A 144179-nucleotide genomic window follows, 5' to 3' on the forward strand; every position below is an offset into this window, starting at 1 on the left:
TTCTAGCCAAGCCCTAAGGAAACCAACATTTTCAAGTTCTCGCTCCCCAATTTTTTTGGTGTTCTTTTCTTGTGTGGTTATTTTATTCTGAGGCAAATAGAATAACAAAAATAACTTTCTATGATGATTATGTGTTGGCAGCCAGTGAAACCAGTTGAGCAGAAGTCCACTCCCAAAATGTGTGCTCGATGAGGGGGCAGGGTGGAGGACGTTTCCCATTCCTCCCGCAGCTGTGCTCTTTCACTTCTGGATTTTTAGGAATCGGTCGCGCAACCTGCAGAGCCCAGGCCTAAGCCAAAGACCTCAGAAACCAATTTTTTTTATAATAAAAAAAGTAAAAAACAATTACTTCTTCAGTATAAAAGACACAAATCCTGAGGTTTCTTTTGTTCCGGAGCTCACTATTTTGTCTGAGGCCATTTCTGTCTCCAGTTCAATACTGTATTTATATTTATTTCTGGTTTTTATATGTATTACTATTCTTATTTTCCCTTACGCCGTCTTTTCATGGGACAGGGGTGGCCACGGCAAGTCATGAAAGTAGGGTGATTTGGGCCCCCCATCGCCCTACATTGACACTTCTCTCCTGATGAATGTCCTACCAGGAGCTCCACACGGATCACGTCTTATGGACACTGTGGTGCCTTGATAATACGGGAGGACACCTTTCCACTTCTGCGTTGAGCATCTCTCCAAACCAAAAGCAACTATTTCCATCGGTGTCTTCTGCGCATTCTTTTGTTTCATTGACTTGTTCCGATTCCTCCCTGCATGTCCTATTTAACTTAACTTATTTTTCTTTTTTTTAAAGAAACAATTGCTTATTTATACAATGGTGCAGTCTTTAAAAAAAAAGCATTTAATGCAGTTTGCAAAGTACTTCCGGGATGAGATTGTGTTAATGGACTACTGCGGAATAACAAATGGGCGCTTCCTGTTTGCATGGCCAGGCTCCCTTTTTTGTATTGCAACCTGGATGCTGATTATTCAGGTACCTACAAGGAAAGCAAAATAGCTCATAATAAAAAAAAAATGCTTTATTGAACTCGGTGGTAGCAAGTGTGATGAAATGGCCTTCAATGTGATATCCAGACATGGGCAGAAATATACAGGACACGCCCACCATATTGTTACAGTATCAATTTAGCAATGGTAAGATAAAATATGGAAGATGAATAGGTGCAGGGGAGAAAAATGCCAGAGTCGCTTATTGCAGTCAAAAGGAAATTTAGGGCCTCATTCTAACTCCAGCAGTAGCCGTGCTGGTAAAACCGCCAGGCTGCCGCCGGACTTGGACATTTTCCAGCGTCTGGCTTGCCGGTAACAGCGGGGGATTCTAACCACACCAGTCCGGGAAGTCAGGTGCCGGAAAAATGGAATTCCCCATTCCCATTGAGTCACATAGGAGAACACAAAAGCACCAGCACAGTTAATAATGGTGCAGGCACCTCCGTGTAGGTCTGCTTACCGCAGCCGCTGTGCCCAGCAGGGTCCAACCTGCCGGGCACAGCAACTCTGGCAAGCAAACCCTTAGTGTCCCGGTCTGATAACAACGGTGCCGGTAGGCTTGCTGGCACCATTGTTAATGGACCAGCACACTTGTAATGAGGCCCAACGTGTCCTCAATGTGTGGACACTCCATTCCCCTGCACACCAAATTAACTGACACACAGTCAGTCAATAGTTTGGATTGAAATTAAATCTACGTAGTGTATTTAGGATGATCATGTATTTCAGATTAAAGATTCTATACAGTAGACATTTGTATACATAACTCAATTGATTTATAAGTGAAACAAAATGTATTCACAATTTTCAACATGGGATTGGAACATGGGGTTCATGAGTTGTTTCTGTGACTGTGGTATCCCTGTGAACATAGTTAAGAAATCCACCCGGAAAATGGCACGAAGTGTGTACTTAACTGTTCCTGGATAGGTTTTCATTGGGATGTGAGGGCATCAATGGTCCGGGTGTGCAGCACAGTTATTGGGGGCGGGGGTGGAGGGTGGGGTGACAGTGTTATATCTGGTAGCAAGTATGGACAATGATGGAGTGCTTATTCGGAGAGTGTCTTGGATGTACGAGTTTGGCAATGCTCAGATGGCACTGTGGATGTTGCTGTGGCCCTTGTTTCCTAAGAGGGGGATAGGGTTGTGATTGGTATATTGTGCTGGAATGCAAGCTACATCAAAAAGCAAGGATGCTTAGAAGAAAATCCCGTTGTGCGTCATGAATTCTTTATGGGGTGAAATAGCCCCTAGCTGGTCACATACAGAATACTCTAAGTTCTGCAGAAGTTGCATGGCGATGTAGAGTCTTTATAAGTTCTCAGCGGTCAAGCATGACTCCTCATATCCTGATGAAGTATTTGGGTCGGAATATTTGATCCCCTGTTAAAAATGGTTTCTATACTCGATGCTCTGTCCGATCCCAAAATGTGACTAAGGACAGGACACCATATGGTTTCCTTTTCCAATCACAATCATGTTTGGGTTGCAGTTCCTCCAATCAAAATTGAATGTAGTGTCCTCTATCCTATTCCAACACATGAACTGTCCTGTACCGCCATCCAACCATACCTGGTAATTGACTTCAATCTTAATTATAAGTGTGGCCCTGTCATTAAACCAAAACATACCTGATGTACTACCGCCAACCCATACTATTTAAGTGATGTCCTGTTCCAAATCCAAACCTTCCCTGATGTCCTGCCCTCCAATAAAATATTGCAGACCATGGTGACTTTCATACCCTCTAACTAAAATCAAATCTGGCTGTAAGGAATTCGACCATACGCACGGCGGGTGTGCACTCGCCTGGGTTTTTGACATTTTAAAAGAAATTGGTGGTAGATCAGCCTCTGGAAAATGTTTGGGGCTAATCCGGACACATTTTCCTATGCTTACCGCACGACATACACACAGACCTGTGTACTCTGGGTGGACAGAGCCTACAGACGCCATCCCCCCTATCATATTTAGTTGGGATATGACAGCCAGGATTACACCAGGTCATTTCAGAAGGGGGAGGGCAAAACATTCCCCCTGCCATGGCCAGCCTAATTAACTAACAAAGGCTCCATGGAGCCACGCACTCAATTTGTTATCTTTGATGTTGGTGGCAGCTTATCATACTAATCCAAGTTTAATTCAAACAGGCCAACATGGGGGGTAGCTGCAGAGGCTAACAAAGGCAACAGGAAATCCCCAACAACCTTTGATATGCACTGTCAACCTGAAGCCAGCTCCCGCCCTTCGTATCATGGGACAGTGAAATGTTGTGTGGGCACTGCGTGGATTACAGTAGTCATCCCCGCAGAGAAAACCCATTCAGAAAGTAGGAGTATGTTATTTGACAGAAACAGAAAGTCTGGTCCTACCACAGATTCAAGCGAGACCTGCGGCTTTAATCGGGAACCACAGAGAGCTCAATTAGCTCGGGAGACCCTGTGATCTACAAAAACAGGAAGATGGATGGGACTTAGTATTACATGTTTTCACCCCTTTACCTTTTCTGTTACAAAGCACTCTGATTATGACATTGTGCATACAGGGGATTGTTGGTGGGGACCCAGGATTGGTTCATTAAGGTAGGCTTAGCTTACACGAAACACTGTGGCCCATTTGCCTTTAAAAGAGGGATGAGCCCCTCTTTTGGCAGATAATCTGAAGACTTTTCAAGGAAGAGCAAGAAGAACTCAGCATTGGACCCTAGCTGAAGGTACAGTCTGCCTTATATCTTCCACCAGTGAAAGAAGTCCAGGACCTCCAAGAGGGAAGCAAGTTTCCTCCGCTAAACATCTCTCAGGGAACAGAGGAAGATACTGAACCCAGAGGACCCTTCCAGCAGCTCCAGTACCCAGCCAGCACACACCGTGCCCTTTTAGGAACTGCAAGCAAGCTACCTAGGTGGGAAGTGCCAGAGAGTCCTGAACCAAACCAAGCACAAAGCTGTTGCCTGCAACACTCTCCTCAGCTTTGGGCCATCCGCCTTAAAGGATGGTATGAGCCCATTGAAGAAGCTAGGAGGAGTGCATTGACAAGCAGCGTCTGCCTTAAAGAAAATATTTGGGCCAGTCGAGCCCCTCAAACTGCAACCGACTGCACCACTGACTGTTGTCATGCCCCAGTCACTACCGTTGTCCGAAACTCCTCGACCAGTGCTTCAGACCCACCAACCTGCACTGTGACAAGGATTCCTGACCCTGAGCCGTCGTGTAGGCCAGCCTGCAGCCGTCCATCCAGCTTTGCTCGCGAACTTCTTGTCACCCGATACCAGCAGCTGTCTCCCATCTTGAACTCTGTTGCAGAAGCTGCAAAACGCCCAGAAACCAACTCGACCCTGTTGATCACCAAGAACTTCTACAAGTGCAAGGTACATTGTGGTTCTGTCCCCCTGGTCTTTTTATAAAGGCCCCTAGTGACCTTTTCGCACCCATTGCACCCTTCATGCTGAAATCAAGTATCCTTGAACTATTGTAATTAATTACTTTACCGACTACCATCCTGTCAGTATCCAGAGTGCATCCCCTTTCCATATTGAAACTGTCTGTCTTCTGCATTTCTTTACAGGGTGGGTTGTATGTTGTTGTGTGCTAGAACTGTCTGTTGTGATAATAATGAGGTATATATTTGTATACAACCTTGACTGGACAGCCCCTTTTATTTTGGGTAATAATCTGCTGTGTTGCAACTAGCCAATGATCCACGGCCTTACGAAGATAAGACTGCTGTTCCATCCACGTGACCAAGATTGGACAAGGAGGTTTATAATTTGCTTGTGTTTCCAATCTGTTTGGATCCCTTTCTGTTGTACTAGTCGTGTGGGGCTGATTGATGGTTTACGATGCAATATTCATCCCTGGAACATTGGTGCCCCTGGAGTTGATTCGTCAGACTGATTTACTGTCCTCAATCCAAAACATACCACCAAAGGATTGGAGCGGCATCTGGTGTATTTTTATTGCAGAGTGAACGGCCTTTAATCCCTAAAAAAATGAAATCTTTGACCTGTAGCACAATGAGTTATTCCAGTTTGGCTGTAATGTGAACTTCATGATGTTGACAAGTTATATAATGCCATAACATTCGAGTGAAGGGACAGAATTTCCAGGTTTTCAATGTGGGTATTTCGGTATTATCATTTATTATACAGAGAGGCAACTATACTAAGCCCTCTCGGAGCCCTGCACTACTGTTGAGATCCCCATTAGTATCATGCTGTTTAAGGCAGGTAGAAAAATGCTTAGTTCCATACTTTTGCCAAGTGACAAGTCAGATTTATCACTTTTTCAGTAGAAAATGTGCATAATTATTGAAAAGAAAACAAAATTCTGAATCTCATTTAATTGTACAACTGCCATGTTTTATTAGTTGGCAAACAAAGAGACATGCCATTAAAAACAATATGTGGCTACAATTACTTGGTGCGGTGGACAAGCTCCCATCGAATGTGACCTGCATGGTTGTCTGTCCAGAAATGCCTGTGGTTGCGTAAACACCACAGTCGCCCAAGGCTTAGCCAGGCAGGGGGGGCTAGAGGTAGGATGGGCATTTGGGCAGTCAGTCAGATCCACAATGGTTATCTAAGGGAGAGGGGTTAGTTGCAGTGCCCTCGCTGCCTTCTGTGGTTTTGTAATAGCCGAGTGTTCCGCTGGCACTTTGCACAGCCCAGGGTGGCGTGCATCTAATGCCGAGTTGTGGATCTTGCTGGGATGATAGACGTACAAAATTTTTCATCAGACAGCCACATAAAGGATTCAAAGACTGATATAAATATATGCATATATATATATATACACATGGCCTGCGGTGGTGGCCCTGTAGTTATGGTTAAGTTGCTCAACTCATAGGAAAAGCACTTTTTGGGCGGCTTACTATATATGAATACAGTGGTCTTGGCCTGATTCCCACCGAATGGGTCCCTAAGCAACACCCCCTCAGCTAACACAAATCAAGGTATATAGGTGGCTCTTTCCAGGCATGCCAACTACATCATACAAATGAAAACGGGACAAACCTCCATTTGTGGAGCATCTACATTTGATTGGCCAAGTCGCTTTGAAGTCACAAGTGAGATTATATTCCCTTCACCACTGTTATACATAGGAGATTAAAGCAAAGCAGCATAACACCCCCGCTGGTCTTGGAAGCAAGACCACGCGGAGCAGCAGAGGTTTGAATACTGGATCCTTGCTTAGAATCCGAACTCAGGTACGGTATTAGGCGCGTTATAAAAAAACAATGAGTCAATAAATAAACATGAGGTGGCTGAAAGTATTGCAATAAAAGAATACAGGCACCCAGGCATTGCCATGCAGGGTCTGTGCGACCTGCTTTTGGTGCAGAAAGGCTCATGTCTGCGACATGTCTGTTTTCCGAAGACAGTGATGATCCGACCACTGATAAGGACCTTTAGACTGAGATTTGGGCTAATAATTGCTACTTTAGCCACATTAACACAGAAAAACATTTACCCACCGTCATGAGAAGAAGACCCTGCAAGCGTTCAGTGGGTGCCACCTACATTACAGAATAAAGTTGGTGATAATTCGCAACACTCTTCTGGCCGTTTATAATTTCAGTTTCAGATTAAAATCCTCTGGATTTATCCCGTTTTTCAGACTGAAGCCAACAACCATTCTCTGGAGTTTCAACATTTCACCCTTAGCCCAGCTTCTCCAGAGCGTCCAGGGACTAGGGGTGGGGGCAGGGGATTGTCCTTGACACTCAGAACCAGTCACCCTCTCCCCTGAATCCTCTGTGCTAAGAAAATCCGTAGCTGGCTGCATGCCGCTCGAGAGTAATCCCTGGCTTGTGAGATTGGACACTATGTACAGCACTTAATAAATGCCCAAAAGCGGTTGCATCCTGTCCTTATTAAAGATACTAGCCCCATTCAGACTTATCCCAAGATCTGAAACAGTGGTAAATGTCCACAGTGCGAGGAGAGAGCAAGACACAGATGACTGGGCATGGCCAACCATGTATGGCTTCTCAAATGTGCAATATGGGGCCACTTTAACAATTATGTCCATGGCCTCTTTTGTTTCCCAGTACACCGCTGGCTGTGGGGAGGCTCCTCCCATTCCAGCCACATTTAGAACCGGAGCCCACGGCCGGACAAATAGGTCTGAAAGTTGTCTTGTGTGCTTCGGTTCGGTGATTTCCCAAAGCACTCCCCTGATGGTTATCGTGCCAACGTCCATCCCGGTTGGTCCGCAACGAATGTCAAAGATTAGTAACCCTGCCAGAGGGCAGAGTGGGTCGATATGCGGCAGGCTTCACTGATCCCATCTCAGTTAGTTAGTCAATGACTTTCCAGCAGACGACTAGCGTGTCAGTAAAGACGGAGGAAAATGCCCCTAGGAAACCTCTATGAGCAAAAAGTACCACAGCACACTCCTCATCCCGGCACACTGCTCATTCCTGCACACTCCTCATCTGGTGAAACAATTCAGTAAATGCAGTAATGCATGTGTTGAATTTCCACAATGAGGGATAAGTAACTTTGTGCAAGCCAAGGAAAATCTCCTTGGGGTGATTAGATGATTTGATAATTGAGGATAAAGCACAATCGTCTCCACAGGAAAATATGGGACCAGCAAATAAGTGATCAAATTTCATTCCAATGCTCCCCTACATCCCAGGTGGATCACTAGGATACCTGGTGAATGGAGACCATCTGCATTGCCAAAGCAAGAGTCCCACTGTGACGCCACCTCTACCAGTGGTAGAAATGGAAAAAATGTGAAGGGGATCCCACAAGGGTTGGGTGGGGTTGGGGTTTGGAAGACAGGCAGAGTTCCGATGAGGCGGCGTTCAGAGGGGGCACAGCTGGCAGTTGAACTCCTATCGAAGGATGTTCGAAATAGTTTACAAATGGTGTAATTTCTTCCATGGCTTTGAAAAGTACACAAACCATAGTATGGTATGTGTACTTTTCAAGCCATCTTCTCAAGACTACAAATACCAGAATCTATTTGGGAAAGGCAATTATCACTGCAGCTCGATAATGTAGTGCTCTGTGTGCACAAATGTGGGGTGCTTGGTGATCATTGCGTTTTCCAAGTGGATTCTGCTCTGTGAGCACAATGCGCTTTGCGCTCTGTCACAGGGTCCTTAACCATCAGCGAACCTGGGGGTTGTCCTCGGCAGGGGAGTATTCAGCATTGCAAGAGTGGGGGTGAGCTACGAAAGAGGTCCTGCCACTCCCCCCCCAATCCAGTGCACACAATTCCATACAGTCTCATTTGTGCCCCCAAGCCGGCCACCCTCGCCCAAATCTACATTCTTGTTAACATTAGTGGCAGATGTCTTTCTAACAAACAACAAAACAAAAAAAACTGCAGAATCATCACAGATGCAGGTAACTCATCTATAGAGAGCTCTGTCCAGGCGCTCTGGGGAAAAATAAATGCAAACCTCCTAATTTGCATATGGATTACACCAACAAAAGTGACTTCACAGAAAAGGAGATTGCAAGGAGCATCATCAGCCTTGGATACTTGGAGGCACCATGGAAATGACTTTAGAATAAGTTGTCATAAGTAAGCCAAGTGGCGAATAACTTTGTGGTGCAAAATATCTAAATTGCACTATTATTATATATGGAGCAACTCTATAGTCATTAGGTTTTTTTAAAAATAATAGCATGAAATATTAACATAAGCTATGAAGTGAATCAGAATCACTTACAGAGCTGCAGATAAGACACAGTGCGATTAAATGATTTGCCCAAGATCACACAATTTGGTGAAACCAGGATGTGGACCATTTACGCAACTTAGGACATCTTCCCAGGTTTAATTGACATACATATTTATTAAGGTTTTGCTTTGCATTTCATGTGCTTAAATAAAACTGTATAGCAATGCCTTAGAAGCAAACCACATTACATAATAAACTAGCCGCTCATACTATACTGTGTTTGTTTGTTTGTTTATTTTATTTATATTGCGCTCCTCACCCGAGGGTACCTGGGCGCAAAAAAAGGAAATGCAAGTGAGATATTATTTACAATGTGACTATACACTATGTACATTGTCATAGAAATAAGTTGAGCAATATGAGTATGGCTTTAGTTTTATTCTCCCCTCTCCTGCATTCAAAGTGAACCTAACAAATGCCCCTTGGGTTTTAAAGCCATAGTCATTATTTCATACAGCATGCAACATTGTGCACACTTATCACTCCCTCCCATTCCCATTTCTAAAGACAAAAGTCCATGCTAATAGGTCCCCCTCCCTCCCATCAGTACCTCATGGCTCACCTTCTAATGCTCGTTTACACAGTGCAACGTGAGAGCCCCTCTGCTGCTCGGACTGCCTTGGGACTTTTAGATATATTTTGGGGTTATATCTATTAGTTCATGGTCTTTTTTTATGTGGCATTTGGTGGTATTTTTGTAGACCGTGGCAATATATTGTGGTAAACCTGTTGGGGTATTTTTATGGTGGTGAGACTGATTCCAGAATGCTGCCTAACATTTATTTCTACCAGAGTCACTAACAACAAACAAATACTGGACTTAATACACTCTGAATAGATGGCTCATGCCCCCATGTGGTATTTTATATACAATACCAGATTATGCTGCTGAGTTTCAACAAATGTAAAGCATGCAATTGAAATACAGCACTTTCATTCAGCCTCTCTAGATAAAACAATTCACTGCAACTACTTTGCTTTGAGATATGTCTTGCCGCATGTCTTCATCTATCCCTCTATGCATTTCAAGTCAAAGGGACTATTTCAAGTCAAAGGGACTGAATGCAGAATAAATATAATGAGACTAAATTACCTTTTTTGAAGTTGTTCGTTATCGTAAAATAGAATTATGCAAGTTACACAGAGTGACACTTATGCCCACATTGTACGTCACAGTACAAGTATGTTTTTTTTCTTGCAACAGCTTTCAGCACTCTATCTGTGCAAAGCTCTGCCAATTGACCTTGTCTTCGTAAAACTTGGCAAGAAAAATACCCTTTAAAAAATAGCAAGACTTTGAGAAATATGAACACAGTAGTACATGCACGTTGAAATTCAAATCTCTAAAGCAGCACCTAAAATGAACTGAACTATTTAACATGTGCTACATAGTACCATTCACATCACAGCACCTCAATTAACCTCATATTTACCTAAATCTGTTGGCGATATTCCCGACTCAGCTTGACGGTGAAATCTTCCCCAGCTTTTCTGCCTGCCTTGCACAGAGTCAACCCAGATAAGGATTCTCGAGATTGCAGTTCTTCTAAGGATCGTCAACCCAGGCGAGACAGTGTCGGCTTTAGCCAGCTGGCAAACACTGAACTATGTGTGCCCAGCACCTCTGCCTCCTTTGTCTGTCAATGCCAGGAGAGGAATGCCTCAAAACCCTTTTTTATGACACTCCCTGTCAATCACGAGCACCTCCCCTTGTCCAGTGCTACCCACATCACGCGATTCTTCTCATTGTGCTAACTGCATTGCTGAAGAGAGAAATGTTTAATTTTTCTCTTGCGCTTCCTGCTCCAAAACAAAGCCATGTTTTATGGATCTTCACATTTTTCAGCTACCACAGAGCACAGATCCAGCCTGCACATTTAGAGTTCATTTTTCTTTCCTATTTTCTGAGCGTTTTACCTTTTCATGAGTCCGCATCCAGCTTAATTCATGACCTAATTTGCACTAAATGTTATTTTGGGAATCTGTTACATGTTAAATGGGTTGGGTTAATTGGTGTATTAGATTTAGGTTTGTATTATATTTAGTGGAGTTCAGTTCATTGAAATAGCATCCTGAAGCAAAGTGCAATTTCAAGCATGTGCTCTGTGCATTGGCATCTATTCTATTGAGCCAGAGACTCACACTCTTGGGTCCATCAATGAGTTGCACACCCTTGGCCCCCGTTGAAGTTCAAACCCTCGGTAAAATGTGAATGTGAAATTCTGAGTGTAAATGTTGAAATGCAGAGTCCATAATCCGACAGGAAATTGTCCTGGCAGCGGGACACCTTTCCCGTTCGCAAAGGAAAAGGTGTCCTGCTGCCAGGACAATGAGCATGCTGAGAAGGAATTGCTCAGCACACATTGCTCTGCCAGCTGGACACCTTTCCCACTGACAAATGTCCCTCAGCTGCTCCCCCTCACTCGGTATGCCACTGAGCCTCAGTGATGTAATGTGCTCTGTGCGAGCGCACTGTGCACACAGTGCATTCACATAGAGCAGATTAGAGCACGTGCGAGCACACTATGCACGGTTGTTTGGAAGGGCTGGGGCAGAGGCAGGCTAGAGGTCTGATGCCAGATCTTGGGTCTGGCGAGAGCCGGCCCATTAGCCAGTCTTCGACCCCTACACTACTACATTATAAGCCACAGTATGCGACCGGCAAACATCTTTCTTGAAACATTCAACAAACGGGCTGATAGAAATGACAGGCCATGGACATATGAAAAAAAAACATACGGCTCACAATGAACAAGGGGGGTGTCGTGGACTTCCATAGATCTAATTCTTCATGCCTGTAAAGTGCCAAACCGATCCCTATAAACCCCCACAATTTAAACAAATATGTTGAATATCAAATTATGCAGTCACTCAAAATCGCCAAAGTACTTTAACAAAATGTGTTAATCAATTGGGTGAGGTGGTTCATTAATTCAAATCTGGCCAATACCCTTTTGCGTGTTTTCATTTTCTAACAAGGTCACAATCGAGAATAATTTTGGCCCCACGGCCTGCCCTACCCTTTCCATCAATTCTCCACCTCCTCCTTCTCACTCACCTGGACATTATGTAACTCTAATCCTGGTAAAGCCATTCCTAGATGTGACCACCTTGCCAACTGTGAACACCCTCCGAAATCCAAGCATATAGGTCTTAGGAAAGGACAGTCATTTGTAATGAGAGAGTGTGACAAATCAACTTCCGAGGCACCAGTGGTAAAGGGATGAATAATGATTTCTAAATCATCAATCAGCCCCATACCTCTAGTACACCAAAAGGGATCCAAACAGATTGGAAACACAAGCAAATTATAAACCTCCTTGCCCAATTTTGCTAACGTGGACAGAATGGCAGGCTTATCTCTGCAATGTCGTGGAGCATTGGGTAGTTGCAACACAGCAAAAATTCTATTATTACCCAATGATAAAAAGGACTGTCCAGTCAAGGTTGTATACACATATCTACTTTATTATTACTACAACAGCACACTACAAAATAAAACCCAACCTGTAAAGGAATGCAGAGGACAGACAGTTTGAAGAAGGAAAAGGGATGCACTCTGGATACTGACAGAAGGGTAGTCTGTAAAATAAATAATTTCAATAGTTCAAGGATACTTGGTTTCAACACAAAAGGAGAAATGGGTCGTAGAAAATGTCACTAGGGGCCTTCACAGAAGGACCAGGGGGATAGAACCACAATTTATCTTGTACTTGTAGAAGTTCTTGGTGCTCAGCAGGGTCAAGTCGGTTTCAGGGCGCTTTGCAGCTCCTGCGACAGAGTTCAAGACGGGAGACAGCTGGGAGTATCAGGTGGCACGCAGTTCGGCGAGTGAGGCTGGACGGACGGCTGCAGGCTGGCCAACACTTTGGCTCGGGTCAAGAAGCTTTGTCTCAGTGCTGATTGGTGGGTCTGAATCACTGGTCGAGGCTTCTCGAACAATGTTTAGCGACTGCTGCGGGACAACAGTCAGTGGTGCAGTTATTTGCACCTCTAGGGACTCGACTAGCTCGAAAATCTCCTTTAAGGCAGACACTGGTTGATGCTTGTCGACACACTCCTGCTAGCTTCTTCACTAGGCTTATGTCATCCTTTAAGGTGGATGCGCCAAAGCTGAGGAGATTGTTGCAGGCAACGTCCTTATCCTTGGTTTGGTTCAGAGACTCTCTGGCACTTCCCACCTAGGAAGCTTGCTTGCAGAGCCTTGCAGGGCATGCTGTGTGCTGGCTGGGTATCTGTTCTGGAGCTGCTGGAGAGTCCACTGGATTCAGTATCTCCCTCTGTTCCCAGGGAGATGTTTAAGAGAGGGGTCTTGCTTCCCTCTTTAGAAATCTTGGTCTTCTTTCACAGGCAGAAACTGTAAGGCAGAAGACTGTACCTTCAGGCAGGGTTCAAATGAGTTCTTCGTGTTACTCCTTGTGAAGTCCTCAGATGATCTACCCAACAAAGGGGTGCAGCCCCCTTTTAAAGCCAAATTGGTTGGTGTAGGCTAAGCCTATCTTAATGAACCAATCCTGGGTCCCCACCAACAATCTCCTGTATGCATGAGGTTATAACCAGAGTGCTTTGCAACAGAAAAGGTAAAGGGGTAAAACATGTAATACTGAGTCCCATCCATCTTCCTGTCTGTTGTGGATCAAAGGGTCTCTCTGGTTAATTGAGCTCTCTGTGGTCCCTGATTAAAGTGGCAGGTCTCCGTTGAAGCTGTGGCGAGAACAGACTTCCTGTCTCCATCAAATAACATACCCATACCCTCTGAATGGGGTCCCCCTGCAGCGGCTGCCTACTGTAAACAGATGTACCAGACATGACAGCTCACTGTCATTGATACTTTAGGGTGGGGGCTGGCTTCAGGTTGACACAGTGCATATAAAACGGGTTTTGGGTTTCCTGTCTCCTTTGTTCTAGTTTCTGCAGCCAAGCCCCATGCGGGCCTGTTTGAAGTATACTCTATTAGTATGTTAATAATGTTAATTGCCAGCACCATCTGCAGAGGGTAAACAAACGCACAGGGCAGAACCATGGAGCTGTTGATAGGTAATTTTTTTGCTGGCCATTGCCAGAGGAAGGTTTTGGCTCTCTACCTTTTGAGATGCATCGTGTACTCCGCCTGTCAGATCCCAACTAAATATGACAGGGCGGACTGCACCTGTAGGCTGTGTCCACCCAGAGTGCATGGGTCTATGAGTATGTCGTGCGTTGAGCATAGGAACATGTGCGCGAATTAACCCCACACTTTTCCAGAGGTTGATCTACCATCATTCAATTTCATTTTAAAACTTTTAAAAAACAACACGCAAGCACACACCCACCGTGCAAATGGTCGAATTCCTCACAGAGAAGCAAACCTCTTGTCTTTTTTTGTATGTTGTCCATCAATTTGGAAATGTCTAATGGCCTTTGAGTAATTGGAGGACACCCCTCGTTTTGAAAACAGTTCAAAGCTTTACTAATCAGACTATGTGTGTGCTACCGGGGTAGCTTTGACAACTTAGACGAGAAAGAGGTGGCTGACAAATGTGGTTGGGCGTACAGCACCATTTATCCACCACCGAATAAGCCGCAAAGTCTATATATGCGTTCATGGTTGAATAGAGTTGGGTTCAATGAGAAAGAAAGTTGGAATGACGAGGAATCTCAAATTACAGCATTTAGAAGGTTTACATATTTTTGTCAGAGTGAACACTGTATGTCAAATTTGAGGCAGGGCATTCCATAATTTGAAAGACTGAACAGAAAAAGAACGGCCACCAAATGTTTACCTTCTACGGCCATGCATCTTCAGTAATCCGGTGGACTGAGCGCAAAGGGCTCGTGAAGGGCGGTACCAATGAATGTGGTTTGACAGGAATACTTTTTTCTGATGAACTAAAGCCTTGTGCAATAGGCACAGAGACTTGAAAATATGTGTGTTGCTACGTCTGGAAAAGATCTGGGGCTACTCTAATGCCGGTACTCGGAACTAGCTAGCCTTTTGGTTGTAGCCCATGAGCTTCTATCCGGGGCTACAACCAAAAGACCCAGGGCCCCCTCCGCCCTCCTCTACCCTGAGTTACTGGATGCAAATGCAGCGAAACCAAACCTTGCAGAAGGTCATCAAATATGTGGTGTCCAAGCAAGAGTCTTCTGGCTGCATTCTGAATTCTCTAGTCTAAGCATGAGCTTAGTGGAAATTCCCAAATAAATACTGTTTCCAAAATCCAATGTGGTGAAAATAAAGGCAGTGGACAACATTATTCGTTGTTGAAAGGACAATAACGGTAACGCACATTTTAACGTGGGTCCTAACGGCTGAAAGAGCAGAGGAACACAATATAACTTGACTTTCCACGCTTTCTTATTTCTAGGGCTTCCACAGTCAATTCTTCTTTGGCGTCTTCTACATCTAGGAGCAGCCTTTGGTATCCCATAATATTTTAACAAGGCATCAGCTGCTTTAGTGCACAGCCCACGAGCTTGCTTAACCTTGAGCACAATGCGGCTCAAGGACACAATGGAACCAAATGAGTTAGCAGGCAGCCTATTCCCAGAGAGCTGAGTGATTGGCATTCAAAAACCTTCTTCTTGGGTCCAGACAGCCAAGCCTTCAAGGGAGATCCTTAAAAGGAGATTAGGGAGCCATCTGCGAAAGAAGCTGAGTGCCTACGAAATTGTACTGTGTAGTTTCAACACACAATAGTAACAGAAACTGCACATAAAAGAATAACTTCTAATGGGAAATATCACGCAATCCTTTATCCGGCAACTGGTGAGCACTTAGATGAGGCTCGGACCCTCTAGGCAAACATGATTTAACCAAGCAGACTCCCAGGGTCGATTCCCATCTTATGCAGATGAGAATACATAATTGTGTAGTGTGGACAGCCTCTACCACCTCAGGAACCCAAGGCATAGAGAATGGGCCTCATTACGAGGTTGGAGGTAGCCTTGCCGGTTATACTGGCAAGCTACCTCCAAACTCGCATCTGGGTCCAGCACTTGCGAGAGGGGAATCACTGGGTCATTTCGACCTCGGCGGACCCAGTAATTCCCCTTGCGCGGGTGCCGGGTCCGGTACATCCTCATTCCCATTGAGCCCCATAGGGCTCAATGCAAATGGGGAGGGTGTTAGCAATGGTACCATCAATAATGGTACTGTTGCTACCATCCAGTTCTGCTTGTGGATGCCGGTACGGGCACCAGGTCAGACCTGGTGGCTGCAAGGGCACCCGCGAGCCAAACCCCTAGTATGGCCGTACGGTAACAATGGTGCCAGTAGCGATACCAGCGCCATTGTTGCCTTACCGCCATACTCGTAATGAGGGCCAATGACTATCCTCTCTCCCGTGACAAGTGTAACACAAAATCTCCCCCCCTGCCCCTGTAGCACACGTCCCACATGAGTGACCAGGACCGCTAGCTAGGTTGTCATACGGGGATGTAGGGGGGATCTTCGAGTCAGGGTCCAGGATAGCCACCTCCATTCTGCTGGGCTTCCCTGGGCATGCCCAGCCACCAAGAAGGTGCCTCGGGATAAACTGCCCACCCTAAAACCTTGGCCGGACAGAAACACTTTGGTACAGCTTCTTCCAGCATTTTTGGCCACCCACCATGCGAGAGCGTTTCCACTGCCAAGATGGGGGCAGCACCAGACTACCAAAGAACAGAACCAAAGCTCGCTGGCCCAGACAAATGGACTGGGGCACAAACCGGCTGGGGTCACCAGCCGCTGTCTACTTGCTCACATATTCACAGAAATGTCTAAGCTCGAGTCCCCTTCCACCCCCACCCCACACCAGGGAGATGAAGCCGTCTGATTGCTGATGGATTCGACATCCGTCCAATAAGAAGACTAATGAAGAGTACTGTCTGAAAATTGCTCTGCCTACATTTGTAAAATCTCAATTATGAAAACGAGTTGCATGAATATGTTTGTTTTTTTAGCCATCCCGGAAATATGCCAATGAGTGCCATCATTTCAGGCACGCTGGTATCCTAGAGTGGCTCTGCAGCCCAAGCAGCAATGTCTGTCCTAAGCCCAAGACATCCATTGAAACGCACCCAGGCAAAAAAATGCACCTGTTGAATATTTCCTCTTTCATCTCTGCCAGGGGTGCTGTTAGGTCTGGAAAAGACCTGGGGCTATGCGAATGCCGGGACTGTCCAGACTTGGGGCCATCTAACCTTCTGGTTGTAGCGTCGCGGCTTCTATCCCGGGCTACAACCAAAACACCTGGGGCTATAGTCCGCTTAGCCTCCCACCTTGGCAACACATCTGATCTCTGCTGACGTGTTGAAGCCTGAGCTCACCCTTGCAATGAACTTTCCGAAAGTGCGACGCATTGTATGAATGTGTAAGGGAAGGCTCAGAATGGTATTAAAGAAAAGGGTCCCTCAAAGTGGAACTTCACACTATTAAACCTTTTGTATGCACTATGAGAAAGCAACACGCTGAGAATGTAGGACTGTGCCAATAACCACCCCGACCCCGCTGCTCTGATCCCTCGTCTTGCCATGCGCATGTCACACATTTAGCTCAGTGAAGTCATTCACAGAGGACCTTTTGGGGGCGGGCATAGTGTAGATGAGTCTGTCCTCTCCTGGACTGCTTCCTCTTTTTTCGGAAGGCCTAGTGGAATGCATGCAAAATGATTGGCAGGGGGTGGATTATGCATTTGACACCTTCCTAAACTCCCTGCCCTGAAGCTGAGCTGCAGACTCACCAGAGTTACTTCAAAGAGAAGGCAGATTCCTCTCCGTGCCTCAACGTGCAACCCCTCCATGGTGGTCTTTAAATACCCCTCGACACCCCTGCTACAAGAACATAGCTGATTCTATGTGTACACTGGTACCCACCACATCCAGTGGGTGGGAACTAAAGCGTACAACATTCCTATACTTTTTGGGAAAATCTTAATCTTTCCAAGGTGGCAAGGAGAGAAGCGTGTTCTTTGTTTGCTTTCCCGCTACTGGGGATTCGCACCTGACCCCTTCCGATAACTCGCAGGAGGTGGTTCACTTTTGGTAACCGGCTTGGGACAGAACATCCATTTTCCAGCCACACCATAGCCCTGCTTGATTGCAGAAAACCAACGCTGCTTACTGGGGTGAACGCAGTGACCAGCGTCTGTCGCGATCAACCTGACATTCCTGCAGGCAGAGCTACGTGCTCCGAGTCCTGGGTACGTCCCTTAAGAGGGGCACATGGATAGTGGGTGACTGGGAAGGGGAGGGTGCATAAACCTGCATGCTGTGCCACACATAGAGTTAAAGTAATCGTGGCCATTTTCTTTCAGTGTTGATAATACAGCTGCAAAACAGTGTTGTGGGATGGTGTGGAGGAAAGGCAGGACCCAGGTAGGGGGTTGGGAGATGTTTAGGGGAGGGATCTTGCTTACCTCTTTGGAAATCCTTTCCTTCCTTCACTGGCGGAAGATGTAAGGCAGGTGGTACCTTCAGCCATGGACCAAATGAGTTCTTCTTGTTACTCCTTGTGAAGTTCTCAGATTATCTATTCATAAGAGGGGCTCAGCACCCTTTGCCGCCAAAGAGGACTGGATGGCCTGCCCCTTCTCAATGCAATGTGAGCACGCTCACTGACAGGAGAGACCTCCTTTCCTGTCAGTCAGCGTGTCTATGCAGTTGGCACAATAATGAGAGATGGCGGGCCAAACATCTGAGGTATGAGTCGCTGTCAGCGGGGAGGCGGAGCAAAGAAGGACATAGTTCCACTACTTTTCTTTTTGTAAATTTCACCCATGCCCTTCAATTGCCCGGGTAGGCTGGCATCTGTAAAATGATAGAATAATGTTTGCTGTCTTACCAACTCTGGCTCGTCTGCATCACTTCTTTTTTTCTCTCAAAATCTTTTAATTAAGCAAAGGTAGGCAAATAATCTCAACTACATTCCCATAGGGACTTCCAATAATCCATCATCCGCACTAAATCCCACAATATAACTTCCACAATTTATTTTAATTTCTCCAGATAGCACCTAACAATTTCAACCAAATGGGCACTTTCAGCAAGTCCACAATGTTCAGTTCACTCAATGATTCGGGTAGGTGCGACTAACCCACTCCATTGTCATGTTACACCCTACCCCCCGCACCCAGTGCAAATCATAAAAATTGGAGGGAAAAAGAGAGTCACAACAAAAGACTTCAAATAGAAGATAGGTTCCCAGACATTGGAAAACAGTGAAAGAAATACGTTATCTGGGAATACTGTTCAATCCATCGATCTCTGAAGAAAATTGGAAAAAAGATCTAATATAATTACACAAGTTCAAATGTTGTGCTCCCAAGCTAAAATCATAAATGCCCGCTTTGGGAAATTCTCGATGATACTAGTAAGGATGATTTACATCCAAAAAGTCATGCCTATTTTACCATATGGAGGAGAAGCCGGTTTGAACTTGAGCTGGAAAATATAGGACTCACTTGAAAGTAAATTTTGGAAACCATTACTAAAGCTTCCAAGATGTCTGCCAATCTCAGCAATAAGAGCAGAAATGGGTCTCCAATCACTGCACTCAGTCATTTGCTGGAAATCATTACTATCACTGAGAAAGATCTTGGCAAAAGAAGTGGTGATTGGTTACAAAATTCTGACAAGAAACGGTATAGGTAAAAGTGGGAAATACTGAATAAATGGTGTGCGTACTTGGACGACATTGTTTCAAACACAACTGAACTAATAGAAAACCCTGAAAGAGTCAAAAGAAAATTAAAAGATGACTGGATAAAAACAAGAGAATTTAAACTATCATATGAAGCAACTAAAAATGTGGAGATGGCCAGTCGGAAAAGAGACACCCTACCAGACTATCAATGACATTTTCCAAGTAAATTCCATAGATCTAAACTTCTACAGATTCTAATGGATGTATTACCAACAAATGGCTACCTACCCATTAGAGGACGGTGTGGAGTAAACAATGAAGACTGCCGCTTTTGTAACAAAAGAGATGCTCTCGAATCAGTAAAAACATCTTCTCCTAGAATGTGAAGTAGTCTCAACAGAAAGAGATAAAGCACTCTCAAAATACTTAAGGCTCTTTAAAACACGAACGAAAGAAGAGTGGTGGAAAGAATTCCTGCATGGAAATAATACAAGACTAACATGTAGAGGAATGGACTTTATTGAGAAAATACTAAAAGATCTTGACTGAAATGGAGATATAAAGAACCAGACTAAAGGACTCATTGATTAATGACAAAAAGACAAATTGATGAATTCTTTCTTAATGAAGATGGATTGGAGTGGAATGTAATTTGTGTAAAAAGTTTTAATGAACTAAACTAAATCACAATAAAAAAAAGTGCAACCTGAGATGCTCCCTCCCGTATTTCTATGTACAACAACCTCTTGGAGGACTGTCAGTCACATCTTCCAGAAAAACTCAAGCCCTTTCCGGTCTGGTGAAGATGAAGGCTTCCTCTTGCATACTGCGCAGAGCCTCAGTTGGCGCAACACCACCAATTCAGTCTACTTTAAGCAGCAGTGTATTTCAAACCACAAACATTGTGTCTCAAAACATGGGTCAGAACCACCTGCCGTCATAAAGGACATGCCTCTGACACCGACAGCGCCTCATTTCTCATCTTAGGTTATTCAACAGTGTACAGGATGTCTCTATGCTCCCGTAACTCCACTCAGTTCGATCATTGGCAGCTCAAAGGCCTTTGCTGCTTTGACTGGTGATGCTAGTTCCCTCTCCAACTCACTGGTCAGAAAGGTCTGGAGTCCGCATCACACAGATTTCTCAGAGGGTTCCTTGTAGCCCTAGGTTTCCTGTTGCTATGGCATCCAGATTGTTCTCCAGTTAGCAGACCATCCACCGTGCACAATCTTGAAATCTCATGAAGGAGGAGAGGGCCTCTACACCCTCGTTGGAAGATTCTTCCAGGGAAGATACCCCCCACCCCAAAGCATCTCTCTTCAGCTCCATCTCAACAAGCCTTGTGCCCAAGTCAGCTAAAATGTTCTCCATAGAGGCCACCTTTGCCTCAAGGGAATCTGGTTTCCTATGCAGCCTGTCCAGGGAATCCATAAGGCTACTCTCACCCTCAGACAATCCCAACCAAATCTCGCCCAATGCACTGGTGGCTTCCTTTCTTGCTAGACATGCCGCCTTCTGATGTAGAACAGAGAACTGTTGAATCAGCCTATTCTCTTATCCTTTCACCATGACACTGCGCTACTGCCAGTATGGGACTTTCATTCCACAGCGAGGTCTCTGGTGGCAGCAAACAGTCTCCTTGATCACAAGCCTTTGTGTCGCGTCTGTTGGCTTCATATGCATGAGTGCTGGCAAACATGCTGCCTTTCGAGTTGGCCTGCTCTGCCTTCTGCAGTATCAATCCCTTCGTACCTTCCCGGCACCCAACTCATCTCTCGGCCGAGTGCCAGATCACAGCACTGGTACACCCATTGATATTGATATTTTATTTCTATTGCACTCAAGTGTTTCAAGTGGACCCATGTCCATACTCCACTGACATCATACTTCGGGGCCCCCCATTCCACTCCCATTTCCCAACGCCTAAGCCAACTGTCTTCCTCATCTCACACAACTGAGTGACCGGGGCTCCCCCTGCTAAGGTGAGAGGTGGTGCCATCCTGGCTCGACAGAGCTTCAGACGGCAGGAGAAAGAGAATAACGAAAATGTTGCCTCCACCAAGATGGGATCTTTGTGCCTTGCTCTAAGTAGTATCCCCACATCAGGCTTTGCCTGTGGGGATGCATCCTGGGCTCAGGCCAAGCAGGCGCAACCCAAAAGTGGAGCTTGTGCCAGAGCTCTGAGCAATCACGGCCATCTTGGCTCCCACCAACTACGCCCCCTCATCTGCTTCACTCCTCAGTTTCTTTTTTTGAAGTTGTACTTGCACCTGGGCTTGAGATGGAAGTGCTGGGCTACGCTCATGCTGGAATTTGCATGACCTTCGCCTTGTCACCTGTCCTTTTGCTTGGCCACTGTAGGGAGATCAGCGGATCAGGTCACGAAAGGTGGGTTAGGAAAAGGAGTGCCCATCTGATGGTGCAGGTCAGAGGACTTGTTTTCTGGAAATAGCAATGCCAGCTATCCTGTTTCACTGCCATATACTGGTTGTCCTTTGTCAGCATGAGGTAGCTAAACACTAGCTTGCACAATTGGGCAACCACTCAACAATGTATCATTCCTTACTGACTTGCACCCTGCTGAATTAAATAGTTCTCAATTATTTTAATAGCAAGTGATACCCTCCCCTAGCACCACATGTCCAAGCATTGGAGACCGCAACCATTGAAGGTTCTCGCCATGGCTTCCACCAGAAATTCCTTCCTGGCCTCAACACATAAAGGGCCTAATTCACAGAAGCATTTTATAATGGCAAAACCCTATTGGAAAACGCTCTGTAAATAAGGGCCACCGTGTTTTCAGAGCTGGCAGCACACGTTCCCGCAGGACTCTGCCACACCAGTGCTAGTGAGCAGTCCACACTACTCCTCAGTTGTTGTTCTGTGTCATATCTGCTTACTACACATCCATGGGGTTGTGTTTAGTTCCTGATCATTTCATATGACTGATTTGATTTGAAAGAACAAATCATGCATCACGGAATTATACATTACAAAATAAACACATACTGCAAAATAATCTTATGTAGTGGTAAATAATCACTAGCGTACACAACATATCATATACCAATCAAGGGCTTCCTCTCTCTTTATCTCTCGCGTACACACTCCTCTTATCGCTTCCTCTCTTCCTCTGCCTGTGCTTTAATATGAAGGACTTGCTGAGATGCCCTGCTGGCCTTTTACTTCCTGGAGCAGTGCCGGCTGGTGAATTCTTGAACTGAAGTGGTGTAAATATGTGTAACGATGTGTAACGATCATTCATCTGAGTGAAGTGTAGTCACCCAAACCAATCATGATGCTTTTTTACTCACAACGTATGCTGGCTGTGTTCATACATGTCAGTACAGGCTGCAGTATTACCATATAATAACTCGCAGCCAGTAAAAAATGCCATGCCACAGAAAGAAAGTATATCCAGTCTGGCTATATCAATGTAGACCAGTGTACAACATAATCACACTTATGTTTGCTTTTATGTTCGATGCCCAGAACAAAAATGCCTTGACACACTAAAGAAATATGGCCAGACTAGAGACACAGATTGAGGCCAGTCTAGCCACATAATAACATTTATCATGTCTGCTTCACCCTTGATGCACAGTAAAATGACATGACACAGTGTGAAAAGTAAATGCTGACTGGCACAAACAATGTAGGTGAGTCTAGCCACATAATAAAACAAATCATGTTGGCTTCAGCCTTCATGCCATGAAAAAAATCCATGCAACAGTAAGGAAGTATATGCAGACTGGCACCACTATTGTAGGCCAGTCTAGCCATGTAATCCCACTTATGTTTCTTTTACTTTTGATGCCAAGTACAAACATACAATGCCACAGTATGAAAGTATATGCAAACTGGCACCACTAACATAGGCCAGTTTAGCCACATAAAAGCACGTATCATGTTTGCTTTACCCTTGATGCCAAATAAAGAATGCCACTGAAATTAAGAAAGGCATATTGGCACTGCTATTGTAGGCTAGTCTAGCAATGTAATGCCACTTATGTTTGTTTGATCATTGATGCCAAGTTAAAAAAGATCTGCCCATTAAGAAAGTGAAAGCAGACTGGCACTACTACTGTAGGCCATTTCAGCAATGTAATATCACTTCTCACGCTTCTTTAACCCTTAATGCCATGTAAAATAGTGCCATGCCACAGTAAAAAAGTATATGCAGACTGGCACCACTTATGTAGGCCATTTCTTCTACATAATAACACTTATCATGTTTCCTTTAAGCATCTTTACTATGCGTCATTGGTAAAGCAAAAAATAATTCCATGCCCCAGCAATCCCCACCCCTAAATCGTGCAGCCATACTCCCCCTTCACACATGCACACTCATACAACACCCTTTCACCAGCACATTCCTACATCATTCAAACAACTCTTGCATGCATAAAGACGAACACATAAACATCCACTAACCCATACAAATACAAAATCTAGCAACCACTGCAGGCATTCGCAACTGTGAGGCAAATGAATACACAAGACCCCACAAAGGAAAAGCAAAACCATCGGGAGAATAAAACCAAGCTAAGTCACTCATCAACACAAGGGGATCAGAAGCAATAACAAAGACACCCTGAGAAGGAAATACAACGACCACAGAGATGCTCTTGCCATTGCAAACCCCACTGATGAGTCACACGAAGCTTCATGCCCTCCCACAGCACAATCCTGATGTAAGGCTGATTCCACATTGCAACCCCCTAGTATGGGACAACCACAGGTAGGCTTTCACCACAGTGAAACCGATACGGCAAAATCCAACCACCACAGAGAGGCCTTTGCCACTATGAAGCAGACAACTACACAAGACCCCACAAGGGAAGAACAAAACCACTGGGTGAATTAAAACCATTATATGTTACTCAACACCTCAAAGGGATCAGGAGCGATAACAAAGGAAACACTGAGAAGGAAATACATCCACCGCAGAGGGGCATTCTCCACTGTGAACTCCATACAGTGATAACATCGCCAGCATCCAAAGGCCACCAAGCTCCATGTGACTCTGAGACTGAGATACAATCCCCACCTACAAATATATACATATCACAAACCCAAAGCAGAAGCACAACACAACAATCACAGCAAGACAGCCGCCACTGTATGCCGGGTGACTCCTTTCTAAAAAGAAACAGAGAAAATGTCAAAAGAGACCGATCTTACTGGAGACAAGGAAATAACCAACCCAGGAGGAGATCCGCCCCTCTGGAATATACTACAATATACCACATTCCAAATCTGTCTCTGAAAAAGAGGCTACATCTTACAACCACAGCAAGGCAGACACTTCGGTACACCACAACAGACGGTTCCACCAATAATTCCAAGTAACAAAAGTCACCCAGGAAATAACCAACCCAGGAGGGCATCCACCCCCGGAATAGAGTACAATATACAACATTTCAATCTGTCTCTGAAACAGAGGCAACATCTTTAAGCCACAGCAAGGCGGACACTTCGGTACACCACAGCAGACAGTCCCACCACCAATTCAGAGTAAAGAAAGTCACCCAGGAGTACATCTGCCCCTGGAATATATACTGCAAACCCAACCCCAGAATAATAAGTATAGATCACAAACATGCCACATTATAAGAAAGACAAAGAAAAAAGAAAGGAAAACAGAAACAGGAAGGAAACCGCACCCCCGCGGAACGGAAACCACCTACCAGAACTTGCAAAAGCCCAACACCCCCCGAAATCCCTTGTGGACACCACTAATCATACTAAGGATATGGACCAAGGAGAGAACAACAATTGAGTACACCTTGCGCTGCCTCAATGGAAAACAACTCATTGTGATTAGCACAAAATGGGCACATCCCACCATAGCACCACACATCGAAGACAAACAACTGACAGTACGAATCCTGGAACCAACAACAAAACAACCACACCATACTACCCACTAACCATTCCTGCTTGTCACTCCTCTCCAGCATAACACCCCCGACACACACACACACACATAAAAATGAATGGGCCATTCCTACCTCACACAAACACACAACTCACACAGCCACCAAAAGACCAAACTGCGGGAAAAAAAAAACAATCCAGACAATAGCCATTGCCCCTCCGTACACAATGACACAGGTGTAGACGATCACACAAACACATAACTCACACAGCCACCAAAAGACCAAACTGCTGCAAACAAACAACCCAGACAATGGACGTTGCCGCTCCAGACACAATGACCCCAGTGCACACAATGCAAACACACTCAGAAATATGACGTGCACAAATGCCAGTTTCGTCTGGTTCCACAAGCACCAACAGATGAGCACAACCTCAGTCCTATCCCTCTTCCCTCACCAATCTACCCCACCCACTTTCTTACATACCCACGTGAGCATGTGAAGACTATTCTAAAGGTAACGGACAGCACCACGATCAGCGATCATCCTGATGAAGGCCACCACTACCTCGTCTCTTACCCAGCCCAGCATGGCTGAAACACTCCAGTGTCGATGTTCTTTGACACAACCCCTGTGTTTATGTGTTTATAGATAGTGTTGTGTACACATCTTGTTTGATATTCCTGGACCTACTACAGTCCAGGCACGCACCTTGTAAAAATTCCTAGTCTCTCACTTACCTGTATTGTATACTTGTGCATCACCTTGGAAATTACACCTCGACAAAAGAGAGGTTGATACTCACCTGTATTTCCGGTGTCAAGTCACGTCTGTCCGTTAACTTTCGTGCTTATCGAAAGTCATGTAAATATTTAATTTTATTTTCTGTGCAAAACCGTTTTGGAGGTAAAATAAAAAAGCTTCGAAACCTAGACAGCTGTCCACGGATCTCGCACCCTGATTTCTAGCATTTGGTATACAGGTACCCTCCTGGGCATATCAGGGTCCCGCCAGGTGCCCTTTATATACGTCTTTATTATCGCAACAGACAGTTCTGGCACACTATAAAATACAACCCACCCTGTGAAGAAATGCAGAGGACAGAAAGTTTCAAGAAGGAAAAGGGATGCACTGTGGATGCTGAAAGGAGGGTAGTTGGTAAAGTAATTAATCGCAATAGTTCAAGGATACTTGGTTTCAACACAAAGGGAGCAATGAGTTGTAAAATGCCACTAGGGGCATTCGGAGAAGGACCAGGGGGACAGAACCACAATGTACCTTGTGCTTGTAGACGTTCTTGGTGCTCAACATAGTCGAGTTAGTTTTGGGGCGCTTTGCAGTTCCTACGACATAGTTCAAGACGGGAGACAGCTGCAGGTATCAGGCGGCAGGCAGTTCGGCGAGCAAGGCTGAACGGACGGCTGCAGGCTGGCCTACACACCGGCTCTGGGTCAGGGATCATTGTCTCAGTGCTGGTTGGTGGGTCTGAAGCACTGGTCGTGGCATCTCAGATGACGTTAGTGACTGCAGCGTGACAACAATCAGCGGCGCAGTTGGTTGCAGCGCGAGGGTCTCAACTGGCTTGAAAATGTCCTTTATATGGGATGCTGGTTGATGCTTGGCGATGCACTCCACCTAGCTTCTTGACTGGGCTTGTGTCGTCCTTTAAAGCGGCCAGCCAAAAGCTGAGGAGCGTGTTGCAGGCACCAGCCTTATCATGGGTTTGGTTCAGAGACTATCTGGCACTTCCTACCTAGGAAGCTTGCTTCTGTAGCCTAGTAGGGTACGCTGTGTGCTTGCTGAGTACCGGTTCTGTGCTGCTGGAGGGTCTTCTGGATTCAGTATCTCCCTCTGTTCCCTGGGAGATGTTTAGGGGAGGGATCTTGCATCCCTCTTTGGAAAACCTGGCCTTCATTGGCGGAAGCTATAAGGCAGACTGTACCTTCAGCCAGGGTTCAAATGAGTTCTTCTTGTTTCTCCTTGCAAAGTCTTCAGATGATCTGCCAAACGAGGGACTCAACCCATTTTTAAAGCTAAATGGGCACAGTGATTGGTGTAGGCTAAGCCCACCTTAATTAACCAATCCTAGGTCCAACCAACAATATCCTGTATGCGTGAGGTCATAACAAGTGTGCTTTGCAACAGAAAAGGTAAAGGGATGAAAACATTTAATACAAAGTCCCACCCATCTTCCTGTCTGTTGTGGATTAAAGGTTCTATCTGGTTAATTGAGCTCTCTGTGGTTCCTGATTAAAGTGACAGGTTTTCCTTGAAGCTGCGGCGGGACCAGACATTTGGTCTCCACCAAATCACATACTCGTACCTTCTGAATCGGTCCCCTGCGGGGATGACTACTTTAAATACATAGGAGGTCATTAGAATGTTGGCGGTAAGGGGTTAATGGCACCAGTAAAGGTGCCGGTGCCGTTAACCCCTTACCGTCGCAATACAAGATCCTTTAGCGGGTCCCTCTAAGGGCGGCTGGTTTTACCAGGCGCCCTTAGTGGGAGCCGCTAAAGGACCAGCATGCTAACAACGGGCCAGTTAACATGGTCCCCATTCCCATTGAGCCCTATGGGGGCTTGTATGGGAATGGGGATGGGTTCCCTGAATCGGGAAATACCGGGTCCTCCAAGGTTGGAATGGCTCGGTAATTTCCCATGCAGGGAACCCGGACCCCGTATGCGGTAAGGGGGTAGCCATGGTGCTAATAGCGCTATGGCTACCTCCAACCTCGTAATGACCCCATAGTCCCAGACATGACAGGTCACTGTCCTTGATACTGAGAGGTGTGAGCTGGCTTCAGGTTGACACAGTTCATATCAAAGGTTGTTGGGGTTTTCCTGTCTTTCATTAGCCCTGTGAGCAGACCTCCTGTGGACCTGCTTGAATTAACTTTGATTAGTATGCAAAGCTGCCACCAGCAGCTAACAAAGGACAGGGCAGATCCATGGAGCCTTTGTTATTTAATTAGTCTGGCCATGGCAGGAGGAAGGTTTTGCGTTCCCCCCGTAGAGATGTCTTGATGTACTCTTAGCTGTCATAGTCCAACTAAATACGACACGGTTGACAGCGCCTATAAGCTGTGTCCAACCAGCGTGCATGGGTCTATGTGTATGTCATGCGGTGAGCATAGGAAAATGTGTGCAGATTAGCCCCACACATTTTCCAGAAGTTGATCTGGCATCATTCAATTTCATTTAAAACTTCAAATAAGCCCAGGCGAGCGCACACCCACCATGCAGATGGTCGAATTTCTGACAAGAACATCCCAGGGAAAAAGACTCTGCACAAAGTAGGCATGGTTGGACAAGTAACACAAGAAGGGGGTCAATCTGCTGTGGTAGATGGCTTATTTAAGGGGGCGAGCCAGCCACCTTAGTTAAATCATCTTTGGACTACAGAAGAAGGATTTCAGCTGGAACCTTATTTATTACAGTCTGCCATAAAGTCATCCCAGAGGCACATTTGGGTTGACCCGCTGTCTGGTCATGGCCTGCCTGCAGCTGAGAACACTGCTACCCAGGATCAAGTTCACTGGAGGTGGCAGCACCTGTGCATGCTCTGTGGCAACCTTCCAGGCTGGGAATTGCAGAACACAGACTCACACTGCCTGCGAAGAAGGGATCGTCCTGTAAACAGAAGTCAAGGAACAGCTCTGGGGAATATTTCCCAGCTTTGATCCACTTGCTAGCCTACTCAATTATTTGCAAGTCATTTTACAAGCTCTGCAAATACCTGGAGCTCACTCACAGCTTTTCGATCCAATTTCGAGCCATCAAGATGCTGACTCAACCATCACTGCCTGCTTGTCTTCCAGGCATTTTTGAGCCAATTGTCACTGAAGACCTGCATTCCATTGCTGGACATTTCCATGCTGACTTAACCAATTTAGACACCGACTCGACCATCTCCTGCCTTTTCTTCACCCGCTTTGAGCTATCACCTCTACAGGACCACATTGCATCGCTGAATCCTCTTGCGCTCACTCGACTGTCCGGATGAGCTTGATCCATTGGGATCCCCGCTTCAGCCATTTTGACACTGACTCGTACCCATTGTAAGGTGCCTAGATGCCTTTGTCTTATTTGTTGACTCCCAATAACCAGCCTAAAATATATTTGCAGTGTTTTTGTCCTTGTGGACTTCAATGATCTTAGTGACATTTAAGACCCCCTCTTTATCCTTTTAAAGACATCATTGAACTTGATAATTGTTGATAAAAAATATTGCCTATCTTCAGACACAGAGGGCCCCCTTTCATTACAAAGTCTGCTTATCTTATGTATTTTCTTACAGAGGTGGGTTATTGGCATTTTTAATCGTTGTGTGTATTTTTAGTTTAATTAAACATTCCTATTTATTCATAAAACCTTGATCGGGCATTTTTTTCTGTATTTTGTTAGCACAGTACTATTGTTTCTCCGTGGCAAGCTCATATCCCTCTTCACATTTATGGCCTGCTCTCAGCCCATTCTGCCTTATCGAGATGAACCATTCGTGTGGTGCCTGTTTCAACGATAAGATTGAGATCACAGCTAGTCTAGTAATAGTGTGAGTAGGAGCTTCATTCACTACTCATCCCTGTACTCCTGCAGAGCAGTAGTCATTTTGTCACACTTCGTCCTCGGGGGTCAACCCCTTGACTCCCATTTGTTTTCAATCCCTTCTTTCTTTTTTCTACTCATACTGCCTCCCTTTTTACAAACCGCTCGTGTGACCCGGCCTGCTCCCTTTCACAGGAAAGCAACCTTGATAAGAGTTATTGTGCAACAAAAATAGCTAATTGAAGTTATACGTGTGTTGGTGGAGATCGTGTGCCCCCAAGGCCCTGTGCAACGTGGGTACAATTTTGAAAATTGCTTGAGCCGCCAAAGAATTAAAGCACTGCCCTGAATCGGTATAGAGCAAAATTCTATGTACGCTACTTTTCTTCAATAATTCAACATCCACAGACACTCCCCACCCGCGTCCCGAATATGTTGCACGAACACCCCCCCACCCCCACAAGAAAACCTAAAATGGAAAGTGTTTCTTGCTTGCTCTACAAATAGTTCAGAACTACAATATGCCTTGCAGCCCAGGGGACTATCGAGCCTCCATCATACCCAAACCTTGACATGACAAACGTTAGGCCCATACATTCCGTCAATCCTCCCGCTACCCCTCTGTGCCTGTCCCTTCCTCTTACTTCAGTAGTTTATGCTCAGGGATGGGACCCTGGCCTGCCCTCACCCCTCCTGGACTCTTGTGCTTTGCAGGCATCTCAAAGGCAGGTTGCCACGCTGGATACCCCGCATCTCATAACATTACTTTCCAAACGGGTCTAAAGATAAGGGGATGTTGTAAACTGGTAGAACTCCATGGGCTCTCTTTGCAGAACGTTTTCCAATGGGATTTCGCCATTATGAAGCACTTCCATGAATCAGACCCTATGTATTCTGAGGTGACTTAAATCTAGGCTGTTGCAATCACTGATTTGAAATGTCAGATTTCAGAGGAGACACTGCAATATTCAAATCAAATGCAAGCAGTGTGGATGGAAGTACAATAGGGTGAAATGACGTTGGTCAAACACACATCGGTTCCATGCAATAATGTCCCCGCAAAAATGTCGCCTGGCGAAAAAGTCGCCAAAAAATTGCCATTTTTTGCAGGGACCTTATTCCATTGAACATGCAGGGGACCCCCCTGGAACACCCAAACACATTTTTGCGCCCAAGGGCAGCGGGGGACACCCCCGCAACTCCGGCTCCCCTTAACCCCATATATATAGTCACCATATATAATGTCCCCACAACCTTTTCTCAGTGACATTATGTATGGTGACCATATATATGGGAACATTTTTACCCGATACCCCCACATCTTTGTCTGTGAGTTAGAAAAGATCCAAAGATTGGTTTCCGAAGCAAAGGTGTCCCGACTCCCTCATTTTCTACTGTCAAGGTGGTGGATGCTTGACTGGTTTATTGATTGCCGGATTCGGTCTGATCTAACATTTCCTAGGAGGTTTCTCCATTTAAAGAAATCAATGCTGTGAGCATCAGATGGCGAATGCCCAAGCAATACTCGCTATTGAGCAGTTTTGCGGAGCCCAGTCTGGACTGACTGGTGATGCGAAACACGCACGGCCTGCTGGTTTAAGGCGAACTCCCAAACCGCCCAGACAGGTCAGGGGTCTGACGTGTCTCAACTCTGCAATCGCAATTACTGGATCCTGGATCAATCCCAGTAACACCTGCTGCACTGCAGACATGCCTGTGAATAAGCATACAAACATAATTAGAGCCATATTGGATGCATATAAATGCAGAACAACCTAACATTTCTCAAAGTTTACATGCAGGTCATTTTCTCCAAAGAAAACTCAAAGGGAGTTCATTTTGTAGGAAGTGTTTATTGCAGGGAAGGACCCCATCCGAGTGTACAGCCATGCACTTTGATCCCCTCTGTGAAATGTCCCTTATTTGCACTATGAAGTGACAAAAGGTGTGTTAACCCTTCCACAACGTACTCTTGCTGCAGGCATTTACAATGGATTCATAATTCATAGGGAATCCACCTGCTTTTTGCAGGTGCTAAAAACAGGAGAAGTTTATTGGAAACCAATGGTTTTCTGGCAGCATGGAAATGACGTGCAGGTGGAAAACATTTGGCTTTGACAGGTGCAGAAGGAATAGCATGTGGAAATGTTATTTCTGTTCTATACCCCCATTGGAGATTCAGATTTATAAAAATGAATGGGAATATTGTCATGATTGGCTCAAGAAACACTCCTGTGCTCATGTTCCAATGAGCGGTAACGTAAATGGGAGGCATAACAGCCTTGAGCAAGGCTTTAGCACCTTCCCTTCATGCCACGGCTCATTTTCAATCATTTACATGATTGAGAGGAGGGGGGAATGCAACTTCCGTTTCCGCCACCTCCCTCCCTCTCCATCATACAAATGCTCCAGCATGCCAACGCAAATGCTGGAGATCCCTATGGAATATGCCTGCTTTATGCACCAGCATAAAGCAGACAGACCCCATAGGGGTCCATTGTACATGCTGCCTGCCATGCTCACAAGGCAGGCAACGTGTACAATAACAATTAAATCTTGGCCGACATGCTCGCATGTCAGGCAGCGTTTATATGTAATTGGGAACACTGCTTACCACGTTCACATGGTAAGCAGTGTTCACAAAGAAAATTAATGTTGCCCCACATGTGAGTATGTTGGCCAACGTTTAATTGTAATTGTGAGCACCGCTTGCCGGCGGTCACTTAAAAGTAAATGCTGACTGACATGCAAGCATGCCAGGCAGCGTTTACTCGCTTTGCATGTCTGAGTGAAAATGTGCAGGCCAAAAGGCAGCGTACACACGTGTCTGCCACCGTTTGCCCTGCACATTTGCAGTCCGCCAGACGAATAATGAACATTTGGTGGTAGTAAGTAAGTGGTATGTCAACATGTAATGGCTCCCTGCTGCCAAATTGCACTTTGGAGCAGTATGAGCTCCTCTAAGTCTCACATATGTTTCAAGAAGTTTTATTATCTAGTACACTGGGGTTAGGGACATCTGGCTTAGGAAGGAGGTGCTATTCTAGACAAGCCAGAGAGGGTTGCTGTGGGACCCATTGAAATCTTATTAGCACCTGTGCAGGGGAGCCCACCAATCATTTTGCTTGAATCACAGCCTAAATCCCACGATCCCAGTGTTACGAGCAGCCTGAGGCTGCTTCCCTGACCCACCATTTTAGCCCCACCCCTTCCCCTCCAGTCATCATTTCCTTCTCTCCCCTTACCCATTCCCCAATTACCCCTATTGAACCCCATACAGCCTCCAGGGCTGCCATGGAAATGGAAGAGGGGAACTATATTGAACCCCGCCATAAGGTTTCCTGTTCATTCAAACAAAATACATTGCTTTCGGCACACTGGGTTTCCGGATTCAAAACACTCAGGATAGTGCAGTTACAATATTACAAGTCTATCCAGAAAATCGCCTGCACTAGGGTTTGGGGCATATATGTTTCCTAAAAGCAAAGGGGTGCCCTCAATGTACACTTCTGCAAGGACGAAGCAACCTTCCTTATCTAAAATAGTATGGCCTACGGACTATCTCACATTCTTATGGAATAATAGGGCTTCCCTCCTTAACTGCATAAAGAAGCAGCTCGATACTGCATAGTTAAATCTTGTTTTGGTAATATGTTCCTTATCTTTGGGCAGCAAATGAATTTGCTGTCAAAATACAACCTGCTCACCCGGCCACATAATTCACGTCGGAGTCAGGTTTCTCGCCGCTGGACTATTCATCCCTTTCAGGTTCCAGGAGATTGCATGCAAACTTCTTGCAGATAGTTGATGTTGTATTTGCTGAACCTGCCATTATGGTCTCGGGGCATGGGCTGGTCAACAGACGGGTATGCCATACAGGAGACAACACAATTTACATCAGCCAACGCACTACCCCATACGTCAACCTCAACAACCACAGGCATTCCGTATACTCTGGTGCTACACAAGGCGTCAAAAAACCTGTCAGACTACGCACCCAAGACTGACCTTGAGGACGCATTCCCAGTAACATATGATCGGGTAACAACATGAATAAGACCATACAGCTCCATGAGGTTAGACTAAAAGAAGTCGGCAAGCTCACTCCTGTCATCCAGAGAAACTTCTCCACATAACATGAATCCAAACCTGTAGGACCACACTGCATACAGTGTGAAGCAGGAGCAATGTCCCCCCCTCCCAACAGTGAATATGCTGATTAGGATCTTAGCTAAGGAGGATAGAGGAAAAAAAGAATTTGTGGAGCAGGCCAATCGTGCCCACCCAACACCCCCAAACGCGATCTGCTCTCCCTGTAATTCCCTCTGCCAGTACTGAACCCCCTTCCCATTTTGCATATGGATGTCACCCCACAGCATGGTTGGGTGTCAGATTCCATGTATTTCTTTGTAAGAGTTTCCACAGGAGTTGAGGATTTGGAGCTTAGTGGTATCCAGTGGGGACTGGCCTGCAGGGAACTCTGGAGATTTCCCAGTGGGGCTCTACCCCACGGGCATCTTTTGTGTGGGTACCCTGGTTCTCTGGACCTCTAACCCTCTCTTCCAGTAACCAAACTCCTTTCTGTCAATCTCTCCTCATTCCCCTGAGGCCCTGGAAGCAAAGAATGTGTTCTAAATCTCCCAGCATGTTATCCTCCATCTTAATAAATGCTTTGTATCTTTTTTGTTATGTTTATCTACTTGTTCATGCTTTTATAAGGACACATGTGCTCTATACTATACTACTTGGAGCCATTTCTCAAAACGCTCTTGGAAAGAGAACCCCCAAAGCTCTGCTTAGTGGGGTTTGCCTTTCTCGCATGGTGCAATCTGATGGCACTTTGCAAAACATTTCCAGGCCCACATTATGTACCCAATAAGCCTGTGGTAGGTTCTCAGATTCCATACACTCTGGACAACTGATATATGACAGGCCTCTGAAAAAAAGCCTGGCTAAATGCCCATGTTGACACACAGATCACTCACCACAACTATCCTAAAATATATACATGCATACCCGCCACCCCATCCAACCCCTATTGCCCTGTCACAGCTCTTGCTTAGGGTCATAACAGTGGCCAGCCCCAGGAAGAAAATGTTTAAAGTCTCCAAGGTCTTGCACCTTAATATATTCACTGGCGCACGGACGCATCGGCTCCAGAAAGTAGAGCTCCGTGTTGCGACAAGGACATCCAGCAGTGGGTCACCTCCATGTCAGCACCTTTATCTAACCGTACTTGCGGGATATCTCAAGAGAGGCCTGGAGCGGGGCAGTTATGCCGCTGCTTCTGTTGCCACCTGTCTCTGGAGCGGGACAGTTATGCCGCTGCCTTTGCTGCTGCCTGTTTCTGGAGCGGGACAGTTATGCCGCCGCCTCTGCTGCCGACTGTTTCTGGAGTAGGACAGATATGCCGCCGCTTCTGCTGCTACCTGTTCTGGAGCGGGACTGAACTGGAAGCTTACAGCCCTTTAAGATGAGTAGCAATACCCTGGAGATGGATGGGGATGCAGATTTTAATCAAACATCAATAACGCAGACGACACAAATAGCTTGGCAAAAGTTTGTTTGTTTTAATGCAAGTCTTTAAAACAGGGAGTACAACAAACATCAGCAATCGCTCGATACTCAAACTCTCAATCATTTCATGAAAAAGCTGTGTTCTTAAACCCATTATTGGTCATAGCTGACGTGTTGACCTGCGGCATTACCAACGTCATCCTACGTGCAAACTTCTAAAACTTATCGGGAAGCAGGATTGGTTCTAAGTGAACAACTAAGTATAGGTGTAATAGCTGTATAGAGTAACTGAGAGAAATAATTGGATATTTAACATCAGGTGGGGCAACTAAGCCCTCCCTTCAAAATGGCCACTATAAAAGTCACTAAATGTACGATGTCCCATTGGCTACACAACTATAGGACCCCCAACTACGTGTTCCCATACAATTGGTTGGCTTCTAACCCTGTCAATAACTTTAAACCTACGTGAGCAGCACACAGACCAAACAACCAGGTGCGGGTGAGCGTGTTTTGATACCAGCTTCCCACCAATTAAAAATACACTCCATCCTACCTCACTGGTTCAGTGACAATTAGCACTTTGAAGTTTGCCTTGAGTTTGTACTGTTCTCTGGGATTTTTTAAGGAGTATGGGTACTGTCTGGCTTCCATGCGTAGGTGTGATCTTCTCATCCGTCCAACTTTTTTCCATCACGTGACTAGACACCACGAATTGAGCCTTTCGTGTATTTGATTTTATTCTCCAATAGTCCTCTGACGTCTTTTGTTTTCACTTGATCTTCTTGAACAGGAGCTTCTGTTCTTTCACGTTAATTGTATCCAATGTCAGCCAATTCCAGTTCTGATAGGATCTTTGCTCTCTTGGCTCAGTCAACTCCTTAGCTGAAATATATTCCGTTTGATTCAATTGCTTTTGTAACTGCGACACACAGACCTGAGGCCTTCCTTGTTGTTCAAGACTGCTTTATGCGTAGTGGAAACATTCATTCTTTATTTAGTCCATATGTATCCATATGTATCTATGAGGTATATATGTATACATTGGCGCTTGCCGCAATCTATTCACTATAAGCGTGTGGCTAGTTTCATGATTGCGTTTCATTGCATCTGTACACGTTTAAACTAACTAAGTATATTCATCGTGTTTGTGGTATAAGTTACTTTATCTTGATCCCAAGGTGTTTACTTATCCGTGGTACTTCTTTGTTCTTCTAAATTGTCTGCCTCTCTGGTCTGATTATCCCTCTATCTGGCATTGTTTCAGCTTTGTATGACGTCACCATTCATCCTGGTCATTCGGTTTCTTTGTTACATCAGGAATCTCGTTCAAATGGCCATCATATTGTTTTGGATGTAGGTATGGTTTCCTCAATGGGTACTTTACCTCCCATATTCTCTTAGGTATAGGTATTCTTATGGGTACTACACAGGGCCCTCGTTCTTATCTTTGCTGGTTTAATTGTTCAATATACGTCACATATTTTGGTTCATACATTTGAGGTAATATAGGCGGTTGGTGGAGTGGGGGTACTTGGCTCCTCCTCTACAGGACAGTTATCACGCTGTCTCTGCTACCGGCTATGTCTGGAGGGGGACAGTTATGCCACCACCTTTGCTGCCGCCTGTTTCTGGAGTGGGACAGCTATGCCGCTGCTTCTACTTTTGCCTGTTTCTGGAGAGTAACAGTTATGCCACTGCTTCTGCTGCCACCTCTTTCTAGAGCAGGACAGTTATGCCACTGCCTCTGCTGCCACCTGTTTCTGGAGCAGGACAGTTATGCTTCTACCTCTGCTGCCACATGTTTCTGGAGCGGGACAGTTATGCTGACGCTTCTACTTCCACCTATTTCTGGAGCGGGACAGTTATGCTGACGCTTCTACTTCCACCTATTTCTGGAGAGGGACAGTTATGCTGCTGCCTCTGCTGCCACCTGTTTTTAACATTTGTTTTACTGCTCCAGCGGAATCGAAAATGATCCCTAAAATGTATCGGACTCTCACACATTTAGAAATTGGCACACAGGCAAGACATTCAGGCTAATTTTTCAAACACCCCCGAGAGGTAAAACTGGTGTACATACCAGATATAAAAGATTCACGTCTTATTTAGGAACTGCTTTAACACATTTTCAGTTTTCGGCAGTCAGAGTTGGGGCATCGCAAGAAATCACTATTTCCGCGTGACAAAAAACATGCAAAAATGCTAGCATCCGATTTTGATGTTGCCCTTAATGCATAGGATTTTTATGTAATCCATGTCAGACGCCCCCTGCTATGAGTCTGTAGCAGGAGGCGTTGCTCAAGTACAAAATGCATTTTTGCACTTACTAGTGTCAAACACAAAACCTCTCAGAGGGGAATGCAGTGCATATTGTCCCCAGTGTGTAATTTAGGGCCTGATTCATGGAAAAGGACTCCTTGATCATGCAAAGACTGCACGCCGAGACCGACTCTGCAGGGCTCTATGCACAAAGTTTCCATTGCACGCTCTGTGTATTCATGGATTCAAACGTGCATTTCAAATCGGCCCACAAAGAAACTGAGCTGCACGAGGAATGCCCACAACACACCCCCGCAAACCAAAACTATAGCTATACACCAACCATTCCGCAAACCTCTGTGTCCATCACTGACCCAATACCCAGCACTCCGGTGACAATGCGTGAGGTCTCCCTGTAAGTAACATCTGCACCCCTGCGATCCTGCAACAGGTCCCCTGTAAGTAACACCTCCCCCACGCTGCCCCTCAGAACCTGACACCACCCACTAGCCCCCCTCACCCTGACACTTCCTCCAGGCAGCCCCTCAGGGTTGCAGGCGATTATGGCAGAGGATGGTGAAAGGAAGGATGTGATTTTGGATATCAGGAGGAAGATTGATCAGTGTGTGCATGGGGGAATGGATTTGGAGTTGGCGTTGGTCCCCAGTCACAGTGGCATTTTGGGTAATGAGTTCGTGGATCTGGCGGCGGGTGAGGGTATGAGGAGGGGAGCGGTTGATGTGAGGTTGCCTTTGAGTGTGGATGAGGTGAAGGCTGTGATGGTGAGACAGGTCATGGATGAGTGGCAGGAGAGGTGGGTGAGTGGGGTGAAGGGCAGGTGGATGTTTGGTGTTCGTGGAAAAGTGTCGGTGAAGGTGGATGCGGGGAGTCTGGAATGGAGGAGGGGGGAGGAGTTGATGCTGAATCGGCTGAGGATAGGGCATGTGGGGCTGAATGACTGTCTGTTTCGAGTGGGGAAACGTGAGTCGAGGGACTGTGCGGTGTGTGGGGTGCCTGAGACTGTGGGACATTTGTTGCTTAGTGTGAGAGACATGTTGAAGAGAGAGAATTGATGAGGGTTCGGTTGACTGCGCTAGGTGTGGCTGAGCTGAGTGGGAGGACTTTGCTGGGAGGTGACGGGGTGAGAGGCAGGAGGAGGAGCAGTGTGATGTTGGATTTTGTGAGGCATACAGGGCTGTGGGAGGAGTTGTGAGTTTATGTAAGCTAAGTAATGATTGGTGGGTCTGGTGCACATCATCCTTTAGGATGGGGAAGCGCCTGTGTGGGTCCGCCCACGCCTCCGATAATTGAAAGAAAAAGATCCTGACACCAACGCCAGCCTCCCTCACATCTGATACCCACCCAGGCAGCCCCTCCAGTACTGACACTACCCACAGCCGCGTCCCGGTTCCCGCATCAAGCTCTAAATTGGAATGGACATCAGGTGACTTAACACAGATTTAATTCTACTTGGTTCACAGTCAAGAACAGATAGGAGAGGTGCTGACCGGGGAACTGTGAGGTTGAGAGATAACTTCTATCCGTGAATATCACCCCTATTGAAGTTGGTTGTTTTGAATTACCGATTGTGTTTTAGAACAATATATACAAACATGCATGGAGAGGTACAAATAGATACATCATATATTTTACAGCTTTAGGAACGGGTTATTCTCCATTGAGGGTTGATGAATGGACCTGGGATTACAAGACCAGACAGGTTGGTGCAGGAGTTTTGAGCACTAACAACATGCACACCAGAGTGACTGTGTATTAAACTCACAGACGCTTTCTCTTTTATACCCTGTATAGCTCACAACATTTGATAGCAGTTACACCTGAAGAAGGGGCAACCCATCCCGAAACGCGTAGTGTGGTGTCTACAGCAAGCATCACATTAGGAATACTTAGTTTTGCTCATGTGGCACGGTTTCGATAAGACACAGAACTGTGATTCGTTTATATGAAAACATGCATTCAATCTTCACCAATGTATATTGTGAATAATCTGATGAACATGATTGCCTGACAAAAAACTCTTCAGTTGAATGAATTGATGAGAGTGACAAAACCCTGTTAAGTTTGTTTTTTATGTTAAGTCACCTTTTTTGAAGAAGAATTCAGCAAATTGGATACTGAATTTGTATTCACCTCTGATGTATGAATATTTTCAGCAAATGTTCTGTATTTATGTCAATACATTGTTAAATACAATAGAGGAAGAGGTTTCGTTGGTACCTCGTGAATAATGACTGGGTCATTGAACAGTGTGACTGATGAATTGTGTTGGCATACTACCCACCAGACGCCCTCACCTCTGACACCTCGCCCATGCAGCCTCTCAGGTCCTGACACCACCTCTCAGCTCCCCTCACCTCTGACACCACCCCCAGGCAGCCCTTCAGGTGCTGACACCACCCGCCAACCCCCGTCACCTCCTACTCACCCCCAGGCAGCCCATCGGGTCTTGACAACACACACCATCCCCCTTCACCTCCTACAACACCCCCAGGCACCCGCTCAGTTCCTGACACCACCCCCCAGTCCCTCTCACCTCCGTCACCACCCACAGGCAGTCCCTCAGGTCCCACACCACCTACCAGCCCCCCTCACCTCTGACACCTCCCCTATGCAGCCTCTCAGGTCCTGACACCACCCGCAATCCCCTCTCACCTCTGACACCTCCCAGACAGCCCCTCAGGTCCCACACCACCTACCAGCCCCCTCACCTCTGACAAACTCCCTCAGGCAGCCCCTCAGGTCCTGACAACCCGCCAGACCCCCTCACCTTCATCACCACCCCAGCCTGGCCCTGCCACATAACACCCCTTCCAGTCCAATGTTGACCAACAACTTACCTTACCTCCACTGGCCTGCCACCAACATGAAGCACACCGGCCACATATTCACCCCTAGACCGAACAACTGGGGCACTGATGTAGAATCCATGTCCGTAGTTCATCACAGGACTCCCTGGTACATCAGAACCAGTTGCACAACAACAGGACAGCAGAATGTAGCACCAGCTACACTGTGAATGCACCATGCACATACAACATAGTAAAGCAATGTAATGCAATGTGATGTGTCATTGTGCCCATGTGCCATTGCAATGGCTTGAAAGTGCTGTAGGTGAATGACCTAGGAGGACACAAGTCCAAACATCACTGATAGGACAGATTCACATTTAATGTGTGTGCATAGTGGCATGCAAAAATCAATAAATGAAGGGAGTCAGGAAGGAAGGCATATCAGTCAAAGCCCCTGCAACGAACACAAGTAGAACAGGCATGTGTTTCGGTGATGTGAAGGATGTCTGAGAGTGTGTGAGCCAAGGAGATGGATGATGTGTACAGCCAGACTTAAAACGCTCTCATGTGAAGATGAAGCATTTCCGTGGCAGATGGGCAGCATGATACGATAGAATCCAATGGGTTAAAGCTAATGTCTGTCGGCGTGTGGCAGTGCATCGGGAGGGACAACCTACCAAATAAAGACTGCACATGTGATGAGTGTATGCCACACATCCACAGTAAGGCCCCCAACCCACATGACAGTCACAGAACAAATGCATACCAAAACCAAAGTAAACCAAATGCAGCAGATGAACAAAGAGACACCAACAACTTTGGGATGAAGAAACTCAAATCTGTATTATAAATACGTACACTATGAATAACTAATACATGGAGGGGGGAAACATCAAAGGGAAAAAATGAACAAAAGTGAAAATAAAAATCAACACAATTAACTACATACGTAGGCAGCGGGCTCAATAATCTCTCATCACGACCACCAAGGCAGAGTCGCATTCATCTCGGGATGGCGCTGCAGGCCCTCCCAGCATCCTCCTCTACTCCTCCTCTGCATCCCTGCAGGCCTACTCCAGGAAGGTAGCCCACCTCAGAGTCCGTCGCTCCACCACCTATGCCTGGGCAAAAGCAACCCTTGCCATCCTAGCCCACTGCCTCTCTGCCATCAGCTACATTCGGAAGTCCATCATGACGCACACCATTTGTCAGAGTCTTCTCCGTTCCCCCTGCCAGGTGATTGAACTGTCCTGCCTGTCTTGCCTCCTCGATGTTGTTGGGCCCTGCGAGAATTGCCTCTGGGCACTCCTAATCTGCTGCTGCCGGACTGAGCGTACACTGCGCAGGTATCCCTGCCATCTGGATGTTGCACCTCGGGGCGGTACAGTACCAGCACTGTCCTGAGGCGCCCGCTATCTCACTGATACCTGTTCCTGTGATGTTGTCTGGGCAGGCACAGTGACCACCCTGTTGGTTTAGGTATGCCAGAGCTCTGGGGTTTACTACAAGCTTATTGTTCAGCTCCCAGGGCCCAACAACCCTCCCCCAGTTACAAATGGAGGACTCAGCCAATAGCACGTTAGAACTGTCGTTTATTACAAAAACCGACAGGGATCGTACAGGATTTCCGAGCATTCCCAGAATCACACCTCCCAAGCCTGTGTTGGGATGTTTTCTTGTCCCCTTGTGTCACAACATGGGCCCTTCCCCGAAAAACCTATCAGACTTTTTGGTTGGGTGATCGGAGTTGTATCCCTTATGGAAAACCCCTACAGATCTTAGTTGATTGGCCCTCGCATGTCAGGTGGCTGGCCTGCCACAAGAAACCATCTATTACATTGTTGCAGGATTACCATTGGCCCTTGCCCCCGCCATCCACCTCTGTATTTCTGTCCCCGGGTTGGTTGGAACTGTTTTCCCCAGGCCTGGCACCCAGCTCTGTTCTCAGCGCTCTGTGCACCTCTTCAAGGTGATGAGAATGACTATGTGTTCCCAATGTAACTGTTAGCCTTACCACTGTTGCCTGTGAGAGTGCCCTCAACGTTGCAACATTGTTAACAATTCCATGCATCACTTCACAAACCGTTCGTCTTCTCACAGTGCGTGAATGACCATTGTCTAGCTCGGCTGCATCACGTGGTTGAGGACCATGAAATCGATATCTTCTGTTCTGCAATTTATGATGATTTATTCTGGTTTTCTGCAGATGGCTCTTTATCGTTTTATATTTGGAATGTGTTGTTTGTCTCTGACCTTGTCTGCATACCTTGGCCTGCTGGTCTGTGCAGCCTGTTTCTGTTTTACCTCATCTCTCGACCTGTGGCTTGTGGCCTCATGTGATCCTCATTATGCTTCCACTAGGATTTCTATGTATCTATACCATGCTAGGTTTCCATATGTTAGTTGTATTTGGTCCTTCCAGGCTCCTATTTAATCCCGTTGTTCCATATGGATATTTGCCATAACCATCTGCAAGCTTGTTCTGCATCTCTTCGTTACCTTGCGTTCAGCATTTCTGCACTTGGCTAATGAGAAAAATAATGAAGCTTTTGACAATATGTATATGTCTCTGTCCTCTATCTATGGAACTGTGTAAGCATGTTCTTCGTATGTTTGTGTAACTTCGTGCATAGCTGCAAGTGTGCCTGGAGACTAACGTTGCTATGTTGTGGTGTCACTAATGACATCAGCACAGTGGTTTCTAGGCATTAATAAATGTCATCCATCGAAGCATTTAGGTCCATGACTAATGTTGAAGCACCTGTATCCACAAAGAAATTGATTGGATAAGGTTTGTATGCTGTATAAGAGCATATCATTCCGCACATGTGGACGTCGTGGACCTCCTGTGGGCTGTCCAAATAGTGAGTGGCTTCATGCATTTTTGACTCTTCAGGCTTTCATGTTCATGGGGGTGAGGAGGGGCATTCCAGGGACCCTCTCTTTAACCCCTTCTGCAGTTGCTGGGACTTCCACCGGAGGCAGTGTTGTGCTCGCCACCAGACTGGGCAGTGTATGTGGGATTGGAGTAGAGGGGGCCGTAATGGGAATTGGCAAGGAAGGCCCCTCGTAGGATGACTGGGGCACAGAGGAGGCAGCAGAGGAGGAGCAGCTGAATGTACCAGCACACAGAGTCCACCTGAGAGTAGCTCACGTGCTAGCTGACCCAGGTAGAGGCACTTCAATTTGTGATGCTGTGAGAGCTTGGAACAAATAGCTCTCACATCCTCATGAATCATGGCTGTCTGCCTTGCAATACCAGCCAGCACGGCGTGCAACATCTCAGGGGTGATCTCCCTGGCCTCAAGGGGGCGGGGTTCGGTCTGGGTGGCGGCATCCACGATCGTGGTCATTGCTGCAGCAGAAGGAGCTGAAACAGGAGGTTGGGCAGCTCCCTTCACGGTTCACTGCACATCCTCCTGTCCCTGGCCCAGGTGTGCAGCCTGAACACCCCTGTGGATTGTAGTCATGTCTACCCATGCAGGAAGTCCACTCTTGGTCCTTCAGCCCCTTCTCGGGTTGCTGTCCCGAGCCAAATCTACAACAAGTAAAAAATAGTCATAGGCGACCCTCTGCGAGAACGAACACGGCTAAATGAGAAGTTCCTTGGGAAGGTACCCACTGGAGAGTCTGCAGCCACACTTTAGCTCACTGTACCTTTCACAGATGGGAAATATCCATTTGCATATCAGCCTTTGTCACACACACATCGGCAGTCGAGCACTGAAATGCTATGGCAATTCCCTCTGAACAAGAGTTCCAACTGCAACCCCATACACGTGTTTCAGCCTTGTTGGGCCTCATCAGTGAGGTGGAGCTGTGCCTCTCTGAGCACAGTGAGCAAGGGATCCACGTCTGGATGACCCTACGAAACTTAGGGTGACTAAACCTAAGTCCCTTAAATAATCAAAAAATAGTCCGTAGGCGCCCCTACGCACGAATGAACACAGCTAAATGAACTGTTCTTTGGGAAGTTACCCACTAGAGAGTCCACAGCCACACTTTAGCTCACTGTAGCTTTCATGGGCAGTTCAGATTGTTGTTGGTACTCTTGTTCAGAAGAGAATGACCATAGGATTTCGGTGCTGGACTGTCCATGTGGGCAGGACAAAGACTGATATGCAAATGGATATTTCCCTTCTGTGAAAGGTACAGTGAGCTTAAGTGTGGCTGCGGACTCTCGAGTGGGTACCTTCCCAAAAAACAGGTCATTTAGCCACGTTCGTTCTCACAGAGGGGTGCCTATGGACTATTTCTTATATTGTTTAAGGGACTTAGGTTTAGTCAACCTAAGTTTCCTATGGTCATCCAGCCGTGGACCCCTTGCTCACTGTGCTCAGAGAGGCACAGCTCCTCCTCACTGATGAGGCCCAACAAGGCAATAACACGTGTATGGGGTTGCTGTTGGTACTCTTGTTCAGAAGAGAATTGCCACAGCATTTCTGTGCTGGACTGTCCATGTGAGCCGGACAAAGACTGATATGCAAATGGCTATGTCCCTTCTGTTAAAGGTACAGTGAGCTAAAGTCTGGCTGCGGACTCTCGAGTGGGTACCTTCCCAAAGAACAGGTCATTTAGCCGCGTTTGTTCGCGCAGAGGGGCACCTGTGGACTATTTTTTGATTGTTTAAGCAACTAAGGTTTAGTCACCCTAAGTATGCTAGGGTCATCCATGCATGGACCTCTTGCTCACTGTGCTCAGAGAGGCAGAGCTCCACCAGACTGATGAAGCCCAGCAAGGCTGAAACATGTGTCTGGGGTTGCTGTTGGTACTCTTGTTGAGAAAAGAATTGCCATAGCGTTTTGGTGCTGGACTGTCCATGTGGGCGGGACAAAGACTGATATGCAAATGGATATTTCCGTTCTGTGAAAGGTAGAGTGAGCTAAAGTGTGGCTGCGCACTCTCAAGTGGGTACCAACCCAAAGAACAGGTAAGTTAGCCACGTTCGTTCTCGCAGAGGGGAGCCTATGGACTATTTTTTGTATTCTTTAAGGGACTTAGGTTTAGTCACCGTAAGTTTATTAGGGTAATCCATACGTGGACCCCTTGCTCACTGTGCTCAGGGAGGCACAGCTCCACAACACTGATGATGCCCAACAAGGCTGAAACACTTGGTATGGGGTTGCTGTTGATACTCTTTTTCAGAAGAGAATTGCCATACCATTTCGGTGCTGGACTGTCCATGTGGGAGGGTTAAAGACTGATATGCAAATGGAAATTTCCCTTCTGCGAAAGGTACAGTGAGCTAAAGTGTGGCGGCGGACTCTCGAGTAGGTACCTTCCCAAAGTCAGGTCATTTAGCCATGTTCTTTCTCGCACAGGGGTGCCTATGGACTATTTTTTGATTGTTTAAGCAACTAAGGTTTAGTCACCCTAAGTTTCCTAGGGTCATCCAGACATGGACCTCTTGCTCACTGTGCTCAGAGAGGCACAGCTCCACAACACTGATGATGCCCAACAAGGCTAAAACATGTGTATGGGGTTGCTGTTGGTACTCTTGTTGAGAAGAGAATTGCCATAGCGTTTCGGTGCTGGACTGTCCATGTGGGAGGGACAAAGACGTATATGCAAATGGGTATTTCCCTTCTCTGAAAGGTACAGTGAGCTAAAGTGTGGCTGCGGACTCTCGAGTGGGTACCTTCTTTAAAGAACAGGTCATTTAGCCGTCTTCGTTCTCGCAGAGGGACGCCTATGGACTATTTTTTGATTGTTTAAGGGACTTAGGTTGAGTCACCCTAAGTTTCCTAGGGTCATCCAGACATGGACCCCTGCTCACTGTGCTCAGAGAGGCACAGCTCCATCTCACTGATGAGGCCCAAAAAGGCAGAAACACGTGTATGGGGTTGCTGTTGGTACTCTTGTTCAGAGTATAAGTGCCATAGCATTCCGTGCTGGACTGTCCATGTGGGCGGGACAAAAAACTGACATGCAAATGGATATTTCCCTTCTGTGAAAGGTACAGTGAGCTAAAGTGTGGCTGCAGACTCTCGAGTGGGTACCTTCCCAAAGAACAGGTCATTTAGCCGTGTTCGTTCTCGCAGAGAGACGCCTATGGACTATTTTTTGAATCTTTAAGCAACTTTGGTTTAGTCACTCTAAGTTTTCTAGGGTCATCCAGACATGGACCCCTTGCTCACTGTGCTCAGAGAGGCACAGCTCCACCTCACTGATGATGCCCAGCAAGGCTGAAACATGTCTATGGGGTTGCTGTTGCTACTCTTGTTGAGAAGAGAATTGCAATAGCATTTCGGTCCAGGACTGTCCATGTGGGCAGGACAAAGACTGATATGCAAATGGCTATTTCCCTTCTGTTAAAGGTACAGAGAGCTAAAGTCTGGCTGGCGGACTCTCGAGTGGGTACCTTCCCAAAGGACAGATCATTTAGCCGCGTTCGTTCTCGCAGAGGGGCGCCTATGGACTATTTTTGTATTCTTTAAGGGACTTAGGTTTAGTCACCCTAGGTTTCCTAGGGTAATGCAGACGTGGACCTCTTGCTCACTGTGCTCAGAGAGGCACAGCTCCACCTCACTGCTGAGGCCCAACAAGGCTGAAACACATGTATGGGGTTGCTGTTGATACTCTTATTCAGAAGAGAATTGCCGTAGCATTTCGGTGCTGGACTGTCCATGTGGGAGGGATAAAGACTGATATGCAAATGGTATTTCCCTTCTGTGAAAGGTACGGTGAGCTAAAGTGTGGCTGTGGACTATCGAGTGAGTACCTTCCCAAAGAACAGGTCATTTAGCCGCGTTCGCTCGCGCAGAGGGGCACCTGTGGACTATTTTTTGATTGTTTAAGCAACTAAGGTTTAGCCACCCTAAGTATGCTAGGGTCATCCATGCATGGACCTCTTGCTCACTGTGCTCAGAGAGGCAGAGCTCCACCAGACTGATGAAGCCCAGCAAGGCTGAAACATGTGTCTGGGGTTGCTGTTGGTACTCTTGTTGAGAAAAGAATTGCCATAGCGTTTTGGTGCTGGACTGTCCATGTGGGCGGGACAAAGATTGATATGCAAATGGATATTTCCGTTCTGTAAAAGGTAGAGTGAGCTAAAGTGTGGCTGCGCACTCTCGAGTGGGTGCCAACCCAAAGAACAGGTAAGTTAGCCACGTTCGTTCTCGCAGAGGGGAGCCTATGGACTATTTTTTGTATTCTTTAAGGGACTTAGGTTTAGTCACCCTAAATTTATTAGGGTAATCCATACGTGGACCCCTTGCTCACTGTGCTCCGAGAGGCACAGCTCCACAACACTGATGATGCCCAACAAGGCTGAAACACGTGTATGGGGTTGCTGTTGATACTCTTTTTCAGAAGAGAATTGCCATTCCATTTCGGTGCTGGACTGTCCATGTGGGAGGGTTAAAGACTGATATGCAAATGGAAATTTCCCTTCTGCTAAAGGTACAGTGAGCTAAAGTGTGGCGGCGGACTCTCGAGTAGGTACCTTCCCAAAGTCAGGTCATTTAGCCATGTTCTTTCTCGCACAGGGGTGCCTATGGACTATTTTTTGATTGTTTAAGCAACTAAGGTTTAGTCACCCTAAGTTTCCTAGGGTCATCCAGACATGGACCTCTTGCTCACTGTGCTCAGAGAGGCACAGCTCCACAACACTGATGATGCCCAACAAGGCTGAAACATGTGTATGGGGTTGCTGTTGGTACTCTTGTTGAGAAGAGAATTGCCATAGCGTTTCGGTGCTGGACTGTCCATGTGGGAGGGACAAAGACGGATATGCAAATGGGTATTTCCCTTCTCTGAAAGGTACAGTGAGCTAAAGTGTGGCTGCGGACTCTCGAGTGGGTACCTTCTTTAAAGAACAGGTCATTTAGCCGTCTTCGTTCTCGCAGAGGGACGCCTATGGACTATTTTTTGATTGTTTAAGGGACTTAGGTTGAGTCACCCTAAGTTTCCTAGGGTCATCCAGACATGGACCCCTGCTCACTGTGCTCAGAGAGGCACAGCTCCATCTCACTGATGAGGCCCAAAAAGGCAGAAACACGTGTATGGGGATGCTGTTGGTACCCTTGTTCAGAGGATAAGTTCCATAGCATTCCGTGCTGGATTGTCCATGTGGGCGGTACAAAAAAATGACATGCAAATGGATATTTCCCTTCTGTGAAAGGTACAGTGAGCTAAAGTGTGGCTGCAGACTCTCGAGTGGGTACCTTCCCAAAGAACAGGTCATTTAGCCGTGTTCGTTCTCGCAGAGAGACGCCTATGGACTATTTTTTGAATCTTTAAGCAACTTTGGTTTAGTCACTCTAAGTTTTCTAGGGTCATCCAGACATGGACCCCTTGCTCACTGTGCTCAGAGAGGCACAGCTCCACCTCACTGATGATGCCCAGCAAGGCTGAAACATGTCTATGGGGTTGCTGTTGCTACTCTTGTTGAGAAGAGAATTGCAATAGCATTTCGGTCCAGGACTGTCCATGTGGGCAGGACAAAGACTGATATGCAAATGGCTATTTCCCTTCTGTTAAAGGTACAGAGAGCTAAAGTCTGGCTGGTGGATTCTCGAGTGGGTACCTTCCCAAAGGACAGATCATTTAGCCGCGTTCGTTCTCGCAGAGGGGCGCCTATGGACTATTTTTGTATTCTTTAAGGGACTTAGGTTTAGTCACCCTAAGTTTCCTAGGGTAATGCAGACGTGGACCTCTTGCTCACTGTGCTCAGAGAGGCACAGCTCCACCTCACTGCTGAGGCCCAACAAGGCTGAAACACATGTATGGGGTTGCTGTTGATACTCTTATTCAGAAGAGAATTGCCGTAGCATTTCGGTGCTGGAATGTCCATGTGGGAGGGATAAAGACTGATATGCAAATGGTATTTCCCTTCTGTGAAAGGTACGGTGAGCTAAAGTGTGGCTGTGGACTATCGAGTGAGTACCTTCTCAAATACAGGTCATTTAGCTGTGTTTGTTCTTGCAGAGGGGTGACTATGGACTATTTTTTGATTGTTTAAGGGACTTGGGTTTAGTCACCCTATGTTTCCTAGGGTCATCCAGAATTGGACCCCTTTTGCTCACTGTGCTCAGAGAGGCACAGCTCCATCTCACTACTGAGGCCCAAAGAGGCTGAAACACGTGTATGGGGTTGCTGTTGATACTCTTTTTCAGAAGAGAATTGCCATAGCATTTCTGAGTTGGACTGTCCATGTGGGCGGGACAAAGACTGATATGCAAATGGCTATTTCCCTTCCGTTAAAGGTAGAGTGAGCTAAAGTGTGGCTGCGGACTCAAAAGTGTGTAACTTCTCAAAGAACAGGTCATTGAGCCGCGTTTGTTCACGCAGAGGGGGCCTATGGACTATTTTTTGATTGTTTAAGCAACTAAGGTTTAGTCACCCTAGGTTTCCTAGGGTCATTCAGTCATGGACCTATTGCTCACTCTGCTCAGAGAGGCACAGCTCCACAACACTGATGATGTCCAACAAGGCTGAAACATGTGTATGGGGTTGCTGTTGATACTCTTGCTGAGAAGAGAATTGCCATAGCGTTTCGGTGCTGGACTGTCCATGTGGGAGGGACAAAGACGGATATGCAAATGGGTATTTCCCTTCTCTGAAAGGTACAGTGAGCTAAAGTGTGGCTGCGGACTCTCGAGTGGGTACCTTCCCAAAGAACAGGTCATTTAGCCGTCTTTGTTCTCGCAGAGGGGCACCTATGGACTATTTTTTGATTGTTTAAGGGACTTCGGTTGAGTCACCCTAAGTTTCCTAGGGTCATCCAGACATGGACCCCTGCTCACTGTGCTCAGAGAGGCACAGCTCCACCTCACTGATGAGGCCCAAAAAGGCGGAAACACGTCTATGCGGCTGCTGTTGGTACTCTTGTTCAGAGCATAATTTCCATAGCATTTCGGTGCTGGACTGTCCATGTGGGTGGGACAAAAACTGATATGCAAATGGATATTTCCCTTCTGTGAAAGGTACAGTGAGCTAAAGTGTGGCTGCAGACTCTCGAGTAGGTACCCTCCCAAAGAACAGGTCATTTAGCCGTGTTCATTCTCGCAGAGGGGCGCCTATGGACTATTTTTTGATTGTTTAAGGGACTTAGGTTTAGTCACCCTATGTTTCTTAGGGTCATCCAGACGTGGACCCCTTTTGCTCACTGTGCTCAGAGAGGCACAGCTCAGGCTGAAACACGTGTATGGGGTTGCTGTTGATACTCTTTTTCAGAAAAGAAATTGCCATAGCATTTCTGTGCTGGACTGTCTATGTGGGCGGGACAAAGACTGATATGCAAATGGCATTTCCCTTCCGTTAAAGGTACAGTGAGCTAAAGTGTGGCTGCGGACTCACAAGTGGGTACCTTCCCAAAGAACAGGTCATTTAGCCGCGTTTGTTCGTGCAGAGGGGGTCTATGGATATCAACGTTGACTGGCTGACTTGCTACCTTATCAGGCTGATCGGTAATGTCCTCCTCTTCAGTGGAACACAACTCGTCTCCCGGTTCCCTTTCCTCCTCACCTGAAGTCGAAGAGTAGTTCAGTTTCTTTCTCCTGGCGTGCAGAGGGGGTACTCTTTTCTTCTTAAGGAGGTAAGGGCGGCCTCGAAAGGAAGCCACCGCAGCTCAACAGTGGAGGCACGGTGACCCCCCTCCGCGACGGACAAAATACAGAGTGAGGGGAAAAGCCAACGGTGTAAAAACCCCTCGGAGCACTGAAGCACGCTGAACCGGGACCAGAAAAAACGGTGAAGGTACACGCTGCTGATCCACTTGAGGTGAGTAAGGGGGTGAGTGATTGAGAGGCAAGTAAACAATGAAAGCACCGGAGAAGCAGCAAAGGAAACCAGGGGGGAGGAAAGGAACCCCAGAGACGGAAGGAGAGGTAACCGTCAGGGAAGAGCAACTGAGAATGGGAGGAATGGAGAAGGAATGCAGTATCATGGAAGAGAGAGAGAGAACAAGCAACAGGATAAAGTAGGAAGCAGGCGGAGCACCGCCAAGAGAAAAACGTAGATGAGTGAGAGCAACTGAGGGAAATCCGAAGTTGCACCGCGCCGAGTCGCCTAGTGTGGAGTGGTAAATCAACTTTGGCGGTGGCCATGTTGGAAAAGACTAGACCGTTTGCGCCGTCCAGGGGAAAACGTAACGTCGCAGTTCAATGGCGGCCAAGTTTCCACCTCTTCCATAGCCGCCAGTAACTCGCGGTCGTGACAGTATGCCCCCCTCTTAGGTGGCATCCCCCCGGCTTACCGGGATGCAGGTTGTGGAAACGGCGTACCAAACAGGGGTCATGAACATAGGTCCGAGGTTCCCAGGAATCTTCGGACCAAGGAAAGCCCTTCCAATGTATGAGATATTCTAGACGTCCCCGGTGATAACAGGAATCCAGGATGTGGGAGACTTCGTACTCATCAGAGCTCGGGTTTGGTAATATGTGAAGTCTAGGAGCTTCATGACCCCTGCTCACTGTGCTCAGAGAGGCACAGCTCCACCTCACTGATGAGGCCCAAAAAGGCGGAAACACGTCTATGCGGCTGCTGTTGGTACTCTTGTTCAGAGCATAATTTCCATAGCATTTCGGTGCTGGACTGTCCATGTGGGTGGGACAAAAACTGATATGCAAATGGATATTTCCCTTCTGTGAAAGGTACAGTGAGCTAAAGTGTGGCTGCAGACTCTCGAGTAGGTACCCTCCCAAAGAACAGGTCATTTAGCCGTGTTCATTCTCGCAGAGGGGCGCCTATGGACTATTTTTTGATTGTTTAAGGGACTTCGGTTGAGTCACCCTAAGTTTCCTAGGGTCATCCAGACATGGACCCCTGCTCACTGTGCTCAGAGAGGCACAGCTCCACCTCACTGATGAGGCCCAAAAAGGCGGAAACACGTCTATGCGGCTGCTGTTGGTACTCTTGTTCAGAGCATAATTTCCATAGCATTTCGGTGCTGGACTGTCCATGTGGGTGGGACAAAAACTGATATGCAAATGGATATTTCCCTTCTGTGAAAGGTACAGTGAGCTAAAGTGTGGCTGCAGACTCTCGAGTAGGTACCCTCCCAAAGAACAGGTCATTTAGCCGTGTTCATTCTCGCAGAGGGGCGCCTATGGACTATTTTTTGATTGTTTAAGGGACTTAGGTTTAGTCACCCTATGTTTCTTAGGGTCATCCAGACGTGGACCCCTTTTGCTCACTGTGCTCAGAGAGGCACAGCTCAGGCTGAAACACGTGTATGGGGTTGCTGTTGATACTCTTTTTCAGAAAAGAAATTGCCATAGCATTTCTGTGCTGGACTGTCTATGTGGGCGGGACAAAGACTGATATGCAAATGGCATTTCCCTTCCGTTAAAGGTACAGTGAGCTAAAGTGTGGCTGCGGACTCACAAGTGGGTACCTTCCCAAAGAACAGGTCATTTAGCCGCGTTTGTTCGTGCAGAGGGGGTCTATGGATATCAACGTTGACTGGCTGACTTGCTACCTTATCAGGCTGATCGGTAATGTCCTCCTCTTCAGTGGAACACAACTCGTCTCCCGGTTCCCTTTCCTCCTCACCTGAAGTCGAAGAGTAGTTCAGTTTCTTTCTCCTGGCGTGCAGAGGGGGTACTCTTTTCTTCTTAAGGAGGTAAGGGCGGCCTCGAAAGGAAGCCACCGCAGCTCAACAGTGGAGGCACGGTGACCCCCCTCCGCGACGGACAAAATACAGAGTGAGGGGAAAAGCCAACGGTGTAAAAACCCCTCGGAGCACTGAAGCACGCTGAACCGGGACCAGAAAAAACGGTGAAGGTACACGCTGCTGATCCACTTGAGGTGAGTAAGGGGGTGAGTGATTGAGAGGCAAGTAAACAATGAAAGCACCGGAGAAGCAGCAAAGGAAACCAGGGGGGAGGAAAGGAACCCCAGAGACGGAAGGAGAGGTAACCGTCAGGGAAGAGCAACTGAGAATGGGAGGAATGGAGAAGGAATGCAGTATCATGGAAGAGAGAGAGAGAACAAGCAACAGGATAAAGTAGGAAGCAGGCGGAGCACCGCCAAGAGAAAAACGTAGATGAGTGAGAGCAACTGAGGGAAATCCGAAGTTGCACCGCGCCGAGTCGCCTAGTGTGGAGTGGTAAATCAACTTTGGCGGTGGCCATGTTGGAAAAGACTAGACCGTTTGCGCCGTCCAGGGGAAAACGTAACGTCGCAGTTCAATGGCGGCCAAGTTTCCACCTCTTCCATAGCCGCCAGTAACTCGCGGTCGTGACAGTATGCCCCCCTCTTAGGTGGCATCCCCCCGGCTTACCGGGATGCAGGTTGTGGAAACGGCGTACCAAACAGGGGTCATGAACATAGGTCCGAGGTTCCCAGGAATCTTCGGACCAAGGAAAGCCCTTCCAATGTATGAGATATTCTAGACGTCCCCGGTGATAACAGGAATCCAGGATGTGGGAGACTTCGTACTCATCAGAGCTCGGGTTTGGTAATATGTGAAGTCTAGGAGCTTCATGACCCCTGCTCACTGTGCTCAGAGAGGCACAGCTCCACCTCACTGATGAGGCCCAAAAAGGCGGAAACACGTCTATGCGGCTGCTGTTGGTACTCTTGTTCAGAGCATAATTTCCATAGCATTTCGGTGCTGGACTGTCCATGTGGGTGGGACAAAAACTGATATGCAAATGGATATTTCCCTTCTGTGAAAGGTACAGTGAGCTAAAGTGTGGCTGCAGACTCTCGAGTAGGTACCCTCCCAAAGAACAGGTCATTTAGCCGTGTTCATTCTCGCAGAGGGGCGCCTATGGACTATTTTTTGATTGTTTAAGGGACTTAGGTTTAGTCACCCTATGTTTCTTAGGGTCATCCAGACGTGGACCCCTTTTGCTCACTGTGCTCAGAGAGGCACAGCTCAGGCTGAAACACGTGTATGGGGTTGCTGTTGATACTCTTTTTCAGAAAAGAAATTGCCATAGCATTTCTGTGCTGGACTGTCTATGTGGGCGGGACAAAGACTGATATGCAAATGGCATTTCCCTTCCGTTAAAGGTACAGTGAGCTAAAGTGTGGCTGCGGACTCACAAGTGGGTACCTTCCCAAAGAACAGGTCATTTAGCCGCGTTTGTTCGTGCAGAGGGGGTCTATGGATATCAACGTTGACTGGCTGACTTGCTACCTTATCAGGCTGATCGGTAATGTCCTCCTCTTCAGTGGAACACAACTCGTCTCCCGGTTCCCTTTCCTCCTCACCTGAAGTCGAAGAGTAGTTCAGTTTCTTTCTCCTGGCGTGCAGAGGGGGTACTCTTTTCTTCTTAAGGAGGTAAGGTCGGCCTCGAAAGGAAGCCACCGCAGCTCAACAGTGGAGGCACGGTGACCCCCCTCCGCGACGGACAAAATACAGAGTGAGGGGAAAAGCCAACGGTGTAAAAACCCCTCGGAGCACTGAAGCACGCTGAACCGGGACCAGAAAAAACGGTGAAGGTACACGCTGCTGATCCACTTGAGGTGAGTAAGGGGGTGAGTGATTGAGAGGCAAGTAAACAATGAAAGCACCGGAGAAGCAGCAAAGGAAACCAGGGGGGAGGAAAGGAACCCCAGAGACGGAAGGAGAGGTAACCGTCAGGGAAGAGCAACTGAGAATGGGAGGAATGGAGAAGGAATGCAGTATCATGGAAGAGAGAGAGAGAACAAGCAACAGGATAAAGTAGGAAGCAGGCGGAGCACCGCCAAGAGAAAAACGTAGATGAGTGAGAGCAACTGAGGGAAATCCGAAGTTGCACCGCGCCGAGTCGCCTAGTGTGGAGTGGTAAATCAACTTTGGCGGTGGCCATGTTGGAAAAGACTAGACCGTTTGCGCCGTCCAGGGGAAAACGTAACGTCGCAGTTCAATGGCGGCCAAGTTTCCACCTCTTCCATAGCCGCCAGTAACTCGCGGTCGTGACAGTATGCCCCCCTCTTAGGTGGCATCCCCCCGGCTTACCGGGATGCAGGTTGTGGAAACGGCGTACCAAACAGGGGTCATGAACATAGGTCCGAGGTTCCCAGGAATCTTCGGACCAAGGAAAGCCCTTCCAATGTATGAGATATTCTAGACGTCCCCGGTGATAACAGGAATCCAGGATGTGGGAGACTTCGTACTCATCAGAGCTCGGGTTTGGTAATATGTGAAGTCTAGGAGCTTCCTGCTTCCTATCGTCAGACACATAGGGACGTAACAGTGAGGAGTGAAAGGTTGGATGAATCCGACTGAGTGACCTGGGCAACTTAAGGCGATAAGCAACTGGGTTAATCTTAGACAGTATTTCAAAGGGTCCAATGTAACGGGGAGACAGCTTGGATGGTCGGACCCAGCGAGGTAAAAACTTTGTAGACAACATAACCTTAGTACCCTTTTCCCAAGCCTGTGCTTGTCTTCGGTGTCGATCTGCTTGTTCAGTGTACTGAACGCTTGCCCTTTAAAGACTCTGTCTGGCAGTTATGTGGGCTTCTCTTAGTTGAGCCAGGCTGGTTTCTATTGATGGAATGGAGGTGTCCTTCTAGAAGGTGGCTATTATAGATTTGGGGTGGTACCCATACGTACAATAGAAAGGGCTCATACCTAGAGAGGCATGGATAGAGTTGTTATAAGTGAATTCAGCAGTTGGGAGAAGAGATACCCAATTGTCTTGGGACTGGTTTACAAAACACCTCAGGTACTGTTCGAGGGTACCATTCAACTGCTCAGTTTGGCCATTTGTTTGAGGATGGAATCCCGAAGAGAGAGCCCGCTTAATCCCCAATAACTTGCACAACGCTGACCAAAACTTAGAGGTGAACTGGCTGCCACGATCGGATACAATCTTTTGTGGAAGGCCGTGTAGTCTGAATACATCCTTAAGGAAGACTTCGGCCGTAACCGAGGCCGAGGGTATGCTGGACAAAGGAGAACAAAGTGCCAGTTTAGAATAGGTATCGACAGTAACCATGATGCACGTACAACCTTGGGATACAGTTAAGTCCACAATGAAATCCGTAGAAATGTTCATCCAAGGACCTGGAGGGATCGGATTGAGTTGAAGCAACCCCAACGGCTTCTGGGTGGAGTTCTTGTTTCGTAAACAGGGCTGGACTGCCCCACCGGGACACCAGGACATCCCCCGGTAGGCCTCGGGTCAAAGGGCCTCTTTTCACAGAACTCAGAAGGATACATATAAAGAATGAATAACAACGATCCGACTGGGTCGTTCGCATGGAACTGGCTGCGGGTGCTGCGCATGTCTTTTCTTCAGCCCCCTCCAGGACTGACGAGCCAGACTGCATCTGCGCATGAGGCCAGGAACTGCACGTGCCCTGCCTTGCAGCCTGTCTCTGCACAGTGCACACATGCGCAGCAGCCAGGCAAGTGACAGGGGCAGGCTGCGAGTGACCTGGCTGGCTGGCTGCTCTGCTCTGACCAGCGAGCTAGGCAGGCCATGCTGGGGAGGATTGCTGAACTGCGTCTGCGAGGGAGGTATGCTGGTGGCTACGAACATGGCGTGTGCGCAGGAAGTCAGGGGCTGCTCTGAGCAGGACTTTGCAAGCACGGGCACTGAATTTACCCCTTTCTCATCTCTCCTCTCTCCCTGGTGCTAATAGCATCGCCCTCTCACCGCCTCCCTGGTAAGCACCACCCCGAAAATATTCATTGGGGAGAACTTGCCGTTGTCTTTGGTGTGCGGGAGTTGCTGGGCCAGGATTGGCGGCACATTGCAGGGTGCTGAGTCTATTGTTGGGAGCATCTAGAACACCCGAGTATCCGGGGTGAAGTTCCTTCCTTGCTTCCTCCCGTCCTTGCTTCCCCCTCCTTCCCTCCCTCCCTCCCTCCCTCCCTCCCTTCCTCCCTTCCTTCCTTCCTTCCTTCCTTGCTTCCATGTATCCCTCCTTCCTTGCTTCCTTCCATCCTTCCTTCCTTCCTCCCTCCCTCCCTTCGTTCGTTCCTTCCTTCCTTGCTCCCTCCGTCCTTGCTTTCTTGCTCCCTCCCTTGCTTCCTTCCCTGCTTCCATGTATCCCTCCTTCCTTGCTTCCTTCCTTCCTTCCTTCTTCCCTCCCTTCCTTCCGTCCTTCCTTCCTCCCTCTTTCCTCCCTCCCTTCCTTGCCTTCTTTCTTTCCTTCTCTCATTCCTGAAGTGTATTTCTCCCCTGCTTTTATTCCTTCTATAGTCCTTTGTTTGCTTGTTTTTTTCTTTCTTAGTTAATTTCTTTTTATTTCTCACACACTTCCTCTCTCTGCCTCTACTTCTTCTCTCTTCCTTTCTTTCTTGTTTCTCTCTTTTGTCTCTTTTTTCTTCCTTCCCTTCTTTCTAAATATTGGTCGGAATCCATGTGTTACTGTGTTTCTTGCACGGCATGACCTTTATATTTTACACATGTGTTTCAAATAAAAGTTAATGTCATTTTTATTTAAAGTAGTATTAATCTTTGCAGGCAGTGTGTACTCCTCTGGGTGCCATTATATATCTGGGAGACTTTCATTTCAGCTTGACAATTAATTGGGGTTCAGGAATGGGGTGGAGGGCCCCTCACAATAAACCTGAGCAAACCCACCAGCAAATCTAAGTGTTGGGGGGCTTGGAGGAAGTGGGCCTGGTCTTGGCCGGGAACTCAAGCGCAATAGATTCTGGAATCCTGGAGTTTTGACATAGTGACCTAATGACATTGCTATGTAGAGCGCATCGTGTGGAAGCGTGGCCTAATGTTCACATGTACACCATGTACTTCATTGCAAGTATCTGTGGCCCAAGTGGCCGGAGCAAGGTGTGACTCTGCACCACTGGCGGATGCAGGCGCGTCAGTGAAACTGGCATATGTTTGCACATCCACAGATTGCGCTGCTTGCAGAATACGAAGCAAGTTCAGTGTACGCCGGTGCCACAGACGTGAGCAACCTTAGCACAGACAGGTGGAAAATGCGGGTACGTGGTTGCCCATATACCACATATGCATTGCAAGTGCAACATGCGTTTAACATATGCACATACTGAGTGCGCATAAAATACACACAACTGTAAATACGCATGCTAGGTTGGAAACAAGAACAACGCGCATTGGCAGAGCAAACAGTTTGGGCTTTTTTAGGCCTTTGCTGGACTGGCCTATACGTTACTCTGGATATTTTTTGGTAGCCCTCTGCACCCTGTGCCTCTTTTGTGTGGTATTTCCAAATGTTCCCATAGGAAAAGGGTTGGGCTTGCTGAAAATGTGTAATATGGGGCCACTATGAAAATAATTTCCAGGGCCTCTTTTGATTACCAGTCCACCCCTGTTCGTAAACAAGTCAAACAGGTCCGAATGTAAGCCTGAGGGTCCGCCTTCATGTTGGGCCAATAGAAGGATCTTTGGAGCAACTCAAGAGTACCACGTAGACCCCGATGACCTGCGACCTTCGAGTCATGACACCACCGAAGGGCTTGTACCTGGAGATTGTGTGTAGGGAGGAGCAACCTCCCTCGGTTGAAGTATAGCCCGTCCTTTATTTCGCCAGGTATTCTCCCTAGGCTTGGAGTGAGTTCTTCTAAAGAAGGAGAAGCTCCCCTAACCTCCTCCAGAAACGATGACACCGCCAAGACAATCCTAGTATGGGGGAACATAAGTTCTTTCTGATATATCGGGCTGACTTCTTCTCTTCGGGATAACGCGTATGCGACTTGGTTTTGGGAGCCTGGAATGTGCGTGATGGTAAAATGAAATTGAGCAAAAAAGTGTGCCCTGTCGAGTATTGTAACATTCCTGTTGCCTCAAAATCTGCAAATTTTTGTGATCGGTGCGTATTAGAAAGGGATGCATACTCCCTTGGAGCAGGTGTCTCCATTCGAGACAAGCCTATTTCATAGCTAAGAGTTCTTTCTCGATGACAGAATAGCTTTGTCGGCTGGCTGTCAAGGTCTTAGAGAAATAAGATACTGGATGTTCCATGTTGTGGTTGGTTTGCAGGAGGACAGCACCCACCGCCGCTGCAGAGGCGTCGGTCTCTAATACAAAAGGCTTCTGTTGGTCAGGCTGCCTGAGAATGGGGGCCGTGCAAAATCTTTTCTTGAGACAGATAAAACTGTGTTCCGCATCCTGTTCCAAAAAAAAGGCGTGTAAGATTTCTTTTATAGAGAAGTGATGGGAAGCGTAAGTCTCAAGAACTCTGGGATGAATTTCCCATAGAAATTTGCTAGACCTAGAAACCTTTGGATTTCCTTTGCGGATGAGGGAGATGGCCATGCGAGAATGGCTTCTACCTTCTTGGGATCCATGGTAACTCCCCTTTCAGAGAGTATAAATCCCAAGTAGGATATGGACGACTGGGCGAAGGCACATTTCTCTGGTTTCACCAGTAGGTGATGTGATTGGAATCTGTGTAACACCTCAGAAACTTCGGAAGTATGTTCTTCCTTCTTACGGGAATATACCAGGATGTCATCAAGGTAAACCACGGTGTTGAGACCCAACAGATCGGAGAATATGCGGTCCATGAACGTCTGGAAGATTGAGGGGGCATTAACCAGTCCGAAAGGCATCACTCGATATTCAAAAAGCCGATAGGGAGTGCGGAAAGCCGTCTTCCATTCATTGCCGGACTTAATGCGAAGTAGATGATATGCGTTCCGTAGATCCAGCTTCGTGAAAATCACTGACCCCTGGACGGCTTCTAGAATCTCTGAGATGATGGGCATGGGATATCTGTCCTTGATGGTCACCTGATTAAGACCCCTATAGTCAATACAAGGTCTTAATTCCTTAGAGTCTCTCTTGGGTATGAAGAATAAGGAGGCACTGGCCGGGGATCTTGATGGTCGAATCAGACCGTTGGCAAGGTTGTCATCCAAGTAACACCTGAGCACCACCTTTTCAGACATAGAAAGGGGGTACATTCTCCCAAAGGGGACCAAGGCCTGAGGTATGAGGTCAATATTACAGTCCTCTGGTCGATGAGGGGGGAGTACTAGGGGTTGTTGTTCCTTGAAGATGGCTGCGAATTCCTCGAAGTGCCTGGGAATACAATGAATGGAGCTCTTCTCGGTAGCACATACAGGTTTGACTTTCTCAAACCCTGGTCCAGGCAAACACTTCTCTTGACAATAAGTTGAGCGAAAACTTAGTAGATTGTCTGTCCAGTTTATAGTAGGATTGTGCTTACGGAGCCATCCTATCCCCAATATCACAGGGAAATGGGCTGCCCTGATGATATAGAATTTTATCACCTCTGAATGTTGTTGAATGGATACTCGCACTTCCTCTGTAGTATGAGTGATGAGCCCGGAGCATAAAGGAGTACCATCCACCCCTTCCACCTTCTGGTCTTCCTTCTTGGGAACTCGGATCAGACCCACCTTATCCGCCCATAAGGTGTCTAGAAAGTTCCTGGCAGCTCCACAGTCGAGTAGGGCTTAAGTCTCCATCTCTTTTCCTCTGAACTGGAGTAGGAAGGTGATAACCATTAAACGATGATCTTCGGAGGATTTGGCCGAGGTCACCGAAAGAGTAGTGTAGGAACTGAAGGACGCCCCTCGATAGTCTGTCCTAACGACTACCGAGGGCGTTCGTTTCCCGGCCTCCTCGGGGGTACGTCGGGACAGTCTCTCAAGAGATGAGTGGCAGAGCCACAAAAGAGGCACAGACTGCCCTCTCTTCTCCTCTTCTTTTCTTCCGCTGTCAAAGGAGCTCGGGTTGTTCCGATCTGCATCGGTTCTTGCTTGGGTGGCAGGCGAGTAGCAGGTGAGGAGGTCGAAGGGTGAGGTTCAAGAAAGGATCCGGTAGAATGAGCCTTCTTCTTCTCATTCTTTCTTTCGGTTATGTGAAAATCGATCCTAATGACTGCCTTTATAAGATCGGAGAAGGAATCAGGACGGGGAATCCTGGCAAGTTCATCTTTCAAGTCCTCCCGCAAACCTCTCCAAAATATGGTATACTGTGCTTCTTCCTGCCAACCTGCCTCTGCCGCTATTCTTTTGAAGGAGGACAGGTACGAAAGTAGGTCTGAATTGCCTTGACGCATATCAAGCAGGTCCTTGCTTGCTACGTAGGCGGTTTCTGTATGAAGGAATGTCTGCTTGAGGAGATCCTTGAAGGCAGTAAAATCCTGTAACACTGGATCAGACTGAGATACCAAGGGAGTCACCCATGCTAGGGCGTTACCCGTCATGTGGGTAATCATGAACCCTACCTTGGCATGGTCGGTAGAAAAGGTGCCTCTTCTGAAAGCAAAGTGAATATTGCATGCATCCAAAAATGTATTTACTTTCCTTTCGGTTCCATTGAATTTGCCTGATACCAAAGGTAGGGGGGGGGGGAGATCAGCCGTGAGCTGTTCTCGAGCGCAACCCTCTGTTGGAGAGCAGCTTTCTCTGTCTTCAGAGTCTGTACTTCCAGATTTAGGTTCTGTACCGCAGTGACGAGCTCCTGGAGCTGTTGTGGGGTTGCCATTTCGGTACTTGGGCGTTGCAAGCTATCAACGTTAACCGGCTGACTCGCTACCTTATCAGGCTGATCGGTAATGTCCTCCTCTTCAGTGGAACACAACTCGTCTCCCGGTTCCCTTTCCTCCTCACCTGAAGTCGAAGAGTAGTTCAGTTTATTTCTCCTGGCGTGCAGAGCGGGTACTCTTTTCTTCTTAAGGAGGTAAGGTCGGCCTCGAAAGGAAGCCACCGCGGCTCAACATTGGAGGCACGGTGACCCCCGTCCGCGAGGGACAAAATACTGAGTAAGGGAAAAGCCAACGGCGAAACCCCTCGGAGCACTGAAGCACGCTGAACCGGGATCAGAAAAAACGGTGAATGTACACGCTGCTGATTCACTTGAGGTGAGTAAGGGGGTGAGCGACTGAGAGGCAAGTAAACAATGAAAGAACGGGAGAAGCAGCGAAGGAAACCAGGGGGGAGGAAAGGAACCCCAGAGACGGAAGGAGAGGTAACCGTCGGGGAAGAGCAACTGAGAACGGGAGGAACGGAGAAGGAACGCAGTATCCAGGAAGAGAGAGAGAGAACAAGCAACAGGAGAAAGTAGGAAGCGGGCAGAGCACCGCCAAGAGGAAAACGTAGATGAGCGAGAGCAACTGAGGGAAATCCGAAGTTGCAACGCGCCGAGTCATCTAGTGTAGAGTGGTAAATACACTTTGGCGGCTGCCATGTTGGAAAAGACTGGACCGTTGGCGCTGTCCACGAGAAAACATGACGGCGCAGTTCAATGGCGGCCTAGTTTCCACCTCTTCCATAGCCGCCAGTAACTCGCGGTCGTGACAGTGGACTATTTTTTGATTGTTTAAGGGACTTAGGTTTAGTCACCCTAAGTTTCCTAGGGTCATCCAGATGTGGACCCCTTGCTCACTGTGCTCGGAGAGGCACAGCTCCACCTCACTGATGAGGTGCAACAAGGCTGAAACACGTGTATGGGTTGCTGTTGGTACTCTTGTTCAGAGGATATTTGCCATAGCATTTCAGTGCTGGACTGTCCATGTGGGCAGGACAAAGACTGATATGCAAATTGCTATTTCCCTTCTCTGAAAGGTACAGTGAGCTAAAGTGTGGCTGCGGACTCTCGAGTGAGTACCTTTCCAAAGTCAGGTCATTTAGCCGTGTTCGTTCTCGCAGAGGGGCGCCTATGGACTATTTTTTGTATTCTTTAAGGGACTTAGGTTTAGTCACCCTAAGTTTCCTAGGGTCATCCAGATGTGGACCTCTTGCTCACTGTGCTCAGAGAGGCACAGCTCCATCTCACTACTGAGGCCCAACAAGGCTGAAACATGTGTATGGGGTTGCCGTTGATACTCTTTTTCAGAAGAGAATTGCCATAGCATTTCGGTGCGGGACTGCCCATGCGGGAGGTTTAAAGACTGATATGCAAAAGGATATTCCCCTTCTGTGAAAGGTACAGTGAGCTAAAGTGTGGCTGTGGACTCTCGAGTGGGTACCTTCCGAAAGAACAGGTCATTTGGTTGTGTCTGTTCTTGCAGAGGGTCGCCTATGGACTATTTTTTGATTGTTAAAGGGACTTCGGTTTAGTCACCTTAATTTTCCTAGGGTCATCCATACATGGACCTCTTGCTCACTGTGCTCAGAGAGGCACAGCTCCACTCACTGATGGGGCCCAGCAGGACTGAAACATGTGTATGGGGTTGCTGTTGGTACTCTTGTTGAGAAGAGAATTGTCATAGCATTTCGGTACTGGACTGTCCATGTGGGCGGGACAAAGACTGATATGCAAATGTGTATTTCCCTTCTGTGAAAGGTACAGTGAGCTAAAGTGTGGCTGCAGACTCTCGAATGGGTACCTTCCCAAAGAACAGGTCATTTAGCTGTGTTTTTTCTTGCAGAGTGGCGCCTATGGACTATTTTTTGATTGTCTAAGGGACTTAGGTTTAGTCACCCTATGCTTCCTAGGGTCATCCAGACGTGGACCCCTTGCTCACTGTGCTCAGAGAGGCACAGCTCCATCTCACTGATGAGGCCCAACAAGGCGGAAACACGTGTATGGGGTTGCTGTTGGTACTCTTGTTCAGAGGATAATTGCCATAGCATTTCGGTTCTGGACTGTCCATGTGGGCGGGACAAAGACTGATATGCAAACGGATATTTCCCTTCTGTGAAAGGTACAGTGAGCTAAAGTGTGGCTGCGGACTCTCGAGTGGGTACCTTCCCAAAGTCAGGTCATTTAGCCGTCTTCGTTCTCACAGAGGGGTGCCTATGGACTATTTTTTGATTGTTTAAGCAATTAAGGTTTAGTCACCCTAAGCATCCTAGGGTCATCCATACATGGACATCTTGCTCTCTGTGCTCAGAGAGGCACAGCTCCACCAGACTGATGATGCCCAACAAGGCTGAAACATGTGTATGGGGTTGCTGTTGATACTCTTTTTGAGAAGAGAATTGCCATAGCGTTTTGGTGCTGGATTGTCCATGTGGGCGAGACAAAGACTGATATGCAAATGTGTACTTCCCTTCTGTGAAAGGTACAGTTAGCTAAAGTGTGGCTGCGGACTCTCGAGTGGGTACCTTCCCAAAGAACAGGTCATTTAGCCGTGTTAGTTCTAGCAGAGAGGGGCCTATGGACTATTTTCTGAATCTTTAAGCAACTTAGGTTTAGTCACCCTAAGTTTCCTAGGGTCATCTAGACATGGACCTCTTGCTCACGGTCCTCAGAGAGGCACAGCTCCACCTCACTGCTGAGGCCCAACAAGGCAGAAACACGTGTATGGGGTTGCTGTTGATACTCTTATTCAGAAGAGAATTACCATAGCATTTCGGTGCTGGACTGCCCATGTGGGAGGGATAAAGACTGATATGCAAATGGATATTTCCCTTCTGTGAAAGGTACACTGAGCTAAAGTGTGGCTGTGGACTCTCGAGTGGGTACCTTCCCAAAGAACAGGTCATTTAGCTGTGTCTGTTCTTGCAGAGGGGTGCCTATGGACTATTTTTTGATTGTTTAAAGGACTTAGGTTTAGTCACCCTATGTTTCCTAGGGTCATCCAGACGTGGACCCCTTGTTCACTGTGCTCAGAGAGGCACAGCTCCACCTCACTGCTGAGGCCCAACAAGGTTGAAACACATGTATGGGTTGCTGTTGATACTCTTTTCCAGAAGAGAATTGCCATAGCATTTCGGTGCTGGACTGTCCATGTGGGAGGGTTAAAGACTGATATGCAAATGGATATTTCCCTTCTGCGAAAGGTACAGTGAGCTAAAATGTGGCTGCAGACTCTCGAGTGGGTACCTTCCCAAAGAACAGGTCATTTAGCCATGTTCGTTCTCACAGAGGGGCGCCTAAGGACTATTTTTTGATTGTTTAAGGTACTTAGGTGTAGTCATCCTAAGTTTCCTAGGGTCACCCACTCATGGACCCCTGCTCACTGTGCTCAGAGAGACACAGCTCCACCTCACTGATAAGGCCCAAAAAGGCTGAAACACGTGTATAGGGTTGCTGTTGGTACTCTTGTTCAGAGGATAATGTCTATAGCATTTCGCTGCTGGACTGTCCATGTGGGCAGGACAAAACTGATATGCAAATGTGTTTTTCCCTTCTGTGAAAGGTACAGTGAGCTAAAGTGTGGCTGCAGACTCTCGAATGGGTACCTTCCCAAAGAACAGGTCATTTAGCGGCATTCTTTCTCGCAGAGAGGTGTCTATGGACTATTTTTTGAATCTTTAAGCAACATGGGTTTAGTCACCCTAAGTTTCCTAGGGTCATCTAGACATGGACCTCTTGCTCACTGTGCTCAGAGAGGCACAGCTCCACCTCACTGATGATGCCCAGCAAGGCTGAAACATGTCTATGGGGTTGCCGTTGATACTCTTTTTCAGAAGAGAATTGCCATAGCATTTCGGTGCTGGACTGCCCATGTGGGAGGGATAAAGACTGATATGCAAAAGGATATTCCCCTTCTGTGAAAGGTACAGTGAGCTAAAGTGTGGCTGTGGACTCTCGAGTGGGTACCTTCCCAAAGAACAGGTCATTTGGTTGTGTCTGTTCTTGCAGAGGGTCGCCTATGTACTATTTTTTGATTGTTTAAGGGACTTCGGTTTAGTCACCCTAATTTTCCTAGTGTCATCCATACATGGACCTCTTGCTCACTGTGCTCAGAGAGGCACAGCTCCACTCACTGATGAGGCCCAGCAGGACTGAAACATGTGTATGGGGTTGCTGTTGGTACTCTTGTTGAGAAGAGAATTGTCATAGTGTTTCGGTGCTGGACTGTCCATGTGGGCAGGACAAAGACTGATATGCAAATGGATATTTCCCTTCTGTGAAAGGTACAGTGAGCTAAAGTGTGGCTGCAGACTCCTGAGTGGGTACCTTCCCAAATTCAGGTCATTTAGCCGTGTTCGTTCTCGCAGAGGGGTACCTATGGACTATTTTTTGATTGTTTAAGCAACTAAGATTTAGTCACCCTAAGTCAACCAGACATGGACCTCTTGCTCACTGTGCTCAGAGTGGCACAGCTCCACCAGACTGATGATGCCCAGCAAGACTGAAACAAGTGTGGCTGCGGACTCTCGAGTGGGCATCTTCCCAAAGAACAGGTCATTTAGCCGTGTTCGTTCTCGCTGAGGGGCACCTATGGACTATTTTTTTTAACATCTACACAGAGCACAGCATTGGTGGTCATTTGGGGGATGCCATGTTCACCACAAACACCAGGCACACGCCATTGGCCAGGTGTTGTTGTTTGCCGTGGTGAACATGTACCAAGAACGGTACACCAGCAGATATTTAGATGCCCGTTTACAGCTGCTCAGTGCATCTCAACGCTCCCTTCAGTTCCAAGCACATTAGTCCCCATTGAATCCAATCCCTGTGAAGTCTGCATTCCCTTCCTCTTGCCTGTTGCCTGCACCCTTTTGTGCAGTATAATCATTGGCCTCTGTTTCTCACTCCTTTTTCGTGTCTGCTTGTCTCTTTCATGCAAGTTGCCTCTGTGCCCTGCCTTCCTGTATGACTGCTGCCCCTGTGAACAGCTGCCTCCTGCCTGATTCTGTCTTCAATGCAATTGTAAGTATGGTTGCATCCCATCATCTTGGGTTTTACATCACCGGCTCCCCTGCCAGTGTTTACTGCACTGTACTGCTGCCACGTTAATCAGGGGATGCCATTTTGTGGCATTAGGAGTACTTCCAAGGGGATCCTCTCAGTGGTCTATTTTTGGGGGTCCTCTCAGTGTCTGATTCTGGCTGGATCAGTGTGTTCACAATGTCCCATCACCATGACAAGGGGTGAGTGGTACCTGGTCCTTTACTCCATGGCACCCTGTGGTGCAGGCAGGGTATGTGTTGCTGGTGGGTAAGGTATCACTGTGTGTGTTGTTTTCATTGCATTGGCATAAGGTGGGCAGATCTGGCTGCATGGGTGCAGGGACACATGTTGATGAGTAGCTGGTATTTGTTTGCATTTGTAGCATAGCACTCAGGGGGCACATATCGTAGTGTTATTGGGTGCATAGATGTGTTGCCTGCCCTGACCTGTGCTGTTTTTCTTTACAGAGGCATTCTGCTAGGGGAAGATGGTTGCTTCGATTGAAGGGGACATTGCTGTTGTATGCATGTCCAGGACACATCATCAGAGTTGGGTGCGTTACAGGTCTACAGAGGGGAACATCCATGCATTCCACGGTATGGCTGGTGCACACTCACAAGGTAAAAGGTGTAAGGTGAGATGTGCCTCTTTATTGCAGTACACCTGCATTTCTCAAAGTCTGCATTACTATTTTGATGTGAATGTGTATTGTAAGCATACTTATTGACAGGGAATGGGTTGACCACTCAACCTGTTTATTGTTGTGGGATATGCAGATGGGGTTCAGGCACTCCTCACATGTGTTAGTTGCTCATTACCATTTTGCACTGTGCCTTCCTACTTGTGTTCTTGTGTATATAGTTTGGGGATACGTGCAGTAAAGTGGTTTGTGTCCATGTAACTGTGGTCAGGGACGTTGTTGTTTGTGTTGTGTGCTTTTGTGTACATGGACACTGTTGCTTCCAGTTGCTATAACTGTGTTGGTGATTTGTACACAGCCCTACAGATAAGTGATGTATCGGCCACTTTTACTCCCTAAGAATTGGCACATACTCAGGTACAATGATAATAGGGAGTAAAAATACTCCCAACAAAAATTACGAAAAAGACATGTGTAATCTTGTGCCCCAGCTTTCATCCTCACAGTGACATGGCTATGTTTGGCCCAGTGGTTCACGTAGTACCACAGGTGCGCAATGCTATTTTAACTGCCTGATTGGAAGAACAGAACATGTATCTTTTGATGGGCATATATGAATAGTTGCAAAGGAATGTATGTTACCAGATAAATGCATTTTGTCTGTTAAAACATATTTTTACTCGCTTCGGAATTGCTCTCATTGTGAATTAGACTTGAATTTCTACCCCGATTACATCATTTTACTACCAGATTGAATTAATAGGGAGTAAAATACTCCCACTTACAACTCTTATCGGGAAACCTGCTTGTGCATGTTCTTTTATGTCTAATGGAGGTACACAATTTGCCTCTCCCAAACACACATTCTCAGGGTGTTGTTATGGGTATAGACGATAGGCCCCAATTCATCACTGAATGGCAACTGGGATGTGGCATCACTGTGTGTACTAAACAGGGGCAGGTTTTTAGGTGAAGTATATTTTCACCAGCCCAGTGCGTGCAGTCTCTCCGCGTGACCCTTGGCCAACCAAGGGCAAGGGTGGTACCTGTGGCTAAGAGCGGTGTCCCACCTGCATTTCCACTGGTATGCCACGCTGTGTGGTGACATTGTGCAGTACACTTGCTGCCACTATTATTTTACAGCCTACTGGTGGGGCATTTAGCAAAACCCCACCAGAGTGGTGTAGGGAGCGGAAACGTGACAACACCCAGAAGGTGCGCTCTGCTATGGCCCTGGTGGCTACATGTGCTGAATTGTATCTTACCTCAACTGGTGTTGCAGGATTCCGGTATGGCATCATCATGAACAGTGATATCGGGTAGGCACTGTCCACTGACAATTTGTACATGGTTGTCATTGGCATTTATTGTCATTGTCTGTTCCTCAGTGTGTCACATGCATGGATGTGCATGACAGTTCATACTCACAGATGAGTCAGTTGTTGCCATATTTTCCAGATGCCAGGGCCCGGTGGAATGGTGACTGGCGGTAGATTTAGGTATCATGCATGCTGCCAGGGAATTTGGCACACATTTCCATGATCAGTCCATTAGTGTCACAGACTACCAGCATGTTAATGGAATGCAAGTGCACGCAATTGCTGTGTATGTGCTCTGTCAATCGGGGGGCGTAGCGCAACATGTGTCCAGTCAATTGCACCTAGGACACGTGGAACGTGTGCTACTGCGTAGAATACCTGGCACACTCTTTGCCTTTACTCCAGTGTTCGGGGCATATATTTGTGCCTGCGCACACACGCATGCGCTGTTATGCACACCAATACCTGGTGGAGACCGCATGATTGTGTGGCCTGCGATATCCCACCATCTATTGCTATAGTTCACTGGAAAGAACCAGTTGCAATTAAATGGAGTGCAGTCAGCACTTTCTCAAGGAGAGTAAGGGCCTGGGAGCAGATTGTGGGTGATGCAAGGTCATGTTCCCACTCCCTGAAAAGGTCTAGGATTAGGTTCGGGGGGAACCGGTACCTAGCATATTCCTGGTCATCAGACATCCCGAATAGCATTGGTGCGTTGAGTGAAAATCCAGGCCCTCGGCATCATCTTTGTCCTTCGGTGTCCGTGTACGATAGCTCCTTCTATTGCTGGGTTCATCGTGGTTTGGTGTGCATTGCATGATTTGTATGCATTGGATCCTATGCGCATTGAACTTTATGTACACTATCATGTGGCAGATGGATCACAGGGTTTGCGTGTTCCTTTTCCTGACGGAAAGTTGCACAGTGAACTCCATGAATTCGGTTGGGTTTGCCGTGGAATAGGCATGCGATTGCTTAGCGTGGGCCGCCCCTCAACAGGCCCACATTTTCCCTTGTTCTTCCTCATTCTGCATGTTCTGTCCTCTATTTGGCACCCTACAAGAAGCTCGACCACTCTCAGAAACGTGCCAAGCCTGTGCGAAGTCCCCGCAAGGCCTGGGAAAGTCCTGCAAAGTCGATTCCATGAATCGACAAACCGGGGTTTGCGTGCAGAATTGCACGCAACGTCCCCATTCTCTTTGCAATACATTCCATGAATCAGGGCTACAAACTTTGAAGAAAATTACCCTCATTTGAGGGTGGTTTTTGCGTGGCCTCCAGTAAAAATAAAAAAGCACAACATTCTTACATAAATGGACCTGCTGGTAAAATAAAAACACAGCACTAGCCGTACAGTTTGAGAAGCATCCTGGTGGCTCCATGAAGTGAACCAAAGAAAAACGCACAACGTACTTTCATGTGACCTCTAGTACGGTCCACCAAACCAAGACTCTAAGACAGAGATCTTATTTTACTTATTTTGTATTTAGTGCATTTTTTTCGAAAGAGGAGGACCTTTCGATGAGAAATACTGTGTACATGGAGAATAACAAAAAATGGAGCAGTCGATGTTCAAGGTACCTTGTAGCTGGTCGGAGGGTTAGTTAAGGAATGTGTGATCTGGGTGAAGAAGGGGAGAGCATAGTGATACCATAAAATGGGGGCATTGCAGACGCACGCCTTAACATTCACTGCAAATGTAGATCAATAGATAGATTATGACATGCAACACGAAGATTGAATATACAATACTAACTGTACCCTGTGAATGATACACGGACCTCTCTCTCTCTCTCTCTCTCTCCCTCTCTCTCTCTTTCCATCCCTAATCCTTCTCCCTTTCTCTCTCTCACTCACTCTCTCGCCTGCAATCCCTAATCTCTCTCCTTCTCTCTCTTAATCCGTTATATCGGTATCTTGCACTCTCTCGCTCTTTCGATCCATAATCTCCCTCCCTTCCTCTCTTTCTCCTTCCCATTGAATCTCTTTCTCTCCCTCTTGTGCTCTCCTGTAAGACCCTCTATGAGCCCTCGCCCTTCCTCTCTCCATGCACTCATCCTGTGATGCGAGAGGATGATGGGCTGAGCAGAGCAGTGGGGAAGATGAACCCTCGCCCTTCTCCATGTACTCATCCTGTGATGCGAGAGGATGATGGGCTGAGCAGAGCAGTGGGGACGATGAGCCCTCGCCCTTCCCTTCTCCATGCACTCATCCTGTGATGCGAGAGGATGATGGGCTGAGCAGAGCATTGGGGAAGATGAACCCTCGCCCTTCTCCATGTACTCATCCTGTGATGCGAGAGGATGATGGGCTGAGCAGAGCATTGGGGAAGATGAGCCCTCGCCCTTCCCTTCTGCATGCACTCATCCTGTGATGGAAGAGGATGATGGGCTGAGCAGAGCAGTGGGGACGATGAGCCCTCGCCCTTCCCTTCTCCATGCACTCATCCTGTGATGCGAGAGGATGATGGGCTGAGCAGAGCAGTGAGGACGATGAGCCCTCGCCCTTCCCTTCTCCATGCACTCATCCTGTGATGCCAGAGGATGATGGGCTGAGCAGAGCAGTGGGGAAGATGAACCCTCGCCCTTCCCTTCTCCATGCACTCATCCTGTGATGCGAGAGGATGATGGGCTGAGCAGAGCAGTGGGGATGATGAGCCCTCGCCCTTCCCTTCTCCATGCACTCATCCTGTGATGCGAGAGGATGATGGGCTGAGCAGAGCACTGCGGAAGATGAGCCCTCGCCCTTCCTTTCTCCATGCACTCATCCTGTGATGCGAGAGGATGATGGGCTGAGCAGAGCAGTGGGGAAGATGAACCCTCGCCCTTCTCCATGTACTCATCCTGTGATGCGAGAGGATGATGTGCTGAGCAGAGCATTGGGGAAGATGAACCCTCGCCCTTCCTTTCTCCATGCACTCACCCTGTGATGCGAGAGGATGATGGGCTGAGCAGAGCAGTGGGGACGATGAGCCCTCGCCCTTCCCTTCTCCATGCACTCATCCTGTGATGCGAGAGGATGATGGGCTGAGCAGAGCAGTGGGGACGATGAGCCCTCACCCTTCCCTTCTCCATGCACTCATCCTGTGATGCGAGAGGATGATGGGCTGAGCAGAGCAGTGGGGACGATGAACCCTTGCCCTTCCTTTCTCCATGAACTCACCCTGTGATGCGAGAGGATGATGGGCTGAGCAGAGCAGTGGGGAAGATGAGCCCTCACCCTTCCCTTCTGCATGCACTCATCCTGTGATGCGAGAGGATGATGGGCTGAGCAGAGCAGTGGAGTTGTAAATACTCCGACAGTCTGGCTGCATTTCAGTTATCATTTGCGGTGTCGGAGGTCAGGTAACAAAACTTGCTGACTTTGGAAAGGAGAGGCTGAGAGAGGGAGCGTGGCAGCATTTGCAGGGTGACCATGTTTTCAAAATAAAACACCAGGACAGGTCACCAATTACATGGCCACGGTAGTGGCCATGTAGTTATGGTTAAGTTGGTGTTTCCATAGGAAGAGCACTTTTTGGGCGGCTTATAACTTTGCTCTCCCTGGACGGATTCTCACCAAACTTTGCAAAAAAAGTATTTGGGTCACTCTGAATATTTTTGCAAAGTTTGTTGAGGATTCGTCCAGGGGGGGCAAAGTTATAGGGGGGTCCCAAAACCTTTATTTTCCCCATAGACTGAATGGGAAAAAAATGTTGCTTGCGTCTACAGCCCAAACTGCTGGACGGATTTTCACCAAATTTGGACCAGGAGCAGCGGATTGGTCCCGAAAGCGTGCTTTTGAAAATTTGGTGAAAATCCGTCCAGTAGGTATTTTTTTAAAATGACCAAAAAGTAGGTAAAAAAAAATGAGTGATATCTGTGTTCGGTCCGCGGACGGACTTCCCTGTTCGCTCCGCGGACAGTGTCCTGATTGTCCAATCGGCTTGCGTGATGTTCGCGGACATGCAACGTGTTCGCTGATTGGACGGCGTGGAGCATGAAGCGCGTCAGATTTTCGGTAGCGCCCGCCATCTTGGATTCGCGGTCGTCCGCGGACAGCGCGGTGAAACTTTGTTCAAAATTTGTATTTAGTAGAGTGTGTTGGTGTATAGGAGTGTTTGGGGAGGGTGGGAGTGTATGAGATAGGATGAAAGTTGTGTTTTTTATGTGTTAGACGTTCTTTTTGTGTTCGATTTGTCTGCGGACATCACGGGTGTTCTGAAATGTTCTAAATAAACTGAATGGGGGTGTTCTGAGGACTCAATATGTGTCTGTTTTGTTCACAAGCAAACTGAAACTGTTCTAAGAACACTCGCGGTGTCCTGAATTGTTCGCAAATACACAAAATGGGGGTGTTCTGAAGACGTTGTTGAACACTCGCTGTGTCCTGAAATGTTTTCAAATATGAATGGGGTTGTGGCTGACAAGTTGAATGTGTTCTAAGAACACTAGCGGTGTCCTGAAATGTTTGCAAATAAACAAAATGTGGGTGTCCTGAGGACGCTGTCCGTATTGTTCTCTGTCAAGTTGAATGTGTTCTAAGAACACTTGCGGTGTCCTGAAATGTTCGCAAATAAACGAAATGGGGGTGTTATGAGGACACTGTCCGTATTGTTCGTTGTCAAGTTGAATGTGTTCTAAGAACACTCGCAGTGTCCTGAAATGTTCGCAAATAAACAAGATGGTGGTGTTCTGAAGATGCTTCTAAGAACACTTGCGGTGTCCGGGCAATGTTTGTAGGGGGTGTCCTGAGGACACTGTCCGTATTTGTTCTCTGTCAAGTTGAATGTGTTCTAAGAACACTCGCGGTGTCCTGAAATGTTCGCAAATAAACAAAATGGAGGTGTTCTGAAGACGTTTCTAAGAACACTCCCGGTGTCCTGGAATGTTCGTAGGGGGTGTCCTGAAGGCATAGTCCGTATTGTTCACTGGCAAGTTGAATGTGTTCTAAGAACACTCGCAGTGTCCTGAAATGTTCGCAAATAAACAAAATGGGGGTGTCCTGAGGACACTGTCCGTATTGTTCTCTGTCAAGTGAATGTGTTCTTAGAACACTCATGGTGTCCTGAAATGTTCGCAAATAAACGAAATGGGGGTGTTCTGAGGACACTATCCGTATTGTTCGTTGTCAAGTTGAATGTGTTCTAAGAACACTCGCGGTGTCCTGAAATGTTTGCAAATAAACAAAATGGGGGTGTTCTGAAGACGTTTCTAAGAACACTCGCAGTGTCCTGGAATGTTCGTAGGGGGTGTCCTGAAGGCGTAGTTTGCTGGCAAGTTGAATGTGTTCTAAGAACACTCGCAGTGTCCTGAAATGTTCGCAATTAAACAAAATGGGGGTGTCCTGAGGACACTGTCCGTATTGTTCGTTGGCAAGTGGAAAGTGTTCTAAGAACTACCGCGTTGTTCTGAAATGTTCGTAGGGGATGTCCTGAAAACGCTGTCCGTGTTGTTCGCTGGCAAGTTGAAAGTGTTCTAAGAGCACTCATAATGTCCGCGGACATTAAAAGTTTCTTTAGACCATAGTTGAAATGTTTGACTCTATGGATGTGATATGCTGCGATGGTTGTTGCCAGGGCATAGAGTCTTGGGTGCATGGCCATTTGGCCATGCCATTTGGCGATGCACCCAAGACTGTATGCCCTGGCAACAACCACCGCAGCATATCACATTCATATTTGCTTATAACTTTGGGTGAAAAACAAATGTATAAGGAACAAAGGTATTAGATACTATGGATGTGATATGCTGCTATGGTTCTCCTTATTATTGTATACTTACTGTATGGTCTAGTAACGGGAGTCCATGTTCTTCTTGTTAATTTCTGTGATAAAAGAAAATAGCATGTTAGTATTAGTATTTTGTAATGACTTATTACATTGTATAATCAATATACTTTTTTTTTCTTTTTTTGGACCCTCATATTTAGTAGATTACAAATCAGAGTACTGTGCAATTTGCTCAGTTTCTGTATTTGTTGCTAAAATCATTGGGTCTGTGGGAGAAAAAAAAATCCATGTTGGATTAAAAAAAACCTTTTTCTGTTATGCTACAGTTTATTTGTTTGTTTGTTTTCAGTGTTCACTTGTTGTTTCTGGCTAATGCTTAATACTTTGGCTTGTTGTATTTTTTTGGAGCAGTAACATATTATTTATTTGTTTTGATATTATAAAATTTTGGAGCAGTTAGATACCAATTGGTGTATTCTACCTGTCTATTTTATTGATATATTTTAGTGGTATTGATTTATCTATTTGGATGTTGTTAGATTTTGGGACAGTTAGATACCAATTGGCGTATTCTAACTGTATATTTTTTGGTCTAATTTAGTAGTATTCATTTATCTGATTAGTTGTAGAATCTTTGAGCAGTTAGATAGCTTTTGGAGTATTCTAACAGTTTATATTTTTTTTAACACAAGTTTACTTAGGGTTTAAATACAGTTTAGTTATCAAATTTCGGTTTTAAGAACATCAAATAAGCGTTTGTAAGATTTCCTGGTAATCTCTGCTTTAGAGTAATGGTACTATCATTACATTCAAACCATCCACATTTCTTTTTTATATATGCAGTGTAGTGCCCTGAATTGGTTGTGGCTCGTGCGTGGTAGATTATACCTATTGTTGTGAAGGTTTTCTTACCAAGTGATATTTGACCATGTGTGAATCCAGTCAGCTTGCAGTTGTTTTTGGTACCATCTGCATTGTAACTTAGAAGCATTAGTGTTATGTATTTACTATGTGTTTGTATTACTAACGTGGAGCGATTATCTTAATTGCAGGTAGAGCATAATCTACTATGGTTTGCATTTTGTACAAGTCGCTGAAATGGAATGGATTCACAATTTGGTATTGATATATATATGAAGCGTTCATTGGGGATTTCTTCTTGAGTCACATCGGTGCAGAGAGTGCATGTATGTTTCCACATGTATGAAATCTGAAAGATTTCATTTATAGGTATGTTTTTGTTTTCCAGTACTTGTAGTAAGTACATTAGAAATTCTTGTGGATCGTCCTGTGAATTTATAGTGAATTTCACCATTCCAGCACAGTAGTCCAATTGTTGTCTTATTCCAAAAACACTATATGTGTTGTCAGGATTGTTTGCTGCATTTCTGTGAAGTACTAACATTTGTAAACACAATGGGTCTGTACTGTGTAAGTAAATGTTGTCAACAATTGGTGGTAATTGAAATAGAATATTCATTGCTACATTTGCGTAGCAACTTACACCAACTATATTTGAGAATTTAAATGGTCCAGGTAGTTCTGTATCTAACTGCTTTTTTTGGAGTTTGTCTTCCTTCTTTAAAGAAGTACTTGGTTTACTTTCCCTAATTGATTCTTTTTTGCTTGTGGTACTTGATGAAGTATTAGTTTCTTTTACTCTCTTTGGAGGATTTGCAGTGACATCCTGTTGCATTTCTGTTTGATTTATTTTTCTTTTATAACGTTTTACTTTTTGTGGAACAGAATATGTGTTTAGGTGGGGGTTGTATAGTGAGCGAAGTCTATTGTATTCTAAAATGCAAGGAATATCAGCGTTTATTTTACTTGCATCAAAGTTGATTAGAAATAGACCGTCTAGTGTACGTAAGCGTGATAGTGCTACATAGCTCATGCCTTCTTTAAAGACTGTGTTACCAATATCTATCATTGCTTTGTCTAGGGTAAGACCTTGTGATTTATGAATCGTGACTGCGTATGCAAGAGTTAGAGAAAATTGTTCTCTGCGTACATACATATCTTTGAAGAGAAGGAATCTAGCTGTTGAGCGTCCTATCCTTTTTACTTCTGAAAGTTTGCCAAACAGTATATTGACAAACTGAATTTTGTTGTCGCGTGGGTATGTTTGAAAGCCAACAACTGTACCCAGTGCTCCATTAACTAGTCCTTGGTCCACGTCAAGGTTACGTTTAAGCATTACTCTGCAATTTAAGGATAATTTTAATATCTTTTCTAAGCCTGCTGTGTTTGAGATAGATTTTTCTAAACTATTTAGTCTTGTTGTGGCTTGGTCACACCTGGGTAGTGTCATACCATGTACATCTAGTTTGTCTGTGGCGCTAATTTCCATGATTGGTTGCATTTCTTTACTTAGCATGATTTCATTGAATTTGAAACAGCTTGCAAGAGTTGGCATTAAGGCCATACAATTGACATTTTTGTGGGCTAATTGTTCCATAACATCTGTAGCAGATGCATTATCACCATAAAGTGCATTAATGTGCCTGGTTTTCAATATTCCTTCTGCTTCTTTAGAGAGTATACCAACTCTGATACTTTTTAAAATGTTGGCATAAGTGAGATCTGCAGATTGCCGCATGTTTTCTGTTAATTCTCTGTATTGGAAATGTTGCCAAAGGTTGACATTTCCAATTCTGCCAACAGTTTTACAGCAGAGTTTGTGTCCTAATGTTTTAAAAATAGGCTCACATTTTACTGGTGTTAATTGAAGCAGATCTCCAAAAACAATAATGTGTTTTCCTGCAAAGAGCTCTTCATAGTCTGTTTTGAGTACTTCTTGTAATCTGAGGTGAATCAAAGCTAACATCAGGTTGGAGACCATGCTCACTTCCTCTATTAGTAGCATTTTCATTTGTTTCAATACTCTGCGTAATTCCATTGCAGCTTCTGCAGAAAGTTTGTAATAGTCTAATTTGTTCTGGTGTTCTACTGGTAATAGTAGTAATCAGTGTAATGTAACACCACCTATGTTGTAGGCAGCTAAACCTGTGGGGGCAGTGACAACAGCTGACAGTTTGTTGTTTGTCAGTTGTTGAAGGAACTTACTAATGATTTTGATTAGGCATGTTTTGCCAGAACCAGCTTCACCACTGACGTACAGTAGTATAGGTTTAGAATTATGGCAGGAACATTCTTTATTTTCATGTTTTACACCATGTGCAATTTGTTTTGTTACTTCTTGAAAAATGCTACTTTTCTCATTGTTTAGTTTTGATTGTAGTATAGTTAAGTCTTCCTTATCTTCATACTGACACATGGTGTTTTGTACTTCTATCATAGCTAATTCTGCCTCATTTATTATTAGTGGTTCTTGGCTTCCTGTTACAGAAGGTTGACTACTGTCAGGAGTGTCCTTATCTAGTTGGGCTTGGAATTCTTCTTCGTGTTGCTGTTCATTGTGCAACATTGTTTTGTACTGTGTAAAGTTTAAATCAGTTATAGTGCTTTCATTTGCTTTGAATGCATCCTCATATGAGTCATAGTTATCTAGTAATTGTTCTTCTTTTCTCCATGGTTTGAAGAGTTGTAGCAGGGACATGTAATATACTTCTTTATGTTGAGGAGTCTTTAATGACAATTTGATATGATTAATTAAATTTAGTTTAGTGAGTTTAACTAAGCTGCCTTCACAGTTTGTCACTCTATATTTACCTTTCTTTTCATCAGGTTTCATATTATTTTTGTATGTGTAGTTTTGGGCTAAGTGGTATTGACACATGTTTTCCAAAGTAGTACTTCTGTTTGGGTAGTATGTGTCCAATAAATTGTTTTTTAAAATGTATTGGCTGTTGGAATAATGTTTGGCTATTGTTTCTATATCTTCATATGATTTTAGAACTCTTTACGATCAGCTGCTTCATATGATTCACATTCTCTATGGGTGAGCATTTTTATGCCCAAGCTGTATAATTTCTGAGATACTGTTTTATCTGATGACAGGTCATTCCAGAGGTCTTGGAGCTCTGTCTTTTCTGCTTTAGTTAAGTATGCTGTGACATATTGTGCAACTGCAGTAGAATTGTCTACAATGTACTGCACATCTATGTTTGCATTCCATAAGTGGGCAATGATTGCATTATAATCATCGATATATTTTTCTTCTTCTTTTCTTTTTATGTAATATGTATTTTTAGGTGACTTACCTTTAACACTATGTCTAACTGAAGACATGAGGTTGTTCACTTGACCTGCATTTGTAACTGGTCTAGGGAAACCAAATCGGCATTTGGTGTAGTATTTCCCTTTGTTTTCGTATTTGCGACAACAATATTTACCATATTTGTGTTTTTGAAATTGTAAAATTTGTGCATGAAGATCACTATTTGTGGCTTCTGTTGGAATTTCACAAGTGACATATTTTTCAATAAACTGTAAAACAGTGGCATCACTGTCTTGGAAAAATTTAGGAGCATCTTTAATCCATAAAAGCATGTGGATATGTGGTGCTCCTCTGGCTTGGTATTCTTTTCTCCAAAAGAAGTGTTGCACTTCTCCAAGGGGAGGAACAGTTTTATTACAAATAAAATGTAGCATAACAATTTAGCGATGGTGAAAATATCTTGAAACATTAACAGGATCCAAAGAACAAAGTTCTCCAGGTGTTAGTATATCTATGTTTGTTTTGTTTTTATTTGATATGCGTAGGAAATCATGTAAATCTTCCCATGCATATTCTGCACAACTTAATGTAACAAACCAAGTGGGTGGGCCAAGGTTTCTGATCATACAACGTACATACATACGTACATCTCCATGACGTCGAAACCAGTACTCTTTAGTACCACGCATATTTACTAATAGATTTGTAATATTTGATTGTAAAACCTCATCCGTTTGTTGCACTTTTTCTAATAATTGTGTAGCTGTCATATTTTGAAAGTGTGATCCTGATTTTAATAAGTGTGCAACTCCGTAACATAAAGTTGCTAGCTCTCTTTCAAAGAGTAGGTGGAATATGTATTGCACATTTTGTCTAAATCTGGGATCTTCAGAATACATCCGTAATGAGCGGTATTCTGAAGCTGATATTTGAATAGGTCTATCATCATACCTTCCTCCTTTGCCAGTAGGAAAGAGTAGAGGAAAAGCACGTGCTTCTATACTTTTTTCCCATATGCTGATTGGCGATCCTTTTGTTTGACGCATTTGGGTAGTTTCCGGTGCATCTTCTACGGTGTCATTACAGTGCAAAGGATGAATTGTATAATGGTCAAAAGTATTTGATATTGTAGCAGGATCTAGTAGCTCAAATTGACCAACTTCTTGTGTTTCTTGAATTATTTCAGTTGTATCTTTCAAGTTTTCTTCAATATTAATTTCTTTGTAATATTCATTATTCTCTTTAAGATATTGGAAGGCGTGTCTAACTTTATATAAATCTACCAGCTGTTGCCATATTTTTTTGTCTTTTGTAGGTACTCCATTTACTAAGATAATTAAAGATTGCTGCATTGGACGTTGCACTCCTAGAGTATGCACATTTTCTTTTAGATCTAATGGTAAATAAACTACTTTTCCACGAATGCCTTTTACCAATTCAGAAGGAGGTAATTTTGCTGTTTTTGGTTGAAGGCGTATTATTGCCTGAAATGGGTGTACTGTTTGAATTATGATTCTCTCATATAAATTAAGTTGTTGTAGGGGTTTTGGTACTGGGTATAATTCCAAATTATTTGTGATAGCACGTGAAGGAGTTTGGTTGTTGTCAAGTTTTGTAGTGCAGTAACTGCAAAGTATTAAGGGCTCAGTTATTTCGTATTTGTTTTCTGCTACAAGGTAGAGAGCTAATTCAAACCATTTAGAATCTTCATTGTCTTCTATTTTGTATGATAGGCCTACAGTTTTTGTGTTACTTTTATAAAAATTCTACGGCAACATACACATACATGGTTTGGTACTTCAGCTGATGTACTTTTAAATTTTAGTATTTCTTTTTTGTATGTGTTTAGCAAAAAGTTGCCATGTGTAGAATTGTTGCTTAATTGGTTTAAAGCTATTTGATTCTGTAAATGGCTTTCACTTCCAAAATATTTTTTCTGAATATAGTGAATTTCTTCAAGTAGGCCTTTTGCTGTAACATGTAGAAGGATGTAATTTAACTTTGCTAGTGCTAAAGCAGGACTTTTAGCATAGTACAGTTTATAGACTAGATTCCTTATAGTTGAATGATGTGTTGATATCCTTTTGATATCATGGAAAGTGGTTTTACAAGTAGGTCCTGTAATGCAAGCCAATGAATGTCCTTGTAGTCCTGTGTACTTGTGCACTGGACAGGTATCCAAATTTTGCAGTAATTTAATTTTGATTTTGTCTTTGCTTTTTACATATTTATTGAGGAATTGGCGTAAAGATTTGAAACCTTGTTTGGGAATGTTACACATTGACGTGCATAGCCATTTGTACACTAGACGTTCTGATTCAGTTGAATGGAGGGGTAACTCTAAGTTTTCAGGGCATATTTTTGTAAGGATTACTTCTTGTTCCATTATGGTATTATTCACTTTTTCATAACCTCGACCACTGCTATGTATGGCAATTGTATTTGTTTGCTTTTGTTTGTATGCTTCTTCATTAAAATATGGTTCTGTGCTCGTAGTATGATTCCATTGACCTCCGCAGATACTTAAGAAGTTCTTTCTGTTGACATTTCGCTTATTGAAAAGTCTTTTTTGTAATTTAGTTATTAGTTTTGTTAGTGGTTTCATTTTGTTTAACAGTAAAATAAATAACTTTCTTTTCAGAAGAATTGCACTGTCCATCAACGCTTCTAAGATTAATTTCCTACGATAGGTTTTAAGCATTGAACCTGATTTCTCTCCTGTTTTTATAAGATTTTGAAGGACTTTGTGACAGTACATTTTGGCTAAAATACATTTCTTGGTATGCTTACTTTGCACTATATTAAAATTTGAAGAAGTAGTTTTATCTGTAGTGATAGCTGATTTTCTGTTAATTGTTTTTTGGTTTGTTTTACATTTTGATAGAGGAGGCAAAGTTTTTGTACTTGAAACTTCTTGTGTTTCACTAAAGGACTGTATTAGCTGTTTTGTTTCAACTTTTTTTTACAAATTCTGCTAGAGATGGATGCTTATGTTTGACACTGTTATTTTCATTTGCTCTACTTTTGCGTTGCTTTCTACGGACTTGACTTTGGTAGGCATTTTTTAGGGTCTGTTGAAAAAAATAAAGAAGATATGTGTTGGGGTGTTCTGGAATGTATGTGTGCTATGTGCATGAGTGTTTGAGTAAGATGATAAAGATGTATGTAATGGTGTGTGATTGTGCATTGGGAACTACAACTAGTAGGGATAGGTATTCTTGAATTTATGTGTTACTAAACTGGGGTTCATATGACAAAAAATAAGTAAGCTACTGGTGTGGAAAAGTACAAATAGTAAATCTAATGTATACAATTAAAACAGTTGTTTGTTCTATAATATGAAAATTGTAGCGGTTCAGTTGAGTAATTTGTGTGTCCAAAAATAGGAATTTGTGGGCCATTCTGGCTGTAAATCGCTGTTTAAGACATGGAGATTTTTGGACAAAATGGTACACAATCTCTATTTTTAGGCACCAAAATAGCTTGTATTAATGTTATAGTATGTTTGATTAATAATACAAATTTTATGGTGATATTCTACTTACTTTTTTTCTTAAATTAACAGGTAACTTCTTAGTTCTTCTTTGTTCTTCGAATTCGGCTGCTTCTTTTCAGTAGACTGGTCTTCACTGCAATTGTAAAAGCTTCAAATTAGTAACTTTGTTTGTATATAGCGCTGTTTTGAATTTAGATATTGATTTTTTTAATTGAAATCCTCAGTGCCTTCTTTAAAACCATTAAACTAATTTATTTACATAAGATACATTGCATCAGTTCAGTACATATCATATGTTCTTAATGAACAAATTGTATTGAATGACTAACTGTAGCAAAAAAAAATATCCTTACTATGTCTTGTGAAATTTATAATATACCAGTGAATACTACTATTTCTGTAAGTAAGCTGTTCTAGGTAATAGTGCCTCAATGTCATGTCTAAATTAAAGTAATTAAGTAAATAAATAAATAAAAACAAAAAAATATGAAATTGTATAAGTATTTTTTTAAAGATTTAAACATAGATTGTGCTTGCATGTAATTTTGTTTGAATATATGTAGTCTATATATTTCATTTAAAAAATGTTAGTTTAACATGATTTGAGTGTGTGTGTATAAAGAAAGTAAATAGTATAAAGGTTTATAAGTGATAGTTGATTTTAGGATATTGAAAAAATACAGTAAATTCATTTTACAGATTACACAAGCTAAAAGTCTGTTTGAAAATGTGTTCATCTACTGTACAGAAAATATACATACCTGAAGTTTGTGTTCATGCATATGGATATGCATGGAGCTACAAGTAGAAATCTTGGAGACTTGTACAGTATTTCTGGTAGATGGTGCTTGCCAATGATATGACACTTGTACTCAGAGAGATTCACAGTACATTTGCAGTGCTGATCTATGATGATGCAGTTAATCTAGAGGTCTTGAATGTGATTGGTGCGTGGTCATGTGATTTTTTAGCTACATCCAATGAGGGAATGGCAGAGAGAGTGAAGTGGAAATGGTAGAAGGGCTGCTCATGTTACGATATGTCCGCGGACATGGCGGTAGTTCGTGGACATCAGGAGTTACATCCGGGGATTTTTGGGTTCAGAAGTCATGCAAATCAGAATAAGCACTGAAAGGGATTGGTCAGGAAAGTTTAGTGGGTGTGTTGTGCCAGGAGAGAGTTTCTCAGATACTCTTTTTGCTGAGAGAACAAAAGATAGCTATGGCTGTGTGTTTCAGAAAACAGATTGTTTGGATTTTGGGAGATTCGTGGATACATTGGTTGAAGGTGCATGCAGAAAGCTGTGGAGTAGCTGTAGATCTTGGATTCCCACATGTGGAAGTACACTGGCATGGAGTACGTGGAATGAAGTGGTTGGACTTGCTACCTCTCTGTGCTACTTTGGAGACAGAGCAACATCCTGACATAATTGTAATTCATTGTGGAGGGAACAGTTTAGGACATGTGACTGGAATTTTTTTGCAATTTGCTATGAAAGAAGGACTTGGGAAGGTTATGGACAGGTTTCCTAATTCTCAAGTGATATTTTCACGGATTGCGCAGAGACAAATGTGGCTTCGTTCTTCTTCATTTGGTCCACAAATGGAAAAAGCAAGGCGCAATGTTAATAAGGCTGTTTGTGCCTTTCTACGAGATTTTGGCATGTCCTCTTTTCACAATGAAAATATTATGTTTCGCAGAGATGGAGTTACTTATGCTGGCAATCAGTTTTCTTTTTAAATGTACAAAATGCATTGCAACCTTTTTTGGAATTACAACAACCATTTTGAAGTAGGTTTTCAGAGCCACCACTTCTTCCCAGAGAAAATTGCAATGTTTGTGATGGGGTAGCAACCCAATTTTTTAAATGTTCTCGAACTGTCCGCGGACTTCTAAAAAACACAAAGGGCCTTGCTTCATTTATTTTCACTTCTACTTTTTAACTGTGAAAGGCGGCTCTGAAAAGAGCCTTATTTTATTTTTGATTTTTGATATTTTGTATTTTTTTTGCTTTTTTATACACAACACACTAGGAGAGGAGGGGAAAGGAAGGTAAAGGGGGGCACACCAACCACAGGGATAAGAAAGGGCGAGCTGAGAGAGGAAGATGTAGAGTGGGTTTTATTTGGGTAGTGAGCAGATCTTCTCGTGCTCTGAGACGATAGTCTCAAAAGCACTACTACGAAGTCGCTCCCCCCTGCAGAGTACTGTGTCACAGTACATACATACAACTGTGACCCTCGAAAGGTAAGGGTCGTCAGCATTCTGTATGGCCTGTGAGGCAGCTTGAGGAAGACGCTGTCCCACAGAGGTGGTCCTTGTGGTGACAGGATCAGAAACAGAGGATGAAGTAGAGGAAATTAACCTGCTACGTTCTTCGCAAGGTACAACCCTGCGAATAGCCCCAGAGTGAAATAACCTCAGGTGTCGCTTCATAGTAGTGGTCCCAAAGCTGTACTTACTGTGCTTCCCACAACTGAGTATCATTTTGCACTCATTGCAGGTAACACGGTTCGCACGAGCCTTAGGAACATTACCATGAATGGTAAATAACCGCCACACCCAAGACTTACGCCTAGTGCGGGTAGTAGGGTTTTCCTCTACCTCATTCTCATCATCCTCTTCTTCCTCCTCTGCATCCTCACTCCTGTTCCTGTTTTCAGGCCCTCGGGGAGGTGGTGGTGGTGGAGGGGGTGAAGGTGGTGCTGAAGCAGGTGCAGCACCAGGTGGCAGTTCAGCAGCCAGGGATGCCATCAAAGATGCAATGGAAATCTGCAGTTGGCAGCAAAAATCGCTGTGTTTTGAAGAATAGCCAGAAACACAATGAGAATAGGCTCTAGGGCGTGGTCTTTTATAGGGATGCTTGTGCGCGGTCCGCGGACATGCGCGCTGTCCGCGGACAGATCGAACACAAAAAAAGTTTGTAAAGTTTCAAAAGGTATGTAGAAACTCAGGATTACTATGTGGGACTTGTGCCATGGTGCGATTTTATTGAAAAATATTATGGATTAATTGAAAATGTACTTTTAATTTGTTCGGGGACCCGAACAGTGTCTGCATTTAGAGCATGCGATCAGCGTGGGCCCGGTCATATGATCCGTTCGCGAACAAGTCCGCGAAGGAAGCGCATGTCCGCAGGATACCAAATGCACAGAGATTGGTTAGCGCATGCGCGTTGATGTTCTACGGACAATGTTCGGGTCCTGAACTAATTAAAATTGCGTCACACGTGAAACGAACATTTTATGACACTGCGTGTGTTCTTAGAACAGTTTAAATTTGCTAGCGCAGTAACGACAGATATACTGTTCTTCAGGACACGTTCAATTTCGTTTATGTATGAACATTTCAGGACACCAATTGCGTTCTTAGAACATTTTCAAGTTGCTAGCGAACAGTAAGGACAGGTATAGTGTTCTTTAAGACACCGCCATTTTCGTTTAATTACGAACAATTCAGGATGCGTGTGTTCTTAGAACATTTTGAACTTCCTAGCGAACACTACAGACAGATATAGTGTTCTTCAGAACACTTTAATTTTTTTTTTTTTACGAACATTCAGGACAGCGCGTGTGTTCTTAGAATAGTTTCATCTTGCTAGCGAACAGTACGAACAGATATAGTGTTCTTCAGGACACCTCCATTTTCGTTTATTTACGAACATTTTAGAACACCTGCAATGTCCGCGGGCACCTACATTGTTTTTAAAAAAACTAAACTATTTACAACACAATATAAAAATTAAACTTTATTTAACATATATTAATAATTTATGACAGAGAAGTTGAGGCAGAAACAGAAACAAAAACAGGAGAATTAGGGGTTTCATCATGGTTGTTATTAGGTGAAGAAGGGATGGAAGTCTCATCAAAACGTTTTGGGTTATGGAGAGGGTTTGGGGATAATTGACTGAGATATGGTGAGGGGGACAAGTACATGTGGGGCAATGGTATGACATTTTTGTTCTAAAATGATCTTCAACAAAAGTGTTCAAATTATTAAAATTGGTCAACAATAAATCAATTTTTTCTTTTATGTTGTCAAGCGTGTTTTCCATAACAGCTTCTTCAGAGGTAGTTTCTATTTTGTTATGCTCTGTACAAAAAAATATATATATGTTAAATGTATACAAAATAATAATATTTAAATGGTTTATATTATAAAGTGTTCACCATTAGTTTCACTATCTTGTGACATTTCTTCATGTGGGAAATGTTCCTCTAGCCATTCCAGAGTACTAGACATTTCTGTGAGAAAAAAAAAAAGATAATATATTTTTTTATCTAATACAGAAAGTTTATAAATATATGAATAAAATTAAGTACACTTACTATTTCAGGTAAGATATGTCCCATGTACTCAGTGGGTCTGCTCTTGTTCTCAGTCTGTTGTGTTTGTGAGGTAATTATGTTGGAAGCCAATTTATTTTCTTGTGGTATATTCCATTTTGGAACATAGTGCATTTAAATGAATGGTTAGTGTGTTGTTTATATGGGTTACATTTATTATGTATTAATACATATAATGTGTTTGTGTGCTTTTTTTTTAAATTTGTTAAATGTTCCTATGTTATGATATAACAATCAAACATACCCCCCAGAGTTTTTTAGGTAGTGGTACTGTTCTTCGAACATGTCCGCGAACATTAAATGAGTTCGCGGACATCAAGTACAGTAGAAGAGATTCAGTCAGTTCCATATGATATGTATATAAAGTGAAAGTCATTATGGTTAAGTTGCGCCATTAAAAACCTACGAAATTCAATGAAAAAACTTTGTTAAAGGGACGTTATGGTTAAGTTGCGCTACTAAAAACCTATGAAATTCAGTGAAAAAACTTTGTTAAAGGGACGTTATGGTTCCAAGTAAAACCGAAAAACCCTTGAAATTCGCCAGTTATGGTAAGCTAAGCAACCATAACTCGCACCACCACCGTGCACTGCTAAGACTAACACCCAGGACATCAAAGATGACATCACAAATGTCATTGATGACATCACTGATGACATCACATGTCTTTCTCGCTCTTTTTTCTTTTGCTGACATGTCTAGGCCACATGGTTTTCTTCAGTAACATTCAGAAACTAAAAATGTTATTTTATTTGTAGACGTATCCTTCAAGTAGGTTCTTACAGTAATTCCCTTAGAGTCCAGTCACATCATATGAAACATATACATACGGGAAGACACAAGCTTGAAAGACAGCAAACCTTTTTGTGCATAAAGATAATCAATAGACTAATAAGCACTTTCTGATAGTTCTGTTGTTTTTTTATGGTTTTATTTTCCCTGTATATGATCATATTTGTATACATTGTACTCACACTACTTTCCTTAGGGTCAAATCACATCAAGTGATACATATACATAGGGTAAATAGCAGCTTTGAAACAGAGCAATAATTTATTTGCATGAAAATAAGCAGTTAAGTTATCAATTGTTTCTTCTACTACTTGTGCTTTTTTGCTAACTTCACTTTCCCTGTATATTCCCATATTGGTATGTGTTCTTGTCTCTGTGTTTTATCTCTAGTAATGCAATTATGTAATACATGTGTTTTATTAGCTACTTATTACATATTTCACAGTACACAAAAATCTATTAAGAAAACAATTATCATTTCATTATTCAACATATTAACATTACGAATATTATACCTTCATCTTGTACGCTGCACACAATGTTATGTTTCTGTATGAGTAGCTTAGTATACTAGATAGAATCCCATAACAGAATGCTATTTATATCAATGCATTGTTCAATGCACTAATTAGGGTATGATATTTATTGCAATGATCCTTGAAACTTGTTTTGCAACATTATAATAAGAATCCCTTGTACACATATTTCATGAAAAGTACATACACATGTGATGTCATCAGTGATGTCATCAATGACATTTGTGATGTCATCTTTGATGTCCTGGGTGTTAGTCTTAGCAGTGCACTGTGGTGGCGCGAGTTATGGTTGCTTAGCTTACCATAAATGGCGAATTTCAAGGGTTTTTCGGTTTTACTTGGAAACATAACGTCCCTTTGACAATTTTTTTCACTGAATCTATATATATAAAAGTCAAAATGTGTTTGTGGCGTGTTTGTGGCAGAGCGTTGTTCCTAATACAATTCCGCACGTTTCACCAATATGCACCATATTTTGCATAGTTACCTGTTAGGACCCTCCAGACATTACTAGCTACAAGACATTTGTACACCCCACCCGTTACCCTGGATTTCAGCACCTTCACACATGAGACGGTTGCCTGAAATCGGTGAAACATCAATGTGGTCTTAGAACCAGTCTGGAATGAGGAACAAAACTCGAGATCCAGGCCCTAGGATGCACTGTTTCCAAGATATTTGCACCGCAATGGACTGCAGCACACCAGGATGAGGCAACAGGTGGGGAGGGGAGCACACAAGGTGCCAGTATGCAGCAGCACACCAACTCTACCTCCCCCCAACATCTGCTCCAGAGTATGTCTGCCAGCCACACGCGCCCATTCTCAGTGCACTTTCCTTCAAGGTACAAAGCACATTAAGCAATAAGTGAACCGGAACAGGGACCTACAGGATCAGTGTTATCATGTCTGTCTACAGAACCCGTTCGGAGAACGGGTACTTCTGCTAGTTTAAAATAAGGACTGCAACTTGACAGTGGATGACTCCCTAAAAGTAGGACTACACTTCAGTAACGCTGAAGCATGGGATTGAACATATGCTGTTTTCTATGTTGGAATATCACAAATTTGACAGAAAACTAAAAACTTGGAATGCAAATCAAAGTCATCCGTATGGGATAACTGTTTTCTGAACTGAAAGTAATGCCATTAAAGTGTTATTGTATGGAATTTAAGCTGTGAAAGCTACTCGTAGCAATAACCCGATGTGACAGTCTGCCCCATCTTCTCCACGCCGCTCCTCTCCTAGCACATTTCGTGCTCCTATTTCCCAAGAGCCACCCCAGACATTGCTGACAGCAGATGACCAAAGGAAAAACTCAGATACCTTGAGTGGGTGCTGTGTGTTTATGGTTAAAGTCAAAGAAGAAACAGAGCAGCAGGGATAAGAGGCATCTGCTGCAGCGGGGAGCGGCCTGGTTTGGATACCTACATTTTTATCACATGTGTCCACTAGGAATGTCATTCTCACACTGAGGGTAAATTGTCATATGGGGAGCTGTGAGTGGAATGCTGCGGTCCAGGCAGAAATTTTGAAGGGCCAGAGGACTAGGCTGCAGGGTCTAAAACTGTTTTTGTTATTTTCTGTTGTTTTGCAAATTATTAGTGTTAGTGCATAATAAATGTGTAGGTACAGCAGGCCTACCTACCGATAAGAGGCTAGCATGCACAATATGCAAAATTAAACATTTCCATTGATGCTCACAGAAGAAACATATTATTGATTTCAAGCTAAATACGACCTTTTCCAATGAGAAATGACATTTTGAGACCCAAAATGGTGTGCATACACAACAAAAGAAGCTTTTAAAAAAGGAAATTATTGAATTGTATCACTGTTGTAAACGCTCGCTTTTTAAATTGTACAGTGTGTTTGTAATGCTCACTTTTGTCATATATTATAGTCATAATATGAACATTCTAATTGGCTTACTGAACAAAGCACATTATCAAAACCATATAAATTATTTCCTATTGTAGTCTTTCAAAATACCACTCTGAGAATGGGAAAGGGAACAAATAGCATCAATGTGGGTTCCCGCCTGCATTGCCTAAAAGCAAAGAGCATTTTGGGAACCTAAGAATGGCCATACCTCTTTTTATTTCACAAATATGTATATTATAAAATGAGTTTATTCTTGAATCAATAAATACCTAATGCACACTGGGCTTGGTACTCATTTAGTTGTTCACACCATTCTAACATTTACGAGTTTGCAACCATGAGACGTATATATTCATTCAGACAGTTTCAGGACTTCGATATGGAGATACAATGACCATATCTGTCACTCTATTGGGGTCCAAGGGCCATCCTCCTTCCTGTTTCCAGAGATAATGGTTCCTATCCCCAATCTGAATTTTAAAAGAGAAGGGGCAGAGTGAAAGCCTGGACCTAGGGTAAGGCTGTCTGCGTGCATGGTGCTGTGCACATGCCTAGTCCCCAATGCACAACCATCCAAATAAAATTATAAATACAGCTGTAGAGACGTTAAGAATAGGGGTCGGGGGACCATGTGATGGGTTGGCATAGTAAAACGTTCAAAGGAAACGAGGTGGAGTTTCAGAATGCTGGACTAGCAGTTATATTTCTGCTGTTGGGGGAGGGGTTTGCAGTGTTGAGGGGAGTGGCATAGTAAAACGTTCAAGGCAGAAGGGCTTCTTTGAATGCTGGGCTAGCGGATATGTTTTTGATGTTGGGGGGAGGGGTTTGCAGTTTTGAGGGGTGCAAGTAGTCAAAAGGGGAGCTGAAGCCAAAGACAGTGCAAAGGGATGGGGTATGGAGAGGTAGCGCAAGGAGCTAGAACTGTGTGCCCAAACAGAAACTAGCAGGTGATGGATATCGGCGGGGTGGTAATTCATATATGGATTAGAAGGAGGAATTTGAATATGAATATGGTATTTTCTTGAGGCAGCCAGGGTGCATGCGATGAGCAGAAATCGAGGAGTTGCGAGGGAGGATGTAAAGGGTACTGGTTGCAAAATTAGGAATTGTTTTAAGTGGCCATATGAGTAAAGATGGAGGCCTTGGATATAATCAGTGCAATAATCAACACGACTGAGTATAAGGAGCTGAGTGTTTTGGTGGAGTGATAAGTAAGAAGGGGACGCATTTTCCTGAGGTTATGTGGTTTGGGTCTGGCAGCAGTCAGCGTGGCTGTGATGGACTGCTGAAGTTAAAGTTCACTGTTGAAAATACCCCAGAGGATGCAGGCCCTAGGGAATGAAGTGAGGAGGTCAGGGGGCTAGGATATGGGGAAGTCAGGAGGACCGATCATTATTAGCAGAGAGGTAAATTATTTCACTCATGCCAGAGTTCATCACATAGTTCTGGAGTGCCATTGATTGGTGGATGACCCAAAGATAGTCTGAGATGCAAGAGAAAGGAGAAGATCATCTGGGTGTCACCAGAAAATTGGTAATAAGAGAAACCAAGTAAGGAGACAAGCCTTTCAAGAGAGGAGGTGTAGAGGGTGAAGTTCAGGAGCCCACGGACACAGCTTTGGCGACTCCCAATGAGAGCTGTGTGCAGTCTAAAGTATATGTGTACCATGAGATGGAGAACGCTCCGTCAGAGAAGTAGAAAGTGATTCGAACTAGGGCAGAGCCTTGGTTACATGGCATGAGAGAATTGTGAGGAGAGAGGGGTAGTCAACCATCTCATAAGCTCTTGAGAAGTCAAGGAGGAGGATAGAGGAGAGTTTACTGATGAGCACTGGTGAGAAAGTCGCAGATGTGAGCCGGTGTCATTTCAGGTGGGTGTCCTCGTTAGGGCCAAGATGGAAGGAGGTCAGCAAGAGTATTGGCCTCAAGATAGCTGATTGTATACCTCCAACTCGAGGATAGAGCCTTGAGAAAGAATGGATATAGGGAAGTATTTGGCTGCATTGCTCAGGTCAGCAGATGGCTTTTTGAGGGTAGGTCAAAGTTATCCATTTGTAAGCATGCATGGGAGGTCCCTGCAACAAGAGTATTGGGGAGTGATATCAGCAGGCGAGGGGTGCTAGGGCTTTGAATGATTGCAGAGCAAATGGATCAAATGGTGCATAGGTGGGAGGGCTATCATGAGAATGAGTACTGCCTCATCCGTTGAGATGTCGGCGACGAAGGCAAGATAGGAATGTTCAAGGGGAAAGAGTATTGCGGATCTTAAAGAGTTTGAGTAAATAATGGTAAAGTCCTTACCAGACGCAGAGGAAGAGATAGAGCAAGGACTGGGCGGCCACCACTTGTGTGAAAGGGACCTTAGCGAGGAAATAATATTGGTGAACAGATATGTGTGAATACTCAGAAAATAAAATGTCAAATGCAAAAATTATGTTTTTTTTTCCAGCACATTTTGTTTGTTTGTTTATTTTATTTATATCGCGCACCTGACCCGGAGGTAATTGGGTGCTAGAGGATAGTAATGGTTACAAGGCATAGTATAGACATGAGCATTCAAGATAAGGATTACAGTGTACATATATACATATTAAACATCATACATATTATACATTGGGTCATAGCAGTAGTACAGGATGGATGACACAAACTAGTTGTGCAGACCACCTAACGGTTGGTGGTATCGGGAGCTGTTATTTTATGTTTTGTTAAGTATCCATGTGATAACATGGCTTCTGAAATTGTTGAAGGTTTGAATAGTTTGAATGTTCTGAGGGAGAGTGTTCCAAAGCTGGGCGGCTAATACCGGGAAGCCAGAGCCTCCGGCTCTTTTTAGATTGTATCTGGCCACCGCCAGACATGGTATGTTGGATGATCTAGAGATTCTGTTGGATACCTTCCATGTGAACTTGTCTGTGAGATAGGGGGGGGGTGCTTGGTGGTTAAGCGCTTTGTGAGTGAGGCAGATGTTTTTTAGGACAATTTTGTCATTTATAAAGAGCCACCTGTAGAGCTTTCTAGTTTTTGATATGTGCTCTCTTTTGGGAATGTTCAACGCTGCTCTGAGCGCATTGTTTTGCATGATCTGTAGTTTGTTTAGGATGGTTTTGTTCGCTCCTAGATAAAGGCTGTTACAATAATCCAATTTAGATTGTACGAGCGCTCTCCCCAGAGTGAGGCAGCTGGTGGGGGACAGTAAAGGTCTACAGGCTCTGATCAACTTGTCAGTGTAGGCTGTGGCCGATGAAGTCATGTTAATCTGCTTAGTTAAGTTAGACTGGGCATCGAGGTAGAAACCTAAAGTTTTTACATGTTTGGCAATGGGTATACTGTTCCCGTCGATGAGGATATTTGAGTAGTGAGGACTTAATTTGAGAAGGTTGTGTTAAGCGGCTTCACTTCAACACTACAGCTAAGTCAATGCCTAGTCTGGGATGCTGAGGGAAACCCTTATTAATAGATTTTTAGGTCCAGTTCATGTACTCTGGATGACAACCCTTATATAACACCCCTCTCTTAGAATCCCCCTGACCCCACTGAGCCAAGAAGTAGGTCTGTTTTGCAAATTTAAAAGGTTTATTTGAGAAAAATAACAATATATATCTATCACACTTTTATAATAAATTAATATTGGATATCACACTTAAAATATGACAGTGATCAACAATGGATAATGTTCTACTGGTAAACTGATTTGGTTACTTAGAAGTAGTATAGAGGATGAGGTAGCTGAAATGCTTTATGGTTTCAAGGAAATGCAAGGTGGAATAAATGCAGTACAGAAAATAAACTGATATGGTTTCACAAGAGATAATATGTTCACTTTTCCCCTGGTGGCAATTCACCCCCCCCCCCTATTTGCAATGCAAGGAGATGGAAGTAACACACAGAGTCTTCAGGAATACAATCAAATACAATACGGAATTCAGTTCCCCCCTCCCCTCAGCAAGCTTAGACAACAGGTATGCTTTTTAAAACACGGGCAAGAGTGCTTTGCAATGTGGTGGCAAGGAAGTGAAAAATTCTAAAATTGCTTTTAATTCCCTATAGGAGGTTCAGGGTGAGTGGTAGACACTTTACATCAGTTCAGGTCAGCCCTAACAATGGTTCAGGGATGGTTATTAGGTTGCAAACGAATTTTAGCAGTTCAGGCAAAAGCGGCTATCTTTTTACAGATGACGAAATCAGGCCAAATCGCAAATCGTGGTAAATTTTGCGAGTGCGTAAATCGCGATTGCAGTAAAAGTATAAGGAGTAGAATCTAAGCTTTCAGAGGAAAGTTAAATCTCGTTCCTAGGACAAACGGTTCCAGAGATACCGATGATTTTGTGAAGGTAGTTTTTCAGATTTAAAGTAAAACTCAAAATGACAGGTGACAGTTTGCAGCTTTAGAATGACAGATGACAGCTCGCAGCTTCAGAATGACAGATGACAGGATTACTAGAAGGCATTTCTACTTAGGTTAAAATAGTTTGAATTAGATTATTTTAACTAAGAGATTGGGTTCTGCACAGTTCTGCTAGGTACTCACAATATAAATTTGAAACAGGCCTCGTCACGGATCTGGTCAACACGTCCAGCGGTGGTTCTCTCTGCTCGGCGGGTCAATCAGGCACCGGTTCTGCTCACAGCGATCCGGATCTCTGGTTCTGCTCACAGCGGTCTGGGTCTGGTCTGCGGTTCCGGCAAAAGTTCTTGGCAAAGAATTCAAACAGCTCGCCCGGCTGTTGAATAGTTTGGTTAGGTTTGCTGGATTCTGAAGGCTGCTGAGAATACTTTTGCTTGCAGTGGGCCTTCTAGGTTCAAGGTTCTGTAGTCTATGGGTCCCTGGTTCTGGTATCTGTCTGGATGGGATGTCAGCAGTCAAAATGCTCCGCAGAAATGGCAAATGAATGTCTCTACCTGTCCCAGCAGTCTCTTTTTATGTGTTTTGGAAAGTGGGTGTGTGCATTGGTCATAACTAAACCTGTCCCTCTCACTTATCATTGGCCAATTCCTCCTCTCTCCCTTGATTGGGGGAAAGAAATGGAGTGTCAGAGTGATGCTGTAGGTTTATGGTCAGAGGAACCTCCCCTTGTCAGATTGCACACAAATCTATTTCTGACCCAAACACATATTTATCTATGTACCATTTTCCCAATATATAGGTCCAGTTAACATTTTCTGTAGCACCAAACCATCCGATCCCTGTCTTTGTACGATGTCGTGTCCACTGATGACAGAATTCTCCCCTTTTCATCCAGATAACGACCTCTAAACCTTTCCAGATTTTACACAAATGTGCACCAGGGATATGGGTTACAGATGATAAAGTGTTAGATTTTTAACATGCATACATTTGGAGTAACAACCTTTTTTCCGCTACTATCCCCAGGAACATACCACAGGGTCCTGACACCTTTTAAAATGTGCACGGAAAAATCACAAGAATAATGGTATTAATTATATAATTTTGACCAGTCCGCACTATGAGTTATCTATCTTTTTAAAATTATGCCCTGGTCAAAAAGGGGTGTGGCTTCCCACATCACAGGGTGGAATAACTGGTTTATCCACTTCCCCCAAGCTCAGCTGCTAGCAGAGGCACTGCCCCTCCCAGTTTCCCCCAAGAGGAAGCCATTTTACGACCCCCCCAATATAACATTTGCCTGAGCCCAGGACAGGGCTTTGTTCAACCTCCTGCAGGTGCCCCTCCTCTAATCTAATCAGAGAGGTGTCATCTCCTTTTGGTGGGGAAGCAGGATGCAGCTAGGCCTGGGAAGAGTGGCTGAGCAGGTTTCTCCTGTCGGGGGTAGTTGTCAGGCAGAATTCAGCTAAATGTCACTTTAGTTCCCAGTTTCCTACATTCAAATCCAACTTACATGCAGCTATTTTTTATATATACATTAAATAATTACTTCCTTCAAGTCATTTCAGAATATAGTTTTACATTGTATCCACCTCTAAGCAAGTCTTTCCTTGGCCTGGTTTCGGTTCATTTGTTCAGTTTTACACAAAAGTCTGGTGGTTTTAAAACGCCGGCTTTCTGATAGTGGTGAGCACCGGTACTGCATCCATTTTTGTTATTAAGAAAATGAATTCCCCACAGTTCTGGGTTGCTTTTGGCAATCAGCATTGCCATTCCCAATGGTTTCAGGCTACTGTGTGTGTAGCCCAATGGTGGTTTTAGGCGGTGCCCTCCTGTGCTCACAACATAGGCAAAAATGGGTGGCAGCCTATTCTTCATGTATTCCCTGTGCACTCTCTGGGGAGTTCTGGCCATCATGATGTTTTCCATGCCGGTACTGCACAGTTTTATGGTAGGGCTCGGATGCATGGGTAAAAAAATCCCACAGTTGTTGCATGATCCGACTAGGAGTAATTCTGTCTTATCATCATTCAGGCAGAGGCCATGTGTGGCCATCCATGCCTGAATGATGATGTAGACTTTGTTAATCCGCGCGACGTCTATATCATAGGTTCCGGAGAGGGGTAGGAGTATCTGGGTGTCATCCGCATAATTTGTGTAGGTGACACCCAGACGGTCCAGTTTGTCAAATAGTGGCTTTGTAAACATGTTATACAAAGTGGGCGGGATGCAGGATCCTTGAGGGACCCCGCAGGTGATGGGGATGGGGTCAGCAGCTGCTGAAGGTGAGAACACGCGCATAGTTCTGTTAGTGAGGAAAGATTGGATCCAGGCAACTAGAGAACTGGAGAAATGGGCCGCTGAAGATAGGTGGTTACAAAGTAGGGAATGATCCACCAGATCAAAGGCCGCAAAGAGGTCGAGTAGAAGTAGGATGGCCATCTTTCCATTGTCTTTCAGTTCATCAATCTGGCTTTTGAGGTCGACAAGTGCGGTTTCTGTTCCATGCTGGGGTCTGAAGCCAGATTGACGTGTACCGAGTAATTTGTGAGTTTCAAGATAGTCTTGTATTTGCAAGTAGGCTATTCTGTCCAGAATTTTCAGTAGAAAGGGGACTGTCATAATTGGTCTGTAGTTAGTGGGTATAGCCGGGTCAAGGGTCTGTTTAATAGTGGTACAACCCAGGACTGTTTGAGGTTACTTGAGACAGAGTTATTAGAGAAGGAGGAGTTTCCAAGTTAAGTAATGAATGGGGCAAGGTCTCTAGCTGCATCTTTTATAATCTGGGCTGGGCAGCTATTGCCCTTACAGTTAAATGGTTTAAGAGACACAATGATTTTGTGGACTTCAGGAATGGTGACTTTTTTTAATGTGGAACCTGAGTTAATGTGAGGGGTAGGTGCTGGTGTATTGACTGTCAGTTGGGATCTTTTGTCAGCTATTTTGGTCTGCAGTCCTTTAATTTTATTAGAGAGGGCATTTTGAATGCTCGTGCACCAGGCTTTAACCTTCGTGCATGTATCTGGCGGAGGGTTGGGGTTCTCTAGTTCTCTTAGAATGTTGAATAATTCTTTTGTGCTGGAGCTGGCTTGGGCTATTCTGTCATTATAGGTTTCTTTTTTGGCCTGGATTATCTTATTTTCATAGGTGGTAGTGATAGTGGCCAGGTTAGTTTTGTTTTCAGGTGTAGGGGATAGTTTCCAACGTGATTCCCATTTTCTTTTTTCAGTACGGAGTATTTTTAACTCTGGAGTGAACCACGAGTTAAGATGGGCTATGGGTTTTCTTTTCCGTAATTTTAGCGGGGCAATGACATCAATGGCTTTAGTCATGGTCTCATTGTAGATGTTAATTAGAGTGTTAGGATCATTGGTGTCTAGTAGGGCATTGAGTAGGGGGGCTACCAAAGGAATTAGAGCATCTGCTGTGATGTTACGTTTATTCCTTGTGAGGCAGGGGGGAGCAATAATGGACTTTTTCCTTTCCAAATTGTTGATATGCAGTTCAAAGGTGATAAGGTGGTGGTCTGACCATACCAGTGGAGTCAGATCTAGTAGGGTGATGGTGCAATTGAGAACGCAACCCAGTCAAGTATCCTTTTTTTGTGGGAAGGTTTGGTGCTGATTTGAATATAGCCTTGTTCTAGTAGTGCCGAGGCTAGAGAGATGGCGTGTGGGTCGCTAGCGTCCTTATAACCGAGGTTGAAATCTCCTAAGATGATATTTTGCGTCATGGGTTTGGTGGTGTCGGCTGCTAAGGCTGTGATATCTTCTTCAAAGGACCCAGGCGGACTACTGCAAAAGCCTCTTCCTTAATCTACCCTCTTCCTCTCTCCGTCCCCTCCAGCTTATCCAGAAATGGCCTGCAAGACTTATCCTTGGCCTTAATCCCAGGCACTGCATCTCTCCAGCCCTAAAAACTCACCACTGGCTCCAGTTTGCTGCAAGGATCAAATTAAAATCCCTCTGCATTATCCATAAGACTGTCTGGGGCCACCGACCACTCTATCTACAACTTCCACTCACCAAATACTCTCCCTCCAGATCTTTATATTCCTCTGGCGTCAACTCTCTGAGTGTCAAGCACTTCTCTAAAGAGCGAGCTTGTGGCCAATCTCTTTTCTCAGCTGGCTCTCTTCGCTGGAACAGCCTACCCCTTCCTCTCCACCTTGAACCGGATCTCCTCAAACTCCAGAAGCTCCTCAAGACTTTCCTTTGCACCTCCTCCTTCCCCCTCTCCCTCCTGTGCTAAACCCCACAGTCGTTGAGATTGGGGATCAGGGCCCTTATGTGTCCTTCTGGGTCCTGACTCCCCCTCCATCGCCTTCAGTCTCCACCCACTCCCAGCACTTGCCTTTGGGTGCCCACTGACCTGTGTGTCTCACAGGCCTGCACGTATGCATTGGCAGGTGACCACTCTTTACCAAGTGATCACTGCCAGGAACTTAACTGTTGCTTGCAACTGATTCCCTTGCACTTCCCCTCTGTAGAACTCCCAGCACTTAACCCCCTCCCTCGTCCCTTCTCGCTTTATGCACTTGCACGTTCTGAGTGCTCAGAAGGCCTAATAGGATCGACTCTGTACTCTTATCTCCTCTTTGTTATTATATTTGCCTTTCGCTCCCATGTTCCCTCCCCGTTGCCCAATTCCTTGATGTATAAGTGCCTTACAAATGCACAATAAATACATAAATAAATATAGTTGCAACACAGCTTGTGTTTGGGAGTGCGTTTCCAAGACTGTTAGCCAAAGGTTGCCCATGTCCTTAAAAATGACCTAAAATAATGAATTGCACAAATCTTATTTGAGGGTGAGTTTTCACATTTTCTTTGAATAAGGTCCTGCTCAGTTGATAGTTGTTGCTGCATGCTGTGTGCATCCTTGTCCAGTCTGGAGACTGCTGCACTAAAAGTTGGGAGGCGGTGGAGGAAGGGCCAACAAAGGTGATTGTACTTCCCCCGTCCACTGAACTTGGAGAGAAGTCAGAAGGACTGCTCCTGGAGCTCCAGAAGTCCAGTAATGACAGCAAGTCAAAGAGTATTTTTGGAATTAGAATTTGCCATCTGCCAAAATAGGTATATGGTAAAGGCTCCAATGTGTCTTTGGGCTTGTGCCATTGAGCTTGGGGCATCAACAAGAGCAGGCTACAGGCATACTTCCAGGTCAGACATGCTGCCCTTTCATGCATGTGGTTGCCTTTCAGCTGACGCATAAAATGCAGCCTCTCTTTAGAGTATATTCTGCTTGGTCTACCCCACTTTTTTCAACCTACACTTTCACGGTTTCATTTTTACTAATTTGTTACCACTTTTGTGCTGCAGAAAAATTTAGATAGTAAGTTGGGGTATGGTGGATTGAAGGGGGGTGTAAGGGCAGAGTCTGGGGTTCTATCCCTGCATTTTGTGGTAATAAAAGTGATAGAATCGGTTAAAATAATTGGTGAAAGTGTGGGTCATTCATGACATTCGGTAAGAATTCATATAACCTTCTGTTTGCAGGCCCATCTGCTTCTGCTGCAATTGCTGAGTTACTGGAGTCACAGATTCCACAATAGCCTCCTCATTTTAAAGCAACTACTCCTGGTTAAGACTCCTTGACTTCTGCCCTCTCCAAGGCCAATCAAGGAGTCTTGCATTGGTGGAATGGCCAAACGGGGGGTCTGCTCTTGTGGAATCAGAAAAAATACAATATTACGGCTGTTACACCAAGCAAAGGAAAATACACCGACCCGGGCTTGTAAAGATTCCCAGAATCTTTATTACAAAACTGAACAGTATTCAACAAAGTACACATATAGCTATTTGGCCGTCAATACATCACAGAGACCACCAGCAGGGTTCAATGTGAGCAGTGAGCAGAATTTCCTAGCTGGACATCGACGCATTTATACAATTTGTAAAAACGATGTCCAGCCCCTTACAAGTTAATAATACATTGGGCTAGGGTTGCACCAGGTTAACTTTCCTAATTTACATATCTCGTGCATGCGGTTTACTTTTGAATACATTTACTAACACACTCCATTATTCTTTAATTTAATGTTACACTCTTTACATACTGTTTTAATACAGACCAAACAAATGTTTTGCATATTATATTCGGATAGCATTACTGTTCTTGTATACTTGTAGTTTAACATTGCTAATTCAAGTAATCCCCTGCTCCCGAGGTCAACAAAGGACAAGGTCTACATGACCCTAACATGTAGCCTGAAGGCAGGTTGGACATTAACTCTCCTACAGAGGTTGAAGAGGTTAAGGCAAGAACAAGAGCACACGAGACGGCAATTTTAGATTACAGGGTGACTTTGTACAAAACCCCAAAATGGCGGTTCTAACCTAAAATGGAGGCTTGATTCAAGATGGCAGCTTACATCAATCTCTAAGGTCAAGACCTTGGCGTAGAGAGTTATTCGCGTACAATTTTAAGCAACTTGGCGTAGGCCAATATACATACAATCGTTACAATAGGAGGCATAAGTTAATATCCAGTTTGACAAATCCTCCTTTTGGCCTATGCCAAGTGCTAACACTACTTCTGATCTCCTTGCAAGTAACTCCATACGTCATCGTCCATACACCCTGAATCATTGTCTGACATATCTATTGCTATTAGATCTGACACCAGAGTTTCTTTTAACACATACTCTTTGGAAACCTTCTCTGGGGCGTATATTTTATGCCCTAGTACACTTGTTGCTTGCGGGCAACATACCCCTAATACTGAGCATATACCAGGGAGACACTGTATACAGCAGCAAAGAAACAGAAAACTTCCCAAGATAATCAGCAGGGCCGAAAACAACTTCCATCCCCATGACCGTAGGACGTCCCAAAACCATGTACTAAGTTCCCAGTTTCCCTCAGGAACATGTACTTCAGAACTAAGTACATGTAGATTTTGGATAGCCCTAAAGATGGTCGGAGAGGAGTCTGGGACGTAAACGCAGCAAGCGGACCCCACTAATTTACATACTCCTCCTCGCTCTGCCAGGATGACATCTAATGCCATCCGGTTCTGAAGAGCCACTAATCTTATCGCTCTCTGCTCCAACGTCATATTATAGAGTATGACAGTGGTCCGGTTGATGGTTCGCTCCAATATTCTCGCTAGTCCCCTGATATCTTCTGAATTCGTAATTTGCCCAGAAAATGGCACAAAGGATTTCATAATATCTCCTAAAGTTTGCGCTGGAGTATCCCCTTTCACACCTCGTCGTGGACGAGTCTTCGAAATTTCTACAGTACTGGCAATAAATACCCCATGTAATAGAATCCCTAAATAACAGGTTCCTTGCCAATCCCTGGGCAACCATGGAAATGCCACATTCCTGCAAACAAAATAGACAGGTTTGCCTACGTACAGAGGTCTGTTTTCACTAGTCAAATTCGCAACGTTGGCGCACTTTCTAAAATTACCCATTGACCGTTACCCATTGACCGTGTTCCATTCCTCTGTATGCAGAAGGATAATGAATCGGGGCTATGAGTAACAGAATAAGATGAAGGCGTGGCATCCTTATTGCCTATAGGAGCCATTTTGAAAGAGATTAAAGACTGAAAGGGACGAGACAATCTATCAGAGGGCCTAACAGAAGCAATGTTTGGCTTACTTCTATTTGCAAAAAGCGAGCATCCCAGGGGCATCAAAACATTCTTTTCAAAACTATTTAAATTTGTACCATCAAAGTTCCCTGAGATGCAGTCATTCCATCAACCAAAAAATAGTGCTCTAAGAGAAGCGTAACAGACAGTTGTCAAAGGTAATGGATAAATATACCAACCTAGCCCCTTATCCCCATGTTGCAATAGATGTGTGCAGATCCAGCAATTGGTCTTATTAAAAATTGCATGAGTGGCATTCATTATTAACAAAAGAGTGTTATTCTGATAGTTCCGTCTATGCAAAGAATCTCTAGGCGACAAAGTATGCAATTGCACGGAAGGAGTGGGAATGACATATACATTTTCAATATGTAAAAAGTCCTCTAACGGATATGCTTCCTCCAGATACCATAACCCAAACCCAACAGTTACTAAAAATCCAGTAATTATCACAAAAAGGCAACAATACACTTTGGGGGTCCCCTTACATGCTTGATCATTGTCTCTGCTAGTCAAATGTTTATCTAAAAGTTCGGTACGAGCGGTAGCGGGTGCAGGCATTGTCATCTTCAACTGAAAAAACACCAATTGTTCGTTTGCTGGCAACTCCAGTCGCACGTCTTCTTAATGTCTTTCCCACAACCCTTAGCCAACAGAATCTTCCCGTACAGTCGGGCCAAAAGGCAAGCCCTCAAATGATTTTCTCAATCGCACAGTCAGAGCATGCTGTACTTTTACTTCCTTGGGCGCAAATTATATTTTGCAATTTCTGGTGAGAACAAAGTGTTGTCACTTCCTCCTGGAAGTGGCGAATGGACGGAAATGGGATCAGAAAAGGATTGATCCGGAGGTTCCACTGTTGGGGAGTGCGGAGACAAGATGGCCGTTTTGTCTGGCCTTGCGGATTCTGAAGCGGTCTCCGATTCTCCCTTGTTGGTTGTTGCTGTTTCAGGTACGCTAGTTACAGCAGTGGGAAGAGATTCTGTGTCTTCTGTATCGTATGGCACGGGCTGTGGGATCTGTTTGGTGTACGTCGCATGGATCCAGTTCTTACGACCCGCTACCCGCACAGCAGTCTGGGTGACTAGCAGGACTTGGTAGGGACCCCTCCACCGAGGTGCAAGGCAAGACGACCTCTCAAAAACCTTTGTGAGGATCCAGTCCCCCGGTCGTAGACTGTGACCAAGACCCTCGTAGCGCACAGGTAATGCCTCTTGCACCTGGTGGTAAATTGAAAACAGATTTTTAGTCAACTGGTTACAGTAATCTGAAAGAAGCACATTTTCTATATCCCGTAATGAACGACTTTTTGGCATACCCCAAATATTAGCAGGTCTCCCCATTACCACCTCAAAGGGAGAGAGCCCAGTCTTAGTTTTAGGGGTTGTTCTCATCGACAGTAACACGATCGGTAAGGCGTCCGGCCATTTTAGCTTGGTGCCAGCACACGTCTTAGCGAGTTTGTTCTTTATAATGCCGTTGTGCCTTTCCACTAATCCGGCACTTTGGGCATGTCTAGCTGAATGGAACTGCTTGTCAATCTGTAATCCTTTGCAAATTTGTAGGATTACAGTAGCAATAAAGTGTGGCCCATTATCTGACCAGATGACTCTCGGCTCGGCAGCCCGAACCTAGGAAAAAACTCTTTCAACAGAGTTTTTGCCGTGGTTATGGCCGTTGCATCTCTAACCGGGAAGGCCTCGACCCATTTACTAAACGCACAAATAACAACCAATACATATTTAAGATTGTTACAATGTTCCATTTCAATAAAATCAAAGTGAATAACCTCAAACGGGACAGAAGGTGGAGCGAAAGTTCCTCTAGGCGTCGAGGTAATTTTTCCTACATTGTGCTGCAAGCAGACCATGCAGATTTGGTCAAAACGCTCCGCAGTTTTGAAAATCTTATCATTGGCCCATACACTGTGTAGCATTTTAGTCAATTTTCGCGCACAAACATGTGTCGGACCATGAGCCATAATAACCATCATTGTAATGTAGGCATCAGGGAGTAACCATTTCCCTTCAATATTGTCTACCCAACACCCATTGTCATCCAATCTCCCTGCACCCTCGATCCATCTCTTAGTTTCCTCTATAGTAGCATCTGCTTGAATATCTTTTACAGCATTGATACTTTCACCCAAAGTGCAAACGTTTACAATTTCTTTTACAGCATACATTTCTGAACTGAAATCAGTGGCAGTTTGTTTAGCTATGTGATCAGCGAAAGCATTCCCTTTTCCTACATCATCTATAACCTTTTGATGTGCTGAACATTTTATGATAGCTAACTGAACAGGGAGTGCGAGTGCTGAAAGTAATCGCACTATTAAAGTGCCGTGCTGGATTTTCGTTCCATGCGAGGTCAAGAAACCTCGTTCTTTCGAAAGTCTACCGAAATTGTGGGCCACCCCAAAAGCATACTGACTATCAGTATATATATTCACTGTAAGCCCTTCAGAAAGTTCACAAGCTCGAGCTAACACTATAATTTCTGCGGCCTGCGCAGATTTATGCATAATTCTTTTAGTTTCCACAACCGTGTTTAAAGTAGTAACAGCATAAGCAGCTGTGGATGTACCGTCTGGAAGTTTAAAACAAGAGCCATCACAAAATAGCTCTCCTTGTGGGCTATTCAAGGGCGTGTCTTTCAGATCGATTCCGCCTTTAGTCTCTTGTTCTGTCATATAAAGGCAATCGTGTGACGTATCGTCACCATCAACAGTATTTTGTGAGACAGGTAAAAGTTCAGCCAGATTTAATACACAACACCTCTGAATTTGAATGTGGGGGGCAAGCAGGATTAATTGGTATCTTGTCAATCGTGCAGAATTGAGGTGTTGCATTTGAGTTCTATTCAATAAAATATCTACAGAGTGAGGTACCATTAGGGTTAACGCATGACCCAGGACCATTCCCTCACTCTGTTTTACAGACGCAGCAACAGCGCGCAAACATCTTGGCAAAGCGCATGCTACAGGATCAAGGGCGGAGGAATAGTAACCGCAAGGTCTATTCTTCCCTTCATGCTCCTGCGTTAATACAGCCAAAGCACATCCATCACGTTCATGCACGAACAATACAAAGGCCTTGTCATAATTCGGAGTTCCTAAAACCGGCGCTGAACACAGCGCGGATTTGAGCAGATCAAATGCTGTCTGGTGTTCCAAAGTCCATGGCAATGGCAAAGAAATGCCCTTCTTTGTCAAAGCCAGCATTGGTTTAATCGTTAACGAAAAGTTAGGGATCCACAATCTACAATAAGAAGCCATAACTATCAAGGCTCTAACTTCCTTCTGCGTATTTGGGACAGACATGCCAGAAATAGTCTTTATTCATTCAGGTGTCAACCGTCTTTCCTCCTTTGACAAGAGGTAGCCTAAATAGGTGACCTCCTGACAACACTATTGGAATTTTTTAAGTGAAGCTTTGTGGCCATGTTTTGCTAGATGACAAAGCAACAACACGGTGCCTTCTTTACAGGCGCTCTCAGAATCAGCAGCCAAGAGGAGGTTATCTACATACTGTAGTAATGTGCAAGTAGTAGGCAACTCGAGAGTATCGAGCTGCTCTTTCAATGCCCTACTATAAATACTTGGACTCTCAGTGTACCCTTGTGGTGCACAAGTAAATGTAAACAAGCGTCCACCTAGCGTAAACGCAAACAAATACCTGCTATCCTTGTGTATGGGAATACTGAAAAACGCGTTTTTAAGAACAACGCTAAAATGAGTGGCAGAAGCCGGAATCATGGTTAGTATCATTGTAACATCAGGTACAATAGGAAATTGAGGAGCCACAATTTTGTTAATAGCACATAAATCAATTATAAAACTAAAGGGAATCGCATTATCACCTTTTTTGTGTACTGGCAAAATGGGGCTGTTACATATGCTAGTCGTAATCTCCTCAATTACCCCACGATGTACAAAATCAGAAACTATACATTTCAAAGCCTGTTCGCCTTCAACTGAGATCTTATATTGTGGGATGCGAGGCAATTTTACTCCATTTTTCAAAATAATTTTAACAGGTTCAATTTGAAGAATGCCCACATCATTATCATCAATTGCCCATAAGCATTCTGGAACATTACTAAATTCTGGCGGTAAAGGTCGAGTCAAAAACTGAGAGGCGAGTGATTGCTGAGGTGAAATTGTTAACCGAACCCCGTCCGGAGAACAATGTATTACTGAATGCAATGCCTTCAACAAGTTTAGCCCCAGCAAGTTCTCCCCACAGTTTGTGGTAAGTAGAAATGGACACTGTTCTGTGAAGGGACCCAGTGTTATTGGTACCAGCAAAGAGACCGGACAAACTACAGGTGTGCCTGAAAACCCTACGGAAACATTGGACTGTCCTGACAGGGGAATATTTGGAACCCGTGAATGATCAATGGAACATTTCTGTGCTCCCGGATCTACTAAAAATAGATGCTTCCTATTTCCCACCGCCATCTCAACGTAGGGGCCTTTCTGATGAACAGGAATAGGCGTAGGTTCCAAATCCTGCTTCGGGCAATCATAGCGAAACAGAATATTATCAAAAGGAAGCTCTTCAGAGAGGTACGTGGCAGAAGGGTGATCGAAAATGTTTCTATTATCCACATTCGAAACTGGCTTATCTTGTGAAGGAGGTTGCTGTGATTCTGGTGCAAACTGACCTCTGCCAGGGCCCCCTGCACCTGGGCGACCTCTGGAGCATCTACCCATGTTCCCAAATGACCTTTGCTGCAAGGTTGGACATTGTGCGCGTCAGTGGCCTTCCTGCCAGCAATAGGCTCACTGGTTAATGGTTACCGGAGCCAAGGGCGCACTTCCCTGTGGAATGTACTGACCTCTTAATTGATTACCCCCTCTAGGGCTTCTAACAATCTGCTGTAATAAAACTTTAGTTTTCAGGTCACCCTTTTTTCTCAAGTTTTTCTTTTCAGTATTTACACGATTTTCATAGTACTGAGCCATATGCAGTACTTCTGATTGAGACTTCGCCTGCCAAGCTCTTTCAGAAGACATAATCTGTAACTGAATGTCAGGCAGCAATCCACGTACAAATTTGTCGACAAACAGCCTTTTCCCTGACTCTGTGCCTAGGTCTTGTCGACTGAAATCTGAGAATACCTGCCCGAACCGATTGAAGAAATCGGTAGCACCCTCAGACTTTCCTTGGACACAGACCGTAAGCTTGTACCAAATGATTATTTTTTCTGGAACCATAGTTTTCAATTTTACAATAATTCTATCAGGCAAGGTTAATATCACTTGAGGTGGTCGTTCGCCAGCTGGTCTTTCTCGGTCTAGCCTAACCATGTTATCCCATGTATCTCCCAACCCAGGTATGTCATATATAGTCCTAATCTGTTTCCATAAATCAACTGGCAGGAGTACGGGAAATAATAGGTCAATATCACTTAAGGTGAATACCGACGACTGTAAGGCCGACTCTATTTCCTTATAGAATCCGGTCGGATTCTTTCTTATATCGGGAATAGATTGCTTTATGGTGTTCACTTCCTGTCTTGAAAACGGGACGTGAACAAACTGTGAAACATAATGTGCAGGGATTTCTCCGGTGACTATTCCTCGTACAGCATCGGCCGCAATCGCAACTTTCGGGACAAATGTCGGAGGGACCTCTCTCATAGGCAACTGAGAAGTAGGCAGCTCCGAACGCTTACTAAGCAACAGAGCCAAATCAAGCGCTAAGGCAGTCGAAGAAGTATCAATCGAAAAGGCTCTCTTATAAACACTCAACAATTCTGCGTGACAACAAATCTTTCTTCTGACACACTCATTTTGCAGGTGCTCTACCATCACCTGTATCACTTTATTTTGCATTTCTAACATATACTGACTATATGTGTCATATACTTCATCTGGAGTTATCGACATATACCCGAAATCCATCTTATCGCATCCTTTATACAAATTTGCGCTTCCTCACCTTTTAATTCTCGGCGAGGAGAAAACCGTTTCTGTAAGTACATAATACCTTAACTACCACCATCTGCTTCCTCATTCTGTAACTCTTCCAACTCCTTCCTATACTCAAAAATCCTCTCAACATGCTCATATGCCTTCTCTGCAGTATCTCTGGACAATGCTAAGGTGTTCAAATCCCGTAACCCTTGTGGGAAATCTACATCATTTAGTCTATTCCACATTATACTCAAATGAGTCCCTAATCCTTCAATAAAAACATTTTTCTCAGGAATACTTTTTAAATTTTCGAGTGTGGAAAAAACATGGGCTTGTTCACCCTTCTCCATACAATGTTTAGCCCAAGCAATCAATTCACTCTTTTTGTCTGGGGACACAGTATTACATGTCACAAACCTTGGTCTCGCTCCCTGGTCTACTACAAGCGATGCAGAATCACTTGGAAGAGGACGAGTAGGCACATTCTGAATAGCAACAGGTGAAGGCAAGGGGGCAGGCAAAGGAGCGACGGCTGGAAGAACAACAGAAAGAACAGCAGGGAGGACCGGAGGAACTATAGGAGGGGGAACAACAACAGGAGGGTGCAAAGCGCCAAGATGAGGGACGTACGGAGGTGGCGCAGAGGCATCAGGCCTTCGTTCATGCAAAAGTTTATTAATCAGTTCATCTGCCGTATGAAAATCTTTTGAAGGGTAGATTTTCTGAATGCCTAATTGAAACGCCCTGTCCGTGTTCCTAACTGACTCCAATTGTTTATTTTGATCATATAACCATGCCTTTTTGACACTTGTCATATGTCTACGCATATGTTTCTCTCTACTCTTTTGTTGCTGCAAAGCTTCTGTTTTCCAACTGTGCAATGCGTCAAATGCTGCAGGTCTAGCCTTTTTCTTTACTAATACAGACTCTAAATATTCTATACGAGGGATTTCAAAACTACCATTGGTTGGCCACCAAAGATTAGAATTATGTCTGGTCTGTCTGTTCCAAATGTCATTAAATGCTATACTACCAAAGCCTTTCTTACAGTACATAGTACATGCCGGCGACCCCTCCTGTGGTGCGGGACGGCTATCTTCCAAAGATTTTCTGTCACTGCGGAATAATGCCCTAAAGCAGGCAGACAATTTCCCAGGCATATCAAAGTTCTGGTGTTACCTGGTTAAATAATTGTGCTCGCAAGTACAATGCTCCAAATTCAAATGGTCAGGGTTAAATTAAGAATCGGGACACGATTCACCTGACCAAAGGACTGGGAGGCCCGATCGGGTTACTAAGGACAATGCTAAGGACCCACGTGTCTGGTGATTTTCGGCAAATTTACCAACCTCAAATATATGGACCCTCATCAAGACGTCGTCTCGGGCTACAGCTCACCGTCCAGGGATCGGATCGTGCAGTTTCATCGAGGAATTCGCTTCTCGTCTAGAGTGGCCGTTTCTGTTGGCACCGTCCGATCCCGGTCTGATAGCCGAGCCAACCTTCAACGAGACGAAGTCAATCTTGAGGGTCCCTATTCGGGCGCTATCTGTGGAATGAGAAAAAATACAATATTACGGCTGTTACACCAAGCAAAGGAAAATACACCGACACAGGATTGTAAAGATTCCCAGAATCTTTATTACAAAACTGAACAGTATTCAACAAAGTACACAAATAGGTATTTGGCCGTCAATACATCACAGAGACCACCAGCAGGGTTCAATGTGAGCAGTGAGCAGAATTTCATAGCTGGACATCGACGCATTTATACAATTTGTAAAAACGATGTCCAGCCCCTTACAAGTTAATAATACATTGGGCTAGGGTCGCACCAGGTTCACTTTCCTAATTTACATATCTCGTGCATGCGGTTTACTTTTGAATACATTTACTAACACACTCCATTATTCTTTAATTTAACGTTACACTCTTTACATACTGTTTTAATACAGACCAAACAAATGTTTCGCATATTATATTCGGATAGCATTACTGTCCTTGTATACTTGTAGTTTAACATTGCTAATTCAAGTAATCCCCTGCTCCCGAGGTCAACAAAGGACAAGGTCTACATGACCCTAACATGTAGCCTGAAGGCAGGTTGGACATTAACTCTCCTACAGAGGTTGAAGAGGTTAAGGCAAGAACAAGACCATACGAAACGGCCATTTTAGATTACAGGGTGACTTTGTACAAAACCCCAAAATGGCGGTTCTAGCCTAAAATGGAGGCTTGATTCAAGATTGCGGCTTACATCAATCTCTAAGGTCAAGACCTTGCCGTAGAGAGTTATTCGCGTACAATTTTAAGCAACTTGGCTTAGGCCAATATACATACAATCGTTACAATAGGAGGCATAATTTAATATCCAGTTCGACAGTCTTTGTAAGGTTGGAACGATAATCTTGTCAATGCATCTTTAGTGCGGCAGGCTTCTCGTCGACCCGGCTACAGCAAGGTAGTCCTGGAGTCAGGCTACAAGAACAGGAAGCCAGACACTCTGGGAAGGCCAGGCAGGAGGACCAACCAGCCTTTAAGAGGGAATGACGTGGGTAGCACAGGGGGAGGCCTGTTCTGTGTGCTGGGACAGAAGTTGCAACTAGTAGCAAAGGGAAGGAAGGACACAGGGGCAGACACGCATGGGCTTTGCAAGAGCACAACAGGAGAGGAGAATAGATCTCCACCGAGGTGTTGTGGGCATAGAGGAGTGACCACTGCGTGGCATTGGGCACTTATTACACATTCATTAACTCTGCTCACAGTGCTATTGCATACGCGTAAAATGTTTGCATGGTCATAGGGTGTTCTAACATGTGCACCAGAAGTTTCCTCACATGCACATGGTTCCTAGTGATTGCATCGAATGCAAAAGTTTCGAATGGCAAAGTTTCTAAATAAAATGCATCGAAAAAATGCATTTCTTTAATGGGGATCCCCCCAACCCTCGTTTTTTTACCCCTTAAAACCCATTATAGTTACAAAAAAACTACCTACAAAAAAAAATCATTTTTTCGATGCATTTCTTTTTGAAACTTTGGCATTTGAAACTATGTTTTCGAAGCAATGCCTGGATACCCATGCGCATTTGTATTTATTGCTCATTTATAATGCGCATAATAGCAGCAAGTGGTTTCTAAGCGCGGGTCAGGATTCGAACTTGCGTTGTGCCTCATTGTCTTGCTTCCAAAACAAACGCATTGCCCCTGAGCTATCCTTCCACCCGTTGTGAAGAGGAGTTGCCTGCATCAATGCAGTAACATGAAGGACTGTGTCCTTTACCTTGGCGTGTGGGGTTCCTTAACAACGGCTAACTTTACCCAACCTGCAGGATGTTGTTGTGGTTAGGCTATTTCCCAGGCATGTCTCTAATTGCATGCCGAGAGAGCACGTTTTTGGAGTCGTATCTTTCGGGTTCCACAAAACACCTTGACAAAATGATTGCCTTTACTTGTCTCAGAATACATGATCTAGTGGAATCGGCTGAGGCACACCTGGCATGTGGTGGCAGTGCATGTGATGAGGCTGTAGATGAGGTAAGCTCACCCTCACACTGCTTCACTGTTTCTGAAAGCAATACCTTCTCACCAGGCCTCCCAAAGCAGGGTGTTCTCAAGCAGAAGGTCAAGTGCCCCCCTCTCGTCCTGCTTCTGATCAGCCGGGCAGTGGCCACTGCAGCTGGAGCCGCCATTTTCTAGCAAGGCCCAAGCGGGAGCATGCGCCTTGCGCATTCTGCCGCTGCTTCAGATCGGTGTAAATTGAGACACGCGCACCCCCCAGCAAGCGGGTTGCATAACGTTTGCGCCTGAGCATGGGCTCTGTGGACATGGCTCCTTTAGGAATGTTAACGTTGGGGTGCATTGCACCTGCGGCGTAGTCCCCTAGAAAGTCCCCTGCAGATCAAACAATGTACATGGCCCATCCATGGTTATTCCCCCTCTAGCGCCCACATTTGCAATCTGCGCCTTTTCACCACTGCTGCGGTTACTGTGCAATCTGCCCATATGCGTTTTCCGTGCAACTACTCACAAATGGGCTATTTTCTTGTTTGTGAATAAGGGGCACTTTGGCCAGTCACACTTTCAGGTCTTTTCCCCCAACCGCAAATACATTTGCAAACAGCAAAAAAGTTTTGTGAATCGGCCTCTTTATTTCTTTAAAACGTTTTCATCAGAATTATAACCAGTCCCTTGACACAACTATTAATAATAAGACATATGCGCCTATTTACCAGCACTTATGTCTGCACTTACCTTGCACTTGCCACCCGTTGGCCGTTCTTTTATTTATCTTGTTTATTTATTATCCCATGTACTGCACCTTCCATTCTTTTATTGAACTGTTTATTTGTTATCCCATGCACTGCACTTTCCCCTCTCACTCCCCCCTCGCACTTTTTTCTTTTCCCCCTTCCCGTTCGCAATCTGAATGACACCTGGTCTAGTAAGATCGGTGTCTGTCTTCCCTCTGATCCCCCTCCCTTTTCCTCGTCTCGCCTTGAAACACTTGTGTATAGGCGCGTTATAAATGCCATATCATATCATTATTTGCCACAAACACACAGACAGACAGACAGACACACACGTACCAATCCTCAAAGGCCTGGCTGCAAGATGCAAGTAGCAAAGACCTCCTTGCACCCTAACTAGATCCTGCCCACAGAGGCCCCTATTCACAGGGGGGGTTTGAGTAAAGGAGGAAGGCGTAGCTGCAAGCACAAGACACTTGCAGCATCTCGCTCCATGCTTACGCAGAGGTGTCGCGCATATTGCGCCCTTGTCGCTCCATGCTTACGCAGAGGTGTCGCGCATATTGCGCCCTTGTCGCTCCATGCTTACGGAGAGGTGTCGCGCATATTGCGCCCTTGTTGGCCGCCACCACCCGCATAGGAGGATATCACGTGCCAACACCTTGCCTTAAGCGGTGATGGGTGTCCATTGCTATGAACAGACCTTAAATGGACCATCACTGGCAGTGCTAATTCCATCCTTTCAACCATATTTTGGAGGTGTCCATGGAATACAAAATAGAAACCCTCATGCTTTGCAGGAGGGTTACTATTTTGCATTTTAGGCAATGCAGACAGCGATGTGCTGGGGGGCCAACTGCAGGGAGAACACTCTGGTGCCCACAGCTTTTACACATGGGATGTGCTGTGGGGTCAGAATTCAACCCCACCAACATGCCCTCAAATCGCATTTTGCGTGTGGGGAAAAAATGCATGCCCTTAGGAATTTTTTTCCATGCAGATTTTCTATCGCCAATAGGCACGCAAAAGAAATGTGTGCTTTTTTCTCACGTGGATGCACACTTGGGTCACACAAATGAGAAATGCGTGTGGTTGATTCACACAAACAATCTGTTCTTTACAACTTATGAAAACAGAACCCACCTTCCTGCTCCACGCACGGAAGCTACAGAAACACTTCTCGATCTATGTGCTACATCAGCGCTTATCTGCCCTGGCCCAGACGCCGCATGCCGCGTAATGAACCCCGGCCGCCGCCCCGCCTACGCTGCGCAGGAGGCGCCCCTCGCTGGGAGAATAATGGCTGTTGTCAAGCCGCCCGGCCTTATTAGGGGCGATGTTTAGACCCGGTGCTGGACGGCGGGGTCATTTCAATGCGATCATTTCCCTCCCTGCATTGGTGAGCGCGGTATTGATCGCAGTGCTAGCGCGGTGCACTAACCCGGCGCCTGACACGTCTTGCAATTCATCACGCATTGATCAGCGGCACAATTAACAATGATGCTTCTTTCCCGGAAGAATTCATCGCCCTCCAGGGGGTCCGTATTTTAAAATTTGGAATACATGTTGCACTGTGTTTGTTAAATTTGTTTATTTGGGATCTGTTGTATATCGGTTTTTTTTAAAGCACTGTACGCTTCTGGGAGAGGCTTGTGTTTCAGATTTTGGAGTGAGCGTGTTATTATGCGCAAGCAAATCAGTGAGCATGCGCGTCTGCTTCTCTTTCCGCACACGTTTTCTAATCTCCAATATAAACATAATTAGAATATACTTAATATCATTATAGTACAATCATTTTGCTGGCCATTCGTGTAGCAGGCTCGTCTCTTGGAACTGCTTGTGTCGATTCAGAATGTTCAGCCTTTGCGTCTCGTGAGTTAATTAGTACTATTGAAAATAAACCTGTTTCTGAAGGGTGTGTACGTGGCTACTGCGAAATGTTTATGAAAACGAGCACAATCTCCTTGAGTTCCAAAATGGGTTTCGAAATTCCAATTTGAAAGACTCCAAAACCCAAGAGAGGGCAATGCACACGGAAACGATATAACTAGCCCCACAGAGCCAGGGACGTCATTTCACCAAAATGCCAGGGGTAGCGGAAGTGACATCACACGACCCGTGGCCTCTGATGACATTACAGGGAGTGATGTCATTTGACCATACCCCAAAGTGGCATCACGGGAAATGATGGAACACAACCTTTCACTTCTTGACAAAACAGGAAGTGGCATCACATAGCATTGTTCCTAAGTACACTACGAAAGATATGGTTACGATATCACTGTAAAGTGATATACATTTATACAAGAATGGATCACCACATGTATCATTAATATCAGTGTGTACAGGCCCATATTACCACATTACTGTGAATGCAAGCAGACGTCCAAGGCCAAACGATAATGATGTGTTATTATATAGCACTTACCCTTAAGCGCTTCATATAGAACTCATATACATACAATATTACCCAACCTATGTTGGTACTCATTTATCAACCTCAGCAGGATGAAAGGCTGAGTTGACCTTACCGGGTGTCGGAACCTGAACCTGCATATCACACACACATTGTAGCAGCAAGCGCTCAACCCGCTGAGGTATCTTAACGGCTATAGCTATCAGAAAACCCGTCACTACAGAAACAAAGAGCCACATGCTGCTGGCCACAGCCCAGGAGCCTCAATTTAATTAAAAAAAACAAAAAAACAAAAAAAGTTGTTTTCACATTTCTTTTTTATGGGTAGCAAGAGAGACCCCAGGGCTAGCAAGGGACACCTCAGGGGTCTAATGTGCGGCCCTGGCTACCCCTAAATGACGTCCCTTCACAAAGCGGAAACGAGTGGTTCTACGACAACAATTTTTGCAAATCCAGTCCATCTAACAGAAGAGCAGTGCGTGCTTCTCATAATCCACAGTGCATGCACTCACTGCAGCTAGGAGAGTGGAGCAAGTTGCTTTACACTTATCCTTTTATTCAGCACAGGCAAATGAACATTATTTACTGCGGGAACCCACCAGCAGGGGGAGGTCGTGGGGGAGGTGATTTGTACCCTCCCACCTCCCCTAAAATACATTTGCCTCTCAGAAAATAAATCATGAACACCTGAAAAATAACACAAGAGACAAACACTTCATACAATGTTGCTGGCAAAGTATAAAAGGTCAACATCTTTTAAAGCTAAAAGCTGGATTTAAATCTTTCCTGCAGAGCATAGTCCAAACAAGCAATTGTTTTGATCAGATTTTGAAGTGATATGGTGTCAAAGCGTCTCACCCCTGCTCTTAATGACCTAGATTCGAATCCCCCAGCACTGCGTGTGCAGTCAGAGCACACTAAGCCAATTAGCTAATTGATGGCTGGAAATTGATTTTTCTGGATCCGGGACTATCCAGCCCAAAGTCCATCATTGCCTTCATTGTGTCCACTCTGTGTGCATCTTATTTTCCCCTGCTGCTTGCAAGGACATTATCAGTTTAGTCTGGGTAAAACACAGGTTTACAAGGGCCATCCAACTTTTCAGTCTGGGGACCTTGGTATCGGCAGATTTAATCGAATAAAAAAAAAACGAATGGGAGATTTATTTGAAAATAGGCTACACGAAAATTACTGCAGCCGAACATTTAAATCCCCCATTCAGTGTCATTATAGTGAGCAAATGTTGCAGGGGTGTCCCCCGCACCCTTGTTCACTATAATGCCATCTCGGGTTGCAGAGGTGTCCCCTCCTACATATTTAATACAATTTAAAAAAACAAAAGAGGACCCAGCAGCGCCGGTTCCCATCCACGTAAGTGACGGTAGCCGGCGTCGCAGAGGGAAGCAGGAGACACACAAGGAAGTGTGCCGCCAAGAGGTAAATAAGGGGGAGGCAGGCAGTGGGTTGCCAGAAATGTTCCGGGGATTCAAAACCAAAAGTCATTTTCGTTCAAATGACCTTTGTTTTTTTCTCCCTCGAACATTTCTAATTCGTTCAATTCACGGTAATTCGTGGGCCTTCACAGTTACATTTTAGAAAGTGAAAACATACTACATTCGATTTAGCCTTCAATGGGTAACATCATTGACTTTGTATGCCTCAGTAGGTAAAAACAAATTCACCCTATTTCGAAACACTACTGTCCACGGAAGACGGGTGCTTGTGGCACCTATTTAGGGTCACCCCCTTCCCATCATTCCTCACTCTACTGCCAAACCGCAATTGGGTAACCCCGGCAGCCTTGTTTCTTGGACAAAAGTCAGTTCAAAGTCTATAACTCTATGGTATCGCAATGCTTTCATCACCTCACACCAACAGCTTTTCTGCAAGGTCTCAAATACCATGTCAGGATGGAGACAAAATTCATCTGGTGGATGTGTGCCCTGCCTAGTGCCTAGTAGGGGTCAAGTCCTATTAACATAGTGTGGGATGTGACGTCCCGAGAAATTAGCATATCAAGGTGAAATATGCACATTTCATTCAATTGGCTTTGCATAACCACACAAAGTGTATAGGACGAATGGCATTTGCCTTTCATAAAAACAAGACACACAAGAAACCAAGAGAGGTTATTTTCTTGTAATAGTGTTTTGAAAACAATAAAAGGTGTGTATGTTTTAAACGCCAAGAATCAATACCAATGTTTTTCCCTGGAACATGCAATGTGACATCTCAACTTTAGTTGTCTGCTATTTCTCATCAGGTTATATGGTGCAGAGGTGAAGTGTGGAAAAGAATGGGAGGTGGGTATGTATATGTAGAGTGATTGGATTTTCAAAAGCAGAAACAGGCCACCAATATAAAATAGGACTACTAATTGACAGTTGCTGCCAACACAAACGTAGGACTAGACTTCAGGAGCACAGTCAGGTGGCCAAAAGATGTTGTCTCCATTTTGTAATGTCATTACTTTGGCAGTGATCGCATAACTGCTAATCAAGTTAATCAGAACTTTAAAAAACGATTTGCTCAACTGCAAGTCAATTTAATTGGACTAACTTTGTAACCTGGCTCTTTATGCAATGTTAGTTTCTAATGATCACATCCAGTATATACTTCAGTCATATTAAGAATGCCACAATTTTCTTACTGAGAATAGCAAATTATCAAGCCCTAGAACCATATACACCATTTTCATTAAACTGTTTCAAAATATCCTCACGAGAAAGAGTATGGGGACAAAAAGCACCATTGGGTTTCCTGGTTGATTTGCATAAAATCAATGAGCATTTTAGGACCATAGCAATGACTGCAGATTTTTGCATTTGACAAGTATGTCTGACTGATTTCATTTTTCGCAACATTTGCCCTAACATTATAGTGAGAAATATCACTTTCTGGGGAGTGCTGACCAATAACAGCCTACCATACTGAGCCAGGTGGATCCAAGTTCAGCAAGAGCCTCACACGGACTCAGAGACGTTACCAGCCCAGGTCATTCGTCCAGGGTGCTAATACTTTTTGAAGGGAAATTGTGACAAAGTCATGTTCGTGCCCAATTTCCCTTAAAAAATATAAGCCTCTTTTCTATTGCCACGGTGGTCAGCTCTGAAGAGGAAGACGTAGCCAGTGCTTGAGGCCAGGGCACGTAAGTCAAGTGGAGTGCAGTGGCGGAAGCATGGAGTGCAGCGGGCTGGTGGGACAGTGAGGTGAACCCAAGGTGTGGGGGGCATAGAGGCCACAGAGAGGGGCACACATGGGAAAAGGGGGAGCACATCATTGCGGACCTGTGGGAGAGGAATAGCAGGATAGGAGACAAGGTGGGCAGTTACTGGAAGACACTGCCAGCATTCTTGCCCTCTTAGTTGGTTAATGGCGAGCACAACCACCCCACACCAATGTCCCAGTTTATTACATGGCACACGCAAGCCAGGCAACTCCTTCCCCTACAATGAATGTGGCGCACAATAAAACACTTTTTATTTTTTCAGTATACTATGGATTCTTTTTGAGTAGGCCCCAACCCGTCTCGCACTCAACCTTCACAAACACCCCGGGTCACAATGGACTGGAACCAGGGCGGTGTGTATCAATAAAATAGGTATTAATTTATTATTTATGTCAAAGGAAAATCAACTACTTACAAAATATGTGGCAAAACAAAATGCAATAATCTCTACAAACAACCAGGTTAAGATATACTGTCACAGTTACTTCCTTTTTTTAATGGCAGAACAGAAAAAAGACAATTCAACACAATGATAGCACTCCACCTGCAACACTCAAGCCGCAAACATCAATGGGACTTGATTCCTTTGAATGGAAGGCAGTGGCAGGGAGTAAGAATACAGGGGAAACATCGGTTTTGGTGTGGTGCCCACAGAAACAAGATGTGGAACCAGTAAAGCAGGGGAAAATGCATTTTTGGAGCAGCAATGGAAGAATTATTTTTTTTCATTATTTCTCACAACTGCTATGGGAAAGAGATTGAAAACAGGGAATTCACTTCATTATGTTTAGAAAGACAGGCAGAGCTTTTAGGGAATACTAATCAGCACACAAGGAGAAAATCGATTTATAGAATATACAACACATGGGCAATGGAAAGGGAATACAAATGAAAAATCGTTTTGACCACCCAATAGGGCAAGAGGAACAGAAGCGGAAAATCGTTTTTTGGGATATTAAGCTTAATTTCAATGGAAAAGAATATGCAAATAGCGTTTACTTTTACTGAGCTGAAAATGAAAGGTAGGCTATGCGAAAGGGGTTATCTCACAAAAGGAAAATCGGTTTTGGTAAGGATAGCAAACGCAAAGAGTAATGATAGTGGCAAATGGAAATTTGTTTATCAGGGCCCAAGTGAAACACAGAGACACATTTGTTTCTCAGATCACAATGGGATTAATTCTTTTGGGCAACACTTTATAACTATAACAATTAATAAAAACACTGGCAAAAAGATTGCTGGTTTTGAATTACACCAGTCCCAATCCCGTGAAATTCAATGGGGAAATTAATTGATTGATTTACAAAAATACACTAGAGATTTACGCAGACAAATGAGGGTTTTTTCATTGGGAATATGCTAACATGCACATGCAAACAAGAGATTCTTCTATGGGGAGATGACTGAAATGCACTGGCAATTGGGGGTTTCAATGGGGAAGTTGGAGTGGGGAAAATATAGGATGCAATGCTACAAGAATGAAGGGCTTATGAAATTTAGGGCTGGGGTTGCTGCTACTTACATAGCAAGCCTTGGTTTAAGGTTCAGGAAAGCCAGCTGCATCTCAGGACACTCTGGAAAGATAGGGCAGGGGAGTGATCACCCCACTCTCAAAGATGGTAAGTTTCATCATCCTTCTCCTAGTCCCCCTTTTCTGTCTCCCTGGTCTTTGTGTGTCCCCAGTCCTAGTGCAGTCCCCCTTATATAGCAGAAATGATATCACCAATTTTACAATCTAGGGGAAGTACCCTGCAATAATCATTGGTTAAGGGGTTTGGAGCAACATCTGTCGTTTCCCATGTGTCATCATCCGTTGTTCTCCTTTCAACTTTTTGGCAAATATCTAGTTATGTATCACAATTTCATAATTTTACTAGCAACTGCCATACTAAACATATTTTCTGTTTTAGCTGATCACATGGAATTTGTAAGCCAACCACCAGATCCATACGATGTTGCATGGCCATGTGTCACATTTTTGTAATTTCCATAAAATGCACAACAGTTATGAAGATGTACGTTATTAAGCATATCTCTAATTTAATTTTCCACCTTTTCACCAACTCTCACATTTGTAAACATGTTCAGATCAGCAAGAAACCTAGTCTAACTGGCCATTACAGTTCCCGGAGTCACAGGTAGATGCATTTTCTATCCCCAAAACCGCCTGGAAATTACATTAAAAAAAATCAATCCACAATATGGTTGCTGCGCAAAATGCATAAAATGAAAATAGTCTTTTAAATTAATTGTGAGTGTTCCTGTTCAGCAAATGAGAGGGCTGCTTCATCCAGCACCACCATCTGTCCCCTGGGCCAACTTGTGACCAGTGGTTTTTACAAGTCTCTATGAAGTTAGTGTGTGCTCTTTGAAGTGGGGGCAACAAGGATTCACACCTTTTAGTCATGCTCCAGCCAAGGATAGCTTTCTCTTGAAGTCCCTGCTTTCCTAGTCAGCAGGTCTGGAGGATACTGAATTTTGACGCCTTTAGCAGCACCAAATTCTATTGCAGGTTTATTAGATGGGAGATGTGACATCCAGCTGGAAGTGGGGCTTTCCTTTGTGAAGTTTTGCCCTCAGCCAGAACAGGTTCTTTCCTGAACACTAATTGTCTTTTCAAATGTCACTGGAGTTTTGTGGGTGAAACATAATATACATTGCTTTGGTCAACCCACACATCATGTTTTGCTTTCCTGACATTTTTCTGTAAGCAGTGATATTTTTTCCATTGTGGCTTTTTAAAGTCGGTTTTATTTGCAAACACATGTGCAGGCGTTTTAGCTTACAATGTTGCTGCTGCTTGTCCATTGATAATGACAGGTAGGGCCCTTTCCACAGGGCACTTTAACTTTACATGAAACAAAACTAAAAGCCAGGCCATTTTTGTTGCAATGTTTAAATGCCTGTCATTCATGTGAAAGGCAAAAGCAAAAGCCAGGCCATTTTTGTTGCAGTATTTAAATGCCTGCTATTCATGTGAAAGGGACTTCTGTTTGGGGCCTTTAAATGTACCCCACACCCCCAAAATCCTCTAAGTGCTAATAAAGCTTTTGTAACCATGAACCATTCATACAGTTTCAGACAGGATCAGGTTTTGCATGTCAGGAAAATATGGCTACGGAATTGTGCGATGTATTAACCCACTTATGCTCTGCCCTGCGGCATCACTGTGTCCTGGTGGTACCATAATCATCGAAATGGCCGCAAAACCCCTGGGCGTGCCAAAACCTATGGAAATCGCTCTCTACAACACGAAAAGATGGCTGCCAAATCTACAATGCATGTTGTCAGTGGTGGGCGGAACGGAGACCTCACTGCTGAAACATGTCACTGGGCTGCCCAACCAGTAAAAATGGAGACTGCATGAAAAGCAGTGCTTGCTGAAAGAAATCCGGAATCTTGTTTTTAAATCTTTTCTTGGTTGGTGAAAATACAAAAACATCCAATCTTCTTGCTGGGTGTCACATTTTACTGAACTCAAGAAATCATTGTGAAATTGTAATATCCTGGAAAGCTGAATTGGTCATCAAAACACCCACAGCACAAGTTTGCCTGCCTGTGGGATCTGTCAAAATCTGGGCGCAGTTCCAGCGGCCGCCTGAATGACTGTTTCAAAAGCCTGCATTAAAACTGCAAACTTGTACCATTGAAATATAATGTCTGAAATCTAAGTGACCTGTTATCAAGAGTAACCTAGGTTGTAACTATTTAAACTTCATGGTTTAGGGTCTGGAATCAGTGTTCTAGCTGCTTGTTTTAAAATTACAAGTTTATTTAAACAAAGAAAATTATAACAAAATGACATTTTAATTTAAGGCTGGCTCCAAGCCAAACCACAAACAACTTCCCCCACAGGGCCAGACACCTCCCTTCTGCTCTCTAAACCAGGAACTCACATCCATGTGATGATTAAGAGGGGAGGAGAACTTGGGCTGCTGTGAGAAGAGCACAATGGACTTCCTCTAAGGCAGTGGTATTCAAACTGTGGGTCACGACCCCCTAGGGGTCCGCGGGTGCATCCCAGGGGGGCCCTGAGAGCTCAGCATGAAAAAAGATTTTTTTTTTTTTTTTTTTTTTAGATTGGAAGAAATGGGCAGGGGTGGCCCACATGGGCGGGCTGAAGCATGAAACTGTCTCAGGCAACAATGAAAAAGTGGCCCACAGTTGTAAATGGATATTCATTCCTTTAGTCACAGACTGGGCCTCATTACTACTATGGCGGACCAGTAACAACGGTGCTGGTAAGCTACCGGCACCGTTGCTACCGTTCCGCCATAGTAAGAGTTGTGCTCGTGGGTGCTTGACAGCCCCCGCCAGGTCTGACCTCAGCTCGTCGGATGCACCGGCACCGTTATTAACGGTGCCGGTGCATCCGAGCTCCCCCTTCCCATTTGAGCCATATGGGGCTCAAATGGGAATGGGGATCTACCGGCACCTTCGAAAGGGCAATTATCATGTCCGCCTAACTCGGCATGACCTAGCAATTGCCCATTCGCGGGTGCCGGACCCGGATGCAACTCCAGTGGCAGCCGTGCCGGTTTTACCGGCACAGCTACCGCCAGAGTAGTTATGAAGCCCACTGTTTCAATAGTACCCAAAGGGGTGCTTTGTGTTAAAATGTAAGTAAATTGTGATATATTCAGCAACAATGGTCAACATTACTAACTGCATAGTGGCCCCTCACCCATTATGGAGGAGCTAAGGAGCCAGCCCAGTGAAACAGTGAGCACTCCCTCAGCTGCTTTATCCAGCTAATGGAGTGCTCCTGGGCTGGCTGAACTGTCAAAGGGAAACACTGTTTCCCTTTGACAGTTCAGTTTAGTTCCCCAGCCGCACATGCTCACTGAGCCATGCAAGTGCTGGGGCGTTTTGCTTCGCCAGCATTGCATAGCTCATTGGAAATGCTGGCTGGGGCACTGCATGTCTGTATGTCCGAGGGGGAGCTCCTGCGCCTCCTCGCACATACGGACAGAGCAGCTGGAGCAGCACCCACACACAGGCCAATGCAGAAGGTACGTTTATGTTCATTGTTTTTATTTAAACATGTGTATGGATGCGTTATGAGTGAGTGTATGGTGATGGATGCTCATGTGAATGATAGAGTGATTGCTGTATGAATGTGCAGCGCCTTGCATATACACATAATCATGTTCATTGTGTTAGGACCAGTGGGGCCCAGGGGACAGGGATGGTATCTTTTTACCGGACATCTATCATTCAAAACCCTCTGCCTTGTCCACAAGGCTTTCTGGGGCCTCGGTCCAAAATACCTTCAGCTATTCCTCCGCAAATACCTCCCCTCTCGAGCTCTTCACTCCTCTACCTCCAACTCCCTCAGGGTCAGTCGTTTATCAAAGAAACGAGCTGGGGGTAGATCTCCGTCTTCGGCTGGGGCCTCCCTCTGGAACAGCGCCCTGCCACTCTAAAACTTGAGGAGAACCATCTTTCTTCCTGCACTTATCAGACCTACCCTGTCTGCTGCCTTAAACGTAGCACTTGCAAATTGCTGGCTGCACTACCACTGTTTGTTGCCTTTATTATTTATTTATTGTTATTTATCTGTTTCTCCTCTGCTTCGCACTTTCCACTTCTCCCCCCTTCCATGCACTTTTCCCCTCACACTTGCGCGTTCTCAATGTCACTGGGCCTAGTAAGATCGCTGTTTTATTCTCCTCTGTTCCCCTCCCTTGCCTTGTCACGCTCTGAAACACTTGTGTACGAGCGCAATAGAAATAAAATATCAATGCCTGCCCCCTGGACTCCCAGCAACAATTGCAAACTGTTTGGCTATTTACCCATTTTTTGTTAAAAGTATGCTCTACAATGCAACATTTTAACCTATTATTTAAAAAAAAATTCACAGGGGGAAACCCCCCCGAACCTCCCCTTAATGCCCCTCCACTTAAAAAAGATTCACCAGCCGCCACTGGCCCTCAGACTGTGTTGGGAACGGGATGGGGGAACCGAGGGACTATGGTGGGAGCACAATGGGCGGGAACCATGGGATAGTGATGGGAGCAGAGTGGGGAGAGCCCTGGGTGTGTGATGGGGTGGGGAGAGACCAGCGACTGGGTAGGAGTGGGATGAGGGAGCCCAGCGACTTTGATGGGAGCAGGTGACGGTGCGCAATATATACTGTCCATTTGGCATTTCTGGGGGGTCCCGACCTGCCCAAATTTTGCTCAGGGGGGCCCTGGCCAAAAAAGTTTGAAGACCACTGCTCTAAGGCAAGGAGATGCTAATCAGGAAGGATCGTAAATGGCTTCTGCCAGAAAGAAGGGGGCAGAGATTGCTTTTAAGCTGCAAGAAGGAGAAGGAGGCGGGGACAGACAACCTTTTGTTGATTCACAATGAACAAAAACCATATTTCTAAAAAGACTGATAATTTACTGTGTACAATTGTAAAAAAATATGTAAATATGTAAACCCCGGACTTCTGAACCTAATTTTTGGCTGCACATTTTAAGAGGAGCCACAACTCTGTGCTATGTTCTGGGAAGTAACTGTGAAAATTATGATTTTGCAGCAAATGTATTTACGTAAAAAGCATGAAACTTCACACGCTTGTGCCCATATGCAATGTGCACAGTTGTACACATTTTTGGATAAACTAGATATTGTGTTCTGGCCAAAAAGTGCAGAATTCTGTCAAAAGCTGACACATGATCCTACAATGACGGGGCTTGGAAGAGCATTTGCTCCACAAAATATGTGATCTAGGTATGTTATTGTTATAAAGGTTGCACAATTGTAAATATGTATAGTACTAAAAGTAGATTTTATGTTCAAAAGCCATGGGGAGGATTCTTTGACTCATAAACCCACATCATCATGGTGACACCCTGTTTTCTCCTCCAATCAAAGGAGAGGGGAGACTCTAGCCAATAGCCAGCCAAGGGTGTGCACTTAGGATAATTCACCACACACACCCCTTTATCATGTGCATAAATAGAGAAAGCTGAGGACTTAGAAGACACACAGATTCACCCACTAACCGATTGCTGGCGGAGCACCCTGGAAGAGGACATCTTCCTTGCTCCAGACTCCAGAAACTGGGCAAGCAGAAAGGCCCATTTCTATAGCTGAACCATTCTCAGCCTGCCCTTATAATTCCAGAAACCAGAATTTATCCCAGACATCTAAGGGAAACAAAGAACAGCCGGGCTGTGCTGTAACTGCTTTCCTGCTAAGAATTATTACCAGAATCCAAAAGACCCAATCCAGGTGTGCCCGGCAGCCTGTCCAGTCCGGTGTGCCCAGCAGAATTTCTGAGCAGAATCCCTGATCTTGGCAGACCAGAATTCCTGACGGTTCTGTTCAAACATATATAGTGAGTATCCATAGTATAGGACTGTGTCACTAGCATATGTACTATCCTTAATCCAAATCCATCCTATCTTGTCTTTAGAACCTGCATTTTTAGAAATCTTTTTGAATTGCCTGAACTCTCTATATTATCCCTACTTTCTCCTTCTGTACTAGTACTGTTAAATATATCTTTGCGCTGATATATTTCATCTGAAGAAGGCAAGCTCCTCGGCAGGCAAAAACCTGATCCAGAGGCGCCCTGGTCTAGTAGCTGTGCTCCCGTGTGGTATTTGCTTCCTCATAGTCACCCTTTAGTGTAAAGAAATCCTGTTTGTCTTTTGAAAGCGCATCCCTGTTTTCTCATTTTACGCCTATTTGAAAAAAACAACCTCCACGAAAACGTCCATAACTTCATCAAATTTAAATGTCTGCTTGTGGCTACCATCCACAGCTTCCATTGAACCAAAATCCTTAGAATTCTCCCGCAATCGCGATTACCACGCACAGAAAAGTTTGCAGTGAATTTTGTTTAAGGGAAATTTCTAAAACGTGTAAAACAGCTTTTGATTGCACCCGACCTCATGTTTATGTTTTCACATTGCTTATTAGTGTCAAATCATTGCTAGTGTTTGTCTATAACTATATAAAGTGGCTCCCATTAGAATTTAAACAATTTCAGTGATTTAGCCCATATTTAGTGTTTTACCCAACCCATTCAAAGACAACTTTAAAACCCATTTTGACAGTTTGCCAATCAATTCTGTTTCTCTCTTTTGTTTGCTGGGGGGAAATTGATATATTTGCTTGGATTCTGCATTCCTAAAACCTGTTCTCTCTCCTCCTATCCCTCCACATTGCATATTGGGGGTTGAGGGGTGTGCAGGGGGAAGAGTGACCACATTGCTATTTGATTTGAACACACACCCACAAAAGTATTATTGCTGTGCTGCATTGTTTTTGCTCATTATTACTCCTTGTGATTAAAGAGATTGCTTAGTGTGACATCACCCCATTGATGATTATTGTATCCCCATTGAAAATAGTGTGATTATATTGTGAATATATGAATACATATTCTAACTTTGCAAACCAGCCCAATTCCTGGTTCAGTGTGACCGGGGCGGGGAGGAACGGGGGGTTCTAAGAGAGGGGCATGATATAAGTGGTACATCGTTCAGAATTAAAGAACCTTTAGACACAAAATAAATAAGGGTTTCAGTTGTGCATTACACGCTAGGCATTGACTTAGTTTAAGTGCCGGATTGAAATCACTCACAGTTTGGGGGCTCGTCACGAGATTTCTGAATTAGACATACCACTTGTGACAGTCTAATACAGCATGCTAACTGACGGGGTGCATAAACACTTTTGGGCTACCACACTGTGCTACACTGTGAAAACACCCTTCAATAGAAATGCTCTAAGGAGTTGGCCTGTTTTGCAAAAATAAAATAACTCCTGTAAGTCAGAAAGGAAATTAATATTTCCGGAATGGCGACCCCTTTAGAAATTAATATGGCAAAAGAACACTTACTGCACAAATTATTTCTCAGGGGTGAATGGACAGAGCTGGATCAGAATGTTTGGCTGCAGGAAATCAAAGAACAAGCCACTGCCACAGGATTAGACATATGGCAGGATCAGGGTCCATTACACATGGCACTTAGTAAACTGTACATAGCCCCTAAGGTAAAAGAAGAGCAAAGTAAAATTGGCAAAATAGCAGCATATCTGTACCTCCACATTGGAGCAGTTCAGGAAAAATATGCCGAAAACCTAGATCTGGCAAATAGGTGGGTATAATCACTAGAAAAAGCCCAAACTGATCTGAACTCTGCAGAGCAAAGGCTACAAAAGAGCCAAGAATCAGAAAATGAAACCAGACAGTACCTGATTAAAGTAAAAGGAGATCTGGATATCCTGCAGCAAGAGAAGGTAGAGCAGGATAACAAAGTACTGGCGCTGCAGAAAGAGTGCCAAGAAAGTTTGGACTCTCTACTACAGAGCCAACAAAAGCTGGAACAGCAATTACATTTTAATAGAGCCTTCGCAGAGCAGGTAGTCACCCTGCAAAACCGCCTAAACCAAGTAAAAGAAGAAAATAATACATTAATTCTCAAAGACCTTGACACCCAGACAGAATTTGATGAAGAGCGCCAGAAAGCTGGTGCACTCAAAAAACAAAGGGACGACCTGGCTGCACAGAGGGGTACTCTAATTCAGGAAAGGGACACCTTAGGCCAGGAGGTCAGTTATTTAAAAACCAAGATGGAAGAAAATCACCTGGCCCTTCAAGGACTGGGTGAGCTCCAAAAAGACTACGGAAAACTGTTAGAGCATGCCAGGAGGATGGAAGATGCTCTGGCAAAGAATGACCAGGCCAGTAAGGGCAGGACCCAGGAGGTAACCCTCCTGCAGCAAAAATTGGACAAATACTCCAAAATTACACAGGAAGCACAGAGAGACAATTAGGCTCTCTGTGAGAAAAATGACAGGCTCCACAGACAGGTAGCTATGCAGGAACAACTAATAGAGACGAGTAAGGCCTTGATGGAAGAACAAAAGGGTCAGGTTCTTGCATATCAAAAGGGAGCAGGGGCTGAGAGAGATGAGGTCCGCTGGGAGAGGGAAACACCTGAGCATAACCTCAGGAACCCTGGTACCAAGACTTTCATCTCTTCAGTTCCATGGACTCTGCCAACCCCATGTCCACTGGCTCACATTAGCCAGGGGCCACAGGGATGGTAGACTGCAACCCAATGGGAAATATGGGGCTCATAGATCAGCGCCTCCCAGGAATGGATGGGCAGGCATCTATGTATGGGTTCCCAACTGCCAGGGCCATCTTCTCTGATCAGGGAGACTCCAATGAGGGGAGGATCAGAGAAATGGATCCTCAAAAATATAACTTGCCCAGAGAGCAGATGGTAAAATTTGGTGGGGAACTCAATGAGAGTAGGCCCACTAACGGCATCCTGAAAACCTCTTCCCAGCTCGGACAGTGGGGGGCGGTTACTCAGCCAATCCTGGGAACAAGGAAGAATCAGAAGACTCTTCTGAGTGCCACAGGACCCACGAAACTAGGCCCCCACATTCTGCCAGCCATTCCCAAGCTTGCAGAATCCGGGAGAGCCTAGAAGACCAGACAGGCACCTCTGGTAGCAGTGCCTCTGAGTCAGAGGATGAGTGGACCAGGGTTACCCGAACTAAAAAAGCCAACAAGGTCAAGAGAGCCTTGCTCAAAGATCCCCTGAAACAAATAAAATCCATTAGGAGCGTCATCACGCCCTATCATAAGAATGCAAAATATTCGGTTTGGGGGCACCTTGAGTTATTTGAACAAATAATGGAAACCTTCCATTTGAAGGACAGCCAAAGCTGTATTCAATATTTAAAGTGGACATTTTCTCCCGAGTACTTCAGCTTCTTTGCGGGGCTGGAGGATCAGAATCATTCCAGATGGTCCACCTGTCGGGCGGCCATCCTGAATCATTTTTCTATTCACAGGAACCCTCAAGAGGCTCCAAGGCAGCCTATAACTTACAATGTGGGGAAGATCAGGCCCCACAAGAATTTGTTCAAGAGTTAAAACGTGCCTTTGCGCAGACCACTAGAAGGGTGCGCACTGACAGCAAAGAATTTGTAAACACTTTCTTTCATGCTCTCCCTAAGTATATCATGACCCAGATAGTGAGGGACTTTCACAAGAAAAGATCACTAGACTGGGTCATTGAACAAGCCACGCGCATTTATGAGGTGCAAAAGCCACTGGAAAATAAAAATAGTGGAAAAAGCCCCAAAACAACCAACACCCCTGCTGCTGCTAAAGTGGCGGAGGGGAAGGTTGCCCCCATTTTAGATTTAGAGATGGGGGTGCCTAAAAACCTGCCCGCACAGAATCAAAGCCACCCCAAACCCAGAAGGCCCTCGGGCCAATCACAAACTGGGAGCCAGGGAGTTAACCCCACAAATGGGACCTCTAACTCCCCTGACTACATCAGCCCACGCTACAAGGGAAATAGACCCATCCTGGGTTATGTGTGGACTCCTCCAGCCCAAGGAGGGGGGGGGGCCCAACCAGACAGCAGGAAACCCAGGGAACGGCCCTCCTCACTTCCCCCAGGAGGGCAGTAATCCCCCAAATATCGGACAAAATGTATTTCCTAGGTACCCACCAAACTTTAACCTCCAAAACAATCCATCCTTCTATCCCCACTTTCCTGAGCCCAGACATCCCAATCCGGGAGAGGGGAGGCCAAGGGTGGAGGGGTACCCAAACTTTCCTAACCCGGGGTATTTTGGGAGAAGGGATAGCTACCCTTCCCGGGATCAAACCAGGGGAGACATGAAGACCCCGTACCAGCCAGAGCGGGTGTCACAACTAGAGCACCAGGTCCAGAACATGGCACAGGATCTGGGTCACATGCTGAGGGCTCAACAGAACCCTCAGATGAGCATGGCGGCTCAGAATGCCTCAAATCCAGGACCTAGTGCTCCAGAGCAATGACGGGGAAGAACCCCGACAACCCACCGGTTCCCATGGAGGAGGCACAAGGGGGAGGGGGGTGTAAAGCCTTGGAGGAAGCTTCCTTCCCCATTTGTAAAAAGCCCCTGGAAACCCAGGAATTGGAACCAAAATCTCCTGCCCCTGAAAGTCTGCAACCCAAGGAGCAGAGAGGGGATAGGAGGACTAAAGAGCCCATAAAGACCCGTTTTGAGGAGGAGGTACAAATCTTCCAGTTTGAAGGAGAGGGATCCTCAGAGGATCCTGGGGAAAAGATCTTCTCCTTCAGGGATGGGGGAACTCCTCCCAAAGAAAAATGGGTCCCAACGGATCCAAACCCAGACTGGGTAGATGTGGGGACCGAGTTAGCACCGCCCATCATCAAACCCCAGAATGACCAGCACAAAAATCCCCTGGTTGAAACCCATCCTGGGGACTGCCTCCAAAAAGGCAGGGGCAGCCCAGAACCAGAAACAGGGGACCCCAAAACGTCTCCCATATCTAGCTGTCACCTTTTTCTTCCAGATTCCTAAGACACCAAACAGAATCCTGCCCAAATCATCTTCCGGTCAGTGTCCAAAGCCAAGAAACTAACCCACCAGTTGTCCCATAATGTACATTATATTTGCCCCCTTGAGGAGAAGGAGGGAAGATTCTATGCCCCGGTCCAAATACAGGGGCAATGTACAATTTTGGCACTGGTGGACACTGGATCCCGAGCTACCCTTCTGTCAAAAAGGGCCTTTGACTAACTGAATTCGGGAAGGGGGGAGAAATACCAAATTCCTCCCACCCCTCATCCTGGACAACTTCAGAACTTCGACGGGAAGGAAATTCCCGTGGAGGGGACTGCGGATTTGGACATTAAAATTGGGCGACACAAGGTGAAGCACCCGGTCATAGTTGTGACTCAGGAGGGCACACCTTGTTTACTAGGGAATGACATCCTGCATAGATTGTCACCCCTCATAGATTGTGTAAACAAGGTCCTCTGGACCCAGACTAACCCACCAATAAAAATGAAACAGAGTGTCAACCATGTTAGTTTAAACGGCACATGCCACATGGTTGAACAAAAACCCGAAGCAGAGAGGCAGGCAGATAGACGACTACAGCGAGGTGACGAGACCAGGACCAACGAAGCGACGTTGTATGCTTGAACCAAAACACGGCCATTTATCAGGGCTGAGTCGTTGCCCAAATGAGATCAGCATCCTTACTTTCACAAACGGATACATGACAGGAGTAGATCTATACTACCTTGGATGTGCACAGCTGGAGGACACAAGGGCATAGTCCATAGTTTGGATACCTGAATATTCCCAAGCACAGAATTAATAAATTAACGTACGCTTGCATGATGGGTGCTACACACCTCATCTCAAGAATCCAATACGAATTGATTCAAGAAACTCACTTGTAAACAGGATTGAAGGAGTCACAATTTTTTGCTTATGTCCTGGTTTATAGATTATTAATATTAATCAGGATTGAATTGGTGAAATACCATTATTTTAAAATTTGTAGTGGGATCACGTTGGTTCCCCTGATGAAGTTCTTACAGTTAGCATAAAAAATGCTCCCATAGGACGAAACATGTTGGGTACGAAGCACTGTGATTCAATAACAGTGTCATAACAAAAGAGCTATAGAGTACGAGATACCTTTCGGTAGAAAGGAGTATGTGAATATATCTTAATATAAGGGTTCAATAGGTCCCTTGTTTTAGGTTCAGGGTTCCTTTATACATTAGAAAAAATTGTATAAAAAAAAAGCCAATGCAGTGTTTACAATAAAATTGAATCTGTTTTTGTTTAAATTGTTTTTGAGATATTATTGTGGTAATTTTGCACTTTTTTGCACTTTGCACATTTTGGACTTTTGTACAGCAAGGTCGTTCTTCCATAAGTGGACAATTGCCCACTGAGGTTGTATCAACCACCTTCAAATATTGACCTGAAGTGCAGTTACAAACATGAATTTATTGTATGTTTGTCGATGATTGTTTTTAACAACACCAGGTTGTAAAAGATTGTGTTTTGGAATTATATATGTGAATTGAAGTGATTGAGATATATATACATAAAATAAAAAATATGTTTTAATATTTCATCTGTGTGCTAGCCAGTACCTGTTTGGTTCATGGTCTGGGTGTTTTCGTTTTGAAGGTGTAAAGAGGGGAGTCTGAGGATAGAAGGTTCTAAGAAGGAGTGACACATTGGGTCTTTGGTTTCTGATTTCTTAGGTTGCAAAAAGGGCAGAACCTCTGTGTCTTGAAACTAGCCCATAATCTCTCTTTTCGTTGTTGTTGAACAAAAACCTGACCAAATAGAATTTTGTTTCCAGAATAATCAAATCCCCGACGTAACAGTAATTGCAGTAGGACAACAAACTGGTGATGGGGGGTCCTCTCTATTTCTGAAAATCAACCTTCCTTCCAGTCTAAGGTGGCATTCGACACTGGAAGGAAAAACACTGAAATTCTTTACAAATTCACAATCAGAAAATCCCACTCCCATAGTCCAGAAAGATGAGAAATCAGCTCAAAGCTTGGCTGATATTCAGAAAATTGGAGAGCAGTTGTTCATCCCTATTCAGTTAAATGAAGGGAAGGACTCTGTTCTCACTCGAGTGTGTGTGAACAACGGTAAGAGCTTCATCAGCGAAGCCATGTTCTGCAAACTCCCAAAAGATCCAACCATTCCCACATTTAAACTGATAGACAAATGGGAAATGGACCTGGAAACACCCAATTCCAAACATCTCCTGCCTAGCAGGTGTATGCTCAAAATGTCCATAGGCAACAAGAGCATAGTCCATAATTGTTGGGTCGTGTGAGATGTCCCTGCTGCATTTTACTTAGGCTGTGACATTCTCAATCGCTTTGCCAATAGTTTGGACCTAATCAACTTCAAAGCCTGGTCCCGATTAGCGGGTAGTCCCATGGACTTTGATGACCCAGAGAAAGCATTTAGGTCAGCTCAACTGCTGCCTTATGCAGTTGAAATTCAGATTGGAGAGGAAGTCACCATCCCAGAACGGGCCTGACAATTCTCTCTGGAAGTAAAGATTAAAAGAGGACAGATATTGAAAAACCCTGACGCCTATATTCATCTTAATGCTCACTTCCAATAGCAAGGGTTGGGGGTAAACCCGACGCCACTAGTCAACCTAGAACACAACACCATTCCAATAGAGGTGGATAACAGCGACCTAAAGAGTATCACTTTGGCCGCAGGCAACATTATTGGAATGGCGGTTGATGACCGACATTTTTCATAGATTTAGGTAATTAACTGTTAGGACCCATTCCCAAGGACTGTTTTGAAAGTGATAGTGATGATGACGCAACACCAGACATGATCTTCCCTCGGCATGGGGGGAATTTCCTGGTGTACACTTCCTGCCCTTATGGTAAGGAAGATGTGACCTGTGACTTCAGGGGGGATGAGGTGATCTTTCAGGTAAGCGAGGACTGCCTTCCCCACCTGAAGCCACCAGTCCAAATCAGCACTTTGACCAGGGACTTCTCCACCCAGCTGGAGGAGGCTGCTGAGATAGCCAAACCAGAAGTCTTTCCAGGCTTCAGGCAGATGGTTGAAGAGAGAGTCAACCTAGCTGATGCATGTGAGACTCTGGAACAAAAGCAAAAATTGAAACAAGTTTTCTTAGATTTTCAAGATCTCTTTGCAGTGGACTCATATGACTGTGGTCGTACCGACATCCACACAACAACAATTCCCACGGACCCTGGCATGACTCCAGTGTTTCTGAAGCAATATCGCTTGCCTCTCGCATCAATGGAGTCTCTTACTGAAATAATTAAGAACCTTGAGTCCCATGGGATAATTCGTCCAGTCCACAGCACCTTCAATAATCCGGTGCTGGGGATTTTGAAACCAAACGGCCAGTGGAGACTCTGCGCTGACCTTAGGGAGCTCAACAAACGGGTCCATACTTCCCGATGGTCTCTTCCCTACATTAACAAAGGTCTGGCCCAGATCCAGGGATCAAAGGTATTCACTGCAATAGACCTGCTAATGGGTACCGGACTGTACCTGTCAGTAGGAAGGACCAATACAAGTTGGCTTTCACCTTCGGGGGGGCAACAGTACACATGCACCCGGACTCCCTTCGGATACATCAATTCTGGCAATGAATTCAACATTTTTCTACACAAGGCCATGCCTGACCTTGGTGAAAGGGGTAACCTGGCCTATGTGGTTAATGTTTTAGTCAAAAGATGAACTGTGGAGGAACACATAGCAGAGATCCGTTATGTTCTGACACAGTTGAGGGCTGCCAGAGCAAAACTCTCCTTTCAAAAGGCACAGTGGTGCAGAACCTGTGTCAATTTCTTGGGGCATGAGATTACTCCTCAGGGTCTCTGTCCCCAGGAAAGGAAAGTGGAAGCTCTCCAGAAATTGAAAGACCCCACAACTCTGCGGGAACTAAGGAGCCCCCTTGGACTGACTAATTACAGCAGAAAGTTAATTGAGGACTACGCAGAGATCACAAGACCCCTGATCCATCTTTTGAAGGAGGGGGTCAAGTGGGGTCCAGAACAAGCCGAGGCAGTAAGACAACTCAAAAGAAGCCTCTCACAAGCGCATTGCCTAGCTTACCCTGTCAAAAACAAGGAGTTCTTTTTGGAGACAGGGTTCTCAAATACATGCTTGACTGCAGTATTATATCAAAAGCATGACAAGGTCAATAAAGTAATCTCCTATGCGAGTAAAACTTTATCAGCTGTGGAGGAAAAATTCAACAATTGTGTGAAGTCACTCCTGGCAACGCTGTGGGCATTGACGAATTACCACCCGTTTATCTAGGGGGAACACATCATAGTGGAGACTCCCCACCAGCCTCTGCAATATCTCCAAAGTGACAGAATCTGGGCCGGAAATGTGAGTAATTCCTGAATTACTTCCTGGATTCTGTCAATGCAAGGCTTTCCTGTGGAGGTCAGATATGGCCAAAACAAGAAGAGTCCCCTCGCGCAAGGTCTGGCTGACTTGCATGATTGTGCCAGAGAAAACTGTCTCGAGGACGAAAGTCTTAAAATCAAGGACAACATGGAGGCATACCTTAATTCCCCACACAAAGTCGATGAAGAAGACCAGTGTGAGGGAATGCCCACTGTCTATGTGGATGGATGCTCTTACCATTTTGACAACAACGGGGAAATAGAACTTGTGGCCGGCGTAGGGAATGCATGGGTAAATGATGCCCCAGAACCCTCCGCTGGGTACAAAATCAGTCCCCAGAGTAGTCAAGTGGCAGAGCTGATGGCTGTGCATCAGGCAATCCTCACTGCTGTCCAACACCAACTCCACGAACTGGTCATAATCACAGATTCGGATTATGTACGGAACGGGTTCGTGAAGAAGCTGATCAGCTGGCCAAAACCAGAGCCATCCAAGGGGATATACTTGAGATCAATTCCCTGTTGTGGGAAATCCAGGTCACTGCTATCACTAGGTCCCAGTCAAATGCTCACAATGAACTCTCAACTGCACAGTGGAGTAAGGAGACCCCATATGCTGATTTGATTATGGCTCAAAAAGGGGATCCAATAATTGGTAAGTTTTATCAACACATTGAGGACCCTGAGGAATTTCCCCTGACGGATACCAATTACATAGGGAAAGAGGACCTCAGAGAGTTGATGAAATATCCAAAAATTTTCCGAATCCAAGACGGTTTGTTGGTGAGGAGATCCCTAGCTGGCCATGACCAGTGGGTGGTCCCCACCTCATTCCGAAGCCTGATGCTAAGTCATGCCCATGATGTGGCCACAGCCAGTCATCGGGGGTTTAATACGACACTAGAAATCTTGAGAGAGGTTGCATACTGGCCACACATGGGGCAGGACCTCGACCAATACTTGAAGGGGTGTCTTGTGTGTGCACAATTTCAGCCAACATCATTCCCACACCGTGCGCCTCTCCAAAAGAGGGGGATGATACTGCCTTGGTCGGATTTACAAGTCAATTTTATCGGACCTGTGATTCGCTCCTCTAGGGGAAACAAGTGCATGTTGACCGTGACATGCTTGTTCACTAAATGGGTGGAATGTCTCCCGGCCCCAAATTGCAAGGCAGAAACAGCAGCTGCCTTGATGATCAATCACATCTTCTCGCATTTTGGACTACCCCAAAGGATTGAGTCAGACCGAGGTAGTCACTTCACTAGTGAAGTGATGACAAAGATGTGGGAGCTACATGGGGTCAAAAGGGAACTACACATTGCCTACCGGCGAGCCTCTAGTGGTGGAGTTGAGAGATACAACAAGACAATTGTGAGCATATTAAAAAAGTTTGTGGCAGATTCTGGGCCAAGTTGGGACATTTGATTACCTCTTGTCCTGATCGCCATCAGATCTACCCCTTCTTCTGCAACAAAAATGTCACTGTTTGAGCTGATGACTGGACGAAGGATGGTGCTTCCTCAGCATCTGCTCTACAGAACTCAAGCGCAGACCTTGATAAATGCCTCCACAACTCACGAGTATGTTGAGAATCTGAGAAAACACCTTCAACATGCTTTTGCCTATGCTCAGCGGTATCTAGAAAGATCTGCAGACATTATGAAGACCCACTATGACCTTAAAACAACTAGAAAAGAATACCAAGTAGGCGACCGGGTCTACTTGTACAATTTCCAAAGGAACCAGGCCAAACAGCGCAAATTTCTTCCTAGCTGGCAGGTCCTTTTGGAATTGTAGACAGAATCTCACCAGTCACCTACAAAATCTGTATCCCCAAAGGCAGTTTGGCAGAACAGGAAGATAAGTGGGTCGACATCAACCAGCTGAAGTGTTGCCATCCTAGGCATACTCTGCAGCAACTAGAGGATTCATCTGGAAACCCAGAGGGGAACATTCCAGCTCCCTAGAAAATTCCAACTGTAAAACCATTCCATCTGTTATAATCAGTAATAGTTATAAGCAGGAAAGATTGTCATTTGTATATCAAATGTATGCGTCTGCCCCACTACATGAATAGTGGCGGGGAAATGTCCACAAGCCTGCTCTGATTTGTCATCAAAGGACAGAAACCATGCATCCTAAGCACCAAGGAGGACCACTCGGGGACCGGAATGAAAGACCCAATGGCCCGGGGTATCACTCCATACTCTCATCCGGATCCGGCGAGGAGAACCTGTCGATCCAGCACTGATGGGAGAAGCAGACGAATTTTTCCACTTGGACCAAAAAGAAAAACTGAACATCCCAATCTCCCGACTTCCCCTTGATGGGCGGTCAAAAGTCAAGTCATGAGAGGGTGCTTTGTGGGGTGTATTAACCCACTTCTGCTCTGCCCTGCGGCATCACTGTGTCCTGGTGGTACCAGAATCATCAAAATGGCCACAAAACCCCTGGGCGTGCCAAAACCTATGGAAATCGCACTCTACAACACGAAATGATGGCTGACAAATCTACAATGCATGTTGTCAGTGGTGGGACGGAGACTTCACTGCTGAAACATGTCACTGGGCTGCCCAGCCAGTAAAAATTGAGACTGCATGAAAAGCAGTGCTTGCTGAAAGAAATCCGGAATCTTGTTTTTAAATCTTTTCTTGGTTGCTGAAAACACAGAATGCTGGTCCAAAACACCCACACATATCCAATTTTCTTGCTGTGTGTCACATTTTACTGAATTCAAAAAATCATTGTTAAATTGCAATATCCTGGAAAGCTGCATTGGTCATCAAAACACGCACAGCACAAGTTTGCCTGCCTGTGGGATCTGTCAAAATCTGGGCGCAGTACCAGCGGCCGCCTGAATGACTGTTTCAAAAGCCTGCATTAAAACTGCAAACTTGTACCATTGAAATCTAATGTCTGAAATCTAAGTCACCTGTTATCAAGAGTAACCTAGGTTGTAACTATTTAAACTTCATGGTTTAGATTCTGGAATCAGTGTTCTAGCTACTTGTTTTAAAATTACAAGTTTATTTAAACAAAGAAAATTGCAACAAAATGACATTTAAATTTAAGCCTGACTCCAAGCCAAACCACAAACAACTTCCGCTACAGGGCCAGGCACCTCCCTTCTGCTCTCTAACCCAGAAACTCACATCCATGTGATGATTAAGAGGGGAGGAGAACTTGGGCTGCTGTAAGAAGAGCACAATGGACTCCCTCCAGGGCAAGGAGATGCTAATCAGGAAGGAATGTAAATGGCCTCTGCCAGAAGAAAGGGGGCGGAGATTGCATCTGAGCTGCAAGAAGGAGAGGGAGGCGGGGACAGACAACCTTTTGTCGATTCACAATGGACAAAAAGCAGATTTCTAAAAAGATTGATAATTTACTGTGTACAATTGTAAAAAAAATATGTAAACCCCGGACTTCTGAACCTAATTTTTGCCTGCACATTTTAAGAGGAGCCAGAACTCTGTGCTATGTTGTGGGAAGTAACTGTGAATATTATGGTTTTGCAGCAAATGTATTTATGTCAAAAGCATTAAACTTCACATGCTTATGCCCATATGCAATGTGCATGCGCACAGTTGTACATATTTTTGGATAAACTAGATATTGTGTTCCGGCCCAAAAGGGCAGAATTTTGTCAAAATTCGACACATGATCCTACAATGACGGGGCTTGGAAGAGCATTTGCGCCACAAAATATGTGATCTAGTTATCTTATTGTTATAAAGGTTGCACAATTGTAAATATGTATAGTACTAAAAGTAGATTTTATGTTCATAAGCCAAGGGGAGGATTCTTTGACTCATAAACCCACATCATCATGGTGACACCCTGCTTTCTCCTCCAATCAAGGGAGAGGGGAGACTCTAGCCAATAGCCAGCCAAGGGGGCGCGCTTAGGATAATTCAGCACACACACCCCTTTATCATGTGCATAAATAGAGAAAGCTGAGGACTTAGAAGACACATAGATTCACCCACTAACCGATTGCTGGCGGAGCACCCTGCGAGAGGACCAGACATCTTCCTTGCTCCAGACTCCAGAAACTTGGCAAGCAGAAAGGCCATTTCTATAGCTGAACCATTCTCAGCTTCGCTTATAATTCCAGAAACCAGAATTTGCCCCAGACATCTAAGGGGAACAAAAGCCGGGCTGTGCTGTAACTGCTTTCCTGCTAAGAATTGTTACCAGAATCCAAAAGACCCAATCCAGGTGTGCCCAGCAGCCTGTCCAGTCCGGTGTGCCCAGCAGAATTTCTGACCAGAATCCCTGATCTTGACGGACCAGAATTCCTGACGGTTCTGTTCAAACATTTATAGTGAGTGTCCATAGTATAGGACTGTGTCACTAGCATATGTACTATCCTTAATCCAAATCCATCCTATCTTGTCTTTAGAACCTGCATTGCTAGAAATCTTTTTGAATTGCCTGAACCTGTCATGATGCCTACCTCCGGGCAGCTGGACCAAGCCCATCCGCCCCGGAAGCAGGCATCTGGACATTTGTTTAAACCTCAGAAGCTATCTGGGGCTATCTGGGTTCAGTCCTGGCGCCTAAGGCGCCAGGCTCATAGTCATCACTTACCTCAGGCAGACCATGCTGCCCATGCATCCAGGCCAACGTGAGACCTGGAAGGGACTATTTTTCCACAAGGACTACTTTTCACTCGGGTGTGGTTCTAGGGACTTCTTACCTGGGACTACTTTTTGAAAGCTATTTAAGCCACACCCGATCTACAACACAGGCTTTGCATTATTCTGCATTTAGCAGCGTAACCATCACCGTGTCTGCAAACCTGCATCGAGCCACGCCCACCTCAAACACGGAGCCCCTAGGAGAGAAAGGAAAATAGGAGAAGAGGTTAGATTACAGACTTTAATCTGATTCCTCACCTGATTTCGGATCTTCCATCACTCCGAGCCTGAAGGGACATTTTTCCGGCACGTCGCATCCCAGCTGCAGCGCCGCTCCATTTTCACAGCCCACAGCATCTCCGACTCAGCACTGCCTCCGTCACCTTTTTCGGTGATTTTCAACATCTGGGGGAAAGACAAGAAATAGCAAGGTGAGCCTAAAGAGACTAAAAGACAATCACTTATATTTCAAGACTTACCTGATTATCACCGGAGGCCTTATCCTTCAATACGCCGTATCTGGGAAAAAAGGAAAAGACAGTGAGCTAATCTCACGCACCTTTACAGGATAGTTTGGGTGATACAGACTCTTACCTGAATGCTGCCAGCAACCTAAATACAGAATTTGCCCCCGCAAATCAACAGGGAAGTGCAAGAGTGAACATTGGACATTTTGAACTCTTTAAACTTGGCAAACTCCGGACTCAATAATCGTCCTGAACTCCAGCACCTAAAACCAGTGAAGTAACTGGTATCTACGTGCCCCTGCATGCTACGCAGGATGGAGAGCTCACCAATCAAAAACATAAGGTGAGGACACTGACTGGGAATATCGGAGGTGGCAAGTGGGGAGAACGGGAGCAGGGAGGGGGTCTGCATTCACACCCACGGGGCTAAATACCTTTCTCAATCTACAGGAGAATCTTTCTACGAGTCAAGCTCACAAGACTAAGGGGGTCTGTCCAGACGGTCATCTTTGCCCTACACTTCACGCTGGTGGAGGCCGCAGCTGTCCGGGTTCGATCTACGCCCCTGTGGGAACCAGGTGAGCGTAAAAGAACCCTCTATTATCTCTACTATCTCCTTCTGTACTAGTATTGTTAAACATATCTTTGCGCTGATATATTTCATCTGAAGAAGGCAAGCTCCTCGGCAGGCAAAAACCTTATCCAGAGGCGCCCTGGTCTAGTGGTTGTGTTCCCATGTGGTATTTGCTTCTTCATAGTCACCCTTTAGTGTAAAGAAATCCTGTTTGTCTTTTGAAAGCACATCCCTGTTTTCTCATTTTACGCCTATTTGAAAAAAACAACCTCCACGAAAACGTCTGTAACTTCGTCAAATTTCCATAGAGCCAAAAACCGCATCTCAAATCCTAATAATTCTCCCGCAATCGTGATTACCGCACACGGAAAAGTTTGCCACAAATTTTGTTTTAGGGAAATTTCTATAACGTGTAAAATAGATTTTGATTGCACCCGACCTCATTTGTATGTTTTCACATTGCTTATTAGTGTCAAATCATTGCTAGTGTTTGTCTATGTCAGTAATCCACGGCAATTACTTGACCACGTAGTGTAGCCGGAGACTTCTTCCCAACAATGCTACTAACTGGCCGCCTAATAACAGACAGTCTGTGGCATTCTTTGAAAGATGGAAATCCACGAACCGCCAGGAGGATCCCAGAAGACGCCCAGAGGATCAATCACAAGGTGATGCCAGCAACTCCAGGACCCTATAAAAACACCCTGATTAAGTAACAGCACAATGCAATATATTCGTAGAGTACTATAAGTAGCACAACCAAACTCTAATGGGAGGAGGGCAGGAGCCGGTAAGAAGTGCAGGGAAAACTATCCTCCTTAATTCTGTGACATACCAAACAAAAGACAACAGAATAAGTGGTGGAAGTTCTAAAGGTTCGAGAAATATGTGCAATGTGAATTATGTACCTTACCGTGGACCCAAGGAATGTCAGCATGGAAGAAAAGAAGTAAATGCCGTATCCAGGTAGCAACAGCCCAACTGTGCCCGACGACACGAGGACGCCTTCGTAGAGTCTATAGTTCCAAATGGGAGGACCCGACGAAACGAGGACGAACAGAAGCAAACCAAGCAGGCAGTCACTAGTCCAAGGTGTACGACTGGAGGGAAATGGAATAAGAGCTGATGTTACACTGGGATACAAGCACTTCAATTGGAAAGTCATAGTGAAGGATAAGTCAAACATGTCCAGTACACCGTGGTTCGTGGGAAGCACAAGAGAACCGGTATAGAAACGAACAGCACACGAAGCAGACAAGGGAGCAGCAAGACAATCCAAAGGAAACGTTCCAGGGTCGAAATACCAAAGTTCCAATAATATCCATGCAAACAAAGCAGACAAGGAGTAGGCAGGAGACTGATCAAAAAACGAAGTCTGAGGTCGAGGCAGCAGAAATCTAAAAAGTTCAAAAAACAGGAAACAAAGCACACTTCCGTGTAATCAGAAGTGCGGAACCCATGGCAATTGAGCACTAAGTAATGCAAAGTCACATGACATGGATGCAAACGTGATGGCGAAACAATCACGGGCGCCACAGTTTCCATGCCAACCGCCAGGAACGACCGTAACGTCCCGTAGGCTGAACCCTCTGGGAAATGTAGTGCAATCATGACTTGGTGTAAAACGGCGAAGGTTCTTATGCAGAACGAGTACCTTAGCCGTCAACTGAGGTCTGGGTAAGATGAGTGTGTGTTTACTCATAGTTTGTGAAGTATCATGTAAACTAGCAGAGCCCGTGAGACCTTGTGTGCGTGACTGGAGTCTAGTGGTAGGTGGATACCTAACAGTACCCTCTACCAAAGAGCGCCTCACTCTACGGTTAGACCAGAAATCAGAAAGAAGAACAGATGCATGAATATTTCCGGCTGGTTCCCAAGTGCGATCATCCGGCCCATAACCCTTCCAATCCACCAAATACTTTCTCACACACCTCTTGACCTTAGTATCTAGGATACCACTAACCTCATACTCATCAGAACCCCCAACTGCCACAGGTCTAGAATGAGGAAGTAGCCGAAGGTCCGCATGCACTGGTTTGAGCAAGGACACATAAAAAACGGGATGGATTTTTCAAGAACTAGACAAAGCAAGTCTAACGACCACTGGGTTGATGATGGCAGTGATCTCTTAAGGACCAATGTAGCGTGGTTGTAGAGACCTTCGTCCAGGTAAGTGGAGATGTTTAGCTGCCAACCAGACCTTCATCCTGATGGGATAAGAGGGAGAAGCAGAACAATGAGCATCAGCGTGAAACTTGGAACGAGCCTGGGCTTCCACAAGATGCTGCTTGATAAGCTCATGTGTTTTTTTCAACCCATTGGCACAGGTAATAGCGGCAGGGTTGCAAGGTATTATCGTCAAACGACTTGAAAAAGCCCAAGGATGACGGCCATAGGTAGGGAAGAAAGGAGTGGTACCCGTGGCCGTATGTACTGTGTTATTATAGGCAAACTCAGCCAATGGTAAGGCTGACAACCAGGAATCCTGATAATTTCTCATCAAACAACGGAGATACTGTTCCAGAGTAGCGTTCAATCTCTCCGTTTGCCCATCAGTTTGAGGGTGATAGGCGCTTGAATAACAGTCTTCAATACCAAAACAACCTGTCAAGGTTCACCAAAATCAAGAAGTGAACTGAGAACCACGATCCGTCACTATGAGGGACGGCAATCCAAAAGGACGGAAAACGTGCTTTAAAAACAGATCTGCCAAAACAGGAGCTGTCGGAAGACCACGACATGGAACAAACAAGGCGTATTTCGTGAGATAGTCAATGACCACCCATATAGTATCATGACCTTGTACGGATGGAAGTTCGACTATGAAGTCCATAGAAATCATAGACTAGGGATGTTCAGGAATTGGTAATGGGTGTAACAGACCTACCGGTTTACTGCGTAAACACTTGGCTTGGGCACAAATGGCACAAGAGGAAACATGAAGTTGAACATCTTTGAGCATACCCGGCCACCAACACCAACGATGGAGTAGCTCAAAAGTTTTCTTTATACCCGGGTCTGCTGCCAAGTTAGAATCATGACACCATGCCAGGGCTTTTTGCCTTGTAGAGGTATCTGGGAGAGTCTCCCCTGAACATAAGGAAGGGAGTGAACGACCTGAATTTCGTCGTTCGTTAGCAACTGCGGATTCTTCTTAACCCAATCTTAAATGGTGACCCTCATGGAATCCTAAAGAGAATGAGCACAAACAACTTGATTGGGCAGAAGCAAAGACCCTGTAGATATGTGTCTTGTAAGATCACCATCCAGACGCGACAAAGCGTCTGCCTTTGTATGTAATGAACCAGGTCGATACGTGAAAACAAAATAAAATTGGGAAAAGAATTCATGCCAACGGGCATGGCGGGCCATGTAGCATTTGACTGATTGAAGAGCAAGAAGGTTTCTGTGATCTGTATACACAGTGACGGGTGTGCTGGTGCCTAACAGATGATGTCTCCAAGTCAAGAAGGCATCACGTACTGCCAAAAGCTCCTTCTCTGTGACAGTATAATTACATTCATAGGAAGACAATTTTCGTGAATGGTAAGCAACCGGAAGCAACAAACCCATATCAGGTCATACTTGAGATAACACAGCTCCTAAAGCAGAATCGGAAGCGTCAGCCTCTACCACAAAGGGTTTCTTTAGATCAGGGTGTTGCAAAACAGGTGCCGTAGTAAAAACCTGTTTCAACATCTCAAATGCCTTATCAGCTTCGGAATTCCACTCAAACCTACTCTTACAGCTAGTAAGAGGACTGAGCGGAGCTGCTATTTGAGAAAACGACTTGATGAAACGTCGATAAAAATTTGCAAAACCAAGGAATGATTGCAAAGCTTTCAGGGCTTTAGGTACTGGCCAGTCTAATACTGCCTTGACTTTGTTCTGCCACATTTGAACGCCTTTGTCCGAGATCTCATATCCAAGGAATTCAACTCTGGCAACATGGAAAATACACTTTTCCAATTTGGCGTATAATGAGATCTCGCGCAGGCGCTGTAATACTTGTGTGACATGCTGGACATGGACCTCCAATGAAGCTGAGTATTTCAAAATGTCATCAAGATATACGACAACAAAACGATCCATCATATCACTGAAAATGTAATTAATGAAATGTTGAAACGTAGCAGGAGCATTACACAACCCAAACGGCATTACACAATACTCAAATAATCCATATTTGGTCTTAAATGACATCTTCCATTCGTCCCCTTGCCGGATCCTAACCAAATTGTAAGCCCCTCTCAGGTCTAATTTGGTGAAAATCACTGAGGATCCTAACTGATCCAAGAGGACAGAGATTAGTGGAATGGGGTATTGATTTCGTATAGTAACCGGATTTAACGCCCGATAGTCAATGCATGGGCGAAGCTGCCCTTCTTTT

At 45.0% G+C, this 144179-nt stretch overlaps 1 protein-coding gene across 3 annotated transcripts in view; it reads left to right on the top strand.

Annotated features, from left to right (window-relative positions):
• The window catches only part of PPP2R2B (protein phosphatase 2 regulatory subunit Bbeta), a 1057189-nt gene extending 1056144 nt beyond the window's left edge, over nt 1–1045 (top strand). For all 3 annotated transcript variants that reach the window (XM_069652436.1, XM_069652437.1, XM_069652438.1), the window contains exon 9: nt 1–1045. This exon is cut by the window's left edge and continues 287 nt beyond it. The gene's annotated coding sequence lies outside the window, so the exon portion shown is untranslated.
• Nucleotides 1046–144179: the final 143134 nt, after the last annotated feature.

The sequence above is a fragment of the Ambystoma mexicanum genome, chromosome 3p, assembly GCF_040938575.1.
Source record: "Ambystoma mexicanum isolate Mex_15411 chromosome 3p, UKY_AmexF1_1, whole genome shotgun sequence".
Taxonomy (NCBI): Eukaryota; Metazoa; Chordata; class Amphibia; order Caudata; family Ambystomatidae; genus Ambystoma; species Ambystoma mexicanum.